This window comes from Xyrauchen texanus, chromosome 7 (assembly GCF_025860055.1).
Source record: "Xyrauchen texanus isolate HMW12.3.18 chromosome 7, RBS_HiC_50CHRs, whole genome shotgun sequence".
NCBI lineage: Eukaryota > Metazoa > Chordata > Actinopteri > Cypriniformes > Catostomidae > Xyrauchen > Xyrauchen texanus.
Genome location: NC_068282.1, coordinates 4353102 through 4481770, shown reverse-complemented (window position 1 = coordinate 4481770; position 128669 = coordinate 4353102). Strand labels below are relative to the sequence as shown.

The 128669-nt window shown below is 37.0% G+C and overlaps 7 protein-coding genes across 12 annotated transcripts; 4 read left to right on the top strand and 3 right to left on the bottom strand.

Moving 5' to 3' along the window:
• Positions 1-1714: 1714 nt before the first annotated feature.
• On the top strand, positions 1715-10200 carry LOC127646246 (high mobility group protein HMG-I/HMG-Y-like). The gene is made up of 5 exons (XM_052129742.1): positions 1715-1986; positions 2252-2469; positions 4878-4955; positions 5425-5469; positions 7855-10200. Exons 2-5 carry the CDS (start codon positions 2314-2316, stop codon positions 7921-7923), a joined length of 348 nt encoding a protein of 115 aa, XP_051985702.1. The 5' UTR covers positions 1715-1986; positions 2252-2313; the 3' UTR covers positions 7924-10200.
• Positions 10201-13139: 2939 nt separating this feature from the next.
• LOC127646248 (high mobility group protein HMG-I/HMG-Y-like) lies at positions 13140-18437 on the top strand. The gene is made up of 5 exons (XM_052129744.1): positions 13140-13458; positions 13830-13928; positions 15274-15351; positions 15834-15878; positions 16998-18437. Exons 2-5 carry the CDS (start codon positions 13839-13841, stop codon positions 17064-17066), a joined length of 282 nt encoding a protein of 93 aa, XP_051985704.1. The 5' UTR covers positions 13140-13458; positions 13830-13838; the 3' UTR covers positions 17067-18437.
• A 2641-nt stretch (positions 18438-21078) lies between these two features.
• On the top strand, positions 21079-34075 carry LOC127646244 (diphosphoinositol polyphosphate phosphohydrolase 1-like). The gene is made up of 5 exons (XM_052129739.1): positions 21079-21349; positions 23225-23335; positions 26862-26906; positions 27312-27396; positions 30458-34075. The coding sequence occupies exons 1-5, from the start codon at positions 21251-21253 to the stop codon at positions 30652-30654; spliced, it is 537 nt and encodes a 178-aa protein (XP_051985699.1). The 5' UTR covers positions 21079-21250; the 3' UTR covers positions 30655-34075.
• A 3056-nt stretch (positions 34076-37131) lies between these two features.
• rps10 (ribosomal protein S10) lies at positions 37132-42039 on the bottom strand. The gene is made up of 6 exons (XM_052129740.1): positions 41972-42039; positions 40998-41147; positions 38214-38388; positions 37935-38012; positions 37351-37406; positions 37132-37210 (listed from the first exon to the last, which is right to left on the bottom strand). Exons 2-6 carry the CDS (start codon positions 41145-41147, stop codon positions 37169-37171), a joined length of 501 nt encoding a protein of 166 aa, XP_051985700.1. The 5' UTR covers positions 41972-42039; the 3' UTR covers positions 37132-37168.
• A 4662-nt stretch (positions 42040-46701) lies between these two features.
• Positions 46702-83901, top strand: LOC127646606 (protein kinase C and casein kinase substrate in neurons protein 1-like). Of its 5 annotated transcripts, none has more exons than XM_052130361.1 (10): positions 46702-46775; positions 70390-70512; positions 71292-71448; positions 72791-73026; positions 73578-73733; positions 75813-75988; positions 76222-76342; positions 76842-76972; positions 80149-80339; positions 82395-83901. In XM_052130361.1, the coding sequence occupies exons 2-10, from the start codon at positions 70453-70455 to the stop codon at positions 82502-82504; spliced, it is 1338 nt and encodes a 445-aa protein (XP_051986321.1). In that variant the 5' UTR covers positions 46702-46775; positions 70390-70452; the 3' UTR covers positions 82505-83901. The 5 variants fall into 5 exon arrangements, with proteins under 5 accessions (XP_051986321.1, XP_051986320.1, XP_051986323.1 ...); XM_052130360.1 differs by lacking the exon at positions 46702-46775 and adding an exon at positions 53914-54052; XM_052130363.1 differs by lacking the exon at positions 46702-46775 and adding an exon at positions 58314-58332.
• Positions 83902-85997: 2096 nt separating this feature from the next.
• Positions 85998-101401, bottom strand: LOC127646937 (SAM pointed domain-containing Ets transcription factor-like). Of its 2 annotated transcripts, XM_052130923.1 has the most exons (7): positions 101376-101401; positions 101115-101249; positions 93906-94368; positions 90579-90776; positions 90419-90466; positions 88819-88953; positions 85998-87455 (listed from the first exon to the last, which is right to left on the bottom strand). In XM_052130923.1, exons 3-7 carry the CDS (start codon positions 94360-94362, stop codon positions 87277-87279), a joined length of 1017 nt encoding a protein of 338 aa, XP_051986883.1. In that variant the 5' UTR covers positions 94363-94368; positions 101115-101249; positions 101376-101401; the 3' UTR covers positions 85998-87276. The 2 variants fall into 2 exon arrangements, with proteins under 2 accessions (XP_051986883.1, XP_051986882.1); XM_052130922.1 differs by lacking the exon at positions 101376-101401 and having other exon boundaries at positions 90564-90776; positions 101115-101294.
• Positions 101402-112640: 11239 nt separating this feature from the next.
• Positions 112641-126930, bottom strand: LOC127646947 (protein ILRUN). Its single transcript, XM_052130939.1, has 5 exons — positions 126652-126930; positions 125542-125696; positions 125143-125340; positions 123204-123508; positions 112641-115686 (listed from the first exon to the last, which is right to left on the bottom strand). Exons 1-5 carry the CDS (start codon positions 126807-126809, stop codon positions 115651-115653), a joined length of 852 nt encoding a protein of 283 aa, XP_051986899.1. The 5' UTR covers positions 126810-126930; the 3' UTR covers positions 112641-115650.
• Between the last annotated feature and the right edge of the window lie 1739 nt (positions 126931-128669).

The following is a 128669-nucleotide window of genomic DNA, read 5'->3' as shown; positions in this document are numbered from 1 at the left end:
AGATATATATATATATATATACACACACACGTTTTCTCTGGGAAGGGGCGTGCCTTCCGCCCCATCTGCCGGCAGGTCATCCCCGTCTACCTGGATGAGGGAGAGGACAAGGGGAGGGGGGGAAAAAAAAAAAGTGGCACCTACACGCCGTAACGGTGATCATGCCAAATTAACCAAAAATTTAAATTTTTTAAAAAGCGGGAAAAGCCAACACTGTGTGGCAGAGAGAGGATGGAGGGAGAGAGGAAAAAAAACACTTACTCGCCGGTTCTCCGATACACTGTAGCGGTTCCCTGGCAGAGGTAACCGCTCCAGGCAGTTTGTTGGGAGCCCCTCCTCCCCTTGTGGTCGGCGGCCATTCTTCCACTTCCAGGTGGCTGCGCTTCTCCAGCGGATTGCCGCGGCTGCTCCTTTGGGGTGGATGGTAGCGGCAAGAACTCCACTATGGTGCATCCCTCCTCCTTCCCGGGATTCGGCACCTGTGTAAAGGGGAAGAATGTAAAGGAGGTGAGATCTGGCTTGACGATATAAATAATAGTTTAATATAAAACTGAACCAAAAAGACAAACACACACAGTTGTCGGACAGCTGTCTATAAATATCTCACTCTGTCGCACTGCTATCTTCGGTTGGCCTGTAGCCTATACCTTTCTGAGGCTTGATTATCCTGATTGGGGCCAGGTGTGCAGAATCACGACCCAGCCCTGCCCTCCGCCCTGACACAACGCCCTCTCCCAATTTGGAATGCCCAATTCCCACTACTTTACAGGTCCTCATGGTGGCACGGTTACTCACCTCAATCTGGGTGGCGGAGGACAAGTCACAGTTGCTTCCACTACTGAGACAATCAATCTGCGCATTTTATCACGTGGCTCGCTGTGCATGACACCGCAGAGACTCCGCACAGGGAGACTCATGCTACCCTCCGCGATCCACACACAACTTACCACGTGCCCCATTGAGAGCGAGAGCCCCTAATTGAAGAGGTTACCCCATGTGACTCTACCCTCCCTAGCAACCGGCCAATCTGGTTGCTTGTGAGACCTTGCTGGAGTCACTCAGTAAGAAATTATAATGCTTCTAAGGCGATAATGCTTCAATTGGTGGTAGCCAATCGGTGATGAACAACAGGAATATGTTGGTACAGAGAGTTAAATACAGTGTTATATCGAATTGTGTTTCCCGTCGGAATCCATTTCCCCCTAGCCTGAAAGGGTATGGGGTTATGGTTAGGGTTGGGTTAGGGTAGGTAAGGGTTAGGGAAGGTAGTGTAGGTTAGTGTTGGTTGGGTAAAGTAGGGAAAGGTTAGGCTTAGGTTTGTGCATCAATGGCATGTGTATTGGACCTGCAGCATTAAATCAGAGTCTGCACATAATAGGGAAAGATGAGTCTGGTAACTGTGAAAAATGTAGACATCACAAAACGGTAGAACATATACTTTTAAACTGTGTTGCATATGAAGAGAAAGATCCTAACGTTAAGATAGTAGGGAATCAACAATATTTCACTCCAGGTTATGTAATGGCCCAAAGCAATCAATAATGCTTTTATTATTTGAAAGAGACTGGATTGATAAATAGGATTTAGGATGAATTAATGTAATAAATTATTATTATTTTGCCATTTTACGCTCCACACTCCAGTCCAGTAGGTGTCGGAAGTGCATATTATACGTTTGTTGGCCAACCATCATAAAATATGACCAGAAGAAGAAGCCAATCGCTGTTTAACTCGATAAGAATAAGACGGCAGATATTCTCGAGCTCGCTCTAATCACATCTGTTCTGTATATCCGTTCACAACGGACAGTGTTCATTTCTTTCTTTGACATCCGTAGACGTCTTTTTGCGTTGGATTTAGACTGCGCTTTATTGGTTGACCGACGATTGCGCTCGAATTCAATCAAGAGACATTGTGCACGCGGAGGTGTGGCCACAGAAAACACAGCGCGCGCATAATATTCTTCGCTCTTCTGTATAAGTGCATGTAAGTGAATGCTTTTTCCTCTCGTGAAAGATTGCACAAGGGCTGTAATGTTCATTTGCACGTCATTCAGTATGAAAGTAAAGACTGGTTGTAGTAAAGTATGGTTTCCATAAAGATATACGTTGCATAAGCTAGTGAGCGCCTCGCCTTTGCAACAACACCTACACTACATTTGCCAATACCACAATCTGATCTGAAAATATAATATATATTAATTAAATACAACTGCGAATTTACACTGAGCCGAAACATTGACCTCTCACAGGTGATGCCAATAACGTTGATCATCTCGAAACAAATCCACGTGTCAAAGTTTGGGTAGATACGATGGAAAGTGAACAATCAGCTCTTGCAAATGAAGAAGAAATGGACATGGGTGAAGACCTGAGCGACTTTGACAAGGGACAAATTGTTATGGCCGGACGGCTGGGTTTGAGCATCTCTGATACGGCAAGGCTTGTGGGGTGCTCGCGGTCAGCAGTGGTGAGTATCTACCGACATTTTCTGACTCCGAGGAAAAATAATGCAATTATAAAACCTAAATTACAGGGTTGTTGTGGGTTTGTATATGCATGTTGCATAATTCGCCACTAGTTTTCTTGTAGGGATGCACAATATGCGGTTTCAAAGTACTAAACGCTTATCCATCTTTGATGCTCTGTCTACATTGTCAATGTTGGGTGTGCAAAGTAATTAGTTACTGTAATGACATTTATCAAATTAATAAAAAGGTAGTGTAATGCATTATTTAACCTCCTGTAATCAGATTACATTTACTGATTTTTTTTTTTAGTCACGTTGATTACTTAAGTACATTACTTAAAGAAATCCTCTACGGACAGTTTGGGTAAAGTATCGCCATTGATTGGTACATTTAAAAAAAAAAAAAAAGGAATCTGCAGACCGTTAACTACATGTAACCTAATGCAGCTTAAAACAGAAAACTATTTTTCCAACAATTGTTTACAGACAGATTGTTTCACTTTTAATTGACTATCACAATTCCAGTGGGTCCGAAGTTTCCATACACCACGTTAACTGTGCCTTTAAGCAGCTTGGAATATTCCAGGAAATGATGTCAAGCCTTTAGACAATTATCTTCTTATAGAAGGTGTGCTGAATTGGAGGTGTACCTGTGGATGTGTTTTAAGGCATACCTTCAAACTCAGTGCCTCTTTGCTTGACATCATGGGAAGATCAAAAGAAATCAGCCAAGACCTCATAAAAAAAATGTGTGGACCTCCACAAGACTGGTTCATCCATGGGAGCAATTTCCAAATGCCTGAACACAAGTATAAACACCATGGGACCACACAGCCTCCATACCGCTTAGGAAGGAGAAGGATTCTGTCTCCTAGAGATAATAGGACATAACTAAACATAATTTGGTGAGAAAAGTGCAAATCAATCCAAGAATAAAGGACCTTGCTGGAAGAAACTGGTAGACAATTCTCTATCCACAGTAAAATGAGACCTATATTGACGTAACCTGAAAGGCTACTTGGCAAGGAAGAAGCCACTGCTCCAAAACTGCCATAAAAAGCCAGACTACAGTTTGTGCACATGGGGACAAAGATCTTACTTTTCGGAGAAATGTCCTCTGGTCTAATGAAACAAAAATTGACTATCCTGATTGACCATAATGACCATCATTATGTTTGGAGGAAAAAGGGTGAGGCTTGCCAGTCGAAGAACACCATCCCATCCTTGAAGCATAGGGGTGGCAGCGTCATGTTATGGGGGTGCTTTGCTGCAGGAGGGACTTGTACACTTCACAAAATAGATGGCATCATGAGGAAGGAAAATTATGTGGATATATTGAAGCAACATCTCAAGACATCAGCCAGGAAGTTAAAGCTTGGTCGCAAATGGGTCTTCCAAATGGACAATGACCCCAAGCATACACTCAAAGTTTGTGGCAATATGGCATAAAGACAACAGTCAAGGTATTGGAGTGGCCATCACAAAGTCCTGAGCTCAATCCAATAGAAAATTTGTGGGCAGAACTGAAAATGTGTGTGCGAGCAAGCACGCCTACAAACCTGACTCGGTTACACCAGTGCTGTCTGGAGGAATGGGCTAAAATTTCAGCAACTTATTGTGAGAAGCTTGTGGAAGGCTCCCGAAAACATTTGACTCAAGTTAAACAATTTAATGGCAATGCTACCAAATACGAAAAAAGTTTATGTAAACTTCTGACCCACTGGAGTTGTGATATTGTCAATTAAAAGTGAAACCATCTATCTGTAAACAATTGTTGGAAAAATTACTCATGCCATGCACAAAGTAGATGTCCTAAACGACTTGCCAAAACAAAAGTTTGCTAATATGAAATCTGTGGAGTGGTTAAAATCATTTTTAATGTCTTTAATGTAAACATCTGACTTCAACTGTATAACAAGCACTAAATTGGTACTGTCTCTTTAAGAGTGTTTAGTCGAGCGCAGAGAGAAGTTACAGTTGTTTTTACCTCATCCGTGCAATGTGCTATTTAAAAGAGACAAAACATGCAGTGAAAGAGGCTGAATACAGGTTCTTAAAGGTTCTGTAAGGGATTTTCATCATCTGTTCTACTTCCACGAGACTGAGCCGTTGAATTAGCCACACCACCTCTTTCCTAAACCCCGCTCTCCAAAGATAACAAATCAGCTTTTTTGAGCGTGACATTGTGCAGAAACTTTTGATGAAAACAACAGCAGCAAAATAGCGCTCTCAACTGACAAATATTATAAACAACATGGATTAAAAATGGCAGGAAGCCTCAATAATAAGCTGAAACTAAAATACAAGGAGAACAAGCAAAATTATTGACTGTTGATAAGCATCAATGTTCGTGATCCGCGGACACAATTTTGTTGCAACGTAGAATAAATGTAAAAATTTCCTTACAGGAAGCAAGTGGATTGCTAACTCCAGGAAAACAAAGAGTACGACCAAAGGGTAGCAGAAATAACGGACCTTCCAAGAGAGTAAGTGATGATGGTTTTTTTGGATAAACTCTCTATTTTATGTCATGATTTTTTTGGGATTGGCCTTCTGTGTAAATATAAATAGATCTTTTTTTCCTCAATTACACTAGTACAACACTGCTGTCTCTATTTTGCTAACACACAGAGACCTGCATTATTACATTTAAATAGTGTGTGCAGATTGTTTCTTGGCGGCTCATCCCCAGACCAGCAGGTCACCCGCTGTTAGCCACTTACTGTAGCTCTGAGCAGTGCCTGCCTCAACTCATTGCCCCCTCCATCTGCTATCATGTATAGAAAGTGGCTCCCTCTACTGGTGTTAATGTAGCGTTGTTATTGCTCAGTCAAAAATACTTTGGGGTGGCATACAGCACTTTATTTAACGAGGGCGGGAAGATTGTGTACAACCAAGTGACAATTTTTTTGAAATTACATTAATTGTTAATTTATGTAATTTTCTATTCAATAGAAAGCATCGGCTGGAGGAAAACCGAAGGGAAGGCCTAAGAAAGAGGTACACTTAAAGCAACAGTAGTTGACATTTCTGTCATCAATTGACTTGCCATCATACGGTTTCTGTATGACTTTTTATTATTATTATTCCATGGAACACAAGGAGAAATTTTCAAGATCCATAAAAGTATATTGAGTCCATATATTTCAAGTCTTCTGAAGGCATAAGATAGCTTTGTGCGAGTGTATAGTTTGCCAATGGAGTAGTATACCGAATCCTCCGTATTCATAAACCAATTAAGCGAGGAAAAACCCGGATGACAAGAAGTGTGGATCCACTAAACACTTTACTATCCCATAATGCCTCAGGAGCTGAGGAGGCATCACCTTCAAAATGCTGGAAAAATAAACATGAGAACTGTCTGACCAGTGAGATGAGAGACTTGTCGCTGCAGCTGCTCAATCTAGCATGATGGTGGCGGCATTGGACGTGCAGTTGATGGACACCCCCAAAATTATAAACTTAAAAATAAATAGACGCAGTTAATGAAACCTTGGTACTGCAAACATAAACCCAGTCTGTTTTTGAAAGTCTGCTTATGGTGTTTTGTCTTGATGTGCATTATTTGACATGTTTAAATGTATACCTGTTATATTCTGATGACATTAAAATGGCAGCGAGGTTCAGCAATTCGTTTGCACTACGCTCGTAGTAAAATAGCCCATAAATAGATTTTGTAACAAATTGCGGAACCACACTGCTATTTTTGTTGCATTGGGATTGGTCTAACGACAGGGGACTGGTATAACAACAGCGCCACCTACTGTACAGGAGTGAAATTGTTTTTCCATTTAATGTTTTTACGGACTGTGAATTAGACCTTCCGTCAGAAGTTCGTCTTGCAAAATCATCACCAATTTGGTGTGAACAGGCCTTCAGTTGTAATATTATATTTTATGTTGTTGATAAAGCTGATCAATGTCTCACAGGATGTTTGAGTGAGTTAATTAAGCCATTTAGTAAAGTTCATTAAACAAGGTCAAGTGGGAAAAATTCCCAACACAATGACTGACTGGATTATGAATTCTTTCTAGATTGTACTTTCAAAGTAAATGGTTCATGTTAGTGCATGGTTAATATCGTGCAATATATTTCTTGTCATATTTTCGTCAACAGTCTGAAAACAGTTTGAAAACCATTTTATTATCGTCATGACTCGTCGCTATTGTCTCGTCTTTATTATCATTGTCAAAATCTGAAAGCCCTTCGTTGGCGAACATTTTCAGGGCAAGATTACCACTGAATAATGACTTGAATATCAGGATGTTTTTCCACACAAAGTTGGACTACTGTGTTTTCATTTTTGAAGCCTCAGCCTGTTTGCCTTTGTGGTTTGGAAAAGAGCTGTGTGAACATTCTTTAAAATTTCTTCATTTGTGTTCCATGGATAAAAGAAAAACGGTAATTTAAGGTGAGTCGGTAGTTTTCAGGTGAACCATTCCTTTTAAAGGGCATTCAGTAGTTCTGTAGCTAGCGTTAGCATTGCTGCTCTTCATATATTTTAAGTAACGATACGACAGTGATGTTAGACACTGTACTGCCATCTATTGATGTGGATCAACATGATCGTCTCTGCTGCCACGCCAGCTCAGGAATATAATTTGCATCTGGAAAAGTTGAGTTTGAGGACTTTTCTTAAGTTATTTATTACTATAATTACTTTGCCTAAAAACAAACGTCAGAATTTAAGCAAACATGCTTCTACAGTTAAGGACAGATTATTGTTGTCCCTTGTATCAATAATCTTTGGAGACTGTCTACGCTTCACGTTCTTTCTAAGGACAGTTATTACCTTTATTAGAGAACTACTTGGCGTAAAATAAACCTCCGTTATCTAGCGATACAGAATGTTCTGTAAAGGAAAGATTACAATTGATTTTGATGATCAAATTTAGCATGTCCATGAATGCTGTATTTGGCGAACTTGTTTTGTTCAAAGCAAAAAAGATTTTCAAGGATTAGTGAAACGCCACGGGTCATACGATTTCAAAATGGCGAAACTCATTGAAGGGGGTGACCCGCACCATGTGGAATAAAACACGTTTTATATAAAACTATTATGAGTACAGTCTTCATCTCATGTGATTGTACTCCATTCAGATCACTCTTCACAAAAACACAATTCATTCGTTAATGTGTAAAACTTTTTAAATTGGCTCCAAACTATTGAATGTGCCTTTTTTTTTTTTTTTAAGTTTAATTACAACTTTCACGGCAGTAACTGCCACCCGCTGACTATTTTAAAGGACAATCTATCATAAAAAACAATTTTAAATGGCAGTTCTTTTTAAATGTCAAATCTAATATGCATAACAGGAAGCTTTGCTTGCTTGAAATCAACCTTACAATTTATACCCAAATGTTTGATTCTGTTCTTTGAAACAGGAGAAGGAAAAACAGGCACCTCAGGACTCGTCTGAGGACGCTGAAGATGATGACGAGGAAGAACAGTAATAGTATCTTACCGGAGCACTACCTCACACAACCAAACAAACTGCCCGTCTGCTCTCCAACCTGTGAATCGCAGGGAATGTCATTTCTCAAAAGGACAGTAATAACTGTATAGGAAAATATATTCTGAATAAATACATAATGCATTTTTTGTAAGTAGGTCAAATATAGAAACCAGACTCGACCTACATGAGAAAATGTTGAGTGTTTCTAGTTTTTATTTTACTACACATATATATGTATATATCTGTTAAACTAACATGCTTTACTAATGTTTTGTTTTGTCTTTTTATCCATGTTGTTGACTAGCTGTAATTTAACACATGTGCTGTCTTTACATTTTTTTTTAAACTTAATTTGGTCATGACTGTTCTTTTACAAATGGTTTGTAAATCTAATTTTTGATCTTTTTGGGAACTCGTTTGTTTTTTTTTCTTCAATTGACAGGTTTTGTACTTCTATCTGGAAATTATTGACTGTAGGCCTCCTTGACCTGAGCTTATGCACCTATTTTCCGGGTTCATTTGTATTGGGAATCATATGTCTGTCACAGTGACACTACAGAAATTAAATGGAAGTGTTGGTCAATTTTTAAGCCATTTTTGACACCGACTAGGGGTTACTGTTACAAATGGCAGTGAAACTGAACTATAAATGCACTTTTTGGTGTTTTGTGCTAAATGAGATATTCTTAATAATTCATGTTTGGGAACTAGACAGATCAGCCACAACATTAAAACCACTGACCGGTGAAGTGAATAACATGTATTATCTTGTTACAATGGCACCTGTCAAGGGGTGATATACACTCACCTAAAGGATTATTAGGAACACCTGTTCAAATTCTCATTAATACAATTATCTAATCAACCAATCACATGGCAGTTGCTTCAATGCATTTAGGGGTGTGGTCCTGGTCAAGACAATCTCCTGAACTCCAAACTGAATGTCAGAATGGGAAAGAAAGGTGATTTAAGCAATTTTGAGCGTGGCATGGTTGTTGGTGCCAGACGGGCCGGTCTGAGTATTTCACAATCTGCTCAGTTACTGGGATTTTCACGCACAACCATTTCTAGGGTTTACAAAGAATGGTGTGAAAAGGGAAAAACATCCAATATGCGGCAGTCCTGTGGGCGAAAATGCCTTGTTGATGCTAGAGGTCAGAGGAGAATGGGGCGACTGATTCAAGCTGATAGAACAGCAACTAGAAAAAGAGGCTACAATTTGCAAGAGCTCACCAAAATTGGACAGTTGAAGACTGGAAAAATGTTGCCTGGTCTGATGAGTCTCGATTTCTGTTGAGACATTCAGATGGTAGAGTCAGAATTTGGCGTAAACAGAATGAGAACATGGATCCATCATGCCTTGTTACCACTGTGCAGGCTGGTGGTGTAATGGTGTGGGGGATGTTTTCTTGGCACACTTTAGGCCCCTTAGTGCCAATTGGGCATCGTTTAAATGCCACGGGCTACCTGAGCATTGTTTCTGACCATGTCCATCCCTTTATGGCCACCATGTACCCATCCTCTGATGGCTACTTCCAGCAGGATAATGCACCATGTCACAAAGCTCGAATCATTTCAAATTGGTTTCTTGAACATGACAATGAGTTCACTGTACTAAAATGGCCCCCACAGTCACCAGATCTCAACCCAATAGAGCATCTTTGGGATGTGGTGGAACGGGAGCTTCGTGCCCTGGATGTGCATCCCACAAATCTCCATCAACTGCAAGACGCTATCCTATCAATATGGGCCAACATTTCTAAAGAATGCTTTCAGCACCTTGTTGAATCAATGCCACGTAGAATTAAGGCAGTTCTGAAGGCGAAAGGGGGTCAAACACAGTATTAGTATGGTGTTCCTAATAATCCTTTAGGTGAGTGTATATTAGGCAGCAAGTGAACAGTCAGTTCTTGAATTTCATGTATTGGAAGCAGGAAAAATGGGCAAGTGTAAGGATCTGAGCGACTTTGACAAGGGCCAATTTGTGAGGGCTAGACAACTGGGTCAGAGCATTTCCAAAATGGCAGGTCTTGTGGGGTGTTTTTGGTGTGCAGTGGTTGGTACCTACCAATAGTGGTCCAAGGAAGTACAACTGGAGAACTGGCAACGGGGTCGTGGGTGCCTAAGGCTCACTAACTACGTTTCCATCCAAAGACTGGTGGTTTTTTTTGCAAAATAAAGCTGATGGAAATGCATATTATTGCTATAATTTCACAAGCGTCGACATAATATTTTTCATATGAACTCTGTGCATAAACTCTGTCGATACTTCAAATGTCACGAAAAACTGGTTTGTAAACCCATTTTGTCGAGGAAATTGGCATTAATGCAAAAATATAGTGTCACATGATAGACTTTACCCCAATTGTTAGCCTGTGTTAATCATGACGACAGTATACATTTTTGAAAGCTAATTTATTTTACATGATTATGGATTGATCTTTATAGCATTTAGATCTGATACTGCAAACATGACACTTCCAAGCGTGCCAACACAAATATCTCGTATCAAGCTCTTGTCATCGACAGGTCATGGAGAAAAAAAGAATGGCCAATATTAGGTGTGGCCACCTTTGCCTTTAAAACAGCACCAATTCTCCTAGATACACCTGGGCACCGTTTTTCTTGGTTGTTGGCAGAAAGGGTGTTCCAAGCTTCTTGGAGAATTCACCACAGTTCTTCTGTCTATTTCGGCTGTCTCAATTGCTTCTGTCTCTTCATGTAATCCCAGACTGACTTGGTCACCACAGACCAAGATCTTCATCAAAATACAAGGAACTGCAAATTACCCAACTTACCATGGTAAAATATGACCTAATTCAACTAAGTAACTTAGATCAATGTTCTGGTTTTGCAGATTTAAAGTTAACATCAAATGACATTTCCAAGTGAAAAAAGACAAGATTTGATTGGTTATTGGTTTTCTGGCCTGGGTAGCTTGGCGAGTATCGATGCTGACTACCACTGCTGAAAGATGGAGTGGTGGCGTAGTGGGCTAAAGCACATAACTGTAAATCAGAAGGTCGCTGGTTCGATTCCCACAGCCACCACCATTGTGTCCTTGAGCAAGGCCCTTAACTCCAGGTTGCTCCGGGGGGATTGTCCCTGTATTAAGTGCACTGTAAGTTGCTTTGGATAAAAGCGTCTGCCAAATGTCAACCCTGGCATGCTGAGTGACTCCAGCCAGGTCTCTTAAGCAACCAAATTGCCCTGGTTACTAGGGAGGGTATAGTCACATGGGGTAACATCCTCGTGGTCGTGATTTGGGGTTCTCGCTCTCAATGGGGCACGTGGTAAGTTGTCCGTGGATCGCGGGGAGTAGCATGAGCCTCCGCATGCTGCGAGTCTCTGCTGTGTCATGAACAACGAGCCACTTGATAAAATGCGTGGATTGACTATCTAAAAAAAAATTATTTTAAGACAGCCACAATGAAAGGGAAAAAAAGATTTTAAAAAATTAAGATAATTAATATATACAGTATGTATTTAATAATAAATATATTATTTTATATATATATATATATATATATATATATATATATATATATATATACAAAGTGCTGTGTATATATATATAAATATATATATATATATATACACAGTGCTGTGCAAAAGTTTTAGGCGCTTGGGAAAAATGTTGCACAGTGAGGATGTCTTAAAAAATAATGAAATATAGTTTTCATTGATCAATTTATGTCATACAAAGTCCAGTAAACATAAAAAAGCTAAATCAATATTCGGTGTGACCACCTTTACATTTAAAACTGCACCGATTCTCCTAGATACACCTGGACATCATTTTTCTTGGTTGTTGGCAGATAGTTTGTTTCAAGCTTCTTGGAGAATTCACCACAATGAATCTCACAGTCTATTTCGGCTGTCTCAACTGCGTCTGTCTCTTCATGTAATCCCAGACTGACTTGATGTTCAGTGGGGGGTTTGTGGGAGCCATGATATCTGTTGCAGGGCTCCCTGTTCTTCTATTTGAAAAAGTAATGTTTGAGAGGACATTTACAGGGAGCATCTCAAAAAATTTGAATATCGTGGGAAAGTTTTTTTCAAAATGGGAACTACAAAGTTCCACTTTTTGAATTTAATTCAAAAAGTGGAACATTCATATATTCTAGGTTCATTACACATAAGAAATATTTCTAGCTTTTTTTGTTATAATCTTGATGATTACAGCTTACAGCTCATGGAAATCAAAAATCTAGTATCGCAAAATATTAGAAGAAAGAATTTATAATATATACTTTTTTTCAAAAAGTGGAACTTTTTGCAGTTTTTCCTCTCATTTTGTATTTAATTATTAGGTTAAAATACTCGATTAAAATGTTTAATTGATTGACAGCCCTAATATATATATATATATATATATATATATATACATACATAATCTTTTACAATCCCCCTTTTATGGCACAAAATTTGCGTATGGCTATAAAAAAAGGTAGAATTCTGAGCAAACCTGCCTGTTTGGCTATAATCAATTTAAAGCAACAAGTTCAACAGTTACAATATATAACAGTAACAAATATATATAATTTTTTTTTTTTACAAAAAGTAAGAAATTATTGGGTATATCTAAAAACATATTTACAAATATACATTAATAATATACTTTTTTATAATATATAACATAGTGCCTTAATTATTTAGCCAGAGGAATTGTATTTATTTTTAAGTTAAGTGTGTGTGTATATATATATATATATATATATATATATATATATATATATATATATATACTGGTTTGGAGAACAGTTCCCTTTAAAGAAATGCGGATTTTGCAAATCTGAATTTATGAAAAAGAAATTTACAAAATCGTCCAATAAATTCAAATGTGTATAACAAAGGTTAATATTTCTTCCGCTATTATCAATTCAAAATCTTTCAATATCCCAATTATTGATGAACAGATGAGCCTAATATTGCACAAAAAAAAAAATAAAAAATACTTTTATGATTTTAGCATTTCAATTTCATAACAAAATTCCATCAAATTATTTAAAAAAAAAAAAACGTTATTTTAATTAAGTTTTATCAACAATTATGCAATTAAGTTGTTATGAAATGGAATTGCGTTAATCTTAAATATAGCTTAAAATGTTTTTTGAGTTCGTGCACCTCATCTACATGAAAAATTATGTATTACAACGCATCTCTCTTTGTATTTGGCGCCACCAATTTGTCACCGACAGCAAATGAAGAATATTGCTCGTGGAGACCCGCCTCTCTGCCCGTCAACCGGCGGCTCTTCCTGCGCTGCCATTGGCCTTTCATACCAGTGACACGGCTGCTATTCTCGAGCTCGCTCTAATCACATCTGTTCTGTATATCCGTTCACAACGGACAGTGTTCATTTCTTTCTTTGACATCCGTAGACGTCTTTTTGCGTTGGATTTAGACTGCGCTTTATTGGTTGACCGACGATTGCGCTCGAATTCAATCAAGAGACATTGTGCACGCGGAGGTGTGGCCACAGAAGACACAGCGCGCGCATAATATTCTTCGCTCTTCTGTATAAGTGCATGTAAGTGAATGCTTTTTCCTCTCGTGAAAGATTGCACAAGGGCTGTAATGTTCATTTGCACGTCATTCAGCATGAAAGTAAAGACTGGTTGTAGTAAAGTATGGTTTCCATAAAGATATACGTTGCATAAGCTAGTGAGCGCCTCGCCTTTGCAACAACACCTACACTACATTTGCCAATACCACAATCTGATCTGAAAGGATTATATATATATATATATTGAAAATTGAAAAACCAGCTAATGTAATGCACTATATTTGTTGTAATAAACCTCTAATGCATAATAATAAACAATGTTCATTGGTGTTATACATGAAGAAAGTAATTGAATAGAAAATCGACTGCTTATATTTAATTTTGTGTTTTTGAAGCTTGGGAACATGAGTGATTCAGAGAAACAAACCGTCTCCCTTAAAAACAAGGATGGAGTGGAGAAAAGGGGTCGAGGGAGACCAAGAAAACATCCAAAGGTATGAAGTAATAGTTCATTATTATTATCATCATTATTAATGATAAATATTGCAGGTTAATTTCAGATTTAGTGGAAAATAATGCATTTATAAAACATAAATTACAGGGTTGTCGTAATTTTATGCATGTTGCATAATGCACCACTTGTTGTCTTGTAGGGATGCACAATATATGCGGTTTCAAAGTACTAAACGCTTATCCATCTTTGCTACTCTACATTAGCAGTATTGGGTATGCAAAGTAATTAGTTACTGTAATTACTTTTAAAAATGAATGAAGGCAGTGTAATGCATTACAATGTAAACTTCTGTAATCCGATTACAGTTATTGATTTTCAGTCACGTTAATTACTTGATTATAGTATATTACTTGGGTTACACATATTTCCAAAATAATATTTATGTAGAATTGATTTAAAACATGAATTATGAGGGGGTCTGTGTTGCTCATCAACTATTGATACTGAATACCACCACTGGAGTCGCGAGTTCGAATCCAGGGTGTGCTGAGTGACTCCAGCCAGGTCTCCTAAGCAACCAAATTGGCCCAGTTGCTAGGGAAGGTAACCTCCTCCTTGTCGCGATTAAGTGAATCTCGCTCTCAATGGGCGCGTGGATCACGGAGGGTAGCATGAGCCTCCACATCGCGGTGTCATGCACAGCGAGCCGCGTGGATTGACTGTCTCAGAAGTAGCAGCAACTGAGACTTGTCCTCCGCCACCCGGATCGAGGCGAGTAACCGCACCACCACGAGGACCTACTAAGTAGTATGAATTGGGCGTTCCAAAATTGGGGCGAAAAGGAGCTAAAAAAACAAACAAACATGAATTATGTTCATGTGTATGTCTGTTTGTGTGAAGTGACAATAAAGATAATTTTAAATGAAAATAAACAAGGAGGAAATACAAACATTGTTTTGAATTCGCTAAGGGGGAAAAACTAGGGCTGTCGAATTTAACCATACTGACACTTAGGTAAATTCCATAACAAAAGTGCAGATTTTCCTACCATACGAGCAGTTCAACCTTAAAGTACATCTGTTTTTACTTTCCCCAAGTAATTAGTAAAGGAGTCTGATTACATTTTTAAAAAAGTCATATTTAATTTGTAGTGGATTACTATTTTTTTATAACTTACCCAACACTGTACATTATAATGTTGTGATGCCTCATGTCACCCAAAGCATAAATGCAAATATATAAAAACATGTTTTTAGAATAGGAAATGTTAACGTTTATTTACAGGTTTTGGAATGCAACAGACTATAACTAGGGTTGTCGATACATAGCCAATATATACATTTTATTTCATATATCGATATATAAACATCGATATATATTTACAGGAATCAAGTGGATCGCCAACTCCAAAAAAACCAAGAGGACGACCAAAGGGTAGCAGAAATAAAGGACCTTCCAAGAGAGTAAGTGATGATGGTCTTTTTGGATAAACTCTATTTTATGTCATGATTTATTTATTCATTGCCTTGTGTATGAATATAAATAGACTTTTTTTTTCTTCACAATTGCACTAGTACAACACTGCTGTCTCTGTTTTGCAAACACACAGAGACTTGCATTATTACATTTAAATAGTGTGTGCAGATTTTTCTTGACGGCTCATCCCCAGACCAGCAGGTCACCCGCTGTTAGCCACTTACTGTAGCTCTGGGCAGCGTCTGCCTCAAGAGTCCTCTGTGAACTCATTGCCCCCTCCATCTGTTATCATGTGCAGAAAGCGGCTCCCTCTACTGGTGTTAATGCAGCATTGTTATTGGCCCAGTGAAAATACTTGGGGGGGTATACAGCTCCCTGTTTAACACGGGCGGGAAGATTGTGTACAACCAAGTGACACATTTTTTGAAACGACAATAATTGTTAATTTGTGTAATTTTCTATTTAATAGAAAGCATCGGCTGGAGGAAAACCGAAGGGAAGGCCTAAGAAAGAGGTACATCTAAAGTGACACATATGTTCAACCAAAAATGAAATTTCTGTCATCATTTTTTCCAAACAAAGCTATATTTTTCCACCCAAGCAAATGTAATGACCTTCATCATGCGAATGTTTCACGTGACTGTTGCGCGCGCTGTCTCTGGAGCTCCCAAGTGCGTGAATCCAGCAGGCTTTCCGATATTTGTGTTCCAGAGACAGGAGAGCTCAGAGCGGGAACACTCATTCATTTTTTGACCCAGGAAAACCCCAAATGGAGAAAGAAATCTCCACAGAATTGGACGACTCCCAAACAGGTCAAGAAAATGAATAGGAGCTTGTTATTAAAACAGGTGTAACATCTGTGGTTCACACGACGATAATCACTCGTAATACAAGCAATCTGTTTTAAAACCACCTCAAAATGAAGAAGGCAAAAGAATAATATGAAAGCCAAAAGATGAACTCCGCATTCACTTGGTAATTTATTTATTTCGTTATTTTGCAAGGTGAAGTTTATTTGATATTTATTTTCTTCAAGAAGTGTTTATTTTCATTGGATATTTGTTTTTACTCATGTTTTATGTACTCATGATTTAGCATTTTGCTAAGGTTGATTTTTATTTATTTATTTATTTACTTTGACATTGTTTGTCTTGTTCCAACTAAAGAAGAAGTAGTTTTAATTTATAAAATATTTAATTCACTGACTAGGGTTCCAAAAATAGGTATTACAATATGGTTATTTTATATACAGTATAAACCAATTTATATTGATTTTCCAGAAAACTTTTACTGTTTCACGGTACTGTATATATTGTTATCTTGATATAGGATTTTGGTCATATCGCCCACCTCTAGATAGGTGTAAACATTGAAACCATTTTCACAAATAACCACTAGATGGTGCCATAAACATGCGCAAACTTACATACCATATGTTGTTTGGCTCTTCAGCTGTTGTGTATCATAATTGATAAACAGTGTTATAGGGTTAAAGGTCAAACTAGCAAAAAACCAATTTTAAATGGCAGTTCTTTTTAAATGTCACAACTAACATGCATAACAGGAAGCTTTGCTTGCTTTAAATCAACCTTACAATTTATACCCAAATGTTTGATTCTGTTCTTTGAAACAGGAGAAGGAAAAACAGGCACCTCAGGACTCGTCTGAGGACGCTGAAGAAGATGACGAGGAAGAACAGTAATAGTATCTTACCGGAGCACTACCTCACACAACCAAACAAACTGCCCGTCTGCTCTCCGACCTGTGAATCGCAGGGAATGTCATTTCTCAAAAGGACAGTAATAACTGTATAGGAAAATATATTCTGAATAAATACATAATGCATTTTTTGTAAGTAGGTCAAATATAGAAACCAGAATCAACCTACATGAGAAAATGTTGAGTGTTTCTAGTTTTTATTTAACTACATATATATATATATCTGTTAAACTGAGGTGCTTTACTACGTTTTGTTTGTAGATTTGTTTTGTATTTTGTCCATGTTGTTGACTAGCTATAATTTAAATGTGAAACTTGATGGGCTCAATAGATCTCATAGAAACAGTATTTTTTGAATGTAGCTGTTTACAGTTTACTAGTTCAATTAGCTTTTTATTAGATGTTCCATCTTACTATTCAACCATCAGTGAATATTTCTTAAAGCAGGTTCTTGTATTTTGTAGTCATATATACGTTACCCAGGCCTGGTGTTGAGGGAATCAATATATTTAACTTAAAATACCATTGTAATTACCACTTGAAACCCCAGGAATCAGCATCACAAAGACACTACAGAAGTTAATGGATATGTTGGTAAATTTGGAAGAATTGACACATTTTTAAGGCATTCTGCCAGGTGTTGATGGTACAAATCGCAGTGAAACTGAACTATAAATGTACTTTTTGGTGTTTTGAAATGAGACATTCCAAATAATTCATGTTTGGGAACGATATCCTATCATTATATTTACTGTACCCAAATATAACATTTCTGCCCCAATCCTTTTTTTAAATGGTTTATTTTCCAATTGAAGCAGAAATACCTCATCAACCTAAATAATAAGCTAAAAAGCATTGCTTACAGTATAATTCCACAAGGTACTCTTTGCAACATGTATCAACTCAAGGTTATCAACACACACAAGTGCTTTTGGGATACTTTAAACCACTTGCCTGTGTTTATTTAAATCACAACAATTAGAAGCTGAAAGATGTTCTCAAATGTGTCTTGAGTTATAAGACTATTACATATGAAGAATTGCAACCTAAAGCTTAGCCAAGTTGTCCTTAAAACACTTTAAAATGATCTGTTGTGCATTCAAATCCTCATAACTTCAGAATTATATTCGCCTCAGGTATTATGGTGTCGTGATCAGACAGCAAAAGTCCAAGACCATGTTCATTTGCTCAATAGTATAAATACCCTTTATCCTGCAGTGATTGTTCGTGAATAGCAGTAGAATAGCCTACATGTAGGCATAGTGTAAGTGGGATTTGGTTAATACAACATTAGAGTTTCTTAATGTGTATTAGATTTATTGACTATTTATTTGTATGTGTAATGTGTGTTGATCCTAATAAAAATACTTTTGCAAAATATTTATGCATTGTTATACAATATTAAAACTAGAAAAAACTAAAAAGTAGCAGTAGTACTGCTTTTATTATTTACGATTAAATTATAATAGAGTAATATTTTATTATACAATATTGTATACATAAAATAATCGTTTAAAATCGTATTAATCTTTATTGCGACACATATATGATCACATCCCTCACTCTCCATAAATGGTATAATATTTAAATGTAGGTATAATATTAAAAATCTATATTTTATACGTGTATAAGGTGAAATGGAATTATAAGTTTTATATTTTAGGTATATGATGGATGTGTTTGTTTATGGTGTTTAACTATTTATTCTTGTTTATGCTTTCTCATTTATTTTGACACTCCAAAAAATTATTTTGGCTCCTTGTTCAATTTACTCAACTAAAATGAACGAAAGCAACACCATTCTAGAACATTTTGTCACAACTTAAAGGGATAGTTCACCCAAAAATGAAAATTCTCTCATTATTCACTTACCCTGATGCCATCCCAGATGTGCATGACTGTCTTTCTTCAGCAGAACACAAATGAAGATTTTTAGAATAACATAAGAGCTCTGGCAGGTCCTTATAATGCATGTATACAGGTGCCAGAACTTTGACAGTCCAAAAGTCACATTTCGGCAGCATAAAAGTTATCCACACAACATGAATGTCTTCTGAAGCAAATCGATGCGTTCTTGTAAAACATAAATCGATAGTTAAAACGTTATTAACATTTAAAAAGCACTTCCTGCCAGCAGCTGCCGTGAAGTGTGACGTAGGCATGTCTGCAAATTCATAAATGAATTCAGAAGCGCCGCTTATTTACAAAAGATGAACGAACATCACGTGACTTTTGGACTGTCCAAAGTGCTGGCACCGTGTACTTCTATTAAAATCTTCAGTTGTGTTCAGCCGAGGAAAGACAGTCATACACATCTGGGATGGCATCAGGGTAAGAGAATCATGTTTTTATCGTTGCGTTCTATCGTTTTAAATTTGTAAAATGAAAGTTTACTCAACCCATTTGAGTTGGGATTACATCAATTTTGTTTGTGGTGTTAATGTAACATTGATGAAACTACGCAGGGGATTTCCATTTCCCAGGACTGGATATGAAGAAAAAGTGTTGCAACGGTTTCACACTCTTTACACTTGCTCACCTGACTGGCACATACTAATGATACATTCCATTAAGGTGGTTCATCATAAGGAAACGTATTAAATAAACCTTAATAAATCGAGTTTGTTGAACCTAATGAAAATGAGTTTGGCCAAATTCAGCTAAATTATGTTCGCTCAATGAATCTGACTTAATCTGAATGAAAGACGTTAAATTACTTTACTGCAATTCAGTTAAGTGAGGATAATGAAATTTTTTGAGTGTAGGGTGATAGATGTTTTACATTGTATAAATATTATTTACTGCCCTTATTTATAGGCCTATATTAATTTACAGGAGTTTATATAAAGGGATTTTATCTTGGACTGTGATCATGCAAAATACATTGTCACACTTCTAGCCAAAAGTATGGAGTAATGTAATAAATAATGAAGAAATTGGTACTTTTATTCACCAAAGTGGCATTCAACTGATCACAATGTATAGTCAGGACATTAATAATGTGAAAAATTATTATTACAATTTGAATTTTTTTTCTTAAACTACTTCAAAGAGTTCTCATTTGAGACGTCTATTTCTCAAAATAGAGACTCTGGTGTACTTATCCTCTTGTTTAGTTGTACATCAGGTCTTCCACATCTCTTTCCGTCCTTGTTAGAGGCAGTTGTCCTTTATCTTTGAAGACTGTAGTTACACCTTTGTATGAAATCTTCAGTTTTTTGGCCATTTCAAGCATTCATTCCTCAAAACAATGATTGACTGAAGACATGCCAGTCTATTGCATACTGTGGCAACTCAAAAACAAACACAAAGACAATGTTAAGCTTCATTTAACGAACCAAATAGCTTTCAATTGTGTTTTATATAATAGCAAGTGGTTTTCTAGTACCAAATTAGGAATTTAGTATGATTACTCAAGGATAAGGTGTTGGAGTGATGGCAGCTGGAAATGGGGCCTGTCTAGATTCAAATAGTGATGGTGCTGTTTTTTATATCAGTAATGTCCTGATTATACTTTATGATCATTTGAATGCATTTTTGGTGGATTAAAGTAACAATTTACTTCCGAAACAGCAAAATATGTACATAATTCCAAACTTTTGTCCGCATGTATATATCTATATCTATAATTCAATTTAAGTTATTACATTTCTAGCTTATTTAATTAATACTATTAAAATAAGTATTAGCCTATTTATTTTATTTATGATTAAATTAATATTGAGAAATTGTTTACTGTTATTATTTTGAGTATTATTGTTAATAATAATAATTAGTAGTAGTAGTAATTGTATAAATATAATTGATTTATGCCATAATCAATATTTATTCAGTAATACATTATTTTATATTATTATTCATTTTTATTATTACCGGTAATCATACGTATATGGGTAAGAGAAAAAGAGTTGCCGTTTGCAATATCATAAACGCAGACTGTATTCTCTAAAAGCAACTACGTGCCTTTTGTCAATCTGCGGCGTTCACGTTGCGCGCATGTCGTAACTCGTTAATGGCGTCTGTCTCCGAGATGTGCTCGCCTTTAGAAAAATGAAGCGCAGAAGAACTTCTCTCTTGTAAGAAAACGCGGGGTTTCCATTCGCGGACTTTGTGTCGCAAGCTCCCGGTTGTTCACGTTCCGATCTCAGTCGTGACGCTCAGCTAGAGATGATAAAGCTCAAGTCGAACCAGACGCGCACGTATGATGGAGACGGGTTCAAGAAGCGGGCCGCCTGCCTGTGCTTCAGGAACGACACCGAAGAGGAGGTGAGGAAGTCCCGGGGCCGCCACTGGCAGAACGCGTAACTGAGATCGTGCATGCGTCTGGCAACGCGTCAACTGGTCGCATTATATCGTTTGACGTTTTAACGCGAGTTAGCAGTGTGCTAGTAGCGGTTAGACTGTAAATAGTAGTTAAACTAGCGTTAAAGTGACGCGACAAACTGATCATTAAAAGAAGCTGTCCACGCCGCAAACGTTCTTGTTGGTCGCGTTGTTTACAGTAAGCGTGCAGCTCAATAGGCCTGTGCTGTGCTGAGCTAAATCTCTGTGTATTCTCAAAATCGTTCAACATGTTTCGATTTTCATCACGTTCCGTTGTATTACCAGTGTTTTTGGACATGTACCATGGTAATACCACTATATTCTTTAAAGTACATTCGAGTGCCATGGTATATATATCAAAGGACCATGGTATTATCAACTTTCACCATCTCAGTACCATATGTTGTCACCACAGTTATTTTTTTGTTAGGAAAATATTAATGTATTCCCAGAATGGTCCCTTGTTAAAGGATGCTATCGGGTTTCATCATACAATGATATATTACTATGGTTTTTGGACATGTACCATGGTATTACAATAGTTTTAGATGTTTAGCATCATGGTATTAGCATTTTTTAGACATGTACCATGATATTGTCATTGTTTTTGGACATGCACTATGGTAACGCCAGTGTTTTTGATGTGTACTATGGTAAGACAGTGTTTTGGGAAGTGTACCGTGGTAACGCCAGTGTTTTGGATGTGCACCGTGGTAACGCCAGTGTTTTGGATGTGCACCGTAGTAACGCCAGTGTTTTGGGATGTGAACCATGGTAACGCCAGTGTTTTGGGATGTGAACCATGGTAACGTCAGTGGTTTTGGGATGTGAACCATGGTAACGCCAGTGTTTTGGGATGTGAACCATGGTAACATCAGTGGTTTTGGGATGTGAACCATGGTAACGCCAGTGTTTTGGGATGTGAACCATGGTAACGTCAGTGGTTTTGGGATGTGAACCATGGTAACAACAGTGTTTTTGGGATGTGAACCATGGTATTACAATAGTTTTGGCTGTGTACCTTCATGGTATTAGCATAGTTTTTAGACTTGTACCATGGTAATATCAGTGTTTTTGATGTGTACCATGGTAAGACAGTGTTCTGGATTTGCACCGTGGTAACAACAGTGTTCTGGATTTGCACCGTGGTAACGCCAGTGTTCTGGATTTGCACCGTGGTAACGCCAGTGTTTTGGATGTGCACCGTGGTAACGCCAGTGTTTTGGATGTGCACCGTGGTAACGCCAGTGTTTTGGATGTGTACCATGGTAACGCCAGTGTTTTGGGATGTGAACCATGGTAACGCCAGTGTTTTTGGGATGTGAACCATGGTAACACCATTGTTTTGGATGTTTTCCATGGTATTACCATGGTTTTGGATGTGTACCTTCATGTTATTAGCATAGTTTTTAGACTTGTACCATGGTAATACCAGTGTTTTGGATGTGTACTATTGTATTATCATTGTTTTTGGACATGTACGATGGTAATACCATAGTTTGGAATGTGTACCATCGTGGTATATTAGCATTGATTTTAAACACGTATTATGCTAATAGCAGTGTTTTGAATGTGTACAATTGTATTAGTATGAATTTTGGACATATGATTTTCAAAATGTTTTTACATCTTTATTAAGTACTGCTAAATCAAAAGTACAAGCTGGTAGCGATCAACTCTTATGTAGGTTTTTACAATTGTCAATAATTTCAAAATGGCCAAATATCGATTCATTTAATCAACTTGGTTGATATATTGGTATATAATCAATTCACAGCTAGCCAGACAGACAGTAAACTGTAATGTGTGTTCCCACAGGTGTTGTTGGTGAGTAGCAGCAGACATCCAGATAAATGGATCGTACCTGGAGGTGGAATGGAGCCTGAGGAAGAGCCCAACATCGCTGCAGTCCGAGAAGTTTGTGAAGAGGTTTGACTTTTGATTGGCATCTCTCAAAGATATATAAACATGGTTGAGAAGTCATTGAAATTAATTGGACAAAAAGTGTGGTGTTTTTGTACCAATTGGTGGGTTGCCTGAACGACTAGTCGACTAATCCCACAACATGTGGGAATGATAGATTTTTACAATTGAATTTTCATAATGCTAATTCTTTAAATCAGGAATGGAGTTACTATAATTGAAAGTGCAAATTTTATGTCAGTAATTCGGTTTGCACTGGTAAAAGCTTATATTGTTGATATAAAAATTGCATTATTACACTAGTAAAAATGCTAATTTTTGATATCTGTACATTTATTTCACCATGTTATATTTGTTATTGAAATGGATTTCAGATATCAATAAGTTGGAGAGTAATTAAAGATCTTAAAAGGCTTCTTAGTTAAGTACATACAGATATCTTAAATTTACATTGCCACTTTTGAGAACCAAATTACATATCATCAAAAATGAGCATTTTTACTGATTGTAATTCAATTGTTGACATAAGGAAATTACATTTGGTCTAGTAACAATGTAGCTAATTATTGATTAAACAAAAAAACGAATTTACTAGTAAGAAATGCAATTACAAATAACAAGAATAGTTTTTTTACTAGTTGAAATTAAATTTTGATGTCAAGAATGTGTAATTCTGTGAGTGATGACGTCATTTTTTATATCAAGAATTACAATTTTTACTAGTGCAAATTGAATTACTGGTATCAAAAATATGAGTTGTTGACTTGTAGTAAATCCATATCAAGAATAAGAATTCTAACTTGTAAAAATCCCCTTCACATGATTAAATATAATTTCCACTTGTGATAGTAGTGGTTATGATCTATCAGCTGATTCTTATAAATTTCTGTCTCACTAATGATACTTTCACTGGCTGACAGACAGCAATAAACACGACGTTCAGTCTGAGAGGACGATCGCCTTACAGCAGAGATTTAAAGGGCATCAAACTCTGATTAAGTGCTGCTTTTTACACTTTGACTGCTGTGCAGACGGACAGCTGCCAAAGGCATAACTTCAATGCAAGTGGAAGAGACCATAGATATAAAACATACCATTCACTTGTACAATTTTTTTAGGATTGTTTATTTGTCCTGATTATGCTTTTGATTTTAGGCTAATCTTGTCATGTATGTTCAGGACTAAATTTAGACTAGGACTGATGACAATCAACTACTCAAGCTGAAGTCACTGGCCATGTTAGGGACTTGACATTTGCCCTAAAGAGTGCAATAAGAGATTGCTATCAGTGAGGACTGGTTTAAACTGCTACTGACGGAAGAATTAGCTCATGTTCTTGTGGGGATTATTTTACCTCCGGTACTTGAAAGATCCGTTGTGAAATTAACATGTTGATTTCAACTTTCAATGTTTCAGCTGAAGAAACTGACTCGCACAGTAATTACTATCTCTTGCATTTACACTGAAAAATAAGCTTAATTCACTTTGTCACAGGTCTTGCCTCTGAATGTCTGGTCATGCTCTGTAAGAGTGTTAAACCAATATGGGTTTTTAGAATGGCAATATCGACATTAGACATAGACCGATATATCGATTTTAATGATCAATCAGTGCCGATGGTTGCTTTTTTGGATCAAATGTATGCCGATAGTTGCAGAGAGTATGTTTTGATTTCTCCATGTTCTGAAATTAAAGAGAGGGAACCTACTAATATATATATATATATAAGTCGGAAGTTTACATACACTTAGCTTGAAGTCATTAAAACACATTTTTTAACCACTCAACAGATTTAATATTAGCAGACTATAGTTTTGGCAAGTCATTTAGGACATCTACATTGTGCATGACAAGTAATTTCTTTGGTTGAAAATTGTTTACAGACCAATTGTTTCACTTTTATTTGATTATATCACAATTCCAGTGGGTCAGAAATGTACATACACCAAGATAACTGTGCCTTTAAGCAGCTTGGAAAATTCCAGGAAATTATGTCAAGCCTTTAGCTTGATGAGAGGTGTACTGAATTGGAAGTGTACCTGTGGATGTATTTAAGGCCTGCCTTCAAACTCAGTGCCTCTTTGCTTGACATCATGGGAAAATCAAAAGAAATCAGCCAAGACATCAGAAAAATAATTGTGGATTATGGTTCATCCTTGGGAGCAATTTCCAGATGCCTGAAAGTACCACGTTCATCTGTACAAACAATAGTACACAAGTATAAATACCATGGGCCATCATACCGCTGAAAGTGCAAATCAATCCCAGAACAACAGCAAAGGACCTTGTGAAAATGCTTTAGGAAACAGGTAGACAAGTATCTATATCCACAGTAAAACAAGTCCTATATTGAAATAACCTGGAAGGCTATTCTGAAAAGAAGAAACCACTGCTCCAAAACCGCCAAAAAAAGCCAGACTACAGTTTGCAAGTGCGCATGGGGACAAAGATCTTACTTTTTGGAGAAATGTCCTCTGGTCTAATGAAACAAAAATTTAACAGTTTGGCCATAATGAGCATCATTGTGTTTGGAGGAAAAAGGATGAGGCTTGCACGTCGAAGAACACCATCCCAACTGTGAAGCATGGGGGTGGCAGCATCATGTTGTGGGGGTGCTTTGCTTCAGGAGGGACTGGTGCACTTCACAAAATAGATGGCATCATGATGTGGATATATTGAAGCAACATCTCAAGACGTCAGCCAGGAAGTTAAAGATCGGTCGCAAATGGGTCCTCCAAATGGACAATGACCCCAAGCATACCTCCAAAGATCGGGTAAAATGGCTTAAGGACAACAAAGTCGAGGTATTGGAGTGGCCATCACAAATTCCTGACCTCAATCTGATTGAAAATTTGTGGGCAGATCTGAAAAAAGTTGTGCAAGCAAGAAGGACTACAAACCTGACACAGTTACACCAGTTCTGTCTGGAGGAATGGGCCAAAATACCAGCAACTTATTGCGAGAAGCTTGTGGAAGTCTACGCAAAACGTTTGACTGGTGCACTTCACAAAATAGAGGAATCATGAGGAAGGAAATTTATGTGGATATATTGAAGCAAGTTAAACAATTTAAAGGCAATTCTACCAAATACTAACAATGTGTGTATATAAACGTCTGACCCACTGGCAATGTGATGAAAGAAATAAAAGCTAAAATAAATAATTCTCTCGACTATTATTCTGACATTTCACATAGTGATCCTAACTGACCTAAGACAGGGAATGTTTTCTACAATTAAGTAGAGACTGCTACACCACCATACAGACACTGTGATTGGCTAATGCCAATAATCTGAAATGGCCAAATATCAATTTAATTGGTCTTTCACAACTAATTTATGGTGAATTAGCCCAATAATTTTCATCAATTTATTTAACTTTTTTCCACCCATGGTTAGTAGTGACATGGCCACAACAAAGGATATTTTCTGGGGATGCACAGAAACAAAAATAATTTCTTGGAAACTGAAATGTGGATGTTTTGACAATGTTACATCATTTTAAATCAGTTTCATCCATTCGTTTTTTGATAGGCTGGTGTCAAGGGCACTTTAGGAAGGCTCGTAGGAATATTTGAGGTAAGTTGAACTAATATGAGAACTAGTTATTGTTACTCAGGTAACCATTTACAATAAGGTAGTATTGGTTTATATTATATTATAGATATTATATATCTAGCTACATTGGTTAACATGAACTGACAAAGAACAATACTTTTTCAGCACTTATTAATCTTGGTTAATGTTCATTTTGATATATACTAAGTTGTGTATGTTAACTTGTAGTTAATGCATTATGAACTGCCAATGAACGATTTTATTTTTATAAAATAACATTAAAAGATTTTGTAACAAATATTGTTCATTGTTAAATGATGATACCGAAGGCATTTACTAAGAAATAGAATCTTATTATACAGTGTTACCGTTACACGTCTGCAGTGTATGTAACTTTTCCAATTTGTCATTTTGTTCTATATTCAGAATCAAGATAGAAAACACAGAACGTATGTGTACGTTCTCATCGTAACCAATGTTCTGGAAGATTGGGAGGATTCAGTAAATATTGGTTTGTAAATAAGAATAATTCTTCTTGAGTCAGCCTCAAAGACCACATTTACATCCAGATGATTTTCCAGTTAAGGCCCAAATACTGGTTAAGCTTTTATTCAGAAAAACAGGTTTGCATGATCCACAGCAATTGGAATATTCTTACATAATAATCAGCATAGTCTGTATAAAATAAAACAGCCTGCTCTTCTTTGGATACAATCAAATGTCATTAATTACTTATAAATAAAAATATTTTCTATATAAATATTGACTTACTGTGAATATTCTGAAAAAGGTTTTAAAGCATATGCCAACTGTTTTATTCAGATGTCTAGTACCTGGAATTTTGACATGTCAAGTGTTAAGCATGTATAATAATTATATATATATATATATATTAGGGCTGTCAATTTAACGTGTTAATTCTGTGCGATTAATTTGACAAAAAATAACGTGTTAAAAAAATGTACGCAATTAATCGCACCATAGTAAGGAAGATTCCTGAGAAATGCAAGCTTGTAATACCACCGGTTTACTCCAGAGGGCAGTAAGTGAAATTCCAGTTGTATGAGCAACGCACAGTTTATACAGTGAAGAAAACAACCCACAACACAGACATGCGTTACGTTCTTGTGTTCAAAACACTTGAAGGATCGCAAATGCGAACTAAGGGATCTCAAGATGTGTTTAAAGATTGAGAATTAAACTATATTTAACTTGAAACAGTGAACTAAACATTTTATGTTTATGATGCAACACACCCGAGACGTCTGACGCAGGTGTTCATTGACGGGTCCTTAAACAAGCACTCATAATAAATCTCAAACTGATTGACAAATTCACTTGTGAAATGGATTGCTGTGAACTGTGTGCCAATGATTGACTTATGATCAATAATATGGTAGTAAACAATACATTGTATTCTAAAGCCGCTTTTTGTCTTATCAATGATTAACTCTTCTACCACAAGAATGCATTTTAATTATCTGAATAGTTTTTATTTATATATATATAATTTTTAAATATTTAAACATAACTATGTATAATTATATTTTGATATAAATATGTATAATCATTATATATTTAATTATTGTTATATGAGGGGCTTTCTCAGGAAATATTTGTATATGCGATTAATCACTATTAATTAATCGGGACACCATGTAATTAATTTGATTAAAAATGTTAATCGATTGACAGCCCTAAAATATATATATATATATATATATATATATATATATATATATATATATATATACATACACACACATATAAGGGTGACTCTCACCAAATATAAAGAAAATGGCCTGGTCCTATTTTACTCCGAAATCAAAAGAAACAAATAAGAAATAATTTTTTTGCATACAGAACATGAAGCCTATTTTTAGTCCCTTTTTTGACATTGTGACAATATTTTCAAGACCGGTTTTCACAGATTTCCCCAATTCTCATTACCACAACACGAAAAAGATGGTCATTATGAAATATGAAAAAATGATATATGATTTATCATTAGTAGTACATTTATGATCATTTTAATTACAAGTATCATTGTCTTTTTACTGAAATGCAGTAAAAAGTTACTTTTACGGTAATGAGAATCATCACTGAAAATAATGGTATTAGTAAAAGTAAAACATGGATGCATTGCGGTAATCAGAATTGGGATGTAAAATGTGCTTAAATGTCCTGAAAATAATGGACCATATTTTAAGGGTGATAGCGTTAAGTGCAGGGCTTTACCATAAGTGCATGGTATGTGTGCATGTCCATGAAGATTTATTATTTTCGTGCAAGCATGCATTGTCTAAGTGCAAGTGGGTTTAGCGAAATCGCACGTTCAATACGCAAATTGGCTGGGTCAAGTGCAGTTTAATTCTGAGATTCTTCTCTGGTTATTCCACCGTCTGTGTCCTATAATATAGTCCATTCCCTCAAGCGCCAGCGATATAAACAAAGACAGCACATTCATAAGAAGTTGGTAGTGTAAATGGACTATATGCAATGAATTAGAAGAACCGAAAAATGCATTTTTGTGTATTAACTGCGTCCTTGATAAATGCCAGGCAGTGACAGTGACACGCTCCTTTTATACGCAATTGGAAAATGTTAATAAAGCATTATATTGATACATATTGTTTATTTTCTTCTCTGACATGGAAATAAATTCATGTTGACAAGAAAAGTAGTATATATATATATATATATATATATATATAGTGCCTTTCAAAATCTGCGATTAACTACAAAAAACCTTGTGCTATTTAATCATGATTAAAAATATTAATCAACTGACAGCATTGTTTGAAACACAAAAAAATGTAACCAAATATATTTCTGAATTCAAATTACACTTCAAACAAAATTAAAATATAATGAAAATAAAATCCAAACATTTTACTCTTCTTCCACCGGTCCCTTTTGCAGACTTAAAAACCGCTCTACGACAACAGGTGGAACAATACCAATACAAATTAGATCATAAATACAATTGTAAATATAAACAACAACAATAATAATTGAAAAATAAACCATGTTTCATAAAGCGGCAACAACAGTGATCACACTGTATTTTCAGAGATTGGACATGAACTTTATTACCACCGCAGGATACAGGAACAAAATTTGGACTTTGCACTGAAAACAGACGTGGTATTTAAACATCTTAATGAATTAACCATTTCTCAGAAAAATAGCAAATTGTGCTTTGCTCCACTTCATTAACATACAATACACCCACAGTTTGCGCACATACTCCCACAGATAGTGCAAACACTCACGCCCATTTGCACTTTGAAAATTGCACTTAAAATTAGCACTCTCACGAAAACTGGATTAGACATTGAGCACTCGTAGCGCTGCGCTTTGCACACTCACGGAAAATGAGCCCAGTGTCACAATGCAAAAAATCTTGGACCTAAATGTAGGCTTCATTTTTCTTAATGCAAAATGTAATTTCTTATTTTTTATTGATTTGGGGTTAAATAATAACAAGGACATTTGAATCACCCATAATTGCATTGTATATGATAACTATTTGACTCGTAACACCTGCTCTTCCTTTTTTGTTTTGACAGGGAGAAAAAGGGAATGGTTTAAAATTGACGATGCCATACAAGTGTTGCAGTGTCACAAGCCTGTACAGGCCACCTACTTCACAGCATTTCAGGAAGGTTGTCTGAACAGTAACGGGACGCCTCTAGAGGCCACGATAGGCGGAGAACTGTCGCCCACCTACGGCATCAATCAAAGCTCTGTCTCTGATATCAGATAACTAATGCAAAACACCAACCCTTTGGATGCTTCCGTCGTCGCCCTCGCTCTTGTTCTATTCTTATTTTGATTCTTTAAAAAAAAAGACATCAGTTTGCCAATGCTTTTTGAATGCCGGGAAAGTGGCACAAATGTCACAAATGTTGCTGGAAAATTCAAAACGATGTTTTGGAAATGTAATCTTTTTGCTATCTCCTGTTTAATTTTCATTTCATGCGGACTGTTGCATGAAACCCACATACTTTAAGTGCCCTTTATGTGGCCCAAGTGTGAGATTAAACCAATGCAAGAGCTACTTTTTACTGTTGTGATGTAAAAATATACACATTGTGCGTTAGCATGTGGCTTTCAGTATTTTTACACATGCATTTTTTTTCTCTTTACAAATGCGTTTATAAGAGAATATGAATGCGTGGAACTGTGAGAAGTTATTAGTTTTGCATGAGCACTGGTATTTATTTGTCCTATGAGTTTGTGTGATGCAATGAATTTTTAACTTGTACTTCATGTCCAGTTTTTGCCAAATTGTAAATATCGTACAGGCCTCCAAAAAAAACACATGGGTGTAAATGATTTGACTACCTGATTAGACTGTAGTGTAATTCTATGATTTCACCTTTTAATCTAGAACTTTTCCAAACAGCTGATGTTTTAAGGAATTTGAGGTAATATTGTAAACTCTGAAATGAACCCCAATGGTTAAGTAGACTATTATATGATTTGGTTTTAGAAAGATTCCACAGGTTTTTTTTACTTTATCCTGTAATGGTTATCTGTAGTATTTTTGGAATAGTTTTTTTTAAAGGGATAGTTCACCCAAAAATGAAAAAACTTTTGAGCATGGCTTTCTTCTACCGAACACAAATTAAGATTTTTAGAAGAATATTTCAGCTCTGTAGGTCCTTACAACACGAGAGAATAGTGACCAGCACTTTGAAGCTCCAAAAAGCACATAAGGCTCAAGTGATTAAATCCATGACTTTAGAAGCGATATGATAGGTGTGTGTGAAAAATAGATAAATACTAAAGACCTTTTTACTCTTTTGATTTTAAGTTTTGGACCCGGTTGACTTGCATTGTATGGACCTACAGAGCTGAGATATTCTTCTAAAAGTCTTCGTTTGTGTTCAGGAGAAGAAAGAGTCATACACATCTAAGATGGCATGAGAGGGAGTAAATTATGATTTTTGGATTGAACTATTCCTTTGTCAACATGAAATCAAAATTGACCCTAATAACTTAATTAATATTCCATGTTCATTAAGTTCAATCAACAGCATTTGTGGGATTATATTAATTACCATAAAAAAATATTTTGACACGGATCATGTTCTTTTTTTTGTTTTAAGAGAAAGTTTTAATGTTATATCAAACTTTGTTGTCATGTGGAAGTAAAGCATGTTCACACCATTTTAATACGTGTAATGTTTACATCTTGTGGCTATACTTTTGAAACCGTGAGAATTTTAATGTTTATTGACCGGCTTCATTTACTTCAATTGTAAGTGTCTCACTGTTTGAAATTGTTTTTATCAACATTATGCCACAAATGCTGTCAATTGAGCTTAATTTATGCCTGGTATTAAACCCGGAATATTCCTTAATACATGTTCCCAGCCTTACTGAGCAAAATTCATTAGTGTTGAAAACGCATATTTGTCTTCATAGTTTTTAAAAATAGTTTTAGACTATTGTTGTACATAATGTAGCCTCTCTAAAATCTTACCAATATTTAATGCGGTAATTGTAATGCCAGTTAGCATTAATGTAATTAACGTTCCAGCATTAATTAAAATGACAATACATTTAAAAAAAGAAGTGTTAACATTGGGATACATGGAGATGCTCTTGACCTTCAGTCTCCACATCCTTGTCAAAAAGCCTCCTCAAATGTTTCGCCCAATTCTTACAATCATGTTGACTATTTTTGGCTCTAGTACCATCTGGGACGACTCTAAAATGAAGCATAGTTCAGGACTAAAGAGTGAGTTGAATAGATATTGAATAGTATATTATTTTTTGTTTGATGCAATGTGCATGTACAAAACTGGCTTTGTCTGCACTAACTGTGTAACAGACACAGTTTTTGCAAAAATTCTTTCAATTATAGGATCTTTAGTGGATCCCAAACATTGCCCTAAAAGTTCATTTTCCCAATGTGGACATTATTAATTTTGTGACAGAACCTGATGAGGTTTTTCATTGTTTTAACCTCTCAGTGACTCAACATCTTCATCCACTCATTTATTGCGTGACATTAACAGAGAGCTTTCAGTCTATATGCACAATTGAAATTAAGGGCAAGCCTTGAAACATTTTGTTTTAGCCTATAAAAAATGTTCAAATGTCATCTCTTTTCCTTGGAAACGTCAAGTGCGTCCTCAAAGCCAAACTGTACGCTTTGCAAACCTCTTGGAAAGCAGTGGTTGGCGCAATACTGTGAATTTTGAGCCACTGTAGTTAGCAAGATGTTTTGGTGTCTTTTTATTTCTCCTGTACAGATCAAAGACAAAACTTCAAAGTTGAGCTCTTGTCGTTATTATGTATAGATATGGTACACTTCAGATTGCGTCCTGGAACTGCTGAGGGTTAGGCTCATTTAATTGACTAAACCGCATTGTTTTTTGCTCTTCCTGGGCGTTTTAAGTGCTTTTATGATGCAAGATTCTTTAAATTAGATTTTTTTATTGTTAGTCTGACTGCTAAGTGAGTAATGATTACCTGAAAGTCTAAAGAGTAAATGAACAGACTTGTATCAGTGATTTCTAAAGTTTACATGCCTGCGATTCAGTTTTGTTAACACTAATGTAATAGATTTTACAGCTGATTGCCATTTAAAATCTTTGTAGCATGAAATGCCTAATCTGGACTAATCCAGAAGTTTTCTTGATTGGTATATGTGATGGCCATAAAATTTTTACCTATGTATAGAAAGTAGAAATGGCTGCATCAACGTGGTCCCAAGAGTATAGCACACATACTGTATTCTATTGGTCCTTTTCAGGTTCCTTTTAGAAAACAAGGATGTGAAATCTGATCTGCAGCATTTTAAGTATAGAGTTGATCACGTGAAAGTAATATTCCTGGCTAATATCTCACAGATAAAGCACCTTAAATTGGCCCTGCTTGTGAGGTTTGACTATGAATGTATATTTTAATAGGGTATATCTTTCCACAGAAATTGAAAAGAAAAAAAAAATGCCCATATTTTTTTTTTTTAAAGATTGAATTTGTTTTCAATTCGGATGTTGAAATTATTGAGATCAATATACTCAACAGCTGTGACCCTTATTTTGTACAGTGTACCCTTCACTTGAATATTTAGCTTTTTCATTTTGGACATTGTGAAATCAACCAGTTTGAGAATGTAATATTTATGTGCCAACTAATAAACACCAGTATTTCATCTTAAGGTTTCACTGACTTCCCCATTTAAAAAATCCTGTCTGTAAAATTAAGAATAAAATAAGGAATATTTTGTGATAAGTTTGTGCCATAAAGGTCAAGCATGTAAAATGGTTGTTTCTAAACATATGGAAGTTTATAATGCTGCAAAAAACTTTTAACCCTGTGTTTCAGAAGGGGCAAATTATTACGTAGCTCAGCAAGTTAAGACATTGACTACAACACCTGGAGTCGCAAGTTCAAATCCAAGGCGTGTTGAGTGACCCCAGTCAGGCTTCCTAAGCAACCAATTGACCCACTTGCTAGGGTGGGTACAGTCACGTTGAGTTAACCACCTTGTGGTTGCTATAATGTGGTTCTCGCTTTTAGTGGGGCACGTGGCGAGTTGTGCTCGGATGCCACAGAGAATAGCGTGAGCCTCCACACGTGCTACGTCTCTGCGGTAACAGCCTCAAGCCATGTGATAAAATGCGCAGATTGACTGTCTCAGACGCAATTGAGATTCGTCCTACGCCACCACAAGGACTTAACACGCATTGGTCATTGGCCAAGCGATATTGGGGAGAATAAGCAAATTGAGAGCATAAAGATTGGACTGTGGAGCAATGGAAAAAGGTCATGTGGTCTGATGAGTCCAGATTTACCCTATCCCAAAGCGATGGGCACGTCAGGGTTAGAAGAAAAGTGCATGAAGTGATGCACCTGTCATGCATAGTGCCCGTTGTACAAGCCTCTGGAGGCAGTGTTATGATCTGGGGTTGCTTCAACTGGTCAGGACTAGGCTCAGCAACATTATGCAGCAATAAAATGAAGTCAGCTGAGTACCTGAATGACCAGGTTATCCCATCAATGGATTTCTATTTATCTGACAACAAGGACATATTCCAGTGCCAAGATTAATCGGGCTCAAATTGTGAAAGAGTGGTTCAGGCAGCATGAGGAATTATTTTCACACATGATTTGGCCACCACAGAGTCCTGACCTTAACCCCAATGAAAGTCTTTGGGATGTGCTGGAGAAGACTTTACGGAGTGGTTCAACTCTCCCGTCATCAATACAAGATCTCGGCCACAATTTAAAGAAACTCTGGATGGAAATAAATGGGACGCTGCATAAGGTTGTCAAAACAATGCCATGATGAATGCATGCCATATCAAAACTAAAGGCAGTCCAACTAAATAAGAGTATGCATATTTTTTTGGCCAAGCAGTGTATATCAAATACTGCATCTAAATGTAACTAGGTAAATGGCATGTACAGCCAAAATGCAGCAACTACTCCCACACTGAGCCAGTTTACATGCACACCAATACACTAATAACTACCAAAAATGAGTTTAATAGGATATAAAAAATCTGACAAACTAAAGTTTTTCCCTGCGTTTGATGTCAAAGCATGAAGAGGCATGTGCACAACACTTGCTTTCATTGGATAAGCTGGCAAGGATGCCAGTTATGGCGATTACATGCAAAAAGAGGGGTAATGGGCAAAAAACCCACAGCAATCGTTTTTTGTTTACCGTAATTTCCGGACTATTGAGCGCACCTGAATATAAGCCGCACCCACTGAATTTAAAAAAATATATTATTTTGAACATAAATAAGCCGCACCGGTCTATAAGCCGCAGGTGCCTACCGGTACATTGAAACAAATGAACTTTACACAGGCTTTAACGAAACATGGCTTGTAACAAAAATAAATAGGCTTTAACGAAACACGGTGTGGCAGCGGGGGCGTGGTCAAGCGCCTGTCCGGGAGAGAAAAGCGGTAAGGGCGCTTACATCAAGTGCTGAAAACTGTCACGCTGGTGCCAGTGTGACAGTTTTCCCAAGAAGGACACGTGAAGCAGGGCACTTGACGTTCCAGGTAAGGCTTTTAATGGCCACAGCAATGTTTCCAATCAATTTTATAAAGTTTCTCAATTCTTGGTCTTCTATGCGCCAACACTAGACTGACGTGTGTGTGTCTCTCTGTCACTCACTCACACTCTCTCTCTCTCTCTGCTGCCTTTTTATGCCGCTCTCCCCACGCTTACTGAAATTAGACACAGGTGTTAGACATTAGCTCAGGTGTAAGCGCCCTTACCGCTTTTCTCTCCCGGACGGGCGCTTGACCACGCCCCCGCTGCCACACACGGCTTGTAACAAAAAATAAAAAATTAGCAGTAAACAGTAACCTAGCAAGAAAGTCATTCTTTCATATCTTCAAAGTTCATATCTTCCTCCTCTTGTGCACATGAAACCACTGAAGTCATCTCCTTCGGTGTCGGAGTTGAATAGCCTCAGCTTTAGTTGTCTTTTTGCACCGAGTCAATTCCTCACGCTGCTGTTTCCAACGTCTCCCGTGCAGCAGCTCCATTTCCTTTTCCAACAGCCAAATCAATCGCCTTCAACTTGAAAGCTGCATCATATGCATTTCTCCGTGTCTTGAGGGTGACAAAATGACTACCGTAATCAGAATGATGGGAAGTTTGAGCGCGCTCGATTTAATCTAAACAGTGAACAAAAAAGTTGTTTGACCTTAACCCGTTCGGCAATTTCATTGGTCTAATGAAAGCTTCATGCCGCCAAAAAACTGAGCATGTCACAGAATGTTTTTTTTTTTTTTTTTAAATCAAATTTGAAAGCGGGAAAAATCCATATATTAGCCGCATCGTTGTTTAAGCCGCGAGGTTCAAAGCGTGGGAAAAACGTTGCGGATTATAGTCCGGAAATTACGGTAAGCTGATTATGACCTTACACCGATAATGGAACATCATTTAACGGCACACACATTGTCGGCTTAAGCGTAAACCTGCATGTAAACACGCTCACTGAAACCAAGAATAACGGCTTCAAAGTTTTTCCATTATCTAGTCCGATGTGGATTACACACATTGTCTCGCTCCGTTTTATCTTAATCTGATCATAGTGGAGTCACAGGATTGACTGGTCAATAGAGACCTGATTTCGGTGATAACTCAAAATTGACAGTGTAGTTACTGCGTTTTACCTTTGCATGACAGTATACTATATAACATTAGTAAATAAATCTGAAACTACTATACAATTAAGTCGTCTGATGCAAGAGGAAGTTCTTTTGAAATTTTATTGTACAGATAATGTGGAAAATCACTGTGGCTGCTGTCCTCGGCCACGGCCAAAACCACCTCTCTGAAAAATAAAACAGAAGAGTGTATTCAAATGGTGAGCCTCAATTTACTCTTTTCCAGCTGAACTGTTTAAGTATGAATTCTTTTGGTAATCATTCATTTAAACAGCAGCCTAATAAGTGATTTAACAGCAGTACTTACAAACTGGAATTCTGTGGCTGCACCTGCACCAGCTTCAGCCTTTTTGTCTGCACCAGCTGTATGTACAAAAATCTTGTTAATTTAATGAAAACAAATTTCATAAAACACCCAAAAATGAAGCCTCCAACAAAACAGCATACAATCTACAGCTTTGTTCAGATTGCAGAAACAATTAGATCCTGTAGCAAATATGATTCAATCGATTCAGTTGTAGGTTGTAATCTGAACAAGGAAGAACGCATTTTACAAACCCAATCAATTAATATTGGTTTTCCCAGCCTTTTAAGAGTATGCAGTAGTGTAAATTCAGAACCACAAAGAGAGATCATGATGGCCATGAACTTGGAAATATATAGTTTTCAGTCTCTCTTTTCACACTGACAGCTATTCTCAATCGTTAAAGTCTCTTGGCATGGAACTGACACGTGTAGCCACAGCAAATATTGACTACACCATCTGAACAAATAGATCTGGATTATATTACTTGCAAACTGATGGTGTCACAGTCATTATGGAAAACCAACTGATTTGGGAGCAGTGTGAACAAGGCCTCAAAGGTCAGACAGTATGCATCGTGTACTTACGCGGAGCTGCAGACCGTCTATATGCGTCTCTGTCTCCCTCGCCACGGGCCAGACGAGCCGGTCTTTCTCCCTCAAGACCTGCAAACCACACCATGTTTGACTACTAAGTTTCACTCAAGGGATTGAGGCAATTTTACATCGGCTCTTCCTTCTATAATCTCCAAATTATACTGTTATGTTAAATTACACTAACAGAAATGTTAGAACTTCAAAATGTGACCACTGAAGTAATTTACGGCGAGACCTTTAACCTTTAAGATGAGGGGAAAAAAACGTTACCCTTGGGGCGCGGTCTGGCCGTCTCTGGGCGAGTCTGGCGGCGGAGGGTAGCGGGTACGATCTCGGGGGGCAGGTGCAGGAAATCCCTCAGGTACTGGATCCCCTCATTGGTCAGGTACCAGTAGAAATGGCGCCAAGCAAACTGCTCTTTGACGTAGCCGCATGATTTCAGAGACTGAAGGAAATACAATACAATAACAGTTTTGTAAAACATAAATTACACCTAATAAGCCGAAAATGTGTGTGGTCATGTAAACGCAATAAATGGCTTTCAATTATTGAACACTTAGTGGGTCCACAAGGTGCCACTCACATTTGACCAGTTGCGGTCATGAAGCAGCACTAGAAGATATAATCGCCGCTAAAAAAAACAGTGGCCTGTTGCATGAAGCCAGTTTCTGTGGCCACCCATGTAAGTTTGAGTTTAGTTTGAGCAAACTCTGGTTTTTTGGTCTCAAGGTGGTGGGTTGGTTTTTATTGGTGCTCATCGCCATAGCAACTTACGCTACATGGCTAACCTGCTCTGTAGCAGGTTTTATAGGTTTTATTTTGGGTTAAAGATTGCAAATCTGTCTAGATTTTCTTGATTTGACTCGTCTGTGTCCATCGTCTGCGCATGCACTTGCCAATGACTGTACAAAGTGTGTCACAAAGCAGTTGTAATGCACATATGTGAAACGCATTCCTGTATGTTCGTGGTCAGAAAAGTATACACAGAAAGGCAACCCGGTCAGCTGTGGTGCGATCCGAAACGCAGAAACGAGGCATACCAGAGCCTTAAACGTACGCTTCAAAATCAAAGTTTACTTTAGGATTAAAGGTGCTGCAAGCGATTTTTACATGGAAAGGTTTCCAAAACTTTTCCTACTCCCTGAAAGATATTAATGAAATATGCTAGCGGAGATCTTTGTCTGGGCAGCCCGGCCACGGAAACGAAGCCGGAAAAGGGGTAGGAGAGCCAGCGTTCTCTTCAGACCAAGACATCCCGCAAATGTACCCCGCTAACCAGCATTCTACTGGCCAATGTTGAGTCTCTGGACAATGAGCTGAGAGTGCGGATCTCTTTCCAATGAGAGACAAGGGACTGCTGCATTATCGGTCTTACAGAAACTTGGATGTCTGTGGAGATTCCAGACTTAACCCCGCGGGTTCAATGGCTCGCTGTGCACTGAGTGGGCAGAGTGAAAGACCTATCAGGTAAAAGCAGAGGTGGTGGTGCATATTTTATGATCAACAAATCCTGGTGTGAGAGGAACGCGCACATTCTATCAAGGCTTTCTGCTCTCCTGATCTGGAATTTCTCATGCTTCTGTGTCGACCATTCTGGCTACTGAGGGAATTTACAGAGGCCATTATCACAGCTGTGTATATCCCGCCACAAGCCGACACAGCACTCAAGAAACTGTATGGGAGTATAAGTGAGCAGGAAACTGCGCACCCGGAGGCCGCGTTCATTGTGACCGGGGACTTTACTAAAGCCAATTTCAAGTCAATCGCACCGAAATACTACAACACATCAGTTTCAACAAACGAGGGGACCGGATTTTGGACCATTGCTACTCTCCCTTCCGGGATGGCTACAAATCCCTCCCTCGCCCACCATTTGGCAAATTGGACCACTCTTCCATTCTGCTTCCGCCCGAAACTGAAGGCAGAAACTGAAACAGGAAGCAACCGCCCTCAGAACGATTCAGTGCTGGACGGACCAATCAGATTCTATGCTACAAGACTGTTTTGATCAAGCGGACTGGGAGATGTGCCGGTCCACCTCTGATGACGACATTGAGGTTTTCGCTGATACCGTAACATGTTTCTTCAGTAAGTGCATAGAGGACATTGTACCAACCAAAACTATACAGATCTACCTGAACCAGAAACCATGGATTAATAGCGATGTTCGTGCAGCACTCAATGTGCGGACCTCTACTTTTAATTCTGGGAATGCGGAGGAGCATAAACAAGCCAGTTATGCCCTCCATAAAACTATCAAAGCAGCCAAACACCAGTACAGGGACAAGATTGAAGGACAGTTCAACACCACCGACTTTACAAGCATCTGGCAGGAAATATCATCACAGACTTCAAAGGGAATAAAAACTCCACTATGAACACCGCTGCCTCTCCCAGATGAGCCAAATCATTTTTATGCTCGTTTCGAGGGAAATAACACCGCCCGCATGGAGAGAGCTCTCGCAGTCTAGCTACAGAGGTTAGTTCACTCTCAGTCTCCGATCCTTCCGACGGGTGAATATACTTAAAGCCGCGGTTCAGACGGACCCAGCCCCATCACCGGAGCACCAGTGGAGTGTCAGCAGCTTCAAGTTCCTCTGTGTCCACATCACCGAGAAACTCACATGGTCCGTCCACACTGAGGCCGTTGTGAAGAAGGCTCACCAGCGCCTCTTCTTCCTGAGATGGCAGAGGAAGTTTGGAATGAACCACCACATCCACACACGGTTCTACACCAGCATTGTAGAGAGCATCCTGACTGGCTGCATCACTGTATGTTCTCATAGTTTATGCGGATTGAGGCGTAATGTCATTTTTATGCCCCCCCATAAATTGTCCCTTGAGGGAGCGGTTTTGACGCTGTTGTTTTAGACAACCACATATGCTCGATATTGGTCTCAAAGCTCATTTTGGTATCTTTGGGGTGCAGGGTTGGCAAATTATTTAACTTTACAATAAATGTATCCACTGCAATGGAGAAACACATACAATTCAATGAAACTCATTAGAAGACAACCAAACAGAGTTAATACCAATTCAGTCAGGTGGCCTCACCTGCATAGCCTTCATGACGTGAAGGTTGGGTACGTTCTTGTCCGCGAGTTCTGGATGTTTGGGGAGATGCACATCTTTCTTGGCCACCATGACGCCCTCTTTAAACAAGAGCTCATAGATAGCAATGCGGTTCTTCTTGGGCATCAACATCTACACAAGAAAAACAGAGATAAAACAATGTGTATGCTTGCACCAACAACAGAAAATCAACATGACATAAAAGCTGTGGAAATCTGAAGACAACAACTTTAAATGCATTGAAATCAAAGATTCGTAGAGAAGCTGATTAAGCCAACTTCCTTGTGGCATCGAAACAGCACTTTGGTATTATACATACACAAATGTGTAATGCTAGCATTATTGAATTCTAGCATTATTGGTAATAACATGATATCCTTGGTAACACCTTGCAGTACCGTGGTATCACTACAATTTTTCATATTTACTTGCAATGAACATATGAACAGCAAAAGCCAATGTGTTTGTTTAACAGCCACTGCCAACAACTATTATCACTGTACCATACAGTGACGCCACAGTACGACTGAATATGCACAAAACAACAGTACCAAGTTATACGTGAAAATAACATGGTTGTACTAGGGTCATTAAAATTAGTGGCGTACTGTGAGATAGACCCATACAATAATACCAAGCTAAGTGGCTTGCATTCACGTTAACAAGTGTTTGCAATAATCTAATATTGCCTTGTAAAACGACAGAAATATAGACTTTATTTCGTGCCGTTATCTCGTTTTTAGTGACTTTAATATGGGCCGGGAAACACTCTCGCGCCAAGCATACATTAGACACACATCCTCCCTTAAATATCGTATTATACTTGTGTCATTTCAATCAAGACTGACACATGTACATTGTAAGGGTTGTCTTGAAACAAATACTTTCTAAAATACGCCTTTAACAATAAGATGATGAAGATGTTAAACGGATTTTCAGCTCTTCTTTCTGCCTACCTTTACTCTTGCTGAGAAACCGGAGCCGGAAAGAACGTCATTCGCTGTTCTTCGCTGTTAAAAGCCACTTGTGAAGTGCGTAGCGCCATCTACTGAACGGGACATGTTGCGTCAGTTTGTCACTGACAGTTTATCAATATAAATTTTAAAGAGCTTAATGGAATAATTCGGGTTTATTGCAAGTTAGGCTCAATCGACAGCATTTGTGACAATGTTGATTACCACAAAAAAAAATGTCGTCTCATCTCTCCTTTTCTTAAAAAAAAGCACAAATCTGGGAGACAGTGAGGTATGGACAATAGAAGTGAACGGGGGCAAATCCATTAACGTTACTCACGTGTTTCAAAAGTATAGCCACAACATGTAAACAATATGCGTGTTAAGATGATTGTAGAGTGATATAATTGCTTAATAACCTCTACTGTGTAAAGTTGCCAATTTTACAACTTAATTGCCATGACGATGTAATGTCAACAAATGACTGTAAAAATGACGATTTAAACAATTTTACATCTCAAATACTACATAAGTCAACAGAAAAATGAACGTTAGTGCTTTTATAAAATGATAAGCTTCACACGAATGCCTTGAAATCCTTCAAAAAATTGGCCTCATTGTAAGTGTATCACTGTAACATCGAATTAATTAATTTATTTTAAAGTAAAGGAGGGACGAGAATTTTCCTGTAACTGGCGTGACTGTTTTACTCACACACACACACACACACACACACACACACACACACACACACACACACACACACACACACACACACACACACACACACACACACGTGTTGTGTTTCCATGTTTTATGGGCATAATGGTTTTTATACTGTACAAACTTTATATTCTATCCCCTAAACCTAAACCTACCCCTAAACCTAACCCTCACGGAAAACTTTCTGCATTTTTACATTTTCAAAAAACATAATTTAGTATGATTTATAAGCTGTTTTCCTCATGGGGACCGACAAAATGTCCCCACAAGGTCAAACATTTCGGGTTTTACTATCCTTATGGGGACATTTGGTCCCCACAAAGTGATAAATACACGCACTACACACACACACACACACACACACACACACACACACACACACACACACACACACACACATGTTGTGTTTCCATGTTTTATGGGGACTTTCCATAGACATAATGGTTTTTATACTGTACAAACTTTATATTCTATCCCCTAAACCTAACCCTACCCCTAAACCTAAACCTCACAGAAAAAGTTATGCATTTTTACATTTTCAAAAAACATAATTTAGTATGATTTATAAGCTGTTTTCCTCATGGGGACCGACAAAATGTCCCCACAAGGTCAAAAATTTCGGGTTTTACTATCCTTATGGGGACATTTGGTCCCCACAAAGTGATAAATACACGCACTCACACACACACACACACACACACACACACACACACACACACACACACACACACACACTCACACACACACACACACACACACAAAAAAATATGATTAACGCATTTCAATTTCATAACACATTTTCAGCTAATTTAATTGACTGAACTTTAACAGAGTAAAGCAATAATAATAATAATAAAAACTAAATATTTTAAGTTTTATTCATTAAATTTTGTTATAGGTTAAATCATTTAATTTGATGGAAATGTGTTGTAAAATGTAAATTTGTACATTTTAAAAATAGGCAAAAAATATTTTGGAGCGCAATATTGTCAACACATCAAAACGAAGTTTAGAAAAAAATTATAATAAAATAAAGTAATAATAATAATACATTTTAGAGAGAGAGAGAGAGAGAGAGAGAGAGAGAGAGAGAGAGAGAGAGAGAGAGAGAGAGAGAGAGAGAGAGAGAACCAGTGTTTTCTTGAACAGATATGCATCTCGTATTACTGCAACAATAGATACATTTTTACCAAAGCCAAGCTGCAAACTAAATTCCCTCTCCCAGACACCTATGACTATGTTCAAAAGTCACCAGTGTTTGCTTCACTTTTAACTTTTAAGGTCATGAAATATTAGAGTAATAAACAACAAAAGAAAACAAACATCAAATGCTTTGACAACAAATACTATCATGTTTTGACAGCAAATACTGTCCATAAGAAAAGTCACAGCCACTAAGAGACAGTAGTGAAGTCTCAGCGTTACCAAAGTGTCTTTAGGCAAGTCAGTCCACTCTGCGGCCTTCTTTGGAACACTGCCGGGCAGCTACAATCTCCAAAACGGTTGGTCAAGACTGCGATCAAAAAACCTATTTCTAATCAGAGGTTACAGGGGACAACAATAGTATCACAAACTGTGCTTCTTTAGCTCAGATTACATATATATATATATATATATATATATATATATATATATATATGTAGGATTATATTCCTCTTTTGTGTTGAATTGGATCTGGGTACACTGGTTTAATCTTCAGCAGGTGTTTTTCCAAGAAATGTGTTGGTTAATATTTCAGCTCTCAGTGCATTTAGCATTTTGCTTTTGGCAGTGTGCAGTGTTTTGCTGTTTTCCCATCTGTGTTGGGAGGCAGTGATGTGTGTAGTGCCTGAGGTTTGTTTACTGATGGTGAATTAACCTTACACAAGCTATGATTGTTGTTTTACCTGCGCTAACACATTGAGAAGTTAACATTGCAACATCCCTATCTGCTTTCATACACACACGTATGCTGTATTGACTTTGTTGTCAAATTTCATGGCTGCAATATTACATTAGGAGCCCCAGTCTTAATACAAAAGGTTCTTTAATGGTTCTTTTAGCAGTAGTGATTGCTAATAATGCAAAGAAATAGGCTACATCAATATTATGCTTAACATTATGGCTTCATCACATTATGTTAATTTGTCACTGAAGTGCCGCTGCAATGGTGCCACCAATAAATGCATAGTGACAACTAATAAAGTAAACAAATGCAACAATGTTTTACTGATAGTTGTAAATCATAACAAGCTTCTAAATGGTATTCTTTCATGGTCTTTGTTAATATTTTTGAGAAACTCATATGGTTTGAGTGTATGGTAACACCATGGTACTCCAATGTACCTCAAAATAGCCTACTACAATTGTACGTATGTATAAAAATAACTTTTCATACTTTTCAGTGGAATGTATTTTTTTTTTCTCTGTCAGATGTAATAGGATATTAAAAAATCGCAATAACTAGTGTAGGGTTAACGGCTTTTCCTTCACTAATATGAAGGGCCAAATTATTCCAAATTAAATTAGTCAAAGATTATTTAAGTATTTGAACCCTTGTGTGACATTTTTGTCTTTTTCATTTTTGTTTGTTCGATCATTGTTGCTGTGTTAATGCCAACATCATAAACTTTGCCAAAGGTGTGTATTTTTGGGGGAATTTTGATATTTCAACCGTAGTTCCTAATACATCTATAATACACTGTGTACACAAAATAGTTACACTCAGGACCTTCAGGACAAAAATGTCTCCATTGAAACCATTAAACCTGCAATATTCTATCCCAGTGCCATTAAAGCATAAACGCATTAATTCTATGATATTATGCTTTACGGAACCCTGGCTTCATAATTACAATTCTCCACCAGATGGTGGCATTCTTCTCATTTTTAGCCTATGGAGCAAATACATGCTTTTTTCCTATTTTCTGTTTGCTATATTATAGAGCACTGCAGGCCGGTTGAATAAATCATGCAGCTAAAATTGTGTGTGTGTGTGTGTGTGTGTGTGTGTGTGTGTGTGTGTGTGTGTGTGTGTGTGTGTGTGTGTGTGTGTGTTTAAAAAAACAACAGTGGCATTATGTAAACAAACTTGCATTTAATAGGTGAAAATCCTGAAAATCAATGAATATTAATATGAATAATATTAATATATAATATTTTTATGGCAGTTTTTTTGACGTGGATATTAATTGTCCTTTAAGCTATGCACAAAAAATAATAATGCATCAAAATCAATGTTGTTGCTAATCATTGATATCCCTGACTGTGATAATAATTAAAAAAATAAAATAAATAAATACAAATAAAATATTCCCCTTAGCATTTAGTATATGGAAAGTAATACCTTTTTTTGTGTTTTTCTTTTTAAAACAACAACAGTGGCATTATATAAACAAACTGGCAAACAAAAACAAAGATAATGCTAAAATGAAATACAAGAGACGTGTATTGATTTATTTATTGATTTAATAATTAATGCAATTATTATATATATATTGCAATTTCAATATGCATTTAATTATTTATTTTAATATTTATTTAATTTTGAGTATATGCCCTCCATACACAAATGCTTCAGTAACGGTCATTAATATGTAACATTGGTCTCCTGAACTGAACATCCCCCATCTGATACACCCACAACACAAACCCTGACTGTGTTCATCCGATACCTTTGTGTTGACTGATATCCGACTCGCGAACGAGTCGTTCCCATGAAAAGGTTCTTTGTAATGATTCAGACGAACCGATTCAAAAAAGCGTTTGTTAATCACTCGAATGTAGAACATTTGACACAGCGCAGACAGCGCATTTGAATACATAGCGAGAAACTAAATCGTTAGCGATGAAATATCACTATAATTCAACATTTTATGTATTTTATTACAATAAAAACAATGCTTTTGTAAAATGCTGCGCCGCGCGCGACCTCTGTGAACAGACTCAAATGAACTGGCGAATCGCTTTAGAACCTGCTCGTTGAAATGAACTAGTTCAAAAGAACCGATTCGCCACAACAAACCGGACTTCTCATTGCACTTTACTGGAGTGGAGGAACCGTGTAGATCATAGAGGAGCTTGGATTCTCATTCATCTCTCTTTGGTATGTCTTAATGTTTGTTTTTCATAACGCAGCTTTAATGTGGATATACATATTGTGTCTGGTTATGCCATTTGTTGCCATGCGCGAAGAATATGAACGCTTGCGGTTCTTTTCACAGTCAACGCTATGTGCGCTGGAAGTAATGTGCATGGCGGGCGAACGAAATTGAATGGCATTAATAAATGAGCAGGCTTTTATGCATTGTTTAAAATACGCATTTGTTGCGTTATATGTTTTTGCATATGGAAAATATGATGCAATTGAATTAACTTTTTTAAAAGGCTATTTAGTTTACTATTAACTTGTGGTTGATATTACAGTGACTGACTAGAACTGTTTTAGTGTTTGTTTTAGGTTTATAGATTGTGTATATAATATATAATAAAAATAGATTTGTTTACTCTAACTTAAGCACCAAAAAATATGTTAATTTCTAACATGGTACCATTTTATACCACTGTAATGACATTCAAATTCTTAATATAAATGCACTTTGACCATATATAAGTTCATGAATAATGTGTTAAACAATTTATAGCCTTATGGCAATTGTTTCAGGAGAATAGTTTAAATAATATATACCTACCAGTAACAGAAACTACAAAAAATTACCACAGTATTATCAGAGTATTCTATAAAGCACTATTTCATACAAAATGGTATTATCGGATACCATAATTGTACCACCGCTGTAACGTTTCTAACAAAAAAGTGCTAAAAAGTACCATATACTACCATGTTTTCTAAACATTTACCATGGTATTACCATTGTGTTCTTTTACTTACCTTTGAGGGCCATGTAAATATCATGGTGAATCGGTACCGAATTATTACTATATCATTCAATACCATTTATACATCAAAAAGCACCAAGGTATTCCATCTGATGCTTCATCATTGTACTTTGGTACCACCACGCTTTTGTAAAAGTTATGTTTATTTATTAAAAAATACCAAATGTAGTGGATGATTGTTAACCGTGCCTACATCCAGCAGATTTGTAAAGCCCATGGCTGTTACCGCAGACCTCACAATAGACCATTTTCCTAGTAAAAGCAATCACTGTTGCTCCCCTGGGAGATCTTGGTGATTTCACAATGTCCTTGCATGATAAACTTAAAAGGTTTGTTTTAATAACCCAGTAGTAGTTAATAAGATTATTCATTAGAACTAGTGTGTTATTTGATTAGAGCATGTCTAGTGTTTGTATCATTTAGTTTGATTGTGCATTGGTGTGCCAGCTGTCTCCACCAACAGCAAATATGCACGTAAGTGTTTTTAAGCCTAAAGCCCAACTATACCGTTAAACTAACTGTTCATTCACAGATACCATATGTCCTTTAGGCTTCTGTTGCTAATAAGTCAAAGGTGAAAACTGTCCAAGGTCCTGAAAACATGTCCCATCATGTCCTCTATAGTGCTGGGTCATCCATTATTTTAATTTGTCATGCACAGGGACAATGTTTTGATTTCTGTGTTTAGTTATAATGAGGAATACAAGCTTTCCTTGTGCTATATAGATATGTATTCTTTATGAGTGGATACCCAAACAACCTACACTGAAAAATTGGTAACCTGCTTTTTCTACTTGATCTAACCCATAAAACTATCTTTATTGGTGTAACCATATTTTGAGGTTCAGATTAAATACATTTTGGACCAATTTATTAAGATGTTTCCACATTTTTAGGTTGCCTAACAAAACATCATCAAATTGACCTTCCATTTCCAATGTGACAAATGAACCGGAAGTAATATTAATGAATCTGACTGCCAGAAGTTCAGATATTTTTTACACTAACTTGGATTAGATAAGCAAAAATAACCATATTTATTTGAGAGATTTGATAAGTGGACTCTGCTTGCTGAATTAAACACAAAACGAAGTGAGGTCTTGTGACAACAATGTACTGTAGCATTACAGTTTGTAACATTTATTGACATATATTGCATACTTTAAACACAGTAAGCTGTACATACTGTATGCAGTATAGCATGTAGCATGCTAGTATTCCATTCCAAACAACTGTGTTGGTTTGATTGGATATCCCTTGGTATTTTATGAATCTAGGCAAGTTCATGGACAACAATCTGTCATTGTGAAGGATGAACTGGGGTTGGAAAGGGTCATTGTTGCATGTCATTGCTCACTTTAAGCTAATTGGGGCCAAGAGTCATGCTTAAGGATGCAAATTTTATCACCAGAATTTCTCATTCTTTTCACCCCTTTACTGCCCTCATGGGATTCCAACCAGTAACCTTGTTATAGTACAAATCCATGTTCTTTTAATTTATCAGTAGCTTCTGTTGTTAGGTTTGGAAACCTGTCAGATGAGATAAGCATTAGTTGTAAGTTCCAGAATTGTATGTGCGTTCACATATTTGTGTAGAGTTTGATTCATGCCTTAAAGACCCCATGAAATCAAAATCGGAGTTTTGTGGCTTTTAGTCCATATTTGTTAGCTTTCAGGCCATCGATATGCTAGCATACCCCTAAAAGATGACAAAATGTACTTTTAGCAGATAAACTTGTTTAATTTACAGACCATAAAAACTGATGACTCATCTAGCACTAGGGCTGCACGATTTGGACAAAAAGCCATATTGGGATTATTTTGAGAGATATTGTGATTGCGATTTGATGATGAACAAAAAAACAAAAACAATTTAGCCTATTTTTAAGATATACACATTTCAATTGCATAATTTTAACAAAATGTAATTAAAAAAACGTAAAATATGTACGATTCTTAAAAATTTGAAAAAAAAGTAAACATAGTGAAATAACACTGTTTCTTTCATATTCATATTCATATTCATATGTTTTTATCCACTCTGTGACAGCCCACGATTAATCATCATTATTTTTTGGAAACCATTCCACTTAAATATTATATTATTGTAATATAATACTAATTATAATAATAATAATCATTATTATTATTATACAACAGTAATACATCAAGCTTTTATTTTGGCGGGAAATGCAGGAACACCTTAAAAGTTTCTGGTTGTAGCCGAGTTCACAATAGCGGTATAATGCTCTTCAATTGAACATCTTCTCCAACATATTTTGAATTATGCAAAAGTGAAATAAAAGTGAATCTGAAGTGCTTTAAATATAACGCTGTCATTGTGTGTAAGCAAATGTAAACAAACTCGGAGCATATCTGTCACTTTGAGCATGAGACGGAGTTGTGGAGCACAGAACCGCTCTGAAAACACAGTAAAAATGTACAGACCGGACAGAACAGCACACATACAATGTTAAGCGAGCAGCACATGCAGACTATTTTGTATTATTTATAATTATATTGCAGCGTTTTGTAGTTTAACAATCACACAGGTTCATATCATGATTTCGATTTTATTTCGATACATTTTTCAGCACTAATATGCTTTTGCATATTTTTGCTCAATGAAATGTTCTCTAGAATGAGAATGACCCTCTCCTTAATAGAGTACAACAGACTAGTTCTTCGATTTCAACTTAAAAACAAACAAAAACAAAACAATTTTAAATGGCAGAATTTATGGTGAAGAACTACACTACTCATGATGAGTAGATTCATTTCTGAGTTCATTCAAGTCCTTACAAGACCCATTGAATAGCATTTATTTATAGAGTGTATAGGCTGCAAATCCGACAGTATGACGTCTTTTATAGATGGATAGATTGCGCTATTCTTTGAAGCCTCAGAGAATCCATGCAACAAGATCTCATCTGCTGCAGCTCTCCAGCATTGTATTACCAGAAAGCTGGCTGGCTTTTTTAACAGATTCTCATGTGTGTCTGAGCCAGTGTGGATATCAGCTTCAGTGTGACCTTACCAACCACACACAAATCCTTCTACACACATTTTGGTGGCTGTGAGTCCCTGCGTTGATCATTCATGCAATCATGCAACATGAGAGTGAGTAAATAGTGACAGAATATTCATTTTTGGGTGAACTAACCATTCAAGTCAAGAGAGATCAGAGATAAAGGTCAGAGGGTATTCTGTCCTGAGTTTTTATTTAAACAATAATTTAACGGAACAAACAGATCCTATCACTTTAGAGCTATTGAACTTAAGACTGTGTGTGTGTGTGTGTGTGTGTTTGTGTGTAGTTGTGTGTGTTTGAATGCAGTGTTGGAAATGGATGCTTCTTGCTGCCTCAGCCTCTGTATTTCACACTTGGATGCACTGAACTAGAGCGAAGAAATTTGTTGTGGATATCTGTGATGTATAGATGCACAAGCGAGAGACAAAAAGATTGTGAGAGAAATATAGGGGTCTATTATACATAAAAGAACCTGACAATAATATAAAGGCCTTAAAACTAATTTGTTGGTTGATGCTGACTGCTCATTTTATGCTGTAAAAGTTAATTTATCATGGATTTATTAGCATGTGGTTTGCAGTAAGCTGCTCTAAGATTACATTTTCTGTCTGAAATAGCTCTGAACAATGAACCTACAGTGAGATAAAGCAATGTGCAGACCAAAATTTAATATGGTTATAGAGGCAAAGAATGGAAAAGGGCCCTTTGAATTTCGCTTCGGGTCGTGGGGAAAATTGGACTTCTGAGGGTGAAGAAAAAGGCCACTGTCAGTGTGAAATTGGGTGTGAACTCATGTGAAATTGGAAAGACTTTAGCAGAGAACATCGCTGATGCTAATCTTTTGGAAATTAGCCAGTGTAATTAAAGTGACTTTGGCGCTGATGTAAATTCATAGGAAAGAGATCAAACTGCCTGAAAGTTAAAATCAAATGCAAACTATTCTATTCATAGCAAAAAGAATAAAATAGCAGATAACAGAAAAGAATAGAATAGAACAGAGCAGAGAACATTAAAATATAATAGAATGACAGAACAGAATACAACCAAAGGGAATAGAAGAGAACAGAGCAGTATGAATTAGAATAGAACAGAATGGAATAGAATAGAAAAGAGAATAATCGTGTAGATAGGATACAATAGAATTGAACAGAGCAAAGAAGAATAGAACAGAATGGAGTAAAAGAGAACAGAAAAAGGCAGAATGGATTAGAACTGAACAGAATGGAATAGAATAGAATACATTAGAGAAGAGTCAAATAGAATGGAATAGAATATAAAACAATAGAGCAGATAGGATGCAATAGATCTGAACAGAGTAGAGAAGAATAGAACAGAATGGAAAAGAATAGAATCAAATAAAAAAAGAATAGAAAAGAATAGAGTAAAAGAGAACAGATAAGGGCAGAATGGATTGGAATTAAACATATTGGAATAGAATAGAAAAGAAAAGAGTAGAATAGAATACATTGGAGAAGAGTCAAATAGAATGGAATAGAATATAAAAAATAGAGCTGATAGGATACAATAGATTTGAACAGAGCAGAGAACAATAGAATCCATGGAACAGAATAGAACAGAATCTAATGGAATGGAATAAAAGAGGACCAAAATGGCAGAATAGATTAGAATAGAACATAATGGAATAGAAGTAGAACAGAAAAGATTTGAACAAAATAGAACAGTACAGAAAAGAAAATAACATAATAAATAGGATAAGAGTCTAATAGAATGGAATAGAATAGAACAGAATAGAAAATAATAGAGCAGATAGGACACAATAGAATTGAACAGAACAGAGAAGAATTGAATAGAATGGAACAGAATATAATGGAATAAAAGAGAACAGAATAGGGCAGAATGGATTAGAATAAAACTGATTGGAATAGAACAGAATAGTGTAGAACAGAAGAGACTAGATTAGAACAGAATAAAGTGGAAAAGATTCTAATAGAATATAATATAATAAAAACAATAGAATAGTGCAGAACACAACAGAAAATAATAGAACAGAGAAGAATAAAATAGAATAGAATTACAGAACAGAACAGAATACAACCAAAGAAACTAGAAGAGAACAGAATAGAGCAGGACAGATTAGAATAGAAATTAATAGAGCAGTAAGGATACAAAATAATTGAACCGAATAGGATAGAATGGAACAGAATAGAACAGATTAGAATGGAATAAAAGATACCAGAGTAGGGCAGAATGGATTATAATAGAACAGAATGGAATAGATCAGAATAGTGTAGAACAGAAGGGAATATAATAGAATTGAACAAAAAAGAACAGTATATAATAGAACATAATAAATTGGAGAAGCATAATAATAGAATGGAATAGAATAAAATAGAAAAGAATAGAATAGTGCAGAACACAACAGAATAGAATAGATTAGTACAGAACAGAACAGGATAGAATGGAACAAAATGGAATAAAAATAGAATGGAATGGACTGGAATAGAGCAATATGGAACAGAATAGAGCAAAATGGAACAAAACATAAAAGAACGGAACAGAACAGGATAGATTGGAACAGAACGGAACTGAATAGAGTCGAATATAACAGAATGGACTAGAATAGAATAGAGCAGAAAAGAACAGAATAGAACAAAATGGAATAGAATAGAATTATAAACAACATCTCTGCATTGCTGTCACTCTACAGTAGCCATTCAGCTACATGATCCTCAGCACTGATCAATTGAACTCCTGATATCTGCTGGTGTCAGACTACTTTTATTCACATCAGCCTGATCAATGGTATGGATTCTTTGCTGCAGTGGGTGAGAGCCAGGTCACTGTTTGCTAAATAGCAGGCAGTTAGCACTATTTTGCCCCCTTGCCTGACCACAATATCGAACAATGCATAGCCATCAGTATAACTAGCTGGAACATATCTTATTTAAAGATTTCTTTAGGACAAATATTAATACCTGTCGGTTAATGTCTATGTACATGGAAGCATCTAACAAAGTTCATTACATTAAAAGTCTTTATTACTTAAACTTGAAGTGATGTTAATATACTTTTTCCTATCCCAATATAGGCAGAGACAACTATATATATGTAAGCCATTTTATTTCTCTGAAAAGTTTTGCTATATTTGGTGTGTTTTGTTGTAGTGTTTGAGACAGATGTACAGTATCTGTCTTTTTAAGATTGCTGGTAATGTAAATGTTCAGGATTGCCTTGTCTGTACTGTGGCTAATCATTAATCATCTGGGACCTTCCTGGGTGGAGTTGCCAAAGTCCAGTTTGATGCATGAGCGTGTGTCATAGCAAACAATTTTGCGTCCATATATGCATGTGTGGAGAGTGTGCGTTGGAGTTGGGTTTGAAAGGTTTTGGTACAGACACACCTACTAGACAAATACTCATCTGGTGTCAAGCGTGTCCAGTGTCACTCGCAGGTCCTGAAAGATCCTTCTGTTTTGGGCTGGGCCTCCTAGGTGAGATGTTATCTTATACCGAACAAACCTCTAAATCAAATATTGCAGTATAAATGATCTTGCGTAATGGAAATTATATACTATGTTAGGGTGAATCTCATGAAAGCTGTCAAGAACATGTCCAAGTCATATTTCACCCCAAACTCAAAAGAAAGAAATACGAAATAATATTTTGCCTAAAGGAAATTAAGCCTATTTTTGCATGCTTTAAGATTGTAAAATCAGTTTAATTGCAATTAAAGGGACAGTTCACCTAAAAATGAATACTTTTTCATAATGTACTCCAGTTGTTCCAACCTCATATGATTTTATTTCTTCTTTAAAACACAAAAAGCGATTTCAGACAGTATATTAGTCTCAGTCACCATTCACATCGCATCTTGATGTAAACGAGGCTATGTTTGTGTGTTCTCATGCGGTCGAATCTCTATTACTTTTCGAAACTGCAATGTGAAACTTTTCTGCCATTTTCACAAAATGTGCTTGAGGAACGTTTCTCACACAGCTCAGGAAATTGCATCTTTCCTTATTACGCCACCGTCACCTTTCAGGTTTGCTTTAATCAACTCGATGTGGATCAGTGTTGGGATATCCATCCTGTTGTTGTTCTCGGCTGAGGAGAGTGAGGTTTGGAAGAGAAGGGTTTGGTTTCAGTGCAGTACGACAGAGTATACTTTATTTATAGCTTTAGACAGCAAAGAAAACCTTGTCACTTGCCCAATAAGGAGAATAAGGGGGCATTCAGTCTGTGCTGTTTTTTATCAAAAGCCAAAAGGTTCACATTTCATGTGTGTTGTATTGGCATATCAAACTTTGTAACAGCATTTTCTTAATGGCATGTGCCGTTAAAATAACGGTGCTAGGCGTTCAATAAACACTGTTTGCCTTCACATGTTAATGGCACGGCAGTTTTTTAATTTTAAAAACAATGACTTATAAAACCTCGTCTTGATACACCTGCATTCTGTTATATTCATTTCGCCCCGTCTAGCTTTTTCCAATGGTATCAAAAGAACAAGTTCGTTCTGAACATTATCTAAAGGCCAAATCATACTCTAAGCAGTACGTGAACACAGATGCGAGCACTTGGCCACCGCATTGCCAATGCGCAGTCTGGTTGAACATGCTTAACATGCGTTCTTGCGTTATCATGGCAGGAACAGACCTCAGTACACAAGGGGGCGATAAAACTGAATTTAAATAAACTAAATGTGTTATTATTCTGGTAAGTTGCTATAAATACTGTATTGACTTAACCTTACTTGCGCAGTAATATTTTCTTGTTGCTTCGTCATGACAGCAGTTGACATAAATAGAAAAAATACCGTAGATGTAGACAGTTCACATGAATCTCGGTATAGCACCCCTTGTGGCAACATTAAGAATGTTAATGTCTTGAAATTTATTGAACGCAACTCTGCATAAATTCGAGCTTGCGAGCTTGCGTTTTCGTTCATGCACTTGCGTTGAGTATGTTTCAGCTTTAAGGGGCCATTCAGACCCAACGCGTTTTTGTGTCCAGGGTCTGCGCCGTTTTTCAATAGTTTATCTTTGTAAATGTGTTTGCCAAATGTCTTCGACTGCTGTTTTCAGCATCTTGCACAGGAACGTTTTTTAGATGCTGTGTCAAGTAATATTATTATTTTTTTAATTACTTTTCAAAGCATGACTCAAGACATCTACTTCCTGTTATATAGCTTTTTTTATTGTATCGTAACACGTTTGATCTGAACGGTCCCTAATGCCTCCTTCACACTACATGAATTTCAAAGACGTCGGCTCGTGGTACTGTTCCGGGGGTGAACACATTACAAAACATTTCACTATTGACGAATCCCCGACGACTCTGCCTGGACTCCAAATTACGTTTCACAACAGAGCACACGGGAGCAGTGATACAAGATACGAAAACAAATGCATGATCATATTGTGACAGGGCGGAGGGCGGGGCCGGGTCTTGATTATACACGCCCATTCCATTATCAGGCTAATTAAGCCTCCGAGAGGGATAAAGGCCGACTGCGGACGGTGGTGCGACGAGAGAGAACATGTTTACGGACATGTTCGTCGTGTGTGTGTTTGTCTTTTGTTTAAGTTAATCATTAAAATATTGTTTATATCGCCAGGCCGGTTCTCGCCTCCTCCTTTCCACTGAACGGCTTTACCCTGTCACACATATGTTATGCATTTCAGAATATGATGTGTATGTTTTTAATCATATATTTTATTGGTTAAAATATGAAAAAGTATCTCTTACTGAAATTTGCTTACCCGACTGTCCAAGAGAATTGGCAATTTCTCTCCAACTCTTCTCTTTCGCCACCCGGTTGTGCAACAGTTCAGATGAAACATCAAATGTTCCACTAATCTTTCCTCCATTTCTTCGGTCCAATGAGACCTTCTTGATACCGCAGCCATGCTAGTTGATGTTCTGTTGCAGGTACATCAGGACTCCTCCCACTGAAACTTCCTGTGCCCCGTTCCTTGCTCTCTCATTGGCTGTAGGTCAACACTGCTATTGTATTCAGTCAAAACATATTTCACATTGCGGGTCAGGTCCAGATATTTAACATACTAGATATCTCGCTGACATCGGCGACGCGTTGGCACTTCTCTCAAATCATGTCTTTGATAAAACTGTCGGTGAGCGAAAATCAGGCTTAAAATCGTGTACGTGTAGTGTAAACTCGGCAGAAGGGTTAGCCTTATTTTGGGATACATTTTATGATTTGTATTTTTATCTACACAAAAGCTAGTGAACATTTTAGCCACAAAGCTAGTGAACAAATGACTGAATTTAACATTGTGCATTTGTCCTAAATTGCTCTAAAGAGATTTGATGGTGAGTTATATGCTGCCACATCTTCTACATCTCAAAGTTTAAAACTGAATTAGCAGATAAACTGTATGCAATTGCATATAGCATCTTTGAGAACTTTACAGAGAAACTGGATGCCTTTTAAAGACGTAGTTCACCTAAAAATGTAATCTCTTTCATTGTTTACTCACCCTCATTTTGTTCCAAACCCATATGACTTTCTTTCCTCTGTGGAGCACAAAAAAAAGTTTCCGGTCACCATTCACTTTTGTATCTTTTGTCCATACAATGAAAGCGTATGGTGACTAAAGTTGTCATTCTGCGTAACATTTTCTTTTGGGTTCCACTGAAGAAATAAATACAGGGTTCATACAGGTTTGCAACAACATTTTGGGTGAGCTATCCCTTTTACTCACATCACAAATGCATAATGCAGGATTTAAGCATGGCTCAAGTTATATGACCTGTAACGTATATTTGTATGAGGGTACTCTAGAAGCGTTTGCTACTGTGATCTGTTAACTGAAAGAACTGAATTATTTATCAACCCTGGGCTCAGCTGATCACAATTCTGAACTGTTGCATTTTCAGGAGCAGCAAAACCTCTTCAACATGGTCATAATCATAAACTATGTCATTTAGAGGTTTATAATTAGAGAATTAAGCGGTTAAGTAGATTATTCTAAGAATCTCTGGAGGCAGCTTGATCAAGCCAGTTCATAACAGGTCACAAAATCTGCACAAAAAAATTTCACATCAGTTGTGCTGCTGTGGAACAATTTTAAAGGAATGGTTCATACAAAAATGGTGGAAGATTTAAATTAAATTGAGGCATATATTCCGGTCTGTTCCTCAAACAAAGCTATCATATTGCTTGAGAAGAATTGACGTATAGCGCATGAGTCACGTGGACTGATTTTATAGTGCTTTAATGTTTTTTTTCTGTTGAGAATCTTGCATGTTTCTCATACAGAAATGGATGGAGTGTTAAGTGTCCTTCGCTGCATTGATCTGCAGGTCTCATGAGTGCTGCAGTAGAAAGGCACTGCAGTCATGCAACCCCTGCAGATTTTCTGGAGCAAGGGCTTGCGTTATTTACTTTATTGTATGTTATTACAGGTCAATTTCTAATTATATGCTCAATTAAGGATTAAGGGAACAATTCTGTAGGATAAGTTGACCAGATTTCTGAAATGAAAAACGGGGACATTTCTATCAGGAAGAGTTGCAGACTTGAGTGAAATATAAGATTACATTTATTTGATGAATATAAAACAGAAAGGTAATGTCTCTCTTTGGCATAGGCCCCATCTGGCGGTCCGAAGAACTGAACCGTCATATCCTGCCAGAGATGGGACGCAGGGGCGAGGAGCCTACCCGCGTGCAGGATGGGACTCAACTGGTGGTGGTGGGGTGGAGGAGGTTGCAGTGTTAGCACACTGAAACTGCAATGTGATAGATTGTGAGCAGACATATAAAGCATCGGTTTACATGTGATTGGCTGGGAATTACCCAGCTAATGGTGCGATGATGTACAGCTGCTAGTCTTCCCGCTAGAACTACGCTGCGAACGCTGAAATTTCACATTATTATTTATAATTTTAAAAAGGGGGACAATTCAGATGTTATGTATTATGACTAGGGACTAAAAACGGTTTAAGAAACAATAACTGAAAACAATTGTTTTTTAGCAGAACATAACCGAAAACCGGAACAAATTGATTTTCAATTGTTCTGGAATGAAACGTTATTTTTAAATGCTGGTAACTGGTTATAACTAGTTAATTTTATTCCAATTATTTTTTTAATGAAATGAAAGGCCAAAGGGTTTATCACAGTTAACTTTTTGGAACTACAATTCATGTTGCCTGAAAAAAAGGAAACATGTGATTTGATCCTGAAGGAAACTGCTGCATCACATATTTCTTTGCTTAATTACCCATTGTGGATGTTGCTTTCTCTGATTGAAGACCTTTTTAACAACTATATATAAATAATACATATAAATGCACGGCTAATCCAGATACAAGGAAAACATTCTAAGAGGTAAAAGTGCATTTCTTCGTTGTTTCCAATTCTTCACTGAATTATTGTTTGATATGATGTATTAATACAGATTTGATGCTGTCGGGTTTTGACTGAGAAGCAGATCTGCAATTAAATGAACTGCTAATTAACTCCTTGTTATGATATCTATGCCAAGAAATCCACCAAACATTAAAAATAATTTATTGTTTTCGCTTATTTTGGTGAGGCAAGTGGCTTATGTTTGGCTTGTCTTTCCAGACCATGTTGCTTGTTTCTCTTGTGATATCAGGGGTAGCTGTGGCTCTGGTGGTAGAGCAGGTCGGGCTAATTGCAGGGTTGGCAGTTTGAATCCCGGCCCACACGACTCCACATGCCAAAGTGTCCCTGAGCAAGACACTGAACCCCAAGTTGCTCCCAATTGCAGGCTATCACCTTGCATGGCAGCTCTGCCTCCATTGGTGTATGAGTGTGATTGTGAATGTGTGTGTGAATGGGTGAATGGGACACAGTGTAAAGCGCTTTGGTAACCTCTAAGATTAAAAAAGGTGCTATATAAGTGCAGACCATTTACCATTTTACCCTATCTGGCAACACCACAATTGGTATTTCACCCACCCATGAGCACACAGTACTGTCACTTTAAAAATAACATTATTAACAATTTTTTGTTTTTTGTTCTAACTGGTAACCTTTTGGAAAGGAGGCTGCAGAACTTCTGAACCGAACAAAAAAAAATACAGTTTTTGCTCAGAACAAACCGAAATGAAAAGCATTTCGTTTTTAGTCCCTGATTTTGACAATGGTGAATGTATTAATGTGATGAAATATGGTAGATCATACTCCATTGAATATGTCGATGAGGTAAAGCTGATAGTTTTTATTTGTCTTCTGTTACGTGAGTTCATTCTTTTCTGCACTGTATACAGTAGATGACACTATGGTATAAAGGTGAACTTAACAAACATATATAAACAATGATTGAATAATGGAACTATTGGGGACATGGGACACCTGCTAATGGTCACACTCTTTACATCATTCTTCTTACACTCTTCTTTTCCTTCACCTTTACCTGGCACTTTCCTAAAAGTAAGACGGTAGATTGCTAACTTGCTTGCTGGCAAAATGGCAGAGGAAATAAAAAAAATAAATAAGCTCAATTGACTACCATTTCCCTCATTATATCAGGGCCTGAAATTAATTTCAGAAATCAATTCATAAATTGATTGCCCCCTTAGATGCCTCGTATTGTTGGGGATTTTTTCCCACTTTGTAGTCATGACACAAAGATATTCAATATTGTAGAATAATAATAATAAGTATTATTATTATTATTACACTATTTCACCTGTTTCTATCAGTTATCTCACTTGGTATCTCATTGACCTGTTTTTCTTAATCATACCTTTTATATTGATCAACTCTAATGCATTATGATGCTTCTTTTCAGTCACTTGTTTCCCAGCAAGGCGCAATATAATATATGCTGTAATGTGCTGATTTACATTTATTGTTGTTCTTTGCTTTATTATGCTTTATTATACATTTCATTTATTGTTCCATGTTGTTAATGTTGTATTGTTATTTTAAATGCATTAGTTTTATGTAATACTTAACTAATATATGCCCCACCTTGAAGCTGATAACAATGATGATGACTCTTTTCAATTGCGCTTGCTCCCTGGTCCAGATCTTAATGGCAAACTGGCGCAAACAAGTAATTAGTAAAGGGAGACGAATGACTCAAAGCTGCTATAGCGAGCAGCTCCCTCTGTTGGTCAAAATAAACAGCACACGATTAACCATGTTGCCGGTAGGCTACAATAGGGGTTTTCTTGCCATGTAATTTCACATAGCGGGCTGTTTTGAAAAAGCAATAAAAATGGGGATATTTCCGTGGACAGATCCTGTCGGGGACAGACTGTCAAAAACGGTCTAAAACCCTTCTGTAGGATATGTCAGAGCAAGCTTTGACAGATTCACACACACACAACAAAAAAAACATTAACCTAAAAATATGCTTCATGTGGTAACATAAATGAACTGGTTTGAGTCAAGTTAAAAATATTATATAAATCACAGAATCGATCTGAATGCATTAGGTTACACCAGCAAAACACATTTTTAGGTTTAGGTCAAGTATACATAGCTCCTTAAGGTAGCAATAGTAGGTTATCACTTTTTGCAGTGTAGTATGCTGAAAGATACTGATGGAAAACATCAAAGACAAACTAGATAGGTAAAGTTTGCCAAGACATGGTGTTGTCTTAACAAAGCCTTGTTTGAAAGTATAAACTAAGAAAAAAAAGATGAGAGAGCAACTTAAAGCAGATCAAAGGGCTTTTGTGGGTTTGTTTACATTTGAATTTGTGACAGGTGGAGTTTGAAATAACGAGCATTCCATTGACCTTTTTGAACATTCCGTCAATGACAGGTGGAGTTTCAAATAACGAGCATTCCATTGACCTGTTTGAACATTCCGTCAATGACAGGTGGAGTTTGAAATAACCTGTTGACCTGTTTGAACATTCCGTCAATGTGGATATTCCGTCTATGGATTTTTCTGATTTTAATTGTCTGCTGTGTTAAAACCGTAACTCGGAAAAGACATAGCACACTATTCCAGAACAGTCTGAGGATCTGTACCAGGTTTGGTGGATGTAAATTGAAAACTCTAGGAGGAGTTAGTGTTAGAATGTTTGTCTCGGTTTAGAGATTTTGAAAATCAAATTTGTCGAATAATAGTATGTTGGCTTCATCAAGCCAATATAATAAATATTTACTTTAAAAATATGTTTCTTAGACTTTGAGCAATGTTTACAAATATTTATTTGGTGTAATTTGTCTTTGAAATAGTTTTTGCCATAATAGCTTATTCCATAGAAAATAGTTTTACCCTAACATCACAAGGATTTTTTTGGACACAGCCATGATGGTATTATTCGTAATACTGTATATGGTTTTCATTAAATTGCCTTACAATACAAATACCAAGTACCATGGTACATGAATATGGACAGTACACAGTATTTTTATATTGATTTCTGGACATGTGGTATAGTCATTCAATGTTTTTTAAACATGGAAATTCCATGATGTTCTTTCCCTTCAAAAAGTTCATTTTGTGTCAGGGTGGGTTTATTTAAGTTTTATATATTAAGTTTTTCGGACTAATGTGCTGGTGCTGTTAAATTTCAAATGGTTTGAGTGCGTGTTTGTTGGCTGTTCCTCTGCTCTTGCTGCTCATGCCGTTCTCCTGCTGACTGATCAATAACGGTTGATTCCCCTCCTGATCCGTATCTCATCACATCCTCCTCCTTTTCGTCCTCATTGCTTCCTCATGCTTTTGTACAGTCGTTCCATATTGGAAAACTCTGCTGCAAATTTCACCTCAATTTAACCTAATAGAAGTCATTGTACAACGTTTTTGTAAAATAATTTTTCTTTACCTGGTTCATTTATCTATTGTTCTTCTCTGGCTGTGATTGAATTGTTGTGGGTTAAATATAAAATCAACAAGCATAAATAACCTTACTATACCTTCAGACTTTGATCAGCATTTGTGAAGGTTGAGATAAGTTATCTTAACAAGCAGCATTCCTTTGAGCATCAGTGTTGATCATTCCCTTGATCACTGCTTTCAATTTATTTTGTTGGGCTTTTATTTATAGAGAATTCTGTAGAATTGCTGAAATTTGTTTAATATTTAGGGGTCTGTTTTATGTTTTTGTCTGATTTAAACCTTTAAGCGCTGAGGGTTTCAATGGCATACCAAAATGAAAGGCTTATAACTCAATTTAACATTATATATTATATATTTTATTGATTTCTCTGATTTTACGTCTCAGGGCGTAAATTTAGTTGCTCCGAAAAACAACTGTGTCACCTGTTACTGAGTAACATTTTGTATTGAAACATAACAATTGTACATAAGAACTAATTACATACACAAATACAACAATGACTCAAGGTATGCTCTCTCTCCAAAGAATGTAGGCACGAGTAACGAGATCTCATTCAGTTCCATTCTGTGTCATTTGAGCCATCATTGAGTCTGTGTCAGGTACTACATGTAGGCTATTTGTGGCTTTCCAACGACAATAGACACATGGCTATTTGATCAGTTTGATGTTTTTACAGATTACAGTAATATGTGCCATGAAATTAGCATAACTTAACACTTCTGATTTGTCTGTAAATTTCACTTGTTCAGTTTTGGTAATAATGCCTACATTCAATGTAAAGTACAGATATTTTGTGTTGGTCAAGACTGTAGTTATTAAGATTTTAATGATTATTTTTTATCCTAGCTTAAAGGTTTAAACAATAGACTGTAAAAAAAGATGGACGACGCCCCTTCACTCTTTTCCATTGGTGAGAACTGAAGCCGCCAGTGTCCCGATATGGCGCCGACATCTTGGGACTTGAGTCTGCGCAGTTGCGATTTCGGGACCAGACCTGCGCAGTAGTGAGCAGGAAGTAAAGCTGCGAAATCAAGGCCCCGCCCTCACTCTCGCTGAATCAATCGCAAGCACACGCCCCTGCACTTTTGACTTTTGACTTATGACGGTGTGAAATAATTAATTATAGAAATTTAGATATTAAATTTAAAGCTCCAATCTCCTCAGTCCTCCGAAGATCCCGAAAAAAAGTCAGTTGGTGCTTCAGTGACTACTTCGCTCAGAGAACCTGTCAATCACAGCTGTCAATCATGATGTCACAGCACCGTTTTTATAGCATCAAATAACTAACTAAAAACAAACTTATTTTGAAAACAAACACTTGAAATGACATCAGCGTGATAGAAACTACAGTAAATGACAGAAACTATCTTTGGAAAAAAGATATGTGAAGTGTAATTTAATTGTTTAGTTGGTCTCACGTCCCGTTGAATAACAATTTATGACCTATACTAGGACCAGTCACCGGGGGGCGATCGAGACGTTTTGGCTTCAGTTTTGAGGGCTTGTGGGGCACACTTGGTTTAAACAAAACCAGACTGGTCCACTGTTCTGATATTTTCCTCTGTTGTAGAAAAACAAATATCTACGTCTTTTGTTTCCAAAGGGTCAATTTGCTCTTTCCCAAAGTATATTTACTGTCAAATAAAATTAATCCTTTGAATATATTTTCCATATTGATAAGAACAACAGAACCAGTTGGACTGTTATTACCTACAACTTGAAGCATAACATAACTAGCCTGCTCAAATTAGAAATGCATGCTAACCTAGTAAAACAGGCTCGTTTGTTTGGGTTGCATAGAGCTGACAGCATGACACTCAATATTGTCTCACATAATTTTGTAAATGACACAGGAATATTTTTATTTATTGATCAATAACTATACTGTATATATTACTTAACATTGAAAAATGTTTGGAAACATTTGGGAATTTCAACTACTCTTTCCTTGCTCACATCAGTGCCTTGGCCTTTAGACATGAATGTTAACAAGTGTTAGAGACTTCAAATGTTTATTTGCTGATATACAATAAAAAATAATTTGACCCAGTGAAGTCCGAATGGTACTTCAATAACAGTTCAGGAGCAAAACTTCACATTTATCTTTGCTTTACTCATGTCTTAAGTCTTAATATGTGATTCTTACGTTGGTACACTAATGCACAAATTTTGGCATTTTGCATTGCAAAATTTTGAGGAATTGTGTTTATTATTCATAAATTATAACTTTTATTCTCACCACAATATCATTTCCAGCACATCTCAGTTCTGTATTGTGTTTAATGGAATTCTGTACTGGAAATGTTTAACATTTTTTTTACATTTTTTAAATAAAATGGGTGCCTACTTTGTCAACTATAAAAAGGCTAATTTTATAGTTAAGTATTTTGTGCATTTTAAATACACACAATTACAAAATATTTTCTAATTTTTTTGCTGAATTTGGCAAGGTTTATTGGAAACAGATTTAGGAAGGTTACTTTTAAAACGTTTTCCTCTACAGATTACAGAATACATGCTGTAAAATGTCATTTATAACGTATGCCATTAGATTACTCAAGGTCAGTAACGCAATTACAAATACTTTGGATTACTTTTTCAGCACTGGCACATTGTTTCACTTGTTTTGACTCTTAGATAACGTAAGAAGATCTTTACTGTAAAAATACAATCTGTGAATAAAGCCTAAATATCCATTTTTTTTTAGTTTTGCTACTCTAATATTTATCTAGTTTTATCTTGTTTATTTTACAGAAAAAAAACATTTGAATTCTCATTAAGTACAAAAGTTTTGCTGTCCATCTTTGCCTTAATAACAAAGGTCTTAGTAGAGAAAAATTGTATGATCTAACATCATAGAATTCATATACAATATAATCGTTTCTGGTAACAGATGCGTGTAAAGGCATGAAATAGCATGCTAGCTTAGCATAAAGCTAAATGTTTACATGACAGTTTAAACAAGGTTAACAATTTTATTGCAACTTCAAAACCCCACAGATTGTACGCAACAACATCATTTTCTGATCAAAAATACCCTTACCGCATAAAAAACATTGACAAAGTATGTAATCGTATATTTATTGGATTTATGTTTCCTATGTCAAAGCGTTTCTAACAGTTCTTTTTGTTTGGATGTAGAAACGTGGTGTAGCTATTCTATAAGCTCCTAAGTAAAAGTTTCTTTATGACGTCATATCCACCTTTTCACTCAAAACAGTGTGAAAGTGCTCGTATGAATGAAACAACTCATAAGAAAGTTGTTCAAAAGTGGATCGCATAATTTAGATGAATGAATGTATTACAACTGAATAGACTAAATATTAAATTAAACAATAAAAGACAAAGTAATCGCTTCAGTAAATACTTTTTGAATGTAACCCTATTCTGATTACCAACTATTTAAATTGTAACTGTAGTGAAATACAGTTGCTAATATTTAGTATTTAAATACGTAATCCCGTTACATGTATTCTGTTACTCCCCAACGCTGATTGGAAATGACAGCCAATGAAAATACTCTATTAACCAAAACTATATATTTATGAGATAAGTCTTTGAGAGCACCATGTCATATCTTCTGAATCCATTATTTTTGAATATCTGCAAACTGCAATTACTATAATCATGAAAAAAAGAAATCCAATGAAGAAAAAACACAAATAATGTGTCCTCAGTGCTGATCTCTTCCGAAATAAACAAAAGCCTTGAAGCTGTATTCACCAACCCCCCTTCAGCCCCCCACCTCTCTCTGTCAGAATAATTCAAGTCAAATGTGATTAGTCTGACACACACACACACACACACACACACACACACACACACACACATACGTGCACACACTGCTGCACTTGCAAGCAACCACTTTGTCCATCCTGAAGGCATTTTATCTTCTCAACATCTGACATACAGGGAGTTAGTCTACATCTGCAGTTACTCCAAAGCTTAACCAAACCTAGTTAAGAAGAAGATGAAATAGAACAAAAGTGTTGAGTGGGAGAGAAAAAGAGGGGCTGTGATTGGGGTTTGGGGAGGCGGAGGCCTCCCACATGCTCGTGCACTGAAGGCAACCGTGCAACGGTCGAACGCAGGGGATCGGGTAAGCCTTTTGTTGCTTTCTCTTTTGTTATGTCTGAATTAGACTTTTTGCAGCTTTCTTCATCAGTATGGAGGAGATGATGGGTGTGTGTGTGGTTGTTCTGAGCTTTATTTGGGTGTAGCGTGGGGGTTTGTTGTGCTTGTGTGAGCGGTAGAGAGAGATAGATTGTGTATCTGTCTGTCTGACTCACTTTAACACACATGCTCATATACAACTGACTGGAGTCTTTGCCTTTGTGTATGTGTTTATGTGATGTATTTATTCATGCAATGGCCTTTGTTCTATTGCTTGTATTTGCACTGTTATACAAGCAATAGAACATATCTGGAATAAAGTAAATTGTTTTGCACTCATTAAAAATATTATTTCAATTGTATGACAAATTTACATCAAATTGATTTGAGTAATCTTCAAATTGTGCATATATTATGACTTTAAAATGAATGTGAAATGTGTAGTTACAAATATTTGAAGTATACATTTTTAAAACCAAGTAAACATAATTAAACATTTAACAATTTTAAACAAAACTGTTTTGTAAATGGGAAAGCAGCTTAATTTGCTTTGGTATTAATTGAACTAATTTTATACTTAGCAAAGTTAAACATATTAAAGTAAATCTCATTTATGCCATTTGCTTAAATCTTACTTTTGCCGTTCATATCTTTATATTAGCATAATTTTTACATCACTATTTATTTCATTGTTAGACAAATTGTTATATTTATGAAGCACAACTTGCAGAAACAATATTTTCATGATATATTCTCTGGAAACACAGTTGTCTTCCAAAAATTAGCTTAATTAATCTTTTTGCAGAAACAATATTTTCATGATATATTCTCTGGAAACACAGTTGTCTTCCAAAAATTAGCTTAATTAATCTTTTTTCTTTAAAGAATGTTTAGATACTTCTACTGGAATACAAGATAAAATACTCATAATTGGTTTTGTTTTTGTTTGGTTTTTTGCAGTGTAGCAGTGCAAATAAAGAGCTATGCAGTATATCTGGTTTGAACTAAATATATAAAGTGGTTCATGATGTTAACTAATGTAATGTACATGCAATGGTTTTAAACAATGTTTTATGCATTTGGCATACAATCTTTATTGTCTGATGTGAATTTAAATAAATCTAATTGAAATAATTTCTTGAAATCTTACTTTTGTCAGGAATATTTTTTGAGTGTATATCATTAATTATATAATTTTTTTTAAATGTAAACCTCACTATTTTTTTGCTAAATTGTTAAATAAATTTATAGATTGATGCTTACAACAAGAAAAAAAAAACATATTTTCTTATTCTTGATAAATTCTCTGAAAACACAACTGTCTTATAATTTTGCTTTTCCATAAATGTTTCCTTTTTAAAAGAATGTTTAGATAAGGGGAAAAGAAATACTGATTAAAAGGACTTTTTCCCCCAGTGCATCAGTGTAAATCATGAGCGATTAGATATTTTCGGTATGCTCTTAATATAGAGAATGGCCAGAGTTAATGATTGTATAGTTAATGCAATGGTTTTAAACAGCATGTTTTCTGCTTGTGGGATAAAATCTTTATGCACAACCAGAGAGAAACTGTTGCTATGAGCTCAGCTAATCAATATGATGGGATGTCCTGCAACTTTTACAGTTCTTTTGTCTGACATGCCAAAGACAGTCATGTGCAATGATTAATACACCTCCCAGCGCCACCTCCAACCCTTTGAATGGATTAACTGAACGTGATGCCCAAATTGATTCATTCATTTATTTAACATTTCATATTTTTGTTGTCCATTTTAGTTAATTTGTGACAATTGTTAAAGTCTCTCTCTGAAATGTGTTCCCATTTATTGGTTTCAACTAACCCAATTCTTCAGCCCCCTCCCAACGCACTATTAAACAAGTTGAATCCCACCCTTAAATCAAAACGCCTTGGCTTGTCTGGTCTGCATAATAGCATGACATCATCAGTGCTCTCCAGTAATTTTACTTTCATTTCTTGAAACATTTAGAGGAGCGCAAAAGAGTAATTTGTCAATGTCAGTTAATAAAATATGTAGCTGTCCCGAGAAGGACATTCAAACATTTTTATCCAAGGTTATACAAAGATAAGATGACTTTGGTTTTGTTTGTTGTCAATCACTGACAGAGAATAACATTATCAAGATGCAATTGGTGCCAGAGGCTTCAGGTTTTGGAGTATTATTTGGTCTGGAAATAAATCAATGAGCCGTTTTTGTAAAGATTAATCACATGGGTGGTGTAGAAAGACATTTGAAGTAACAGAGTGATTTAATCACATTTAAGGATGGATGTACTGAATTATTTGCAGAGTCTGGGCAGATAACACCATTATGTTCAAAGTTTGGCCATTTTAGTGATTTTCAGTGATGTGAAAATATACATTCAGTGTTGATTTTTAGAGATAACAATAGAACTAACATAAGGTTTGAGAGAAATCCTGTTTCACCACGAATTAAAATCAAATTTTTAGTAACATTAAATAATATTTAGTTAAAGACTTTAACCTGTATATGATAATAAGGGATGGCGATTAAGTCTTATCAAAGAGAGGAGATTCTATTAATGTAAGTAATTGTTATCTTATTATTAATGTGTCACATTAACATAAGTAATTGTACATTTGGTGAGCCAAATTACTTTAATTCTATTTGGTATAGTCTGGTTTTAGATAAAGGCAAACGCTATATCTTAAGCTGTGACAGTTAAAACAATTCACATGTTGGATAGAAAAAAGTAACAACAGCTTTGTCAGATGAAAGCTCTGTTTTGATTAAGGTTAAATTACATACTTTATCATGAACCACTGCTTAAAGCTCAATTGAATTAGTGAATGGACTGTATTGGTTTAAAAAAACCTTGCAGATCTATCTTAAAATGGGCCTTTTCAGACTTAGTTTGAATGTAATTGCTAAAGGAGTCCCCCAGGGCTCTGTTTTAGGCCCTACCTTGTTTTCTGTTTGCAAATAATTAAGCTAAAGGGCTACACTCAGCCAAATTACATTTGTATACTGAACAGTTTCTTTTCTGAGAATTACAAGTTGGAAATTAGCCATACTCCACCTCTAAATTAGTAAAAAACGCTCTGACAGAGTAAACTATTCCTGGATTCCAGTTTGTTACATTTCTTAAAAAACAAGACTTAATTTGTTGTGCCATTGTGTTAAAGTAATAAGTAATTTTTCCTTGTTTAAAGACTGTTTAGATATATTAACCAAAACAATTAGACCAAAAATACTCAATAGAAAAATACGTTTTTGCTGTGAAGAGATCATGTACGTCATGCTAAGTCACTTTCTGACTAATGTTTACTACATCAAAATGGAAATGTTGGATCTCGATATACAGTATGTTTGTTTATGAAGATATTCTTGGTCATGTGGTCATGTGCTTTTAACCTTTTGAGTTTAAAAGCTGTAAAACCTGGTCCACTACATGGTCTTTATAATATATCAAACAACTGTTTTATCACACAGCTAATATCTAAGGCTAGTTAAAATGTATGGTCCTCTCTGATGTTTTGTTACCCTTGTTCAGTGCCCTTGTTCAGGTCAGTGCATGTTTCTTTTTCCTTCAAGGGGTCATTTTAGGTGGCTATTGTGAGTAAAGTGTTTTGTTTTTGTATCAATTGCTAACCATGTCCCACTTAGAAGAGAAACTGATGTGGGAGATGTCGCCTGGTGGGTGGCGCACATGCTCTGTTGCACTTGGCAAAAGCCACAAATGAAATAAAATAAGGGGAGAATTGCAATGTCAACAGGGCTTTTTGGTTAAATAAAGGCTAAATGAATACTATGAATAAAATATGTCCGTATTGACACCATTCCGCTGACTTTTTGTCTGAACGTTTATTTTAAATTTAACCAGATATGTCCATTAATATGTTCTCATCACTTTGGTCTTTTTCTGTTCTGCAGTGCATGGTGAATACCATTCGATAAATTCTCCAGCTTCAGTCCTGCTCTGCCAAATCTCACAACATGTCGGGTGCCTACTATGACAACGCCATGTCCGACGAGACCACAGACAGCTTCTGGGAGGTCAGGCACAAAATCATAATAATTGGGGTTTTGGAAATGTAACTTTGGTGTTGGCTGGCCAGAAAGTTTAAGAAAGCCAGCTAGCAAGTTTTGATGCAAAAACCGTATGTGAGATCAGTTACAAAAGATATCTAGGACCACGGCCACACTAAAATGTTTTTGTTTGAAAACGCATTCATTTCACTACGTTTATGCCTCGCATTCACACTGGAACAGCGTTTTCCTCCACCAAAAATTTCGAAAATGCTCTCCATAGCTGCATACTTTGGAAACGATGACGTTGGGAAGCTGAAAATATTTTTATTTTGTATATTATTAGCTAAAATTATATAAAAAATGTATTCATTAAAAATACTAATTTAATTTAGTGCTTAGCACAAATTATTCTCAATATTTACTTGTGCCAATAAAGCTGGACGTGGCCAAAGTCAGAGCACAGAACAGTCTGAAGGTCTGTGCCGAGTTTGCTTGATGCTTAAAATGCATGAAAAACTCTAGGAGTGGTTATGATTGCTTATTTTGGTCTTTGTTTAGGGATTTTGGAAAAACCCATTACCAAAGTATGTAGAATAACAGTATGTCGGCTCTGTCAAGCCAACATAATTAGATATGAGGTAACATGCTGTTTGCCAAATTTGTAAGTCTTCTTCCCTAGCGTGTCACTTGTCATTCTAAATGTCAACCAGGCATTGTATTGATCAGAATAGTGTTAGAAGACACAACTCCTTTGTATGTTTTCCATAACCCTAGCTATTTCAAAAAGTATCCGTGTTTCTCAGGTTGGAAACTACAAGCGCACAGTAAAGCGGATTGAGGATGGTCATCGGCTCTGCAATGACATGATGAACTGCATACAGGAGCGTGCTAAGATAGAAAAGGCCTACGCACAGCAACTTACTGACTGGTCTAAGAGGTGGAAACAGCTGGTTGAGAGAGGTAATGTATGATTTGTGATGAAACGCACTAAGATGCGTTTCGGGTGATCTGATCACAAGTGGTCAGTCCTAAATACAGGTCTAAACGGGGTCTAAAACATTTTGTGATCAGATCACAGAAACCACACGTGGTCAAAAATGCATGCGTTCACATCGCATTTGAGGGGTAAACATCAATCTGTCCTGAATGCGTCCCGGCCGGGCGAAGCACCGCCCCTCACCTGTCAATCAACTGCTGCGTTAAAACAAGAGGTTAATCTTTGCAGTTTACAAGCGGCTTTAAAAGGAAATAACTGTCCAATCTGAAAATGTTTAAAAAGCGGATACATACAAAATATACATTCAGTGTTGACATTCACTTTGTAAAAACACATTCAGTTTGTTAATATTTGCATTAAGCATATTAAATGCATTAAGTATCATGAAATAACATATCATGAGTTACTCCAGCCAGGTCTCCTAAGCAACCAAATTGGCCCGGTTGCTAGGGAGGGTAGAGTCACATGGGGTAACCTCCTTGTGGTCGCTATAATGTGGTTCACTCTCGGCTGGGCGCGTAGTGAGTTGTGCGTGGATGCCGCGATGGATGGCGTGAAGCCTCCACACGTGCTATGTCTCCACTGTAACGCACTCAACAAGCCACGTGATAAGATGCGTGGGTTGATGGTCTCAGACGCAAGGTCTCCACCACCTGGATTGTGGTGAGTCACTACACCACCACGAGGACTTAGAGCGTGTTGGGAATTGGGCATTCCAAATTGGGGAGAAAATAATAGCATAAATCGGGGTTACAGTGAGGTACTTACAACGGATGTGTAAATCTGTAAACATTAAAATACTCACTGTTTCAAAAGTATAGCCACAGGAAGTAATAATATAGGCATGTTAACATGATTTTAGTGTGATAAAATGGCTTACTAACCTTTTCTTTGTGAAGTTATATTCTATTTTACAACTTTGTTGCAATGACAACAAGACACTGTAAACCCTAACACCCTAAACGACTTTTAGGGTGCTTTCATGACATTATAAGCTTTATTTCTGCCATACACTTCCATTGTAAGTTGAGACGGGTCGAAATAAGCTTTTATGGTTATCAACATTATACCAAAAATACTGTCGATTGCACCCGGAATATTCCTTTAAAACTAGCCTGAAATATTTTTGAGTGCATTTGTTCCCTTCAGTTTATAAAATCCTAAAACTAGATGAGACGTGACTGTCTGGAAGGCAAATGTCTTCTTGGTTCTCTTAACCTTTCATTCCGAATAAGCTTGTCTTTCTCTCACTTTTTCACTCAATCAATGTCGTTGATGTTTATTGGCATGTTGTCTCTCTGGCAGGGCCGCAGTACGGAACTCTGGAGAAAGCCTGGTTAGCTGTGATGACGGAGGCAGAAAAGGTGAGCGATCTGCACCAGGAGGTGAAAAACAACCTGCTGAACGAAGACTTAGAGAAAGTCAAGAACTGGCAGAAAGATTCCTACCACAAACAGATGATGGGCGGCTTCAAAGAGACTAAAGAGGCGGATGAGGGATTCAGAAAAGCCCAGAAACCCTGGGCCAAAAAACTCAAAGAGGTGAGGGACTTAGTTCCCATCAAACGCATTTTTCCTCCATCTGTGTTGTTTTTCAATAGTTGACAAGTTAAAAGAACTTGCGTCTTGAGACACCTGTATTATTTACCATCCGTTGCACTGCGTTTAGCTTTTTAGAACACGTTAGTGACACATGATTACAAAAGCCTCTTCAAAAACATTGTAGATTCTCTTAAAGATGCACAGTGTTTTACGGCTAAACAAACGAGTAGTACTTTCGAAAATGTGTTTAAAATGATGCACAGTCCAATGAAATGAAGATTACAGTGACTATAAGAACATTTTACTCTACGTAATTCTTGCATTGCCACACTTTTGACATTCTGAATAAAGTTTGGTCCACATCGCAGCTTATTCTGGCTAAGAACCTCACACTTAGACAGGAAGAGATTATTTGACTGACTTGTAACGCAACCGACCACAGTTTGCTTTGTTTTTACATGCCTAAAGAAATGACGTAAAGCTTATTGATGCACATGTAGCTTACCTTGTTCAACAAAACCTGATTGCAATATCTTCTCTTTAAAATATAGTTAGAAACAGCAAAGAAAACATACCACATGGCCTGCAAGGAAGAGAAAATAGCGTCTACAAGAGAAGCCAATAGCAAAACAGAGGCATCAGTGACATCAGACCAACAGAAGAAGCTCCAGGAGAAGGTGGACAAGTGCAAAACCGACGTTCAGAAGGTCAGTCAAGAATTTTTTTAATCCAATTAAATGTATGCATTTGTGTGTTGCATCCCTGCTGGGGGTGGGGTGTGTGGGGGGGCATCTAAATGGTCTGCACTTATATAGCGCCTTTTTTACCTTAGCAGTATTCAAAGTGCTTTACACGGCGTCTCATTCACCCATTCACACACCAATGACAATGCAAGGCGCTAGCCTGCCATTGGGAGCAACTTTGGGTTCAGTGTCTTGCTCAAGGACACTTCGGCATGTGGAGTCATGTGGGCCAGGATTCGAACTACCAACTCTGCGATTAGTGGCCAAGCCGCTCTACCAACTGAGCCACAGCCACCCCTAAAACCTGATCAAACAGTGTTTAGCTGTTTTATTTTTGTTTTAGCAAGGTTACCAGTTTTTGCTGTTTTTGCACCATAAAACAACTGTAAGACATGGCCTAACTTAAATATCCTCAAGCAATTTCTTCTACTATTCATTAAACCTGCAGGTCCAAATCCCCACAGCTATCTGTCATAATACTGCTCTGCCTCTGGGCCACTTAATAGAAAGGAACACAGATATGTTCAATAAATGGCTCTCTAACACACTGTACAGCCAATTCATTAGCCTTTAACCTTACCCAGAATCCATTATAAGCACTTAGAGCCCCAGTGGAATCAGCTACTGCCAGATCTGAATGGGAACGTTGGGTTTCAACAAGTCGCAGTGGAACAATGGAGAAGATGGACATTTGAGTAATGGCTGTAATTATCTGTAATGTAGCTGTAAAACTATCCCTTATGACACAAAACCATCCTATATGATGATGTTATTCAATTTGGAAAGAATGTATACATTCTCAAAGGAACTTATATTCTTGCATAAAATAAATAAAGCCTATATTAAGATCATTACAATTTATTTTTTTTCATTTTGACATTATTTTAATGTCAATTAAGTACATTTCCCCCTGAATTTCTCATTGCCGTAATGTGTTATGACATTTTATTTCATTATTCTTGAAGTTTTCTCCCCTTTTCTCCCCACTTTGGAATGCCCAATTCTCAATGCGCTCCAAGTCCTCGTGGTGGCGGGGGGTGGCCACCCCCGCTCAACATTTGGGCCAGTTGCCATGTAAAATCCCAGGTCAATTTCTCGTCCCAGTCCAGCCCTGGGTGGCGTAGTGACTCACCTCAATCCGGGTGGCGGAGGACGAATCTCAGTTGCCTCCGCATTTGAGACCATCGATCCGTGCATCTTATCACGTGGCTTGTTGAGCGCGTTACCACGGAGACATTGTGCGTGTGGAGGCGCTATTCTCCGTGGCATCATTATAGCAACCACGAGGAGGTTACCACATTCATTCTACCCTCTTTTGCAATCGGGCCAATTTGGTTGCTAAGGAGGCCTGGCTGGAATCACTGGATTCGAACTCGCAAACTCCAGGGGTGATAGTCAGCGTCAATGCTCGCTTGAGCTACCCAGACCCTCCTTGATGTTGATTCTTAATTATGTAATATTTGATCTTTTGATTTTGGGGTGATTTATGAGTCTGACACATCAATGTTCTTATGAGCTTTGTCTAAATTTTGAAGGGATCATATAAATTCTTTTTTCACCCAAAAATCTAAAGAAAAATAAGTCTAATTTTAAAATCATTAGGATTTTTGCATAGTGATGTTATTTCCATGTTATACACATTTCCCGCCAAAATTCTCATAAGCATAATGCATTTGATGTTTTACTTTTTTAAACTTTTTTTTGGTGAAAATTCTCATTATTCTCAATATTTTTTTTTGTTTTTTTTTAAGGTCATTATGATTTTTTTGCTTTGTGAAGTATTTCAATTAATACAGCATAATGTATCCAAATAAAATAAAAATAACCACAAAATTATGAATTTTATTACCATAGTTTTTGTTTCCTGTATTAGTAATTAAGTTTTTTCTGACCATTAGTATTATGTAGGCTATTTATTTATGTATTTATTTTTTTTCTGCAACTGTACCTTTAAAACCTGTATGTAAACATACTTTGTTATGATTGGCTAAACTCTTCAGAAAAAGTCATTCGATTTTAGATGGTGTGTGTTTGGTGTTACAGGCCAAAGAGAAATACGAGAAGAGCCTGGAGGACCTCAGAAACTGCACGCCGCAATACATGGAGAACATGGAGACAGTGTTTGAGCAGTGCCAGCAATTTGAGGACACTAGGTTGAACTTCCTCAGGGAGGTGCTTCTGGATCTCAAACGACATCTCAACCTCGCAGAAAGCCAAAGGTCAGCAGCAAAACACAGCTGTCTCAGCTGTTATTATTTGGGGATCCTGAATGATCATACTGCATTCATAAACACAAATCAAATTTGGAGTTTTGTGGCTTTTAGTCGATGTCCTTTAGCTTTGAGGTCGTCTATATGCTAATTTACTCATATAAGTTGTTTGTGTTTGATTAAACCATTTAGTTTGGACTTTAGTCTCTTTATAATCTCTACAATCCAATCTCTACCCACAGCTATGCCACGGTCTACAGAGAACTGGAGCATAACATCAGCTTGGCCTGTGCTCAAGAAGACCTCAAGTGGTTTAGCAATATCCATGGTCCTGGCATGAACATGAACTGGCCACAGTTTGAGGTAGCGCATCATTAGTGGGGAACTCTAGTTCATTTTATGTATATGCAGTTCACATAAATTATTCACTAATTCACTTGAGCTTCTTTGCCAGAAGTCACTATCTTAGTTAGTTGCGGCTTCTTACCACTATATTTCAACTCGGTTATATAAAATAGTGTTTTTTTAGTTGCATTCATTAAAGGGAGGCGAGGCACTTACAATGGAAGTTAATGGGGCCAATTTTTGGAGGGTTTAAACACAGGAATGTGAAGCTTATAATTGAATAAAAGCACTTAAATTAATTATTCTGTATTATTTGAGTACTACTGTTCAGGTGGATTACATTTTAGATATTTGTTACCGATGTTATGACTTCATGGCAACAAAGTTGTAAAATAGAATATCACTTTTTAAATATTATCATCAGATTATTATATATTAAATATATTTTCTTCTTTGAATAGCTTCAATGTAGACATAATTCTTGTTCTCTCTGAATTCTTTTTTGACTATGAATCAGGAGTTCAATCCAGATCTGAGTCACTCCATCAATAAGAAAGAGAAGATAAAGAAGAATCATGAGGAAGTGACTTTAACTCAACTCACACATGGTGAAAATCACAGCACACCCCCCACTGGAGAGCGGGGCAGGTACAGAACTTTACCCCCTTATTTACAACTTATTTATAGCTTTTAAGCCCTTATTGAAATGTTTTGATAATGTTTCAGTTTTATTTTAAAGCATATCATTTAGCGTAGCATTAAAGGTGCTGTAAGATGTTTTTAGCCATTCTAGAATTCCAACAAGGTGAGCCATTGGATTAGCCACGCCTCCCTTTCCAAAACCCCGCACTCCAGATATACCAAATGAGCTTTACTGAGACTGATATTGAGCAGAAACGGTTGTCAAAAAAAACAGAAGCATAATAGCGCCCTCAGCTGACAACTGTTATGAGCAACACGGCATAAAAATGTCATTAAGCATCAATAATTTGACTACAATACTATGAGAACACGAAAAACTATTGACAGGCAGAAACATCAGAGGCCCACTGAAACAGTTTTGTTTGCTGTTTACAGTCTAGAACTGTCACAAAGACTGGTGAGATATCTCATGACACTGATTTAATTAATAACTTTCATGGTGTAGGGCATTTTCTAGCATACCTTTCCATGAAAAAAAAATAAAAATAGCTTACAGCACCTTTAACCCTATCTTCGATGTGTTTTTGTTTAATGGTTTTACTGCAGACCGTATTTTGTTGTTTGATTAACTTAAATAATTCCAATGATGTGTCCAAAATTGCCCCCTGTTCCCTATGTAGTACACTACATTGCAGTGTTATCCGAATTCTCATTCGAACATTTTCATTTCATAGTTCATCAGTTGATTAAAAGAAGTTATGGTGAGACAAATATGTATAGATTGTTAAGAAATAATTGATTTTTTTGTCATTAACTCAGGTTAAAGGAATAATTCACCCAAAAACAAAAGAAAAAAATGAAAATTACATCATCATTTACTCACCCTGATGTTGTTCCATACCCACAGTACTTACTTTCTTCTGTAGAACACAAACATGGACATGTTAGGCAGAATGACAGTATCAGTCACCATTCACTTTCAATTTATATATATGTATATATATATATATATATAAAAACAATCCAAAGAAAGTGAATTGTGACTAAAGGCCCCGATATACTTCCAAAGAAGTTCTTCTTTGTTCTTCGATCAGGGGTAAAAGAACTTCGAAACAGCCAAGCAACGGTATGCTATTTGCGAACATTCAGACACCGGTCACACAACAGTGGGAGACGTTTAGAAGTACACTTAAATATGAGGCCGCTACATGTAAAATCTGAACTAATATGACTTTAAAATGTGTTATCAAATACTTACTGCCTCATTCTATGAGTAGAATTCACATGAGGTCAGTAAAATAACTTGTTTTAACCTCTCAATGATGATTTAAAGTAATATATATGTAGTAGAAAATGTTTAATTTGGTATTGTTTACATTCTGAATTCATGACAGATAATGTGCCGATTACACTCTGATATTGTAATTTATGATGACACTGATACTACTGCAAAGAGTGGTGTATAAAAGAGTGATAATGGGATAATGATAATTACAGACAAAAAATGATAGGCCTAATGGAGAAATATCTTTGGGTAGATGTGTGAATGGCTTTCACTGCAGATGAACCATGAGTGAAGCAGCATATAAAACAAGAGTGAATGGGCACTTGAGAGTATTTGAGTAGATCTAATTCCTTTTGTAGACTAATTAAGCAAAAAATCAATCAATCGCATGACATGATCTTGGAAAATGTCTCTAAGCGAACGATCGGTAGGTACATTTGCACTAACTCATGTTGACTGATTTTGACTGACTGAACATAATGTAAACAAAATTAGCTGTCGGCTTCAAGGTAGGTGGAGCTCCAGGTCACAATGGCTGCAATAAGTTGTTTAGCAGCAGGTAAGAATTTTCTCTAAAAGTTTGCCTAGGCGAGATGTGACAAACCACCAAAACAAATGCAAAACACCTTCTTTTTGGCCAGATTTTGTTCTAAATGATGTCACACCTGTTCGTTCTTCGATTTCGTGTAGAGTATATCAGGGCCATAAGACCATCATTCTGCCTAATGTAACCGGTCCTTCTCAACTCGCTCTGAGCAGGAATTGAACCGGCGTCTCCGGCATGAGAGGCGGGCGTGCTAACAAAGAGGATGCAGCATCTAGCGTCAGTCGCTAGTGCGCCTCTTGAGGCCAGGGAGATGAGATTTACACATACTGCACAGCTATCATATTCGAGCTGGCTACCGTTACACTCACCCCCCTAAACCTCACTCCCATCTGGGTCACGGCACCACTGTAACTGGTCCTACTCAACCAGCTCCGAGCAGGAATCGAACCGGCGTCTCCGGCATGAGTGGCCGGCTCACTAACAAATAGGCTGCAGCCTCTAGTGTCAGATGCTAGTGCGCCTCTTGAGGCCAGGAGAGTGAGGTTTACACACTGCATGGATTTTCTTGATAGAATTAATTATAAAATACAATCATCACTGGTAACAAGTGCATCTAATGGCTAAAAATACAATTTTACCTTGACGTAGTGCTAAATGTTCACATGGAAGTTTAAACAAGGAACTATTTCTGATGTTACAAACATACTCCGAAATTCCACAGAGTGTATACAACAACATCTTCTGATCGTTTGTAGCTTCAGTTCATATAAATCTATTATTTGTAGTTTTCTATATGATGCTAAAGGTTACATTGGTTAGTATTTCTCATATAAGCAACTTTTATTCTTGCATAAAATACCCAAACCGCATAAAAATTGACAAACCTTATAGCCTTGTAAATTAGTATTTTTTAACTCTTTTTTTTTTTTGTTGTTGTTGCTATAGATCTACCTTTTCATTGATAAAAGTATGAGAGCACCCTCTATCTGCTCGTATAAGTATTACATCAGAATGTTCCCCAGCCGTTCAATCGCTACTCCGATCATTTAAAAGCATAAATGTTCTCCAACTGAATAGACTAAATATAAAATGAAACAAATGACAATAAAATGCAAAGTAATCTCTTTAGTAATCAAAATACTTAAAAAAGTAACTGTATTCTGATTTTCCACCGATTTAAAATGTAACTAAAGTGGAATACAGTTACTCATATTTTGTATTTTAAATGCGTAACACCGTTACCTGTATTCCGTTACTTCTCAACCCTGTTTGGAACAACATGAGGGTGAGTAAATGGTGATGGAATTTTCATTTTTGGGTGATCTTTTTGTATCTGGGTGTTTTCTTCAGCGTGAGCAGTTATGAGAGGAATCAGCAGTATTCGGCAGAATGGTCCGACGACGAGCAGCCACCTGCCGCCCAACCAGTCAGTGAAACAAATGGCAGTGCAAATCCGTTCGATGAGGAGAGTAAAGGGACGCGAGTGAGAGCGCTGTACGACTATGACGGCCAAGAACAAGATGAGCTCACCTTTAAAGCAGGTAAGTCAAAAACACAACACTTTTAGTTTTTAGACCCCATTCCAGTACTAGCATTATAAATAGAGTTACTGGCTAGGTTTAACTATCCAGATAACTTTAAGATGAACAAATATAAATAAAAGAAGACATGACAAGAGAGAAAATGTTGAGCATTTAGCCAAAAGTATACATCGGATTTGACTCGGCTGCTAGCCTTTCGAAGTATACTTGATTTGAATGTGTTGCATACACAGGGGGTTGCCGCATGTGTGCTAGGATTGCTATGAGAGACTGGACTATTTATCTTCAGGAGTTTAGACCCATAAAGATGTCTTTATATTCCTTTAGACTGGAGTTATACAAATGCAGATATCTTTTGACCTCCTCACACACTCGCTCTTCACATGCACATCCACTGTTGTTTCCACATTCGTTTTCTGTTGTTTAGTGGTGATTACAACTTCTTCTAGTGCTTCTTCGTGAGAGCAACAGCTCAAATGTGAGTGTCGCCACCTTGTGTACCCACTAAGTAGTGCAAATAATTCCAGGCGCATGCGCTCAGTGCTCGAGCACATAGTTGATGACGAAAATTGCCTCACACTTCCTGTACGCAGACGCTTAGCATTCATGTCTGACTGAAGTATACTTTAGGCTTTATTTTCTGAAAATTATTTCCAAACATTGCAATTTAGTTGGGGGGAACGTTACAATATAACGTTACTTTTTTCATTTAAGTAGAAGGAATTGTTTAATGCTGATTACCACGAAAAGTTATTTTGACTTGCCTTTCCTTTTCTTTAAAAGCAAAAATCTGGATTACAGTGAGACACTCACTGTTTCAAAAGTATAGCCACAAGATGTAAACAATATGTGTGTTAACACGATTTTAGTGTGATACATTTGCTTACTAACCTTTTCTGTGAAACGTTATAGCCAATGTGCCATGACGATGTAATGTCAACAAACACTTAAACCCTAAAAAGACTGTAAAAATTATGATTTTAACAACTTTACAGCTCAAATAATACATGAGTTTTTACAAGAATTAATGCAAGTGCTTTCATAAAATTATAAGCTTCACATTTCTGCATTAAACCCTCCAAAAACTGTCTCCATTCACTTTCATTTTAAGTGCCTCACTGTAACCTCGGTTTTTGCTTTTTATAAAGCAAAGGATTATTTTTTTTTTGTGATAATCAACATTATGCCACAAATACTCACCTCAGTCCGAGTGGCAGAGGACACGTCTCAGTTGCTTCCGCTTCTGAGACCGTCAATCTGTACATCTTAGCACGTGACTCGTTGTGCATGACACCGTGGAGACTCACAGCACGTGGAGGCTCATGCTACTCTCCGCGATCCACGCACAATTTACCACGCGCCCCATTGAGAGTGAGAACCACTAATCGCGACCGCGAGGAGGTTACCCCATATGACTCCACCCTCCCTAGCAACTGGGCCAATTTGGTTGCTTAGGAGACCTGGCTCACTCAGCACACCCTGGATTCGAACTCACGACTGCAGGGGTGATAGTCAGTGTCAAAACTCGTTGAGCTACCCAGGCCCCCGCAAAACATTTTCTTAATTTAATTTGTGTTAACAACTTGCATTTAATCTGAATATTCCCTTCATCTTTATGGACGTCGTCTGTGACATGGTGTCGAATACCAGAGAAAATCATTTTGACTCGAGCATTTCGAGAACTTCGCCATCAGCTTCCACTAGTATCGTAGTAAAACACGTGGAACGTTATCCGAACTAGAAATTAAATTTTGTATAATATTTATTATATAACATTATAGAATTCATATTGAATAAATAAAAATACTATTATATACATAATGTTGAAGAAAATATAATACTCTAAAAATAATGACATTAGGACATTCCAATAAAAATCATTTTTTTACTAACTTTTGCACAACCTTTACATTACGTTTTCCGAGTTTGGTGGGAGGAACTTTGTCATTAGAGGCTGATCCAAGATCAGTGTTGTATCATCTCAATAGCATGTTTTTTGTGGTATTTGGTAAATAAAAGTACTCATTGAAATATATGATCTATATCTTTTTACAGGAAATGTACTCATCAAGCTGGAAGACGAGGATGAACAGGGTTGGTGTAAAGGGCGTTTGGAAAACGGCAAGCTAGGCTTGTACCCGGCTAACTACGTCGAGCCCATTTAGTTGCCTTGCGTGGTGGACAGCCTTTCCATCAAGAAGGCCTTAAAGACTTCTCCTCACACTGCTCCAATCTGAGATTCCAGAGCAAATATTTCCTTGCCTGATTGACTTGCTTCAAGCTGTATTTCTTTAAATCCACAACAAAATATAGACAGTTTTCAAAACACATACTGTATCATTTCCCTTTAACCCATCAAGGAAACAGTTCTGTACGTATATGTAGCCATGTTCAGTATGAGTTATTGTGATGATGACACATGTTCACGTATGGTCTACTGAAACTAAATTATTGTAATGACATCCAAGAAGCCGAACAAAGCGAAAAACAGCTATGCAATGTGAATTTTAGGCTTTTATTTTGAAATGCAAGGTTCAGCGTTAAACCTAGTGGCCTCTTCTCGTAGATTTCTTAAAGTCAACACGAAACGGCATTCGCAACTCATTTTTTTAATGTAAGATGACATAACTCTGGGTGAAACATGATGTCCAAAGAGAAAAAAAGGTAAGGCAGGAATTGATTTATCCATTGGGAACTGATTCTGTCGTGCTAAGTAGTCGTGACATCATGCAAAAAAAGACCAGGAACGTGTATTAAAAAAGTAAATAGAGTCCATTTCGATTTCATGTTGACTTTAATACAGAGACGGCAGTGTGATGCATTAAGACTTTTTGTTTTTTTTACACCCAAAGTGCAAATGATTTTAAGCTATGCCTCAGTAGACCTTTAAATGAAATGCACTTCCTCATGTTTATTTTTTTAACCATTTTAAAAATCAATCGAACAGAATGTAAAAGCCTTTGAACAAATTCTGAACATTTAGGTGAGAGAGACTGTTCAAATTATTGACAAAACTTCTCTCAGACTTGTATTTTGTAATATCCTTAGTCCCAAAATCCTAAAAGAAGGCTAATGGATATTTATATCATCATATGAAACAATCCTAAAGAGGGATTAAATAAGAATCCCTTACAAATCTGACTGTATAATCTGAAAAAGCAAACTGATATATATATTTCAGTAGGATCTTATTTTATGATTTTGTAGATTGTTTAATTATTATCTAATTCTTTGGTTCCAAATTATGACTTTATTTAGCATTCCTTTAAGATATTTTAACAAAGAAAGTAGTTATGATTTTATAACCATGAACTGTGGTTTGCTTTGAACTCTGAACACATGTAAAGCTGTTTAAAAGTGTGTTCAAATCCAGTTGAATCCTTTGCCTATTTGTCTGTTATATGATTTAGGAATGTCTTTTAACGTGCAACCCATAACCGATTCAGTTTGAAAATGTTATGGATTGTGTCATTATGAAGTGTATATACTGTATGTTTAGACTGATGTGTTCTACTCTTCATGCCAGTGTAGTTTAATTCATGTTCACAATAAAACTCATGAGCCTGAGACAAGTGGAGTTTGTGTAATGCAACGCTTGGAGTCGCCACTAGAGGTCAGTATTGCAAAAGCCCTTGCAGGTAGAAGACATGATGGGATCACTGATTTATATATATAGATCAGTGGATGGGATGCAGTGACAGCTAGTGTGACATGCTACATATAAAAAAACATTTTAGAAAACATTTTTCTCTTTTAGTTATATTTTGGCATTTTTTTCTTTATTATAAAGGGACACATGAAACGACAGGTGAGAAGAGGGCGAACAGAATCGGGCTTGAGCTAAAGACCGAGCCTCTGACTAAACAATATTTTTGTTTGTTTCTTGTTGGCTATAAGTGCTATAGACGCAGTTTTATGACCTCATTTTAATGGAGAGACTAAATGGAATATTGTATTTGTAAAAACCTAACCTGTGAACAGAAAAAAACGATTAAAGGACTATTAAAAATGGTGACCAGTCATAACACTTAAAAATATACATTTTCCCAAATTAAAATATGTACATTTTAACCTAAAATCTAAACATTTAGAAAAATATAATTGTCCTTCATAAACCTTTTCAAAATTTACAATTAATAATTTACTTTCTTTCTTCTGTAGAACACAATCGAAGATTTTTAGAATAATATTTGAGCTCTGTAGGTCCATAAAATGCAAGTTAATGGTGGCCAGAACTTTAAAACTCAAAAAAGCACATAAAGGCAGCATAAAAGTAATCCAAAGACTCCAGTGGTTTAATCCATGTCTTCAGAAGAGATGTAATAAGTGTGGGTGAGAAAAATCCTATTTTTGATGGCATGAGGGTGAGTAAATGAGATAATTTTCATTTTTGGTGTCTAAATCAGTATTGTTTTAATCAATAAACTTTCTCTAGCCTATATAATATAGCACATATCCCTGCAAATAAAAAACTAGGGGGGTAAAATGGCACAGAGATGGTATCAGATGGTAAAGGGATCGTTCACCTACAAATATGTCTTAAAGGACTATTAAAAATGTTGAGAATCTTCAAAGAAATGGTGACCAGTCATAACACTTAAAAATATACATTTTCCCAAATGAAAATATGTACATTTTAACCTGAAATCTAAACATTTAGAAAAAATCATTGTCCTTCATAAACCTTTTAAAGGAATAGTTCACCCAAAAATGATTTACTTATCTTCATGCCATCCCAGATGTGTATGACTTTCTTCATTCTGTAGAACACAAACGAAGATTTTTAGAAGAATATTTGAGCTCTGTAGGTCCATACAATGCAAGTTAACGGTGGCCAGAACTTTAAAGCTCAAAAAAGCACATAAAGGCAGCATAAAAGTAATCCAAAGACTCCAGTGGTTTAATCCAGGTCTTCAGAAGCGAAATAATAAGTGTGGGTGAGAAACAGATCAACATTTAAGCCCTTTTTTACTATAAATATCCACTTTCACATTCTTCTTTTGTTTTTGCCGATTCACATTTTTAATTCATATCACCACCTACTGGGCAGAAATGGGTATTTATATTAATAAGGACTTAAATATGTTTCTCACCCACACCTATCATATCTCTTCAGAAGACATGGATTAATTCACTGGAGTCGGTTGGATTACTTTTATGTTACCTTTATATGCTTTTTGTGCTTCAAAATTTGGGAACCTGTTGACTTGCATTTCATGGACCTACAGAGCTGAAATATTGTTCTAAAAAAAATCTTCCGCAAAGGAAACACAGTCATACACATTCAGGATCACATGAGGGTGAGTAAATTAGATAATTTTCATTTTTGGTGTCTAAATCAGTATTTTTTTAATCAATAAACTTTCTCTAGCCTATTTAATATAGCACATATCCCTGCAAATAAAAACTAGGGGGGTAAAATGGCACAGAGATGGTATCAGATGTCAAAGGGATCGTTCACCTAAAAATATGTCATCATTTACTCTCCTTGGTAAATATCCAAAGAAATAATGCCATGGTAATACCACTAATATTATGGGATTTTTTTTTATCATGATCAAATTATGATGGCAGAACTGTAACTTCAGCATGTGATTAAGACAGGTGACAACTAAATGAAAAAAGAAGTATATTTTAATAAAGAAGTTGAGACAAAATGCAAGAACAACAACTGAAGAAAACATAAGGTACATGACAAATTACTTCTTAGCTAAGACATAACTGCAAAAGTATGAATAATATTTAGTAATGCCAACGTTAAAGTGAAAACGGTTGTTTTTGGTATGGGAACGATTGTTCCAATGCAAACTCGAGACCACTCTTCTAGATTAGACTTTACAATAGAGATTTCAAAAATACATGCCTTTCCAACTGGTATCTTACATAAACGTGTGTCAATTAACCTTTGCAACACAAGTGACACATACAGTATACCTATTATAACAAAACCCATGGGCAGCCGGTAAGCCCTCATTTGCATCAGTAGCAAAAAAAACATGATGTGAGCAGTGAGGTGTGTGAAACGGTGGACGATAATTTATGAGTGAATTTAAGTAACTGTCTTTTGTAAGTCCACATGGGCAGAGTTGAAAGGTTTGCAGTACGATTAATCACAAACCAAAAAAAAATAAATGTGGTGTTTGTTGGGTGCAAGCCAGAGATTAAACCAAACTGAAGTCCTTTCCACTGCACACACTGGCAGTATTCACGGTGATGTGACTATGAAAGCTGGCTTAGAACAATGTACGCTCATCTTAATGTACATAAAGGTGCATGAGTCCACAAAGAAACGCTCTTTGTTTCTATCTCACACCTTATTAGTTTGTTTTGCAGGTTAAAGTTGACAGGCAGATCTTGCGAGATATGGCTTTTTTTGTAACATGCTTTAAGAAGTACAGTTTACTGACTCTCTCTTATTTTTAACCAGTCAAAAGTTTGGACACACCCACTCATTCTTTAAGATGACTATTTTCCATATTTCAGAATTTTATTAAAGTCATTAAACGATGAAATAACACAAATGGAATTATGGGAATTATGTAGTAACAAAAAAGGCATTTAAGCATATTCTTTTAGATCAAAACATTTTTTATATCTTGCGAAACATAAATCCTGTCAACCGTGTCCACACTTTTGATTGGTAGTGTAGGTTCTTGAAGTAACAGAACGTAAAAGTGCATTAACTGATACCATGTTTAAAGGAATCCAGGTCCATTTGTTAGTGTTGAAGTGGCACACAAGTATTTTTTAGAGTGCAATTATACTGAACAATTCATATGCATAGAAAATAATTGAAATCTTGTTATATTTTTCTTGGTTTCACTGTCGTGCAAAACTCAGGACTATGTCTCCAAAATGGATTGGAATATTTAGGAGGGGTTGCCAGTTCATAAAGTTTGTGCCCATCCTCTGGTTTGGATGGATGAAATCATCTCTTTTATACAGGATGCACAAACTGATAGACAAGTCTTTGAGAGACATCTGGCTTGCGTATGATGCCCTTTTTATAGTACTGCCGAATGGAGCGGCTGAGTTTGTCATAGTTCATAGCTGGCCGGTTCTTCCTCAAACCCCAGAGACGTGCGACGTGAGCCGAATCTTCGATTTTGAAGATCCCTGCGTAGACACACACACACACACACACACACACACACACACACACACACACACACACACACACACACACACACACACACACACACAAACAGAAACACTTCAATTATGCATTGCATAGATAACTCACAAACAAAACAAAAAGTACAAATAGTAGTCCTTCCATAGTACTGGCATTGTTTTTTGAATATGCTACTATAGTAATAGGTATTATTTTCAAGCAGGTTTCACAAACACTCCCCCCATCTGCTATTGGACGACAAAACAGATAGTCCTGCCCCAAACACACATCAATGTTGGTGTGCCAGACTGGTCATGGACCAGACTGATCACACTGTGCATTTGGTGACAGGAGGTTGAAAGATCGGTCTATGCTTAACAAAATTGGAAACCACTGCCTCCAGAGTCTGAAGTTGAAAGTGATGCTAAAATGTCCACAGAGTGGCGCCATAAGCGAGTTGTATTTTTAGTTGCAAATTATGAAAGTCAACAGGAATGCATATTTTACTAATTCTACTCCCTAACCCAAACTCCAACCCTAAACCTAACCGTCAATGGAGTAAAAATGTCATTTTAGAGCAAAAATGCAACCGCCAAATCATTGTTTATGTGAACGTGAGTACCTCCTGGTTTCCACAGGACCAGAACCCGTGTCTCGGAGATTGCTTGCTCAACACGATATCAGCAGTGACACAGGGAAAGGTACACATGTTTGAATCAATGCAAAAAATGCCTGACTGGACTTGTCGGTAATTCGGTAGTATAGAATCGAATTCAGGGTACATGAACATTCACAAGCAGCATGGTGATTTCCCATGTGAACAAATGGAACAATATTGTGATAGAGCCACAGAGACAGTATTTGCATTCGTCAAATGTCAAGCTACATATGGCTTACTGTGACAGGGCGGAGTGTGGGGCCAGGTTGTGATTATACACACCCAGTCCCTTATCAGGCTAATTAAGCCTCCGAGAGGGATAAAGGCCAACTGCGGATTGTGGTGCGACAGAGAGAGATCGTTTAGGGCCAGCTGACCGCCATGTGTTGATGTTTGTGACTTTTGTTTATGTTTTTCATTCAAATATAATTTATGTTGTCAAGCCGGTTCTTGCCTCCTCCTTGCCAATTAATCCCTTTACACTCACTTATAGTTGAATCTAGAGTTCTGATATACTTGCTGCAAATTTTACAATAATTATTTTCACATGCAGCTCACCGGTAGTGATGAACCTGCAGCAAACCTTTGGCGACAATGAAGAGTTTGCCGCAAAGCTCATTCGCATGTTTGCAGCATGTTTGCCTGAACTCTCAATGTTTATAAGGGTAAACACATCACCTGTAAGTGTCCAACTATTGTGTTCTCACCTTTCTCTTTGTTGAGCCAGCGGATGTAGCGTCCATAACTGTGAGGTTTCAGGAGAAGTTCTCTGAGGAACTGCCACAGGTGGATCGGCTGACCTGAACACGACGAATCTGCTTCTGACCAAAGCTCCCCTGGTTCTGATGGGCAACACATGACATAAAAACAATAATTATTTTAATAAACTGCTCAAGGCTGTACATTACAGTGATTTAACAGAGATAAACCAATGAGAAAAGACAGCAATGCTGAATAAGTACATTTATTTATAGTAGTAGTAGTATAGTAGTAATAATATGTATTTAATTAGCATAATTGTTGGTTGCGGTTGCCAAGCCACGTAATGCTGATTTGGGGTCAGCACGATTTTGTGAGTCGCATCAACTTTGTGGCTCCATAGTGCTGGTCATTTACAGATTCTCGATGACCATCTTTTGAAAGTGCCTCGACCGAGTGGGTAGATGACATGAAGCGATGGCCCAGGGTGAGTTGATATCGATATCAATAGATATTAATATCTACAGCCAACAATTTCACAAGTTTTGCCTAAACTCATGCTAACTCCAACTACCACTTGGTGTTATCCATCTGGATTGATTGTTTCAGTAGTTTTTACATTGATGTTTATGAGACCGGACTTGAAAATCGTCCAGTGGTTGGTCAGGAAAACTGTGGATATCCACTGTTTAATGCAAGTAGGTATAGCTGCAAAGAGACCTCCAAATGGGGGTGGAATCTCCAAAAGAGGGCAGGGTTTCTGCAGAAGGGGTATGGTTACACCAAAAGGGGGTGTCACTTCCACGCACAGTTAAGGTTAGGTTATGGTCTCCCAATATCTTTAATGGCAGTTTTGAGCTTCTGCTCCTTATTGGAGCACTACCTGCAGCTATATCCTTCTTGTGTAATGGTGAAGGATATAGCTGCAGGCAGTGCTCCAAAAAGGGGTGGGAGGTCCAATTGCCATTAAAGACATAGGGAGCCCCTAACCTAACCCTTTGGCTAACCATAACCGTGTGTGGAAATGACGGCCCCTTTTGGAGTTGGCGCAACACCCTTTTAGAGGAACCCCCACCCTTTTGGAGATTCCACCCCCATTTAAACATCTGCCTGCAGCTATACCTTTCCGTTTCACATTTTGTTCAATCTGTCACGTTTCATCTCTCATTTTATGTGTAAGAAATAATTAATAAAAATGAATTTGAGCTGAAAAATGGATGATTCCTAAAATTAGCACAAATTGGGGGGGGGGGTTAGTGCCATTTCGTTAGGGTAAGTGCCATGAAAATACACTTCTTTAGCTTTATTTTCGCTTGGAATGGGGGATTTGGATCATTTGAGGGGGGCAAACCCCACCCTAGCACCCCTTTAGAGCCGGCCATGCATGGTACATATATCAAAGTACCATTATTACTATCTGATGCATCAGTGCATGTTGTCACCACAGTGTTTAGGGTAGAAATATAAATTCCTTTAAATTGATGAAAAGTGCATGATTTCTCTTTGGTATATTTTTATGGAAATACCATAGTACACTTCTGTAAGGGGATTTTTTTTTTAATGGTGCGTGATTGTATATTTTCAGACTGACAGGTGCCTGTGACATACCTCTCATCCTGGTCTCTCCAACCGAACATCTTTCCTTCATCCAGGCAGCTAAATACACAAGGGAATGCAAAATATAGATTGAAATATATCATGATATAATTTGAGTGCGTTTATACATGAATTTGTGCAAGATTGTTGGGCTTACACTTATGTATTTCACCTGATTTCCATATATCCAGATGTGCATGTAAGGTTTCACTGCATTGTGGCGACCGCTGTCGGAAGTCTTCCTCACTCATGGAACATAAATCTTTCCCATTCAGGTCTTGGAAGGCCTTGCCCACCTGCGGAAGCCTGTACAGATGCTCCGTCCATAGTAACCACTTTTGTACATTCTCACAGTTCCACTCCATTGGATCTGTAAGATGATATCAGATGACTCACTCATCTTGACCAGCCATCTGTCTACTGTAGAGCAGCTAACCACCTTTGACAAACCACACTGTATTTCCATGCCGCTCGGATTCAGTTTTGTTTAGATTCCAAATGTTGTGAAATGTCTTAAAGAGAGTTAGTGAACGAGAGCTCTATTCAAAAGTGCAAACAGAGGGGATGAGTGTTTATGCAAGGTTGTGTGACTTTTTAAAAGCACATTTTGGCATTACGCCACAAATTGGCAGAGTGTGCAATTCAATAAATCGTTTACAACATGACACTAAAAAAATACCATGACATTGCAACTGATGATGAGAGAGCTGAAGAAATTTAGACTGCAAAAAATTATTTAATTAATCAGAGGGTTCGCACACCTTTTGAGGAATGAATTTCCATGACTTTAATGTGACATTCAAGTCGTTCATGATTTAAAAAAAATATATCATTTAACTGTAACACAGAGCAGTTTCTATCGGGAAGACACGCAGGCTTGAGAGAAGTTTAAGATCCTATTTATTTGATAGATGTAAAACGGGAGGTAATGTCTCTCTCTTTGGCGTAGGCCCCGTCCGGCAGTCCGAGGGAGTTGTACCCAGAACCGTCATGTCCTGCCGGAGATAGGAGGCAGGGGCGAGGAGCCTACCACCGTGCGGGACAGGGATCAACTGGTGGTGGTGGGGTGGTGGAGGTTACAGTGTTAGCGCACCGAACCAGCAATGTGATAGATTGTGAGCGGACTTATAATGTGATTGACTGGGAATTACCCAGCTAATGATGTGATGATGTACTGCTGATAGTCTTCCCGCTAGAACTATGCTGCGCTTCCATTTCTAGCCATTACAATATTTTTGAGTTAAGGAAACCTGGAACAATGTATATTCACAATAGAAATTTCCATGACTTATTAATATACTGTATATAAATTAATAATAATAATTTAAAAAATCCCAGATATTTCCAGGCTTTCCATGATCACGAGAACCTTTTTGTCATATATTCTAGTAAAATATGACAAAAACAACCTTTTAAATATTATCAAGCTGAGAAAAATATGACAAAATGTATATAATCGATGGACATTTCCATGCATTTTCCATGGCTTTTTAAGATTTTATGAATTTCCGAAATTTTCCGGGATGGAAATCACAATTTAAAAATTCCCTGATATTTCCATTTTTTCCATGACCACAGTATTTGCATCTTGTTTTCTAGTAAAAATATGCAAATCTCCTTAAAACAAGACAAAATTGCATAAGACTCAAAAAAACTTTTTTTTTTTGAAGATTTACACATTTCAATTTTTGTGTCAATTTAAACTAAATGGATAAAACAACAATTATTCAGGATTTTTATTTTGTTAAATGATACCTCAATTTAATTTGATGCCTTTTTTTTTTTTTTTGTATCTTTATTTTTGTACCCTATTGGCAAATAGTTTTTTCTTGTCATGAACATAAATCTCACAAAATTTAGTTAGGTAGCGTGTTAAGAAAAACATATACATAGTTAACATAAACTATAGTCTCTGAAAACAGGTCTTATCTTACACAGTTATTTTAAGGATGTTATTTTACTAATAATAAAAAAAAGCCAGCCAAAGTACTGATAAAGAGAAGCAGAAAGACACAAGTGCATTAAAACCCAATATGTGCAATGTGCAATACATATCGGAGTGTTTGCTTATGTAGGGTGCATCATTGTTACAGGGGAGGGGCTCAAAAGTCCTTAAGGAAAGTTAGGGCAACAAAGCCCAGATAACATTAGTGAAACTCCAAAGGATTAGGCAGATCCTGGAATATAAACTTTCAACTGCCTTCAGGGATGGTTGAGTCAAAGGCCTTCTCTGACAGTTTCATTATGAATGTTTGCCTGGGCTCGATCATAACTCAGAGCTGTCTGTCACTCACATTTAACATGTGCGATGAATGATGAGGTGTTCATTTGAATAAGGGTCATTAAATTATATGTATGTTATGTTTGCAGCTTTTGACAAGATGTGTCACTTGAAGCTGTATTTTTCCCATTATGCGGTACATTTAGGAACTTTTGCAGTGGATCCAACTTGTCAGAAATTAAATACATCAATCACTTGACCCGAGATATGCACAAAATCATAATCTGAATTCACAGCTCATATTTGTTTGTAATGTAATAATTGTAATAACTTGAGACTTGTAGCCATTTTCGCTTGCCTAAATGCCTTATTAGACCACATATTGGACCTTCATCATATCTAATTAACGCATTAATAGCACTAATTCTAATGAGAATAAACTGTTCAAAGATGTATAGCTGTAAAATGGTATACACGTGGGACTGTCCCTAAAAGTTAAGCACTTTATAGACATAAAGAAATCTAAATTGAAAAATGAAACATTGTTAAATAAATGCTCTGGGTTTAATACAAATGGAGATCAATTATCAGCATTTGTGGCATAATGTTGAAATATTATCCCTCTATTAGTTATTAATATTCTTATTTTTCAATGATGTAAAAGTCTGGGTTACAGTAAGGCACTTACAATAGAACTGAATGGGGCCAGTCCAAAAACATTAAAATAGCTTAATAACCTTATATGTATAAAGTTATATCCAATATTATATCTTCGTTATCATGACAACGAAACTCCGTCATCCCCATATAGGATATACATAAGGTTAATAAGCGATGTTAACCTTTATAATGTTTAAATCTTGTGGCTATAGTTTTGAAAATATGTGTCTGTTCCAAAACTTAGTGAGCTACCTTGCTGTCTCCTGTCTACATAGACAGCTGTCTTCTATGGCAGCATCCTTACTGAAATGATTCCAAGAGCGATTTGGAACTTTCTACACCCCCCACCACTCTTGCAACCTCACTAGGTTTTGGAACAGACCCTAAGTATATTTGAGTGTTTATGGACTGGCCATCAACTTCCACTGTAAAAGATTTACTGTAACCACTTTTTATATGTATAAATGATCAACATTATGCCACAAATGCTGTTGATTGAGCTTAACTTTTGGAACCCCTAATATTCCTTTCACCAATATATATATATATATATATATATATATAACATTTCGAATGGAAAATGGTTCTGTAGTGACTAATAGAAAGCCAATATCTCACCTGGTGTGATGTTTAGAAGTTTACAAGCTGTTTCAATGTCCTTCAGAACTTCTCCCACCACCAGACTTTGCACCTGCTCCAAAGATCTCTCCTCCACCTGTTCTTCCAGGGTAGGAGACAGTGGTGAGGATTCCAGCCCTGGGCTGTCAATGACAGGACACTGCTCTGGTTCTTGACACAGATCCAATTGGTGCCCAGCAGCACCCACAGATGTAGAGGAATCAGACACTCTCACCAGCCACGCAGCATCCTCTGTAAAGAGCATGTCAAAGCAGGACAGATAGAGTCCAGGATGTCCACGGTCCGAGCCATCTAGACAGGGTTTGTGGTCGACCATCTCCGAGGTCTGCACTATTCCATCTTCTCGCTTAAGAAGAGCCAGCGAGGTATCTGCAAAGCCGGGACGTGGTGTCTGAAGAATGGAGTTATCTGTCTGGATCCGAACCGGACTGGCCATTGTGTCCTGAAGAGGGTCAAGAGAAGAGGTGATACATGGTCAGTACACAAAACTCAAGTCGTAAACCCCAATATTATCCAATCAAACAAATTGTAAGATCATTTCGTGAATAAATACAGCATAACAGAGCTGTCGTACACCAGAGCGTTCCTGTTGGTTCTTCATCAATGTTGAATGCCAACTCAAGACAACCAACCCAACCCATTCCAATAAATGACTGAGCCTAGGTGATGCTGTTTCTGTTTTAAGTGTCCCAGGACAATCGGGAATGGGCCATTTGGCCTCAAAGTAAGTCCCAGTGCAGCATGGGGCCAGCAAAATGGATTTGACTGAGTCACTTACTCATGGGTCACTTGTACAGAATGGCGAGTGTCACTCAAGTAAAGTAGCGGTTTTGAGGTCTGCTTTTCAAGGTGCTGTCCTCAGTCTCCTGTCTCCTGTGCCAGCATGAGTTTTTAATCAATTTGAAGGAAGTTTGAGAGGAGGAAAAGATGCCTACATCAAATGTAGGATGACAGGAGGAGGCGGGGTTGGAAATGATATCTATCTCAAATTGCCAGAGGGTAGAGATACAAAGTTAAAAGTGGGAAGATTACGTGAAAGAAAGCAAGACTCGGATTACAAGTTCACTGGAAAACAATTACATATTCAGTGTAAAAATATCAGCCTTCAAGAGCCGTCTGTTTAAACTGCCATTTAATAAGCAAGGATTTCCTCAAAGAAAAAGCAAATGTGCCTTGAAGTGAAACAGAGAAACACATTGCAAGATAAAACAAGAAATAGAACAAAGACTGTCGACCTGAACACAAGTTTACCAAGCAGTCGAGACGTATGGGTGGTCATATCAACATCAGAAACACAAGCTTGCTATGCAGTTTCTTGGGTGTTTTAAGTGGTTTCTAGCATTTACATTGACATTTAGTCATTTGGCAGATGCTTTTGTCCAAAGTGACGTACAAACGAGGAACAAAACAAGCAATTTGTCATACAAAAGTCAAGAATATCTTCAGTATCCCACTGCCAAATTTTCACTTTAATATTCTGAACTAAATATATAAAATGTTCCTTGAGAAAATGCTGTGTAATTGTAATTACCCCATTGCAGAATCCTATTGTACTGAGAAACAGCTCTGAGGAACACAAAAGGGCTGTAATTTATTACATGTGATAGAAGAACCATCATAAATCATGAAGATCTTGTCTGGGCTTCCACATTGCATGAAGAACATCATAAAGAACCAACGAAGTGTTGACGGAAAGAACAAAGTGTCCTTTATGTGCCGACCAGTCAGCGCAGCTCTCATTTGGACATGCTAAATGCACGTTCAAATATCAAATTGTCGACCTGGTTTTGCATTTGTAACAGAGGAAACTGCATGTATTTTCATGGATGAATAAAATATTGTGGTCTGAATCAAATAAAAAATAGAGCTGATGTTGATAAAAATGTAAAAGTAAGTTAAGTGTACATCATTCCATCAAGGCATTTATCTTTGGTATGTTTACTTTTTCATTTAAACATACCAATATAGAAATCTAGTGACGCCCACTGTTGTTGAGTGACTATTTTGGATTATGTATGTTTTATTGGATGCCATAAATGCTCCTGTTAAGGTATTTGTTGGGCAGTCTCCTCTGTTCATGTCATCATAAGTAAATATGTGCCTATAATCGTCTGATTTAAAGAACATAGCACAGATGGAGAATAAGAAAGATTTGGTAATCTTTTATCAATTAGAGTATATGTCTACAGCCCATTCCTCATCTACCACATGTTCTCAGGCAACATCTGTTTGGACACAGCGTCGCCTTCATTCATTAAATTGTATGATTGCCCCACACCCAATGATAGTGGAGGAAATTAGGTATTATTACAGCAGAAGACGTGTGCTGCCTCTTATTTGGGTTATTCTTTAATCAGGGCAACTTTCTATGTTTCAACCTCTATGATGATTATAAAGAAAATGCTTTTTTAAACAACACAATAATTGTACTTTATAAAGCATAGATTACCATCAGACATAATATTAGTAGTCATACACAACATCAAAATCATGCTTGAGGGCTCAGATCTCTATCCCAGATCATATTCCATGTCAGCTCAATTTAATTTTCTTTTAAAACTTCATTTTGTGTTGGGGTGCCTTTAACTTCAGAATTATTAAAGATATCTTAATATCCTTTTATCTTATCTATTGATAAGTCCCACCCAGTGGTGGCTCAGCGGTTAAGGCTCTGGGTAACTGACCAAAAGGTCAGGTCAGCACTGCCAAGATACCACCGTTGGGCCCTTGAGCAAGGCCCTTGACCCTATCTGCTCCAGGGGTGCTGTTTCATGGCTGACCCTGCACTCTGACCCCAGCTTAGTTGGGATATGCAAAAAAAAAAAACTGCATTTCATTGGCTCTGTACCTGTACTCTACACAATGACAATAAAGTTGAATCTTAATATTTGGCTCTAAGTGTGGCTTCATGTGTAAATTTGTCAAATCCAAAACCTACTATAGGTAGGCCTATCTTTGACTTTCAAAAATAGAAATTTGAACATTATTGTTTTTATTTGAACAAATAAAGATACATTTCTAGTTTCAAAATTATTTGTACTTCAGACCTTTGTTTTGTTGATGAAGAAATCTAACTTCATACCATGTGAGCCACATTTTCTTTTCGACCATTGAAAATGAGTAGAATTGAATTTACAAATTTGGCCATATTGAGAGCCCTATATCTCTGGGACTTAACCATACGGGGCTTTACAAATTAAGATACAAAACAATAAAGTTTGTTCTGAACCAGATTCTAAAATTTTATTAAGATATCTTTAATACTTCTGGAGTTATAAGGGCTCAAACTTTGAAAAAACAACACAAAAAAGTATTTTGTTTTGTTTTTTCCATTTTTGGACTCTCGCCATCGGCATATGATGCAACAAGGGGCGCTGAAGTCAACTGATTTTAGTTATAGACCTCCCTTACTGTCAGGGACGGATTATGGCTTGCAAAGGCCCTGGGGCCAATTCTCTCCAAGGGCCCCCCTTCCAATTGTTGTTTTCGGGGTTTCGTTTTCCTGCCAAAAATTTGTTGAGCTGGAAAATTTTGAGTTCGTTGTTCATGCCCAATAAGGTTTTCGAGCGGGGGGGGATCACCAAACTAGATTGTGCAACCTTAAAGCCCAGAGCCCCCAGGCAGTAAAAAGCCCCCTGGTAGACAAGGACCCCTGGGCACTGGCCCCATTGGCCCGGTTGGTAATCCATCCCTGCTTATTGTGTGTAAAAATTAAAAAAAATTGTGCAGCCACCTTGTTGTGGTTGCTTTTTACCTGCAAATTTGCTTCTAATTAGGTGACATTTATACTTCTGACCCCCTCTAAAACATAATGGATTATTTTGTAAATATTGATCCATAGCATTTAATATTTCTGCTTCCATCATCATTTCTGAAATCAAAATTTCAACAGACATATTTTCTCAAATTTACTTGAAATGGAATAACCCATAGATGAAATGATTAGTGAAGTACAATTTTTGAAGATTTCAAGAGCACCTAACTGAAGAATCACCCTTATTCAATGACCATACTGCAATGCCACTGCAACAGTCACATTGGATGCAGCTACGGTATGCAAAAATACCTTATGTGTCTCTATAAATAGTGTCTTTAAAGCAACCCTGGTATAAACCTAAAAGGAAATGAAGTTATCCTTCTCTAAGGAATACCTGTTTTCATTCCCAAACTCACCCCACCCCCAACCTCCAAGGAAAAGATGGAGCATGCTTTTCAATCCATTTGTGCTCTGCTTAGTTTCAGTCTGTAACCTAGTGTCCACTCTTGCTCGCAACAGCTTGCGATAAGCCCATTAGACAGGCGCATTTAGTCTATATTGACTCTGGCCAGCAGGGAGAATGCAGTGTTGAGGAGATGCAAACACGCTCCCCAGGTGCGGGATTAGGCCCGTGACTGATCCTTAAATGAGTTTGGTTAAAGACTCTAAAATTCATTTCGGGAGGGTTAAGAGATGTTCCATTTGCCAGGTCAGCGGCATTCACTGCTAAAGAACGAGTGTTTATCAGCCTTTCTCGGCAAACGACACCAGGCAGGACATTCCCAGCTGTCAGTTTGCCCTGTTCATGTTTTATTTATACTGCTTTATTTATGCATGGTGCACTTTCAAAAGTATAAAGCTGAAAAGAGTCGCAGTCCCCAAAATAAAGATTCTAAAATGGTTTTACAGCCTGATGTCATAATAGAACCTTTAAAGCTCTGTAGAGAAGCATCTTTTTATTGGTGCTTCAAAGAACCCAGAAATCACATTGATCTGAAGAACCAATAATGTAACATTGCAATGATGAATCTCACAAAACCTGTCAAGACAACATGTCCCAGTCACATTACATCAAAATCAAAAGAAAATAAATAGAAATTATACTTACTTATAGAGAGTGAGAACTATTTTACATCCATATGTTTGAAATGTAACAGTCTATACACACCGATCAGCCACAACATTATAACCACCTGCCTAATATTGTGTAGGTCCCCCTCGTGTCGCCAAAACAGCGCCAAACCGCGTCTCAGAATAGCATGAAAATGAAAATCCCAGGAGATCAGCAGTTACAGAAATACTCAAACCAGCCTGTCTGGCACCAATAATCATCCATGCAATTATCTAATCATGCAGATATGTGTCAGGAGCTTCAGTTAATGCTCACATCAACCATTAGAATGGGAAAAAAATGTGATATCAGTGATTTGGACCGTGGCATGATTGTTGGTGCCAGATGGGCGGGTTTGAGTATTTCTGTAACTAAACATCCAGTGAGCGGCAGTTCTGTAGATGGAAATGTCTTGTTGATGAGAGAGGTCAACAGAGAATGGTCAGACTGGTTCGAATTGACAACTTCTATGGTAACTCAGATAACCGCTCTGGGGTGCATTTCCCAAAAATCAGTAGCAGCAGCATATTTATCATCATCAGCACCAGCATGACCCGCTCTTCCTCCTCAGGAAGTTAAACAAATTTCCGTGACTGGGTTTTTCGAGGAATTTTGGGGAAAGTCAGCGTGGTGTAACAGCAAAGGTGTTACTGCTTTCACAGCCTTGCTGACCAAAGGTTTGCTGAGCCACAGGCCATCACCAACCACCTCCATACAACTCCCCACAGCACAATAATATAGTGCAGCTAAGAACTGGACTGCTGGACTTAAGGCGTAGTTTCTTCTTGTGGCCCTCTGAAGGTGTGCAGCAATTCAAGGATCTTGGAATCCAGAATTTTCTTATGATGTCATCATCAGATAGAGGGTCAAGTGGGGAGAAATTTGTCCATATGCTGGCATTTACATATACTAACTGAATTCTGGGTGAAAGGTCACCTGATTATCTGCACAAACTGACAGCTAGTATGTCAAAGGTCTGCAAAGCTGTCATTGCTGCATGTGGAGGAGTTTTTGATGAGAACTCCTTGAAGTAGTTTAAAAAATCAATTCAAATTGTAATAGTAATTTTTCGAGTTATTAATGTCCTGACTTTACATTGTGATCAGTTGAATGCAATTTTGGTGAATAAAAAAATCAATTTCTTTCCATACATTATTCCAAACTTTTGGCCGCCAGTGTCAGAATTCACATTGGGCCCCTATATGCTCAGAAATGGCCCTAGTATGTCATGTGACCAATGGCGTCAGGCCAAGTTAGAATACGCAGAAGTGCAAATGAGTCACAACGGAGGTAACATATTCTACCAATTTTTACTAAAAAACTAAAAACTTTATTTTTGGTTGGTTTCACACATAGCAATCAGAAGACTTTAAATATAGCACAAGAGTTGTTTGGGTTACTTTTTTCCTTTTGGGGCTTGACAGCAAAAGTTTGCTTTCATTGTATGGGAAAAGAGAAGCTGCTACATCATGCATGCAATCATGATATTTCCTCAATTCATTTTATGGGTGAACTGTTTGCTGTACACTAACTCAACAATTATCATTCCTCACTCAGTACATTTTAACACTTTAGTTCAGTGACAATACTGTGCTTTGCTTTAGTAACAGACTGGCAGTCAATTGAAACTTTACATTTGCCTTTGAATATTAAGCTCTTTTCTTCTTTTGAAGGATCTGGACGTGAGCCAAAGACAAGTCACTTGCACTTTTGCCTTCGGGGAGAAAAAAAACTGTCATTTGCGGTTTGCCGGTGTTGTTCTGGAAGCAAGCCAGATTAGAACCTTGGAGCTTTACGCCTTTTAATTTTCAGTGACACGTACCCCTTTATCTTTCTAAATGAGCACACATTGCATGTGAACGACAGGTGAATTGTGTCAGCTTTTGAACAGGTGCATTCAGAATGAATTTATATCAGGCATATAAAGCTGACGCATTGCTCTTTCAATACATTTATTTTGTTTTGCTGTTGGAAATGAAACAAACAGCAAACTGCATTCAGAAATACTCTATGACTATTTCGTTTAGCATAACAATAAAGTCAATTAAATTACGAAATAGTGCAAATGAAAGGATTTTAATGAAAAAACGTCCAAAACTATTAAGACAAAGATTTTAGTTGTAAGTAGACAAATTATATGTCTACAAACTCATTTCAACAAGCCTTTAGATAGAAAGGTTTTTAATATGGTAAGAATCATCTATTTAGTCAAATATGTCTTCCGTTAATAGACATAAAATAAATGTATGGTCAAATCTTAGGTTTTATTCTGCCCTTGAAAGTATGCCGATATCGATATACAAGGTTTGCGCAGACTTACCTGTCCAGGTAAAGACGGTGTTGCAGGTGCGAGAGGAAAGGGCTTTCCTGTTTCCCTTTGTTTCAGATGTGCAGGGACTAACTCTAGGCCTCTTATTTCTCTTACACACGCAGCACGCTTTAGAAAGTGCCGGTTCTATCAGAAAATGAGGGATTGTGACAAGCAGTTTTGATGTGCCACATTACTAACCTCAATGACTAATACTGCCTTCCTTGGCCTGCCTGTGTGCATGCGTGTGTGTGTGTGTGTGTGTTTACGTACCTGATGTGGGTGTGCACAAGACTTGAAGTTAGTGAAGGAATGCCTGCTTCACTGACTTTAGGTCTCACTTTTATACACAGGCCTTGTGTAAACATTGTCTCAGTGCCCCTTTCCCAGCCTAAAGGAGTTTGACATGCCAGTCTGTTGTTGTGGACCACTGACCCCCCTTTATCCAAAAGAGGAAAAATAACAATTTCCGGAAGAAATGACTGATCAAATGTCTGTGATTGCGTATTTAATCTCAAATGAAAGCAGTGGGATAAATGTGAATGATCAATAGTTTGAAGGGGGACTTCCTCGCCTACGATTTGACTTCAAATTTGTTACAGAGCATGTTTATATGCTCACCGATAAGATGATGACTACAGAAATTTGGTTATTCCAAAAACCAAACAATGTTTGAGAAGACGCGTACATACATGAGGTTTAAAATCATCTGATTATTCTCTGCTTTTGACGTCACACTGTAAACAGGCATGCGTACAACACTTGAGTTCACTGGATAAACCGGTAGGCAAGGCGAAAACAGGGTAACAGACAAATAATCTATATAATAGTGTCGTTCGGTTTTTGCTCAAACCATTTATGACATTAAAATGTTATGCATTCATATATTCACAAGATGCACTTAGAAGATACCCTTGTAATTTAAATGAGTAAATATAATTTACTGAACTAGCATGATTCAAATAAATAGTTGAAGTTTGTTGTTTTTGTTTTCCAAAATGTAAAAAAATAAAAGACAACATCCAAAATGAAGCGTCAGTGCAAAATTTAAATTAATAAATAAATAAATGATAAAGTCCAAAAATCAATAAAAAAAATTAAAAATCAGGTGCGTAACATCAAAAGGTTACATACACACTGCGTGATGGGAAAAAAATCCTACAAAATCTATTAAAGGACTAAAAGAGCAAAAAACACATTGCAAAGTACAAAAAAGTATGTTTTTGTGTGTGTGTGTGTGTGTGTGTGCGTGAAGTACAATATATATATATACTGTATATATATATATGATATATGAAAATTTTTATTACATGGTAATGATAAATAGTTATATTTAAATAATTATATATATATATTATCTAATATTATATATATATATATATATATATATATATATATATATAATACAAAATATTAATACAGATCATTAAAATGCATTACAGTATTTTGGCGCTGAAGTAAAGAATTAGAAAAGACAATACAAAAATTGGCTTTTGAATATATTGTTTATTTCCATATTATTGAACATAAGCCAATGATTGGTCTACTGTCTATAGCAGGGGTTGGCAACATTTTTAATATGGAGTGCTTTTTTTTTTCTCCTTGTCAATGGCTGTGCCGACATGCAAATGTATGTGATTTTCCAAAGTATGAGTCCACTTGTGAAAATGTTTCTATTTTGCATTTTTCTAATTTAATCATTTATTTTTAATAACACATGATATTATCAGCATAACGTGCAAGCCATGCGCGCATCACAAGCCGATCAAGTATTTATCCCTTTTTGGTGAGTCGCACCTCCAAAATCCTGAAACTTTATTTCGAGGTTTGCTTTATACTTTGAACCCCACAATGTGGGTTTATGTTTTCTCTTTTAATGTCATTTTGAGTGTGTCCATGTCAAGTTAAATTAAGTTTGAAACTTATAAAAACACCTCTTGAGATCTTTGCCTTCAGATTTGTGCTTCATAAAGCTGTGCTTGAAGGTGTTCTCATCACCTGCGGTTTGTTCTCTGTCTGTGTAAACTGCGCGTTGCCTATACAGCTGAAGTTTCGTCTACTGCCCCCTGGATGGGACATGCATAATTGCATAAATGTTTTAACGCGATAAATTGCCAACCCTAATATATTTACAATAAAGTGCTGGGTTGTAACAGATTTCATGTAATATGGATTACGGAATCATATTACAAATATCAAGTACTTGTAATTGGACCTTTCATTTTCGTTCATTTCATGTTCATTTTATGTTTATTAATGTGCGTAATGTTGAAATTGTTTTATGCATTTAAAATACACTTGATCTCTCAGTGTAATGTTTAATACGCTTAAACATATTTATTTTAAATTTTTTCTGCGAGGCTCTTTTTGTTAGCAATAAAGGATGGAATACATTTTCATTCCTCTTTGTATTTTTATGCTAAATTGGTAGGATGTTCCTATTTAACTGCAAGTGACATCAAACAAAAGAGTTAGGTTGGAAGTATTCCAAAATTAATCCAAAAGTAATCAGATTACCCGAAATGTAATCTGAAAGATTACGTTACTGATTTCAATTTTTGCCATGTAATCAGTATATATATATATATATATATATATAGAGAGAGAGAGAGAGAGAGAGAGAGAGAAAGAGAGAGTAGTATTTAATTCAAGAAATAATAGTTTTTATATAGTCTTTAACCTCATTAATATGCAAATGTTCAGTACCAATGTCTCGCTGTGTTCAAAGGCATTTCTGCATGTAACAAATCATTATCTAGAACATAAAGTTCATTTCTAGATATTTAAGTGCATTTGAGTGTGTGAATTGTGCCTGCGTCAATGTGCTGTAATTTGTCTACAAGCACTCAGCGTCGTGCAGTGTTTGCTCAGTTAAACAGACACACCAATGCAAACCACACACACACACATTTAATACAGACTTTATTGATAATAGAAAGTAAAAAGGACAAGTAAAAAGGCTGTACGTCAGCGTGTTATTTTAAGCTGTTCCATACAATAATAAAACGCTTAAAACTCTCAATGCTGCTATCTTGTTTGATTCAAAATTTCTTAAAAAATTAAATAAAGGATTTTTTTGCAGTGTATCTTCCTGTATGGGAACTATATTTTGCTAAATATATTTTTAGTCCAAATGCTCCACGATATCATTCCGGAATATTTATTGTAATGTTGTAACATTATTTTGAATGGTTTTCCAGACTACAAAGAGATGCACTGTTAAGATCAGAATTAGGAAATGTGATGGAAAACCAAACAAAGGTTTACTTTACGCTCCTTCACTCCTAAATTTTTGTTTGTCTAGCACACTTCCCAGAGGGGGTTAATTTGCATGGCAGTTAGAAAGACCGCAGGTTTAAGATGAGCTCTTTACACCGTATTACTTTGAAACAACATTCTCATGCACTAGAAAAATATTTCTGAACAGAAAGGTTATTGCCACTGTCAAAGGTGCCTGTTTAAGATGAAGTTCTGTTAGACCATTTATCAGAATGAGAGCAGATCACAGTTGATGCTGTCAGTGGTTCATTGTGACTTTATGCACATGAAATCATTGGAGTTTGAGTTGGGTTCAATCCATAATCCATCAGATTTCCCCATGATGGATTTTGAAAACAAGGGGGAATAGTGCCTTTTGGGTACAACGTTTCCCTAAAGTTTATGTACATATCGGTACCTCATTACAAGTTCTCAATTAGCAAAAACAAGCATTTAAGAGTACACAGAAGGATGTAACCACATATCCACAAACCAACCATTGAAAATCTATAACAGTATACCACTAATCTGAATTTTGGTGGAGTATAAGTGCAAGTACATATCATTTGTACACTAAAATAATGCATCTCAAACCCATTTGGCACAAGTTTTTATCCAAAGCAACATTCAGAAAATTCAAGCTATAATTTCTTTATTTTTTTTTTATCATCAGTAGCCCACATGCATTTCTTGGAAATCAAACCCATGACGTTGATGTGCTACCAGATGAGCTTCAGGAACACAGGAAAGCAGTAAGAGAGCACTGCACATGTCCTTTTCTTGCCTATGTTGTGAAGAACTAAACATTTTATGGGTGAATAATATTCATAAAAGTTATACTGTTTCGTTGGATTTCTAATAAAGATAACATTATTTATCATGATGTTGATTTCAGGGTATATGGTTTGTTTGGATCTTTGCCAATGGAATTACGATTACAATCTCAGAGAAGTCCCCCACACAAAATAATTCACACTAATGATGCTAGCGCATTACCAAACACGTTTTGCACGTGTTTGCCCTAAATAGTCAAATTAAATGAATCTTAATAGTGGATTGAAATAGCCAACATTTTTCTGTAAACTGCATTTGTACTTAAATATAACTAACTTATATAAAACCAAACATCTTTCATCAGTTTAAGTAAATATAGTATAACTAAATATAGTACTAACATAAGGAACAATTCTATAATGTTGCCTCTAAAGTACACAGTTAAGCAAAACCAAAAACTTGTTGCTACAGATACGACAGTGAGTCATACGAGATTATCTAAGGTGAAGCAACAAGGCTTCATATAATAAATTAACCACAGCTGTGTACAATCAGGAGTGAATAAATGGTTGAGGAGAAATTCTCTCTATATATTATGAGACGTTGAGATAATAGTGCCGTAACAGGAATATTAGGAATATGAGTATTGGATGTAGCGAAATACACTGCCTGGCCAAAAAAAGACTGCATACCATCATATTTCATGGGACTGCTTTTAGCTTTGATTACGTGTGCATTCGTCATGACAACCTTATGCAACATCACAACATTTTATTTCCATCCAGAGTTGCATTAGTTTTTTACTGAGATCTTGTATTGATGACGGGAGAGTCGAACCACTCCGTAAAGTCTTCTCCAGCACATCCCAAAGACATTCAATGGGGTTAAGGTCAGGACTCTGTGGTGGCCAATTCATGTGTGAAAATGATTCCTCATGCTGCCTGAACCACTCTTTCACAATTTGAGCCTGATGAATCTTAGCATTGTCTTCCTGGAATATGTCTGTGCCGTCAGGGAAGTAAAAATCCATTGATGGGATAACCTGGTCATTCAGTACATTCAGCTAGTCAGCTGACTGCATTTTAATGCCGCATTACGTTGCTGAGCCTCGACCCGACCAATTGAAGCAACTCCAGATCATAACACTGCCTCCAGAGGCTTGTACAATAGGCACTATGCATGACTGGAGGATCGCTTTGTGCGCTTCTTACCCTGATGTGCCCATCACTTTGGAATAGGGAATAGGTTGTTCTTCCTTCGCCAGTTGAGGAAGTTCAACCTGCAACAGGTGCTGCTGAAACAGTTCTACTCAGCAGTCATTGAGTCTGTCCTCTGCACTTCAATAACGGTCTGGTTTGGTGCAGCTACAAAATCAGACATCAGAAGACTGCAGAGGACAGTTCGGACTGCTGAGAGGATTATTGGTTGCCCCCTGCCTCTGGACCCCACTCTGGACCCCACTCTCCCAGTCCATTACCTTTTAGAACTGTTGCCTTCTGGCCGACGCTTCAGAGCTCTGAGCACCAGAACCGTCAGGCACAGGAACAGTTTTTTCCCTCAGGCTATCCATCTCATAAACAGTTAAAGCCACCCAATTGAGCAATAATTACGTGTAATACACAGTTTAAGTCTATTTATATTATCTAACATATCCTCTTCTGCCATTACATACAAAGAAAAAAAAAAAACTTTTTGCACTGTACATAACATACTGTAATTTTATACTTTATATAACAGATTTGATTTAGATTTGCACTACGTATGTGTGTCTATGTGTGAAGTGTGTGTCTGTGTGTATGTATGTATGTATGTATGTATATGTATGTGGCAGGGCGGAGGGCGGGGCCGGGTCGTGATCCTAAGCACCCGGTCCCGCCCTCGCCCTGCCACAATGTATAATTATATATTATGATAATATTAACCTTCTGTCACCAAGACAAATTCCTTGTATGTGTAAGCATACTTACATTTACATTTATGCATTTGGCAGATGCTTTTATCCAAAGCGACTTACAGTGCACTTATTACAGGGACAATCCCCCCAGGGGAAACCTGGAGTTGAGTGCCTTGCTCAAGGACACAATGGTGGTGGCTGTGGGGATCGAACCAGCGACCTTCTGATTACCAGTTATGTGCTTTAGCCCACTACGCCACCACCACTCCGGCAATGAAGCTATTGGCAATAAAGCTGATTCTGATCAATTAGGGTTAAAAGAATTGTTGCCAGCTGAAACATATTAAAAACTGCAATAATGAGCCAATCAAAGGCTCTTAAGTATCTGCTTGTTTAAATCCAAATGGCGACTTTTTTCTTTTGGGCCAGGCAGTGTATTATACAATTGAGATTCATTTTACAAAAATATACTGTGGAGGAAACATGCCAGTGATGGTATCAAATTGTAATACCATATGTTGATACATGGGTCGATGATATGATGCTACTTTTTTTGTTCATGTCTAATAACATATTTTAAAATACAGTCAAAACATTAGACCACCTGCCTAAAATGCTGTTGGTCCTCCACGTGCCACCAAAACAACACCGGCCCGCAGAGGCATGGACTCTACAAAAGCCCTGTAGGTGTCCTGTGGTATCAGGGACAAAGACATTAGCATCAGATCCTTCAAGTCCTGTAAGATGTGAGGTAGAGCCACTGTGGATCAGACTTATTGGTCCAGCACATCTCACAGATGCTCAATCGGATTGAGATCTGGGAAATTTTGAGGCCAGGGAAACACACTGATCTCTTCATCATGTTCCTCAAACCATTCCTGAACAATGTGTGCAGTGTGGCAGGGTGCATTATCCTGCTAAAAGAGGCCAATGCCATCAGGGAGTACCACTGCCATGAAGGGGAGTACCTGGTCTGCAACGATGTTTAGGTAGGTGGCACGTGTCAAATTGACGTCCACATGAATGGCCGGACCCAGGGTTTCCCCAGCACAAACGGAACACACGTACACGGCTGCCCACGTGATGCAAAAGAAAACAGACCAGGTCCAGTTCCGACGCTCGCATGCCCATTGTAAGCACTTTCAATGGTGGACAGGGGTCATCACGGTCACTCTGACCGGTCTGCGGCTACGCAACCCTGTACGCAGCAGGATACGATGCACTATGTGTTGTGACACGTTCCTCTTGTAAAAATCATTAACATTTTCAGTGACTTGTGCCACAGTTGACCTTCTGTCAGTTCAGACCAGGTGGGATAGCCTTCATTGCACTCATGCATTGATGAACCTTGGGCACCCAACACCCTGTCACCAGTTTGTGGTTAGTCCCTCCTCGGACCATCGTCGGTAGGTACTCACCACTGCTGTCTGGGAGCACCCCACAGTCCTTGCCATTTCAGAGATGCTCAGACCCAGTCATCTTGCAATAGAAATTTGACCCAGGAAAACTGATTGTTCACTTACCCTCTAATCTACCCAGACCTTGACATGTGGCCTTGTTAGGAGATAATCAACGATATTCGCTTCACCTGTGAGTAGTCATAATTCTTTGGCACATCAGTGTACATTACAAACACAGTTCACACAAAACAATTAGGCTACTTGAATACACCTCTTCTATGATAAACATGTTTTCAATTTGTGAGTTCAAAGTCATTTTGGTATTTTTTTTCTGGGGCTTAAAGTAAAATAATTACAATATCAGGAAAATCAGACCTTCCCTGTCTGGATATGCTGCACAGCTCCTGGTCCAATCTCTGTTCATCTCAAGAGTGGACTACTGTAATGCTCTGTTGGCCGGCCTCCCTGCTAGCACATTTAAGCCACTGCAGATGGTCCAGAACACTACAGCGCATTTTGTCTTCAATCAGCCAAAGAGGGCTCATGTCTCCCCCACTCTTGATTTCACTCCACTGGTTACCTCTAGCAGCCAACATCAAATTCAAGGCTTGATGACAGTCTGTGGAACAGCTCCCTCTAACTTCAATTCACTACAGCTCTATGTCCCAACTTGCTCTCAAAGGTCAATGAACAAGTGGCGACTGGTGGTCCCGGTCACATAGAGGCAAAGTCTATTTCACGATCATTCACTTTCTCTGTTCCTCTGTGATGGAATGAGCTTCCAACCTCCACACAATCTGCTATACCATCTTAACATTCAAGAACCAGCTAGAAACATATCTGATTAGAGAGCACTTCACAATCCACACTAAACACACTTTTTTTATGCTGTCATATAACATTTTTAGTCATTAAATCTTTGTTGTTGTTTTTTTGTAGAAACTGCTACGAGTCTTAAACGTTTTATATTTGTCAATGACCCACGTATGATTAACATTTCCACTAAACCATTTAATTCTTCATATTAGCTATATAAGGAAAGCTTCAATAACCACAAAAAAACTGTTAGATTACAAGATAGTCAGCACACTTTTTTTCAAATGGTGACAAATAGACGCTCGTGAACAGAAGTCACGTTCGCCTGAGGAGGCAACCATAGCAGTTGTATATGTATGTATATGTGTTAGCTAACTGTTTAGCTAAATATGGACACTAAAAAAGCGGGACGTTGCAGGACATATACCCTCAAACAAAACAAAATGAGTTATCATACCAACACATTATTACACCCAACTGTGTCAATACTGATTCTAAATTTGTGTGTTTACCCCCACACAAGGGAATCACCAATAAGATGCCTTCTTGAAATATACACAATGCAAGTTAAAAGGAAATTTTCATCTTGTGAAATACGCCTATGCAAATGGGCTGCAGGAGTTTGACACTTCCTTGTTTGCAGTTTGTCCTGGTCCTAGAGGCTACATTTACTCTGGCAAATGTTTTTTTAGTAAAAAAACAACAAAAAAAAAAAAGTATTAGAGAAAGATGTTAATCTAAAAAAAAAAAACATTCATTTAATTGACGAAACTCAAGCTCCCCTTGTGACAATCTCTAAGGAAATTCTAAAGCCTAAAAGCCTAAAAAGGAAATTCTCAAAATACAATGGCTATAGTTCATCACCCCATTGTATTACCGGCATGTGGTCTCTTTTGAAAGTATAAGTACGTTTGTAAGTTTGTTGTCCAAATGTCAGAATTAATCAAATAGTTAAAAAGCTCAAATTTATAGTTTTTTGTTTTATCTTTATTAAAACATATATGATGCTGATCATGCTCTATTTCAAATGTAACGAAGATAACTTTAAAACTCAAAATGTTATGAAATGTTTTCCCAAGATAATGTCATGCAATTATGGATGCCTACAGCATTATCCATTAGCATTAGCGCCTTGAATGCAAAGGGCGTAGATACAAGACTAGCAAGTACACCCCCCTCCCCAGGTAAACATGCATCTAGACCCTTGGGTAAACATGACACATTACACATTATCTAATGCATATATCTATCTTACTTACCAATAATAATCGAGTTGTTCTAAATGTTTTTTATTGATCGCATGTGGATTCCCTTTATAGAACGAAGATCCAGGTCCATTATGTAGACAATAAACATATAAAATACCAGAGACCACATGGTCATAATAGACGAACCATATATTTATAGTTTATATACTTACGGTTACATCATTCGTAGTTCTTCATGTGATTGCGCAGTTACCGCTGAGCTCTTTTCGAGCAATTTTCATTTCCGCGGTCAAAGTCGCTTCTCTGATTGGTGGATCTCTCTTCAGGATTATGGGTAGTGTAGTTCTTCAACAATTCAACATGAGATTTAAAATGTTTAAAACTTGTGGCTTCTATAAGAAACAAAGAATATCGCTTAAATACAAAGGGTGAGATTTTCTTGAAGTTAAAACACCTTCTACTATCCCAGTTTAATGTGCAGAGACAACTACATAAAAAAACAGTAATCAGTTCCATTTGTTGCCATTAGTGATGCAGAAATTACACACTTTACCTTTAATAACTTTGAGGCTCATTGGAAGTCTTCATTTGTTAAAAATCTATTTTCTCTATGGATACTGTTGAACTCTATTGTTGACAGTTTAAGCATCGGAATGAGAAATTCTCAATGCTCAGTTTAACTCAAATCAGTGTTTTCACACAAGACTCCATAAACCTCACTCTGATACCACAGAATTTGCCTGCCGCTTCAAATTAACACCAGCCAACACCAGCCAACACAGTGGCTGCGGGTCTCGGGGAAGAGCAGCTGTCAAACCAAGAGGAAATGATTTGCATTTGTTTAAGGGCCTTCGACGATCATACGTGTTTGTCAGGTGGGTAATATTACGATAGTGCCAAGGCAAGTTGCACAAGACAAGATGCGAGCAAATATTTGCCTAAATATAGTCTCCTCGTAAAGATCAACATATCCCAGCCTGGGTAATTAGTTTTAAGAAGGTTGTGTTCTGAAGGGCTATAGCATATCAGGGTTGCCATGTATTGTACTGGAATTCAGATTATGATAAGGACATGATTGCATGGTTTTGATCATAAAAAGGATACAAAAACTGTCTAGTCTTGACAAGTACAATTCTAGTTAATATTGTACTACAAATATAAAGAAATCAAAAAATAAATTAAATTGTATTTTGCATAAAGACAAAAAATATACAAATCTAATTCTTATTATTGTAATGCTAAAGAAAGCCACTTTTGAGTTTGTTTGTCATTCTCACTTTTATAAATGAGGATTTTTATCATGCTAATAAAATACCAATTTGAATCTGCATAAATGAAAGACGTATTACGCATTTTGTACAATTTATATTATATTGAATGCAATATCTAATATATATGAGAATTTTGCATTCATAATTTTCAGTTATTCTGTTTTAATGTTCAATAAAACTTGTTTCGAGATGTTTTTGTGCACTTTGGTAAATAAAATCTACTTTGGGAACCACGGTTCCAAATGTTGTATCTTTGGATTGCTTTACCCTATCACATTTGTATTTCTGGTATTGTTGACCCATTGGAGAACAACACCAAAGTTAATTTAATGACCATCCATACTTACTGTCTAAAAGGTGTAATGCCAAATATGAATAACTGAAAAAAATTATCTATATATATATATATTTTAAGCGCTCATATTTTGTCAGCAGTGCTCCTTCATGAATCTCTGAGCGTGATCAAAATATATTTTCTTCAAACTTTCAAAAAAATAAATAAATCATGCAATTGACAATCTTTGCTATTTTTTTTAAGCTCTTATTTTCGGTTATGCCATTTAAGCATAAAATCCTTAAAAATGCCTTCAGGGTGTAAGGGATTAAAGCAGTTAACAGAGGCTGTCAACCTAAAAAAGAAGACAAAAACACCATAAAAGCAGTCCATATGACTTGCACACTACGTTTCAAAGTTTAAACCTTTTGTGTTCCACGGAAGAAAGTCAAATGGGCAGAGGCGTATGTTAACCAACCCCCCCCCCCCATAATCAAAACAAGCAAGTACAACCCCTCCAATATTTATACCATGATCAATGGAAACATGTAAATGCTTCACATTGCAACCCAGTTCAAGCCAAATCTACGCCCTTGCAAATGGGGTTGAGTAAATGACCCAAACAAAATACTATTTTTTTTCTGTTAATTTAATCATACAAATGTTCAATTTTACATACAGGAAAAGGCTTTTCATACTCTCTTTTTCACTGTGCTATCACAGGACTCTAGTATGCAAACTCTCAGATCAATCATACACCACGCCACGGTGCAGAAAACCCAGCAGATCTTAAAAAAAAAAAAGACAATAATGCAGCAATGAATCAATCACACTTCTCACATGCATAAGCAACACAAAAAGTAGAAATAAAAATCCAGAGTGTAATTACAAATCGAAAGGAGGCTATGAAGTGTGCAGCGCTTGGGATGAGGACATTCAACATGAACAGCTCAAAGACTTGACTGATAAATCAATGACATCATCTAATGAGCCTTCTATGGGCAGAGCACTAGGTGAAGAGTCTTTGTCCGTCCTTGCGGCAATGTGAAATGGCGACCAGCCTCAGAGCATTTACCGCTTTTATGCTTTAACTGCGAGTGAAACTTTTTGGAATATGGAATATTTAAGTCCCTTAAAACACTGCATAGATTAATTGCAATGTAAAAGTGAAGCCACAGCAATACTAAAACTCTGGACGCAATGTTGGTGTCGTTAATGGCGAACTCTGAAACTCGGGAAATTGACAAAAATCACTGACGTGTTAGATTAACGGGACATGATGACACTAATCTGCTTTAGGTTTCTGGGTAATTTGTTTTAACACTTTTACTTTCATTGCATGACCCAACTTGTATCTTATTAAATGGACCAATAAAAAGAACTTTTTTTTTATGATTTGATACATTTGTTTTATAAAGAGTGTAACCTTTGCAGTAAGACAGGGGGAACAAATGGCATTTCAGATATAAATATAAACATCCAAGAAGTTTTCCATCATACCATCAACACAGAGGCACAATTATAAACCAAATAAATTCCACAAATTTTCTTCACGCATTAAAATATTATTTGGAGCTCTTCAGCTCGAAATTAACAATTTTGACATTCAGTGACTATTAAAGATAATTGAAATTAAAGGTATATCTGAGTTAAATGCAAGTTAAGCTCTTACACCAGTTTCTGTGACCACAAAAAAAAGATGAGATGTATCTATGGGGCAAGTGGTCGCCCCTGCACTTTCAATTTCATGTTAATTTAGTCACAATGAAATAACTTCTATTTAACCTGGAATATTCCTTTAATGAACCCATTCCCTCTTTCTCCCACGTTAAAAACCCTCAGCTCATCCTTCATTTAAAACAACTTAACACCATCTTACGTCTAGGTGAATAACAGAAAAATATGACTGGGTAAATATATATCAATGATGTGCTTATGGACTCTTAGGCCAGTAAACAAGGGAACCAAAGTCACATCTCCAGCTTGCTATTATCTGTGATGTATTATTACCAATGGACACCAACATCAGCACGCTATAACTCTGCAGAACAACATAAATGTAAACAAACATGATACCAGCAACAAGATAGTAAGGGCATCTCTGACAACAGCCATCATTTGACTTGTGTGATGGCAGTAGAGTTGCATATTGCAATAAAATGAGGCATAACGTGCTCAAGTATGCATTAATTGTTGCTGTTGGATCCAAAAGAAGGTTTTGAGAACACTTATGTAGTGGATGTTTGAGATTTTGAAATTTACCAATTCAACCTCCAAGTAGGCACATTGACCTTTATTTACTTGAAACTGCTGAGCTTGTAAAAGAACATTGATGTAACTTATAAAACTACTTAACAAGCTTTAATTTGTTGATGGCTTTTGCGCATGGTTGGAACACTCGCACGCACACACATTTGAGTGAATCTCACAAAACCTGTCAAGAACATGTCCCAGTCATATTTCACCCCAAAATCAAGAGAAATGAATTATATTTCGCATGAAGAAAATAAAGCCTATGTTTAGGACCATTAATCTGTTTTACATTGTGACATTATTTTCATGACGAATAAGCATTTCCCTTTTAATAAACATTCATTTTAGCAATGTGAAAAAATGATTTATATTTATATCATGAAGTATTTACACATCATGGTAGTATTTGATGTACTGCTTTTAATTTATATGATAAACATGGTACTTGAGTATAATAGGATGTCCCAAATAATTATGCATTTTTAAGATATGAGCAATCGAATATAGTGGCCCTGTTTTTTCTTTTAGGCCACCCTGTATATACTGTAATAAAGTAAAATATTACTGTATTACTGTAATGAAAATCAACTTTGAGAATAATATGGACTTTTTAAAAAAAGAACTCGGTAATTCGAATTTTGGTGTAAATGTGCCTAAATGTCATGAAAATGATTTTCAAAAGCCTTAATGGTTCACCAGTTCTTATTACTGTAATGTGTCAATAATAATAATAATAAATGATTACCATTTCAGTAATGCAAAAAAAAAAAATATAGAAATGTATACATTATGGTAGTATTTGTTGTACTGCATTTAATAATAATAATAATAAACATTGTACTATGGTATTATTTTACACTACTTAGAATAGAGAAAAACGATGTTCGGTAAAAAAACATTTTCCAAAAATGTGTTTAAATGTCATGAAATTAACGTTACAATGCAAATAATCATAATAGTCCTAAATAGGCTTCTTTTTCTTACGCAAAATGTCCTTTCTTTTGATTTTAGGGAGACATGTGACAAACATGTTTCCGTTTGATTCACTCATTCATTTTTCTGTTCACCCATCCTGGATCTGTTTCGAGCACACACACATTCATCTGAATTTACTGCTGTTATGTGACAATATAATCAAAATCTGTGTATTTTCATCTCTCTTTAGGATTCTAGCACTCATCTAAATCTAGCATTCACACATGCGGAACTCGGGTGTCAGTGTTGGTTGAATATCGATTTGGAGCCGAACAGAATTGTCCACAATTTAAAGTGATGTTGAGATGCATCAGGGGGGAGGGAGGGTCACCAAGTCTTTAGAATAAATCTATTCCTCCTCTCACTGAACCCCAGAAAAGGGCAAAAGCAGCAGCTCCAATGAGCTACCAGGTGGATTCCGTTCCTTAAGACTGTCCGAACGGGAAGGGTCCATTAATGCCCTGTGGATAAAGAGAGAGAGTGAGAAAGATCTAATAACAGAAAAACTCACACTGGAGAGAACTCATTTTTGCAATGCATTTGCTGTAATAATTTGTGGCAAATCAACAGTGACACGTTTCACACATTTCAGCTCACAAGTTGGCATGGTACTCCATCTTGTGGTGAGAGGTTACCTGTCTCACTAGCCTCTTCAAAAGTCACAGCTGTGCCAATCATACTTTTAAACACTTCACAAACTCAGGATGGTGTACTTTTACTTTGAACAAGGCGATTGAGCTAAAGAAGTTACGAATCACAATATCTTCAACTTTTTAACAATATATTTCTCAATATTTATGTATTTGGTTTGAAATGGTATGTATTTTAATTGGAGAAAATGTTCAACCAATGTACCACTTTAATTATGAATTACATTCTAAATTAATGTAAGACCTAAAACACAGTAAGTTGTTAAACATATTCACAAACTGTTTTTCTATCATCAAATTTTCATCGTCAGATCGAAGCATTGCATTTTACACCCTTAACAACGGTCAATATAATCACAGGGATGCAAAAAACTCATCTTTCAGCTTAAGTTACCTTTTTTAAAGCTAAATAAAACAATCAAATCAGCTAAAAATATTTATCTAGAACACCTGCAATGACATTCTCACCTTTTTCACCTCTCATGAATTTGCATCTCTGTAACCAGAAACTGACCCAAAAAAATAGGCTTAACCCATAGCAAGATTATTAGCAAACAACTTACATAATTAATTACAAGTTCACAAGTCTAGCTCGCTGCTAACCAGAGCCCTATAACATGAAGTCGGTTTTAATGGCTAGCCAGTTAAGTTTCAGTATAGTTTGCATAAAACCTGGGTATTAGGTACCATGAAGATGGGTTGGCTTTTACCGGTGTTCATCACCATAGTAACTTGGGCTACACGGCTAACCTGCTCCATAGCATGTTTTGTTCTGGGTAACAGATCGCTATCAGATGCTGAACCAGAGATATTCTACACGAAGATATCAACTTCCATGTTTTTAACATTGTAGCGAGCGTAACAGTCAACTTGTATCATGTAAGTCTTCTCTGGTCAATCATATAACGGCTGACGTCAATGGACCACGTTAAGAGTTATATGACAGTTTTCGGTGCACTTTTTCTTGTGGTAGATTTTGAGATATATCTATTGTGCTGTGAAAAATTATTTGCCCCATTCTGATTTCTTCTGTTTTTGTGTATATACACTAATATACATATAAACACATTCAAACTAAATTGTTTCAAAAATTCAAACAAAATCTAGGCAATATGATTAAATACAAAATACAGTTTATAAATGATAATGTTATACATTGAAGCAAAACAAAAAGTTATCCAATACCAACTTTGTGAAAAAGTATTTGCCCCCTTAGTTACTAAACTGCATTCATAATGGGCTTCTGCTGGACTTGACACACCCAGACCTGATTACCAACAGCCATGTTCAATCTAATAAACACCTAAATATACGTTTTTCAGCAGCATGAAGTTGGCTAAAATATCTCACCTAGTAGCACACTATGCCAAGGTTGAAAGCAATTCCAGAAAGGATGAGGAAAAAGGTGATTGAAATACATCAGTCTGAAGGGTCACAAAGCTATTTCAAAGGCTCTGGGACTCCAAAGAACCACAGTGAGAGTCATTATCTCCAAATGGAGAAAACTTGGCAAAGTAGTGACCCTTCCCAGAAGTGGCAGACCTTCCAAAATTCCTCCAAGAGCACAGCGACAACTCAACCAGGAAGTCACAAAAAAGCCAAGGACAACACCCAAGGAACTGCAGGCCTCTCTCGCATCAACAAAGGTCACTGTTCATGACTCCACTAGAAAGACACTGGCCAAAAATGGCTTCCAAGAAGAACATTGAGGCTCATCTGAATTTTGTCAAAACGCACCTTGATGATCCTTTTGGGAGAATATTATGTGGACTGATGAGTCGAAAATGGAACTGTTTTGAAGACAGGGGTCCTGCTACATCTGGCATAAATCACACAGAATTGAACAAAAAGAACTTCATAACTACAGTCAAGCGTGGTGGTGGGTGTGTGATGGTGTGGGGATGCTTTGCTGCTTCAGGGCCAGGGTGACTTGCAATCACTGAGGGAAACATAAATTCTGCTCTCTACTAGAAAATCCTAAAGGAGAATGTCTGGCCATCAGTCCTTGAGTTAAAGCTCATGCGCAACTGGATAATGCAGCAAGATAATGATCCAATGCATAGGAGTAAGTCCACCTCTGAATGCTCAAAAGAAGCATAATTCAAGTTTTGGAGTGGCCTAGTCATAGTCCTGACTTGAACCTGATTGAGACGCTGTGGCAGGACCTTAAATGGCAGTTCATGCTCGAAAACCCTCCAATGCGGCTGAACTAAAGCAGATCTGCAAAGAAGAGTTGGCCAAAATTCCACCACAGCGTTGTGAAAGACTGATCTACAGTTATAGGAAGTGTTTGGTTGCAGTTGTTGCTACTAAAGGTGACACAACCAGCTATTAAGTTTAAGGGGAAGTTAGTTTTTCACATGGGTGATATAGGTGTTTGATAACGTTTTTTAAATAAACAAAATATTTATTTAAAAAAAACAAATACTAGATGTAGACCGAAATATATGTTTTTAACAATTAATCGGTGCTGATAGTTGATTTTTGGAACTATCGTAATCTACAAAAATCTGTCGATAGTTGCAGATTGTATTTTTTATCATTTAGTAATTTCAAAATAAGAGGTGTGTTTCGGGCTTGTTTATACTTAAATCCCATGTTACGCACCAAATCTTCATTTTTCTAGTTATTATTGGGATTTTGGTTGAATGAAAAAATGCATCTGGGATTTTCTTAATTTTGGACTCTTTTCTTTGCCCGCCATAGTAAAGAAAGGATAAGAAAAAAACTATCAGCCGATTAATCTGTTATCAGCCTTTCCCACCACCTTAGTTATCGCATCGGCAAAATCTGTAGACCTCTAAAATATACGACTCATTATTGCACAACAATTATTGCATACAGTATTCCAAATGCTCACTTTTAATTATTAAACAGTAGCCTATATTAATGTTTAATATTAATTTGATATTAAGCTTTCCATTTATATAAAAAGTTTTATATTTTAAATAAAGCTTTAGGTTTTAAAATGTATTCTTGTTGTTAACCTATATGAATTCATGTTAGTATTGATATATCATCTGTTTTATATTTTTTAATATATTCAGAATTGGTTTCCAGAAGTCCTCAAGCTCTTGCAGCAGACATAGTTTATTCTCGCTTTTAAATGTCTTTAATTCCTTCATAATTGTTCAGTAATCCCTTGTGCAGAAATCTTGGTGATTTCATGGTGATCACTGTGCATTGTCAATGCATTTTAATTTGTCAAATTCTGAAAACAATCTCTTGTTGTACTGTTTAACTGTATTCAAATTCTATACATTTTCATAATGATTAACCTTCTGCTGCTGACAGTTCTACTCTGCCGTCATTGAGTCTGTCCTGTGTTCATCTATAACTGTCTGGTTTGGTTCAAGCATCAAATCAGACAGAAGGAAACTACAACGGACAGTAAGGACTGCTGAGAGGATTGGTGTCCCACTGCCCACCCTCCAAGACCTGTACGTCTCCACAGTGAGGAAACATGCAGGTAGAATCACTCTAAACCCCACACACCCTGCCCACTCCCTCTTTGAACTGTTACCTTCTGGCCGGTGCTACAGAGCACAAAGCGCAAGGACATCCAGCCACAAGAACAATTTTTACCCTCAGGCCATTTTCATCATGAACAATTAAACTGCCTTCAGGAATCCCCATAGTACAATAATGTAAATAAATATCTCATGCATATATGTAATTCACATATTTAATTCAATAACTGTAAATACCCCTAACTTGCACATGTACATATGCCATTCTGTTATATGTCCTATTATTTTTATGACTATTTATACTCTTACCTTGTTTTATATTCTGTGTCTGACTGTAATGTTCTGTGTGCACTTGTTTCTACCATCACCAAAAACAAAATCCTTGTGTATGTGAGAACACATGGCAATAAAGCTCATTCTGATACAGTAGAGAGGTAAACCCTGCTGAGTCTTGGGAGAAGTGAATCCCGCTCTCTCTCTCTCTCTCTCTATGCGTCAAGCGACTGGTAGTTTGCGTAGCCAAACCTAGTGCAAGGAATGTGGGCGGTTCGTTGAGCGTGCCATCTGAGGCAGAGACTACGCAATTGGCTGTTCGCAGCAAACGTCACTCATTCATGTAAACGCACGCGTGAACTAATCTTTAACTCCAGATCAAAGCCTGAGTTGACAGAGAAAGTTGATGAGCAGCATCATGGTAGCAATTAAGCCTGATTGGATTGGTTTGGTTTTATCAACTCGAAACCAATCCTGTAACCCTGAGTTTTTCAACTAGCTTGATGGTATAGGCCACAGTTAACATTGACTGGGTATTCAATAGCAGTGGGGCTTGCATTGTATTTCCAAAATATAACAGATCACAATTCAAAAAAGTGAATAGTAATATATATAAAATAGAAATGGGGTCTGGAATATGATAAATGGCTATTGTATCACACGTGCACGGAATGAGGAAAGGAGTAACCAAATGTGGGGAGTCATCGCAATGCGATTTTTTTTTCAAGTTAGCTGTCACAAAACACAGGGCAGGGAACAAAAAGGTGACATGTGTTTTTGGAAAGGAAAAGGCCATTCGTGCCGCGACATATGCGCGATTAAACAAAAGTCAGTACATTGAGAGTTACAAAGGTATGACTTCTGGCATGAGAGAAAGATTTAAGAGGGTGGTGGAAAAAAACTTGATGATCTTGGTATTCTGGACTGAATCAGGCACCTAACTTGGCCTAACTTTTCTTTTAAAATAAGACCAAAATGTTTTATACCATGTTCACAAATGTGGAATGTTGAGATACTAGTGAATAGTAATAGTTTTTTATCCTGACATACAGCTCACACTAAGGACAAGGTGATATACTGAATACTTCCAATATATTCCCAACGATTTTGTCGGTGATACAACAATTAGCAACATCTTGAATATAGCAATGATTTTAAAGAAACCTAAGTTTGGGGCCTGGGTAGCTCAGCAAGTAAAGACGCTGACTACACCACTGGAGTCGCGAGTTCGAATCCAGGGTGTGCTGAGTGACTTCAGCCAGGTTTCCTAAGCAACCCAAGTGGCCCGGTTGCTAGGGAGGGTAGATTAACATGGGGCAACCTCATTGTGGTTACTATAATGTGTAGTTCTCGTTTTCGGTGGGGCATGTCATGAGTTGTGTGGGGCTTTACTGCATTTTATCATTTTAAGCCATTTCAGAGCAAACAAATACCACGTTATATGTCGAATAGTCAAAACAAGTCTTAAAAGGAACATACGGGTTCAATACAAGTTAAGCTCAGTCGACAGCATTTGTGGCATAATGATAATTACCACAGAAATTAATTTCGACTCATCCCTCATTTTCTTAAAAAAAAAAAAAAAAGAAGCAAAAATCAAGGTTACAGTGAGACAATGGAAGTGAATGGGGCCAATTTTTGAGGGTTTAAAACCAGAAATGTGAAATGTCATAATAATAGTAGAGAGAATTATTTATTTGAGCTTTTATTTCTTTCATCACATTCCCTGTGGGTCAGAAGTTTACATACACTTTGTTAGTATTTGGTAGCACTGCCTTTAAATTGCTTGGGTCAAACATTTTGGGTAGCCTTCCACAAGCTTCTCACAACAAGTTGTTGGAATTTTGGCCCATTCCTCCAGACAAAACTGGTGTAACGGAGTCAGGTTTGTAGGCTTTTTCAGTTCTGCCAAAATTTGATTGAGGTCAGGGCTTTGTGATGGCCACTCCAATATCTTGACTGTTGTCCTTAAGCCAGAACTTTGGAGGTATGCTTGTGGTCACTGTCCATTTGGAAGACCCATTTGCAAACAAGCTTTACCTTCCTGGCTGATGTCTTGAGACGTTGCTTCCACATAATTTTCCTTCCTCATGATGCCATCTATTTTGTGAAGAACACCAATCTCTCTTGTAGCAAAGCACCCCCACAACATGATGCTGCCACCCCATGTGCTGGGATGGACGACTTCAAGCCTCACCCTTTTTCCTCCAAACATAATGATGGTCATTATGGCCAAACAGTTAAATTATTTGTTTCATCAGACCAGAGGACATTTCACCAAAAAGTAAGATCTTTGTCCCCATGTGCACAGGCAAACTGCAGTCTGGCTTTTTTATGGCGGTTTTGGAGCAGTGGCTTCTTCCTTGCCGAGCAGCCTTTCAAGTTATGTCGATATAGGACTCGTTTTACTGTGGATATAGATACTTGTCTACCTTTTTCCTCCAACATCTTCACAAGGTCCTTTGCTGTTGTTCCGGGATTGATTTGCACTTTTCTCACCAAACTACTTTGATCTCTAGGAGACAGAATGCATCTCCTTCCTGAGCGGTATGATGGCTGCATGGTCCCATGGTGTTTATATTGCGTACTATTGTTTGTACAGATGAACGTGGTACCTTCAGGTGTTTGGAAATTGCTCCCAAGGATGAACCAGACTTGTGGAGGTCCACAATTTTTTTTTCCTGATGTCTTGGCTGATTTCTTTTGATTTTCCCATGATGTCAAGCAAAAGAGTTTGAAGGTAGGCCTTCAAATAAATCCACAGGTACACCTCCAATTCAGTAAACCTTCTATCAAAAGCTAATTGGCTAATTGTCTAAAGACTTGACATAATATTCTGGAATTTTCCAAGCTGGTTAAAGGCACAGTTAACATGGTGTATGGAAACTTCGGACCCACTGGAATTGTGATCAATTAAAAGTGAAACAATCTGTCTGTAAACAATTGTTGGAAACATTATTAGTGTCATACAAAAAGCAGAAGTCCTAAACAACTTGCCAAAACTATAGTCTGCTAATATTAAATCTGCGGAGTGGTTAAAAAATTTGTTATTAATGACTTCAACTTAAGTGCATGTAAACTTCTGACTTCAACTGAACATTAATTCTTCAGTTAATACTAGTGTATTATTTGAGCTGTAAAGTTGTTTAAATCGTCATTACAGTCGTTTTAGGATTTAAGATTTTGTTGACTTTACATCGTCATGCAAAGATGTTGTAAACTTGGCTATAACTTTTAACAGAAAAGATTAATACGGGATTTTATCACACTAAAATTATGTTAACACGCATATTGTTTAGGTCTTCTGGCTAAACTTTTGAAACAGTGAGTATTTTAACGTTTACAGATTGGCCCCCATTCACTTACATTGTAGGTGCCTCACTGTAACCCAGATATTTGCTTTTTTAAAGGATGGACATTTTGCTAACCAATATTATGCCACAAATGCTGTCTATTGAGCTTAACTTGTATTGAACCCTTCACATTCCATTAAAAAATATTGAGAAATTATATTTTTAGCTATATCTTTCAGCCTTATTTCACATACATACATTGGTATTCAAGTCAAAATAACTGCATACGTACCTGGCTGTAAGTCACTACTGATAAGTTGTTTTGGAGACCATTTGGTGTAATATTTACAGAGCTGTGATTGAGTCCATTTTGATCTTGCTGAATGGAGTCCAGAGGGGCCTCCCAGGGGCCCCCGGGGTCTTTTAGATTATCTTCATTGGTGTCCTGCTTGTTCTTCTGTGGTGAGGCAAAGGGGTTGAAGTCTCCCTCCAGACTGCGGTGTGGCTGCGTGTTGAACTCCGTCTCGAAGGAGGACAGCTGCTGTGTGACGCCCAGCAGACCTCCCTCCTCCACACTCAAAATCACCCAGATCACATCTGCACAAAATGGAGAACGAGGTGAGTAACATTTCCTTCAAGTCACCAAAAATGGTTGTAGAACTTAAGGCCCAGGCACACTACGTACGACATAAAAACGAGCAGGTGTAACATAATTTAGAAAGAAAATCTAAACTGGCCAAAACAAAGATGTTTTTGAGTTTGTTTCGGTAGTTTGTAACATTTCAAAATGACGAAATTCCATGAAAACTTTGTTCCGGATGCTAAACACTTTCTTACTGCCATTGGTCAGGTCATCAGTAGGTGTGACCTGGAGCTCCACCCACTTTGAGGCAGACAGACTTTTCAATTACATGGTTCAGTCAGTTAAGATCAGTCAACATGAACAGACCAACGTGCAGAGTTATTAGTGAACAAACTTACCTACAATCAGTTACGTAGAGACATTTTCCAAGAACTTGCCGTGCAATTTTGTTTATTTAATCAGTCTACAAAAGGAATCAAATCTACTCAAAACTCATGTTGTTTCATGTGCTGCTTCACTCATGTTCGGTCTACAGCGAATTATTATACTTATTATTATACTTTTGTCTTTATTCTGCCCATTAACACTCTTTTATACACCCATCTTTGCAGTAGTATCAGTGTCATCATAAATTACAATGACAGAGCGTAATCAGCGCATAGTATGGCCATGTATAGCATGCCAGAAGATTAGCGCCATGAATGTAGAATGTAAACATGACAAATTACACATTGGCTGCATCCAAATCATTGAATGCGATTTGCAGCCTAATCAGTTAATGGTTTAACCAACAGTGTTTTTGAATGAATGGAACTCTTAAGGAAACTGGTCTCAGAACAGTATAAATAGTACCTTAATTACATCCTACCTCTGTATACAGCTTCTGAAAGCAGAATTTTCTAGTTTTCTGATGCAGTTGAAATCTACTGCATATCTATTACTTTAAATCATCATCGAGTAGTTTAAAAAGCTCCTTTTACTGATCTCTTTTGAATTCTACTCGAATCTACTAGAATGAGGCATGAAGCCATTTATAACACATTTTAAAGTCACATTAGTTAAGGTTTTACGTGTAGTCTTTTGAATCCTCATATTTACATGCCCTTCTAAATGCCTCCCACAGCAGCGTGGTGGGTGTCTGAATGTCCAAAACCAGTATACCATTGCTCAGCTGAATTTTTAACTTCTTTTGGCTCTGAGCAAAGAAGCACTTCGCCATGAGTATGCCGAAACCTTATTGGACATGTTCGGAATTTCATACCTCTTTGGCAGTATTTAGTATGTATACTGTGTGCAGCTGTAGCATACTACTGTTTGAAAATGTTTACCGATACATACTGTTTAACATAATTTTTTTTTTTTTTAATACTAGGCACTAAACAATATATACTCACAGTATGCAGAAAATCACATATATAGTATGGAGACATACACTAAGAGCTTGCTTGTGAACATTAGGCTTTATTCATGAAAATTGAGCAGAGCAAGTTTCTGCGTTAATTGTTCAGAAACACATTTGTACATGAATTGTTCCATTCGATTTAATGGGACAATTTTCATATAGGTTTAGTTACAATTTAAAAAGAAATCTGTTCTCGTGTTTCATGAAGAAGGCCATTGACTGTTGTTTTTATCATTACTGCCTTACCTCCATAGAAAAGTCCTGTGGCCATACACATTCTCCACTGGCCCTGATACATGCCAGGAACGGCTGGACTGCGCATCTGCACGCTCACATCAGAGATCTCCTGAGGGTCCAGAGACCGCACCATCACCATGTTCACATGACCAAACTGATCCCCACCAACATACTTCAGGCACACACCTGGTGGCCATGACTCTGCACCTGTAATGCACACAGACATTCAAGTTTAGCAGAGCAGAGGATAGTTTAATCCTATTTTGACAATATTATCAAAATCACTGTTAATCTAGCTTCTTATCCTAACAGTGATTAGCCATAACTATAGTAACAGTATAGCACAGCCTCTCATACCTTTTGCTTAGTAAAACTTCACTCTTTTGAAGACACCTAGAAAACACACACCTGTGTTTTGTATCCTCCATGTCTTAGTGAACTGTGTGTTCGGAGGAACTGACTCCCCTTCTCCAATTGTCACATCTTCCACAAAAGACATTGACGGTGTGTTGATGTTTGGACTCTCGAAGTCATAATATGCACCAATAGCTGCTTGAAGGTTCCTGATAAGACAGACAAATCAACAAGGCAGGTTTAATGACACTGAATAATAAAGAGCACGGTACCATGACCATAGTATTAATATGGTATTCATTCAGTACAGCGGCATCTATCAAAGTTTTTAATTTAATTTAACCATGTAAACTACTTTTAACAAGTTTGCACATGTCTCATTTGCTATTATTACATTTGTGTATATTGGCTTTATAGCTGTAGGAATTTTACAGATCAAACTAATGTTCCAAACAAATAAGAGGGACAAACTTGTGTTAGTCTGGGTGCGAGATGAAAGTACTCTAGTTCATTACGTAATGAGCAAAAACTTTACAACAGTCCTCTCCTTGTTAGTAAACACGCTTTTTACGCAAACATGAAACAAAATATATATATTTTTTTTACATACAAACTAGACACTTTAAATATTGTTATTTAAAGTGTCTAGTGCTCACTGGCAATAAGAAAAACGGAATCCATTTGAGTCGTGACTGAGCAACATTAAACGTCCGTGTATCAAAACATATTAAGCTCCCTATCTAGACAGCATTTTTGGGCATAGTAAGCGCCTAAAGATGGCCAAAAAATTTGCCTAGATAGGGAGCTCGCTAGGTTTTGAGCCATCGTCAACGTAGTAGTGAACTGCTACTACAAACAAGCTGCATGGTTGTCAACTGATACAAATAAAACAAACAATATAATTAAATGCAATATTTGAGCAAAATGTTTTAAAAGAACGTACTCATCTAAAACATGACTTTTACACCTCATATTGAGCGAAACCCACACATTTGCTGGCCATTAGCGTGTCTCTTTCGCTTCAGATCCATTTAAACTCAACACAGTAGTCATTTCATTGCTATTTCTGACTTTTAAATGATTAGAAATAAGGAAACTGCAACAGAAAGCTCTGACACAAGGCCCAGCACTCCCACTAGGCCGCGGTCCAATCCCCGGACTCACCAGTTGGTCATGTCCAGGAAGAAGGCGCAGCCAGCCGGGTTGAGTTGGAAACCCAGCAGCCTCTGGAACTCCGAGATGAGGACATCTTTATCCGTGGTGCCCATGCAGCTGAATTTTTGCATGAGCTCCGGATCCAGGTCTATGTCCATGCCCTCCATGAGCACGCGGCTGTCCCGGGGCAGGAACGGGGGAAACGTTTTAATTTAGTCCGAGGCCTTCTCCAGTCATAACAAGCGACCGACAACAAGCTCAGTACGCATGGCTGCGGGCGGGCGGGGCGTGACATCACGCGCGACGTCAACGTGGTGCGGGGTGACGTCAGCTGTTGCTATTCGAGTTTCTGCAGTGAGTGTATCCTAATCCTTACACTTGTATGTACATCCCTTACAATGTACGGAGGTGGTATCCGATGATCATTCTCTGGTACTTTGGTGTTAAATGGTAGCCTACCGACCGTCATGGTAGATGTGCAAAAACCATACATACTTTCAGGCCCAGTTCCAGATCAAAATCTTAGCACTCTCAAGCACCCCATAGAACTAGGCCTGCATACTTTGGTTTGTCAATTTGTATGGTACTTTAATATACACTGATCAGCCACTACGTTAAAACCACTGACAGGTGAAGTGAATAACATGTATTATCTTGTTACTATGGCAACTGTCAAAGGGTGGGATATGTTAGGCAGCAAGTGACCAGTCAATTCTTGGATTTATTGTGTTGAAAGCATGAAAAATGGGCAAGTGTAAGGATCTGAGCGACTTTGACAAGGGCCAAATTGTGATGGCTAGATGACTGGGTCAGAGCATCTCCAAAACGACAGGTCTTGTGGGCTGTTCATGCTGTGGTTAGTAGTACCTACCAAATGTGGCCCAAGGAAGGACAACCGTTAAACCGGCGACAGGGCCATGGCCACTGGGAAGTTACTGTAACCTATGGAATGTGAAAATAAATGTACTCATTGTTTGACTTACTGTAAACATCTCTTCTGTAGTATGTCAGACTGTCCACTGGGAATTTACTACAACCTTTGGAATGTGAAATGGGGGGGGGGGGTTGGTATGAGCCAATATTTGCATATGCTATTCAGCATATCACGGCACCATTTTGTAGTCCATTCTGCATAACGCGGCAGCTAATTTTAGCTTATCGTGGCCCATTCAGCCCGTTTCACTGCCGACCCACCGGCCCGCTCAGTTCTCCCGATGGCATTCCGCTCCTGATCAGCCCAAAAGTACGTCAGACCACCTGCAAAATGCCCGGTATGCCAGATTACCAGTCCAGTCGTGAGGGTAAGTAATTCATGACAGAAATGTAATTTTTCTTTTTTGGGTGAACTATCAATTTAAGGTTATTATTAATTTTTATTAAAAAAATTATTAATAACCTTGAGTTTTTTTTTTTAAGGATTTAAATTTTATTTTTAATCTTATTATTAACCTTTAAATAATGATCCTTTTAAACCCTATTACTGTTATTTCAGACAGGGAGATAAAATAATGAACGAATTTAGATTTTTGGGTGAAATTTCACTTTAAGGATTGTATTTATTTATTTATTTATTTTTATTTATTTTATTTGGTTTCAAACCTAATTAAAAGCCTTTATAGTATTCTCCTTAAACCCACTTTTAATGTTACTTCAGGAAGTGATAGTAAAAAATGACATAATTTTTGTTTTTGGATGAAATATCCCTTTGAATTTAATTTAATAAATATATATAATTTTTTTTTAATTTAATTTAATTTTAATAATCTTTAAAGAATCCTCCATTGAATCCCTTTATTATTTTAGGCAGTATTTTGCACATTTTAAAGCATGCTTTCTGAACACAATCTGACCTAATTCACTAGTTTTAGGGCGGTTTTAAACTGCTTCTCAGTTAACAGCAAATAAATGGGACATGCACTGTACATCAGAGAGCATGGTAGTGAGTAAAACAGACAGGGAGGGAAGGGAAGGAAATGGTCTCTAAAATAACCATGTGAAGTTTCTTGGCAAGGGGAGGGCAAAGGAAC

Bases quoted from the DNA above. Each gene is read 5' to 3' on its own strand.
- LOC127646947 (XM_052130939.1), bottom strand. From the start codon at position 126,809: ATGGAGGGCATGGACATAGACCTGGATCCGGAGCTCATGCAAAAATTC. The intron at 125,697-126,651 runs GTGAGTCCGGGG...CTGTCTTATCAG, and splicing joins TTCCTGGACATGACCAACTG to GAACCTTCAAGCAGCTATTG. The intron at 123,509-125,142 runs GTAAGGCAGTAA...CATTTTGTGCAG, and splicing joins CACAGGACTTTTCTATGGAG to ATGTGATCTGGGTGATTTTG.
- LOC127646246 (XM_052129742.1), top strand. From the start codon at position 2,314: ATGGAAAGTGAACAATCAGCTCTTGCAAATGAAGAAGAAATGGACATG. The intron at 2,470-4,877 runs GTGAGTATCTAC...ATTTCCTTACAG, and splicing joins GGTGCTCGCGGTCAGCAGTG to GAAGCAAGTGGATTGCTAAC. The intron at 4,956-5,424 runs GTAAGTGATGAT...TCTATTCAATAG, and splicing joins ATAACGGACCTTCCAAGAGA to AAAGCATCGGCTGGAGGAAA.
- LOC127646248 (XM_052129744.1), top strand. From the start codon at position 13,839: ATGAGTGATTCAGAGAAACAAACCGTCTCCCTTAAAAACAAGGATGGA. The intron at 13,929-15,273 runs GTATGAAGTAAT...ATATATTTACAG, and splicing joins GACCAAGAAAACATCCAAAG to GAATCAAGTGGATCGCCAAC. The intron at 15,352-15,833 runs GTAAGTGATGAT...TCTATTTAATAG, and splicing joins ATAAAGGACCTTCCAAGAGA to AAAGCATCGGCTGGAGGAAA.
- LOC127646937 (XM_052130922.1), bottom strand. From the start codon at position 94,362: ATGGCCAGTCCGGTTCGGATCCAGACAGATAACTCCATTCTTCAGACA. The intron at 90,467-90,563 runs GTAAGCCCAACA...TTGTGTATTTAG, and splicing joins ATCAGGTGAAATACATAAGT to CTGCCTGGATGAAGGAAAGA. The intron at 87,456-88,818 runs GTGAGAACACAA...GTGTCTACGCAG, and splicing joins CTGGCTCAACAAAGAGAAAG to GGATCTTCAAAATCGAAGAT.
- LOC127646244 (XM_052129739.1), top strand. From the start codon at position 21,251: ATGATAAAGCTCAAGTCGAACCAGACGCGCACGTATGATGGAGACGGG. The intron at 21,350-23,224 runs GTGAGGAAGTCC...GTGTTCCCACAG, and splicing joins GGAACGACACCGAAGAGGAG to GTGTTGTTGGTGAGTAGCAG. The intron at 27,397-30,457 runs GTTTGTAAATAA...TTGTTTTGACAG, and splicing joins GGAGGATTCAGTAAATATTG to GGAGAAAAAGGGAATGGTTT.
- rps10 (XM_052129740.1), bottom strand. From the start codon at position 41,147: ATGTTGATGCCCAAGAAGAACCGCATTGCTATCTATGAGCTCTTGTTT. The intron at 37,407-37,934 runs GTAAGTACACGA...TTGTACATACAG, and splicing joins TAGACGGTCTGCAGCTCCGC to CTGGTGCAGACAAAAAGGCT. The intron at 37,211-37,350 runs GTAAGTACTGCT...TTTATTTTTCAG, and splicing joins CAGCCACAGAATTCCAGTTT to AGAGGTGGTTTTGGCCGTGG.
- LOC127646606 (XM_052130361.1), top strand. From the start codon at position 70,453: ATGTCGGGTGCCTACTATGACAACGCCATGTCCGACGAGACCACAGAC. The intron at 73,027-73,577 runs GTGAGGGACTTA...TTTAAAATATAG, and splicing joins GGGCCAAAAAACTCAAAGAG to TTAGAAACAGCAAAGAAAAC. The intron at 76,973-80,148 runs GTACAGAACTTT...TGTTTTCTTCAG, and splicing joins CCCACTGGAGAGCGGGGCAG to CGTGAGCAGTTATGAGAGGA.